Source organism: Chelon labrosus (genome assembly GCF_963514085.1).
Source record: "Chelon labrosus genome assembly, chromosome: 14".
NCBI classification, from domain to species: domain Eukaryota; kingdom Metazoa; phylum Chordata; class Actinopteri; order Mugiliformes; family Mugilidae; genus Chelon; species Chelon labrosus.
Genome location: NC_140347.1, coordinates 20,380,091 through 20,523,227, shown reverse-complemented (window position 1 = coordinate 20,523,227; position 143,137 = coordinate 20,380,091). Strand labels below are relative to the sequence as shown.

The 143,137-nt window shown below is 42.5% G+C and overlaps 6 protein-coding genes across 11 annotated transcripts; 2 read left to right on the top strand and 4 right to left on the bottom strand.

Moving 5' to 3' along the window:
• Positions 1 to 3,513: 3,513 nt before the first annotated feature.
• Positions 3,514 to 21,346, bottom strand: mmut (methylmalonyl CoA mutase). The gene is made up of 13 exons (XM_084560977.1): positions 21,300 to 21,346; positions 20,098 to 20,530; positions 19,564 to 19,931; positions 19,293 to 19,450; positions 14,764 to 14,935; positions 14,250 to 14,498; positions 13,911 to 14,022; positions 11,004 to 11,119; positions 9,193 to 9,308; positions 7,909 to 8,040; positions 7,667 to 7,814; positions 5,528 to 5,695; positions 3,514 to 4,363 (listed from the first exon to the last, which is right to left on the bottom strand). Exons 2-13 carry the CDS (start codon positions 20,492 to 20,494, stop codon positions 4,235 to 4,237), a joined length of 2,265 nt encoding a protein of 754 aa, XP_084417103.1. The 5' UTR covers positions 20,495 to 20,530; positions 21,300 to 21,346; the 3' UTR covers positions 3,514 to 4,234.
• Positions 21,347 to 21,739: 393 nt separating this feature from the next.
• On the bottom strand, positions 21,740 to 30,045 carry fkbp1b (FKBP prolyl isomerase 1B). 2 transcript variants are annotated; one of them, XM_084559971.1, is made up of 4 exons: positions 30,022 to 30,045; positions 28,963 to 29,010; positions 23,377 to 23,489; positions 21,740 to 22,527 (listed from the first exon to the last, which is right to left on the bottom strand). In XM_084559971.1, the coding sequence occupies exons 3-4, from the start codon at positions 23,485 to 23,487 to the stop codon at positions 22,399 to 22,401; spliced, it is 240 nt and encodes a 79-aa protein (XP_084416097.1). In that variant the 5' UTR covers positions 23,488 to 23,489; positions 28,963 to 29,010; positions 30,022 to 30,045; the 3' UTR covers positions 21,740 to 22,398. The 2 variants fall into 2 exon arrangements, with proteins under 2 accessions (XP_084416097.1, XP_084416096.1); XM_084559970.1 differs by lacking the exon at positions 30,022 to 30,045 and adding an exon at positions 29,765 to 30,002.
• Positions 30,046 to 30,249: 204 nt separating this feature from the next.
• On the top strand, positions 30,250 to 34,791 carry wdcp (WD repeat and coiled coil containing). Of its 2 annotated transcripts, none has more exons than XM_084559965.1 (4): positions 30,250 to 30,401; positions 31,145 to 33,083; positions 33,329 to 33,449; positions 34,059 to 34,791. In XM_084559965.1, the coding sequence occupies exons 2-4, from the start codon at positions 31,164 to 31,166 to the stop codon at positions 34,250 to 34,252; spliced, it is 2,235 nt and encodes a 744-aa protein (XP_084416091.1). In that variant the 5' UTR covers positions 30,250 to 30,401; positions 31,145 to 31,163; the 3' UTR covers positions 34,253 to 34,791. The 2 variants fall into 2 exon arrangements, with proteins under 2 accessions (XP_084416091.1, XP_084416090.1); XM_084559964.1 differs by having other exon boundaries at positions 31,142 to 33,083; positions 34,059 to 34,788.
• A 55-nt stretch (positions 34,792 to 34,846) lies between these two features.
• mfsd2b (MFSD2 lysolipid transporter B, sphingolipid) lies at positions 34,847 to 57,464 on the bottom strand. Its single transcript, XM_084559966.1, has 15 exons — positions 57,027 to 57,464; positions 56,118 to 56,480; positions 50,998 to 51,123; positions 50,750 to 50,874; positions 45,861 to 45,987; positions 43,112 to 43,190; positions 42,783 to 42,964; positions 41,380 to 41,470; positions 39,038 to 39,159; positions 38,445 to 38,528; positions 38,105 to 38,188; positions 37,818 to 37,927; positions 36,663 to 36,806; positions 36,252 to 36,428; positions 34,847 to 35,350 (listed from the first exon to the last, which is right to left on the bottom strand). The coding sequence occupies exons 2-15, from the start codon at positions 56,460 to 56,462 to the stop codon at positions 35,302 to 35,304; spliced, it is 1,845 nt and encodes a 614-aa protein (XP_084416092.1). The 5' UTR covers positions 56,463 to 56,480; positions 57,027 to 57,464; the 3' UTR covers positions 34,847 to 35,301.
• Positions 57,465 to 61,282: 3,818 nt separating this feature from the next.
• ubxn2a (UBX domain protein 2A) lies at positions 61,283 to 69,242 on the bottom strand. Of its 3 annotated transcripts, XM_084559968.1 has the most exons (7): positions 69,062 to 69,242; positions 68,637 to 68,699; positions 68,265 to 68,376; positions 66,625 to 66,734; positions 64,488 to 64,625; positions 63,924 to 64,085; positions 61,283 to 63,242 (listed from the first exon to the last, which is right to left on the bottom strand). In XM_084559968.1, exons 2-7 carry the CDS (start codon positions 68,678 to 68,680, stop codon positions 63,059 to 63,061), a joined length of 750 nt encoding a protein of 249 aa, XP_084416094.1. In that variant the 5' UTR covers positions 68,681 to 68,699; positions 69,062 to 69,242; the 3' UTR covers positions 61,283 to 63,058. The 3 variants fall into 3 exon arrangements, with proteins under 3 accessions (XP_084416094.1, XP_084416093.1, XP_084416095.1); XM_084559967.1 differs by having other exon boundaries at positions 68,637 to 69,242; XM_084559969.1 differs by lacking the exon at positions 63,924 to 64,085 and having other exon boundaries at positions 68,637 to 69,242.
• Positions 69,243 to 72,916: 3,674 nt separating this feature from the next.
• atad2b (ATPase family AAA domain containing 2B) lies at positions 72,917 to 140,613 on the top strand. 2 transcript variants are annotated; one of them, XM_084560688.1, is made up of 28 exons: positions 72,917 to 73,092; positions 74,734 to 74,900; positions 76,271 to 76,302; positions 76,409 to 76,556; positions 78,114 to 78,213; positions 78,295 to 78,421; positions 78,547 to 78,702; positions 78,843 to 78,918; positions 79,041 to 79,142; positions 79,317 to 79,428; positions 79,606 to 79,721; positions 79,837 to 80,011; positions 80,243 to 80,331; positions 81,360 to 81,519; positions 83,430 to 83,520; positions 83,711 to 84,022; positions 84,531 to 84,681; positions 86,469 to 86,655; positions 86,767 to 86,952; positions 93,506 to 93,644; positions 94,854 to 95,047; positions 95,182 to 95,341; positions 97,695 to 97,817; positions 99,608 to 99,736; positions 119,788 to 120,522; positions 121,614 to 121,738; positions 134,160 to 134,288; positions 140,477 to 140,613. In XM_084560688.1, the coding sequence occupies exons 1-28, from the start codon at positions 72,994 to 72,996 to the stop codon at positions 140,516 to 140,518; spliced, it is 4,362 nt and encodes a 1,453-aa protein (XP_084416814.1). In that variant the 5' UTR covers positions 72,917 to 72,993; the 3' UTR covers positions 140,519 to 140,613. The 2 variants fall into 2 exon arrangements, with proteins under 2 accessions (XP_084416814.1, XP_084416813.1); XM_084560687.1 differs by having other exon boundaries at positions 78,114 to 78,421.
• Positions 140,614 to 143,137: the final 2,524 nt, after the last annotated feature.

The window sequence follows — 143,137 nt, the reverse complement described above, 5'->3', positions numbered from 1 at the left end:
TTGTGACTGCTGTTGACAGTGCTGATATAATTTGTGAATGTAAAGCTCGGAATCCTGAACATATTTATGTACACAATTCAGTGGTCATGTGTGAGAATAAACACTTAATGAACACGGTAAAGTCATGGACAATGGCTACACCATGACAACGCTGCATAAGCGCTCTTCTCATCTGCAATATGAATAACGAATGAGCAACAGCCTGCCATGGCTGTGTTTAATGAAGACATGCTGGTGCTCATTGTGAATTCAGGTCCACCTCTTTGTCATCGTTAAGCGAAGGAGATGGTTAAGTCGGCCGTTTTATAAATCCATCAAAGCGGAGTGGCAACAATATCCGTGTGCACATTTGCATACATCTCTCTCACTTGACATTCCATATTCTTAGTATGCTCTTCAGATACGGCTCAAGAAAAGCATGACATCCCCTGGAGAACGAAAACGAAATAAGTCGAAGCCACGCTCATGTGCGAGGTGAGTGAGTGTGGGTAACCTCAGCGTGCATTAAACTTTCTTTAGAAGCTGAAAAGTCACCCTCTGTCTCTGTGCCTGTGACCTAGAAATTGACCGCAGTGTGTCATCTTGATGGATGTCTCAGATTTCTAAAATGCGTCTTTGAGGAGAGAGGAGGCTTGTCGCAGGTAGTACAAGTGAGGAGGCACGGGTGTAACCTAAGGAAGTGTTTTAGTCACAGGTTACAGATAAGAGGCATGGAGCACAACAGGAATAGTCTGACACTTTGTGAGTTGAATTAAAAGTACAAATTAGCCCTTGTCAAAGCTCAAAAAGTCTAATCCTTGCTGGCTAGTACATCTCACCCACTGACATACATCATAACCAGACAATCAATGATTTTCACTTCACCTGTCAGCGGTCATATTGTTATGGCTGATATAGTTTATCAGTTGTCAGGAGCACTATTATGGTAGATGGATGGATGCATGCCTGACATTGTTGGGGCATGCCGCTAACGAGACGACGGATGGTGTCCTTGGGTACCTCCTACCGGATCTGGACCAGGGAGCTCCTGGACAATCTGAGATGCATCGTGGCGGTGCCAGGTGGACGGAAACATGATGTCCCAGAGGTGTTCTATTGGATTCAGGTCAGGCGAGTGTGGGGGCCAGTCAGTGGCATCAATTTCTTCATCCTGCAGGAACCGCCTGCATACTCTCGCCACATGAGGCCGAGCATTGTCGTGCACCAGGAGGAATCCAGGACCCACTGCACCAGCGTAGGGTCTGGCAGTGGTTCCAAGGGTTTCGTCGAGATACCCAATGGCAGTCAGGGTGTCGTTGTCTAGCCTGTAGAGGTATGTGTATCCCTCCATGTATATGCCTCTACTGACCCGCCACCAAACCGGTCATGCTGAACGATGTTACAGGTAGCCGAACGCTCTCCGCAGCTTGTCTGTGACATGTGGTCAGGATGAACCTGCTCTCCAAGCTCCATGGTGCCGGGCAGTGAGCGCAGGGTCCGCTAGAGGACGCTAGGCCTTCAGGACACCCTCATGAAGTTTGTTTCTGATTGGAGACATCAACAGTCGTTTTGTACGACCGGCAGTGCACATCCTGCTCCTCCATGCATAAGGCAGTAGGTACCGGTCCTGCTGATGGGTTGAGGAGGTTCTACGGATCTGTCCAGCTCTCTTAGAGTAACTGACTGTCTCCTGGAGTCTCCTTCATGCTCCTGAGACTGTCCTGGGGAGCCACAGCAAACCTTCCAGCAAAATACGTACATGTATTCAGTCTCATAATATCTACAAATGCCAATATTAGCATGCCTGTGTTTGCCATGATCATCTTCCTGCTTATTGTGATATCATGCTAAGATTTGTTTATTAGCATTCAGCACGAAGCACTGTTGGGACTGAAGAGTACAAGCTTGAAATTGAAAATCTTGTGCATGTGGGTTTTCAAAGAAGAGGGCTTGCATACCACTTCCTCCTAACTGTAGTGTTGAATTGCTGTGAGCTTTCACAAAAAATAAAAAAGGCAATATCTCTGGTTGTGCCGCACTGAATCGATTATTTAAACTTGATTAAAAAAGATGGCAGTGAGTCAGGGAACGTCTGTGCCGAATTTCATGGCCGTCCCATCAAATGTTGTCAAGAGGAGTCACAGAGAACCACAAATGTGGAATTCATCCACATCAGTCCATGTGTGTGAAATTACAAGGCCACAGCCAAAACAGTCGCGGTGCCAACATAAACGTGAGCCTGTCCTTTTCATCAAAAACAATTCTGACTTTCAACATCTGATATGAGATCTTTGTACCGCTTTCAGTGAAACGGCAGCTCACTGTTTTGGGGTTGTACATTTCGAGACCAGATCATAGCAGACAAGGTCAATGGTTGGCATTAATTCAACAGTTGATATGGTTTGTAAACAACAGATATTGCTAAGCTTAAGACATCCATACCCTAGTTAGGCTGAAAAGAAGAAGTATATTAAAAACAAATCGTGCAAAGGAGCCCAGGGTAACTTCTTAGCAACTAAAGGCATCTCTGACATTGGCTTAATGTTCACAAATCCACCATCAGGAGAACACTGAACAACCACGGTGTACATGGCAAGCAGCTAGGACAAAGTCGCTGCTCTCTAAAAAGAACATTTTTGCCCACCTGCAGTTTACTAAACCAGACAGAAGACTATTAGGAAATGTTTGGTGTGCAGGTGAGACCAAAGACGAGTTATTTCGTTGAAATGAGAGGCTCATGTTTGGAGATGAAACAACACCGCATTCAGCCTCAGAACCGTCCTTGTTTGGGTGTGGTTTGCTGCACGTGGGCCAGGACAGCATGCCATAATGAACCATTTGGAACGGCCAAATCAAACTTCTGACACTGATCCGATAGAAATGGACCTGAAACAAGCAGGAAAAACCCACCAACATCTCAGAGCTGGAGCGGTCCTATACTGAGGATGGACTCCAGTTCCTCCAAGCCGCTGTCGCTGACTGATCAGCAGTTACCGGAAATGTTTAGTTGCCATTATTGCTGCACAAGGGAGTCACACAAAAATCAAGGGTGCACACATTTTTGAAACTCAGAGATATGTACAACTGATTCATTCTCTTAAAATAAATAAATAAATAAATGCACAAGTATATTTGTGTGTACTTTGTGTAAAAATCTGCTAATGTTTTGACTCATTCTCATGCGGAAATGTACATGTGAACATATACTGTACATGTGGAGTTGCTGCATGAAAATGAGCCCAAGGCAGATTCTGCCAGAAAGTACGGGCTGTGTTTGGTTCTAGCAATAACCCGGTAGACCTATACATTAATATGCTGATACAGTATCTCCACAGAATTACTGTGAAGGGTCAACATCCTAACGTAACATCTCATCATTCTGTAGTTAATCTTATCATTAACTTAAAATCTTTGTCATCAGCTTTCCTGACTTGTAAAGAAACAAAATCTTAATCCAGTTTTATTCAAAAAAATAAATAAAATAAATAAATATATATATATATATATATGAAAAAAATGTAGCAGTTCACACGATCTGTAGTCATGACACACATTTCAAAAGCTCCCAGGCTTTATTTAGAGCGCAAAATCTTATTCTGAATCACGCGTAGAAAAATACTATTTCCAACTGTTTCACTAATTGTGATCACAGGAAGGTGATGCAAGGACTGCAGGGAGATCAGAACATGAGAAGGCCACGTTTGGCATGACATTATCTATCAAGATAAAAGGCAGAGATAATGATTCATAAGAGGTTTGTTTTGATGCCAATTTACATTGATACTTGTCCACTTCACTGACACTAATCAAACCTGAAACCTGATAGACAAATTACATGCAGACACTTCAAAATCAAAGTATTCCATTTACAGTATGTTTATAGTGTTGTTGATTGTGTTAGCTCAGATGGCAAAAAATGCTCTGCTTATATCGGACATATTTCAGACAATAAATATGGTGTATTGAAATATTTCCTATTAATCACATCTTCTGGAATTTCTAGGATATTTAGAGGATAATGCAAAACATAGAAACCTATGGAATTAATGCACTTAACGCATGCTGCAATGGGTCTTCAGTCTTTAGATTTTGAATGATACTGTTAATGAAAAACAAAACAAACTCAAAGTAACTATTAATAAAGTCCGATAAAGGACTGAGAATGCATCCCTTACACCACTTTTTTTTTTTTTTTTTTTTTACATTCTATACAGAAATATGGGCTCTCTCTTGTGACAGTTTGTATTGTTAGTTTTTACATGGCCTGCCGTATGTTTTCCAGGCTTTTCTCTATGCTGTCAATAACCTCCACTGCAGCTTGTGGGATCCTGGTTCCTGGGCCGAAGATGGCGCAGACACCGCTCTGGTACAGGAACTCGTAGTCCTGCATACACAAAGAGGTGGAGCGCAGTTTAGATCTGTGGTTCTTAAAGCCCAGACACGCCAAAACAAACATCAAAGAACTGTCGGCAATGAATGCCGCCTTTGACGCAGCAGCCTGTGTCTTAACAGTTACACTTGAACACACTGCAAAGACTGCAGCGAACGGCCGGCTGGCACAAACACTGTGAGCCTGTGCGGAAGGAAATAACTCTTCATACCAGCCAGAGGCAGTAGTCTCATTTGTCATTCAGAAGGGGAAACTAGAAGAGCTACTATTAACTGGGAGTCTAGGAAGAGCTAAAAAAAAAAAAACATCGTACAGAGCTGGCTTCTCTTAAATGTTGATCACTTCCTCTACGGTTTACTAATTCTATTTGATCATGAGGTCCTAAAAATATTTGTGTATTACGTTCCTCACTTCTTTTTCTCTTCTCTTGCACTAGTTTGCTAAATGCCAGCGATTGTGATCTTTCCAACTGAAAGAAACAGAAAGGGGCTTGACTTGTGGCAATGGTGTGGGACACACTGGAAAGCTAGGGCCACTGACCCTGGCCAACGCCCAGCCGTCGGTTTACAATCCTAACAACCAGCAACCTCTGGTTTGGATGAATGATAAGCAACTATCATTGCTATCCTTGAAAGAAGGTTATACACAATCCCTCTGCCATTAAGTTGTTAAGAGCGACAGGAACAGGAAGGCAGGAAATTGGACTGCACTGCCTGCAATCAATTAAATCCCATAGCGTAATAATTATAATTATACCAATCAGTGATTAGAAGAAGTTAACAATTCCACACATGCTTTCAAGAATGCTAACGGTCATGAAACAGGCTATGTAGACTTATTCCTGCATACGCTGTAAGGGAACTGATTTGAGTCAGCTGCAGTATCTACCGTCTCTCCAAGAGAATATCAATGCAGGGATGACTGTGAATTAATTCATGAACTGCTTAATATTAGGAACACACATCAAGCTCAGCGTTTGTGGCGGGTGGCTCTATTAAGACTACCAGCTCAGGCTACGGAATGCCGATCATGTCAAACATGCATCCAAGGCTCATTAATCAAATCCTCTAGTTCATTTATAGAAATAAAATGCTGCTGGATCAGAGCCAGCGTCCCTGCAAACAGCACACTGGCCGTGTGTGGACTTTCAGAGGTTACCTGTGGTGGGATGACGCCTCCACAGATGACGAGGATATCCGGCCTGTTCAGCTTCCGGAGTTCCTTGATGAGCTCCGGGACCAGGGTCTTGTGTCCTGCAGCAAGCGTGCTGACCCCGACACAGTGGACGTCTGCATCGACGGCCTGCTGGGCAACCTCGAGGGGAGTCTGTTTGTCCGAACACCAGACAAAGGAGGGAAAAACACAACACAAAGGGAGGCAGGAAAATGAGCAGAAATAAAACTAAATGCAACGCAATAACTTTACAAATGTAGCCAAAGCATCAAAAGGCCACTGTATGCAGAAACAGGCTTCATGAGGGTGGCCTAAGGGCCCGACGTCCTCGAGTGGGGACAGGAATGCAGGCATGTTGTCAGGCACGCATACAAGCATGTGGGGGCCACACAAACTACTGAGTACCATTTTGAGTTGCTGCATGAAAGTTTCAGCAAAAAGGACTAGATTTGGGGTCCATGTGATTTTTGAGGTTTCTTTCAACTCAGCTCTCTGTAAGTTGATCATTTTCACTTCCATCAAACGACGTGGCATTATTCGTTCCTAACATATTACCCAGTCCATATCAGTATAGATATCCAGCATGATTTGTTTTCACCATTGAGATCTGATGTGCTTTCAAAGTGTTTCTTTAATTTCTTTGAGCAGAATATAATAAGCTGCTAGTACCCACAAAGACCATTTTCCATTGACCCTGTGTTTAGTGGATCTTCACAGGCCCTTGTTTGCTGTTAAAAATAAATAAATAAATACAAAACTAACATTTGCAATGTTATCATGCATTTACTCAGCCCCAGAGGCTGTGAATGCCAGACCATGTGCTCAGTGGTTGGGAAATGATGTCAACAAAGTATGGCAGCTGGTACTGTGGGGCTCCCCCCTTACAATAAGCACATGGAATAGGAGCTAATCTGCTGATGTTTAAGATGACACCTAGAGGGTGTTTATACGTAGTTGTGATACTGGATGTTCTTGCATTTTAAGGTAAGGAAGTCCTGCCCCGTATAGTGTCCCCACCTCCTTTACGCAATTAAACATCACTTTAGATAAAGGCCTCTCTCTTGTGGTAAGTTCACGAGTTTAACGTGTTTGGCCATGGAAGTTAAATCAATAGTTGACATTCCCTACAGCCTCTTCTTTTCATTATGCCTTTGAATGTAAGAATGAATAGGACAATACTTACAATGAAATCTGAGAATAAAAGAAAAGGGCCCTAATTTTCATAACCTGTTTTATAACCAACTTGAACTACTTTCTAGTTCATCTGTTTTCAATAAAGCACCAACTAAGAAGTCTTTCTGAATCTAGGAGTTTGCCGATTTGGACCATATTCAATACAAAGAGGTGGTTGTTAGAACACTCTAAGGAAAGCAAGAAGACCATATCCCTGATCTATCTCTGTATCTTTAAACAATGTGGTCTTCACCCTCAAACGTCTACACCTACTGTTGGGCTGTCTCAAACGAATAATGACATTTCCGGTCACTTATACCGACTGGAAATACTGACTGGACCTTTTTACATTAACTTCATTGTTCTTCAACACTTACAATTCTCTGCAATAGCTGACCTAAATTTCTTAAACGTAAGGTTTTTTTCAATAGTTTAGATGAATAACTCCTTCTTCTCACATGAACCCTGTTGCCCTGTTCAGACCTTGCATTAACGTCAGTCCCTGGTAGTCAGATCACGAGTGGCCAGCTAAAAGTTCAGACGTGAACACAACCAGGAAGATCAGATGATTACTGTCAGTAAGCACATTTGTCCGTATTTCTTTGGTAGTGTGAACACACAGTGTGTCCTGGATCACATTTGAGACCGCCTACTCAACAGGGGTGATCTTACATAAGCAGCGTAACCCTTTATTCATTCAGGAAAAAAAAATACACAACTTCTACTATAAGTGATCCCCACAAAAGGAAGATGCACCCTAAGTGAACTGTTCATTAGTAATGAAAGCTTTTTTAAATATACTGTCATTCACTGTCGTTCAGATTGCCCAGATTGGATGTTAATGCAAGGTCTGAGCGGGACCTGTGCCTTCGATGTTATCTTCAAATTTACTCATCTGGTAAAGGCAGTGCAAGTATAGCTAGTAGTTTCATTCCTTTGTATGACACTGACCTGAAACAGTGGTCCAATGTCCACATCAAAGCCCAGGTCGGCAAAGCCGGTGGCGATGACTTTGGCACCTCTGTCGTGGCCATCCTGCCCCATCTTCGCCACTAACAGTCGAGGGTTCCTGCCTTCATGCTTCTTAAACTCTGTGACTCTGATTTTGGAGGTAAAAGATGAAACTGAAGATGTCAAGGAATCAATCTGTACTTAATGAAGATAATGGTTGTGCCGTCTACGGTTATCTCTACCTATTGAGGGTGAGGGCGATCTCTTCATGCTCTCCATACTCGCTGCGGTAAGCACCGCTCACCATCCTGGTGCTGGCCTTGTGTTCACCAAACACTTTCTTCATGGCATCAGTTATTTCACCCACAGAGCATCTAAAGAAAGAAGCAGCCTACACATTCTTCACTGTCTTCCTGCTCTACCGGTAAATAATGTACGGCAGGGCAATTATTCATTTTGTTGCCACTCGTTTTACAAAGCCCACATTCAGTTAACTTAATGCCAATTTATTTTTCATTATAGGGCCATTTTATTGCATTACCCATTTTATGGCAGTGTGTTTGATTATTTGTAGGCAAAATGGCAGCAAGATTTACTGTAGATAGTTTACCCACAGAGTGTGTAATACAGAAGCAAGAGATGAGTAATCTCAATGGCAATTTTATATTAACTAAAATGTATATTACCGAGTCATTTGTGTTTCTAAGAGCATGTGTTTGTGCGTATAAAATACAAAGCAGTTCTGTATTCTAAACATACAACTCTACAGTTGTGAAGGCCGGCTAGGCACAGATTACAGGCGTAGAGGAGAAATCAGATCCAGACCTCGTTCGGTACCAAATGATCTTTTAACGTGAGGAGTTTACAAATCTCCAATTAAACTCCCAAACTGCTTGTAGACTCAGGAGAACCCTCATTAATATCACATGTTTGATATTAATTTGGATTTAAAATGTGGACGACCACATTAGCATCAATACTTTCACAATAACCCATGAAAGAAACTTGTCTAAAAGGAAAATGAGCAGCTCCAGGGGGTTGTCAGGCAGCGGTTAACATTCTTCCAGCCCTTGAGGCTAACATTACCAAACACACTCATATCTCATCTTCAGTTCTTGCTGAAAAACAGGCACCCTGTGTTGACCTCGTTCCTCTAGTTTCTCATTCGCCACCATTTAGCTTTCTGCTTTGTCTCTTTCCGCTACAAAGTATTACCAAGATGCAGCTAATTGCTGCACTCTAGCCTCCGTGTTGTTTACATTTGTTCTCCCATTAGATCACATAAGCTGGTGCATCCAATGCTCACTGAAGTGAATAAACTAAATGATATCCTGTAGTGTGTGTTGCACTATTATTTACAAGTCATGTAGTGCGTGCAATTACGAGATTAGAATATCTGTGAAGTTTCTCCTTAAGTGAGCGATGCAATCTGACTTCAAAATCTAGTTAGATTTTAAACCTCATATATTCTGAGCCCAGCTTTAGAGTGGTCATTAGAGTTTTAGCTTCTAGCGGGTGGTTTTGACCTGGCTCGTGCTGCCTCCACAGCCAGGGCTAAAAGGTTGCCCTCCCTGGTTTGGGAACACTCCTCGATGGCTGCCAGGCATTTCTTCGCTGCCTCAGGGTCACGAGTCTCTCTCACCTAAAAGACAGAAGGAAACATTTATGAGCCCTGACGTGGTTCATACTATTGATGGGATTCTTTATGGCAGTGTATACATCTACTGCTAAACTTAATCATATCAACGACAAATCTGATTACATAGCTACCTTCCAAAAGACTCTCTGACATATCATTGTAGGAGAAGAAAGTAATTGTAATGTTATTTCTGTTTCATTTTAGTAAGCCAGATAGCAGCACAGTAACAGGACCCTTGAAGAGACCCAGCTTAATTGAATGCAGCCATTATTAATTAAGGTTATAAAATGCCCCTAGATGTAACAATTCCTTAGTTATGCTGGCCTCAAATGGGACTCATGAGTTCCTAGTTACATACGTTGTGGGAAGCATCTGACTTGTGAACTGTGTCCTTAGGAGTGGGGTTGTGCATATGATGTTTACACATGAACAAAGTAAACAGCACACTACTGGAAGGCAGTGGAAAATGTTGATATTAACAACAGCGTCATCTGTTCATCATAAGCGGTTAGCCTCGGTGGCTTCTAAGGGGTCACAGTTCCCTAGGTGGTTGGTGTTACCATTGGACACCAACCATATTGTGTGCACGACGTCCTATGTCGTAATCGCAAGTTCCAAATGACGCAACGCAAAGACTCAACCTCTGGGTCAAAAAAACTGTTTTTGCCCAGTCAAAAAAAAATGAAGAAACTGTAAAGCTAATACAATTCTTAATATGCAAGTTATTTTTTAAATAAAAAAAGAGTAATTGCTTAGTATCTGTCAGAAAAAAAATGTCCATCCTAATATTCCAGAGTCAAAGACGCAGTCTTCAAATGTCTTGTTTAGTCCAGACAACAACAGCCCAAAACTCAAAGATATAATTAGTTTACAATGTCATCAACTGTTTCAGCAAGCAAGAGAAGGTGCCTTGCCTGCAATACGTGGTTAAAATGCTTAAAACTATAAAATATAATGAGGTATAGCTGAAGTTCAATTTTGGCTGCAGTCATAAAAATTGTGAACATCACCTACTGTGACCCTGCTCATGAATGTCACTGAGTATCAATTCTGACAGATAAAACTTTATCTGCAGCACAAACTGATGTGCATTTGTACAGAGTACAATTCTGAGATCTCTAGCTATCCAAATGTGATGACATTTTATTGCCCACTGATCTTCCAATGAAGGCAGTGGGCGTGAGATACTCAACTGGCCGATGACAGAAAGCAGAGGGATATTTTCCTCTCGGGTTCACATGCATTATGAATGAGAGCCGGCTGCAGGGTCAGTTCACATTTTCAGTAACTGCATAAAATATATTGGGAAGGTGTTCTTTTTTTAATGTCAGGTTGTGTTAAATATTCATTCAAAAGGTGTCTGTGAAACTTATGTAACATGTCTGCAGCGCTAAAGGTTCTGATGATTGACCAAAGTAACCAGCTGTTTGTCCAATGCACAGCTATCAGAGGGTTTGAATGTGAAAACTCTATATCTTGTGTCCTCAAAAGTATTTAATAAAGTACTGTTTAATTAGGAACATACTGTGAAAAAAGTGTTTAAGCCTCAATCACAGTAAGGAGACACACGTAAATATTAAATGTGTAAAACATAAAATGTACACATTTAGTAAAACAGTTTTTTTATATCTACTAGAACAAAGCTTAAATATACCTAGTTCTGCTATGGTATCTATGGAAACGAATTACAACACTGACCTTTTTCAGTTTTTCAATCTGTTTCTGCCGGACAATGGTGTTATCTATGGCCAACACCTCCACGGTCTCCTCTTTTTCCAGTCGGTACTTGTTCACCCCAACAATGACTTCTGATCCTGAAAACGTGAAGGAGAAAAGGCATTCAGGCACATGAACCAACAAGAAAAATACATAATGTGGTGCACGTCTTAACCCGAAGGCAACAATAACACGCTATTTACATGGATGTATCCAGGGAGCAGAACAAGGAACGTCTAGACAGAGAGAAGGGCAAGTACGACTCGGTACAATAAGGAAAATGTATTTTGTACATGTCCTCCTTCTTTCTTCTCTCTCCTCTCTCGCATCCTCCACTTTCTTTTCTCTGGCACAGAGCTCTTGCCCTCTAATTTCCTATCTACTACTAGTCATGCAATTCTGTGCTATTACTATGTAGAATGTTTACTGCTGTGTGAGGCTTGCTCTGGGGGTTTCAGGCCGGGTTTTTGTAAAGCGTCTTGAGACGATTTGTATTATTATTGAAGCTATATAAATAAAATTGAATTGAATTCAATTGAGTTAAAATCAGTAACACTAACAGTAATCTTTTGTTTTAACCATTTTACTACATATATAATTTTTACAAACGCAACCCAAATTTGAAAGGATTCTCTCAGAATATTGAGCTTTTGTCTCCCGATGTTCTTGTGAACACTATACCTTTAACGTTAAGTGAACAGTCATACAAGGAAACCTGAAAGCATAGGCTAAAGCTGGATCTTGCTTTATAAAGTTCAGAAACTTCATAAAACACCACAGCTTCAACTTAAGAGTTCAGTTAGGTCCATGTATTTTTGGACAGTGTTCACAAGAAAATACTTAAGTACATAAAAGCCTTGGAGGGTAGACTCTCAGCTTTAATTCAAGAGGCTGAGCAAAAATATTTTATGAAACATTTAGGAACTGCAACCTATTCTTGGGGTCTCACATGCGACGGCACAATTTAACCTAATCAAAAATAAAAATTGTAATACATTATTCAGGATACTGAAGACAACGAACGCCTGAAGTCTGGAACACATGGGCATCACCAAAGAATGGGTTTCTTTCTTTGTGACACTTTGCCTGGTCTGTACGGGGGTCTCTCTGGCGTCTGTTTTGTCTTAACTTGGAATGCAGCATGAGTGGGTTGGGATCAGGTGACTAACTCAGTCGCTCCACAACATTAAATTTCAGAAATTATGAAGCTGTTTGTTTTTTGTCAAATCATGAAGAAAAAACTAGTGACCAGCTACCACTGGAAGTATACACGTCCATGCAATCACCCTGCCTCCACCATCTTGTACATGTTGTATGTTTCAGACCATGAGCCCTAAATGTTCCGTACCTTTTTCTGTTTTTATCTGTCTCAGTGATGCTGTCTAGAACTGTTATGTACTATACCATGGTCCTTCTATTTTTGAGGCTGATAAATGATTTCCACCTTGTGGTGAACCCTCTGTATTTTTTTTCCTTTTCATAGCAGACTCGGATGATGAATGTACACTGACACACCATCAGTGAAATAAATGGGTCTAACTGTATTTTTGGTATTTCATAAACAGTCTATGACATTCAGCGCACACAAATACTCAGCAAGAAGACAGAAGCTTATAATTCTCACAATCTGACAGCAATGCAGGCCAAACCAAACATTAACTCTGAGCCTAATGTGGTCCATCAGAATTCAAGGTCCTTCAAACGAAACAACAAAACTGTCAGCGGGGATGTGATACCGGGGTGATACGGAAAGCCAATGAATATCAATGAGAGCAGGCATCGGGGGGATTATGGAGAAAAGCTACAGCCTGTGAAGGTTCTGCTCTGCTCCAGCGCGGTCCTTTCTGGCTTCAAGGGGTGTTAGTAAAGCTAAATTACATAGAGAAACAAAAAAGCCTCATTGTGACTGATAACACGCCTCTCCCAAGAGTTCACATGTCCCCTTTAACAACACAACAACATACACGCAATGCAGGATTAACACCGAGTGCGAACTGTTGTCCTATTCATTTTTAGTAGCTGTGGCATGTCAGCGCACAACATTTGCTCTTGTCATTGAGGTCTAAAGTTCAACAAGCAGCAGGTACAAATAAAAATGACTTTTCTGCCAATTCTAAGCTGCTCTCAATGAAATTGAGTTGGCATGCAGAAGAAGTGTTTATTGTTTTGTGCACTTCAATGTTAAGGCTAAGTATTGCTGTCGAAACTGGAATTTTTGTGTCTGTGTTGTTCTTGGCCAGGGGAACATACACTGATCAGGCATAACATTATGACCACCTTCCTAAGACTGTGTAGGTCTCCCTTGCGCCTCCAAAACAGCGACTCATCAGAGAATGGACATGGGCCTTCTGAGGGTGTCCTGTGGTGTCTGGTAACAGGATGTTGTTAGTGGGGGCCTTTGGGTCCTGTGGGTTGAGGGGAGGGGTCTCCTCGGATCATCCCACAGATACTTGATCAGTCTGGGATCGAGTGAATTTGGAGGCCAAGTTACCCAGCAGAACATTGTATTATTACAAGATGGTCAATGCTATTTACTTAATCTGTCAGTGGTCACAATGCCTGATTGGTGTAAATTTCAAACACCATTAAGATCAGCACCTGAACGCTTAAATTCAAATTATAAGGACGTACCAAAGAGTTTTAAACAGCAGGAAATAGGCACTGCACTGAAGAGAAAGTGTTTACATGTTGCCCTACTTTTGGGTAGAAAAAGGAAAAGGATTATGCCACATAAGAAATGTGGCCCTTTCAGATAGGAACTTCCCTTAGACCTATGCATTTCATAGCAGCATAAGCCATAGTCGTAAGGTAAGTGGTAGAGAGCGTTTGGTACTTATGGAAGGGGACGATGGTGGAAAGATTAAAGAGGGTGACACACTTATACCGTACCGGAATCAATGCGGGCCTGTCTACGTGCGGCACATTCCTCAATGCGAAGTTTTGGGATGCCCTCTGCCACAGCCCTGGCCATGCCTCCCATCTCTTCAATCTCCATAATGAACTGTAAAAAAAAGATAACAAAGGCTGTGAAAGAGTGCTTATGATTAATCAGTAGCAATTACACTTCAGAGGAATTTACTAAAACAGGTCCAAGCAGCATGTTTCCAAAAATAATAACAAGTAAAGTCGTACAAATAAATTGTAACAGCTAGCGTTCATGTAAGATTTAGTTAATGCATTTCTTAGGACGGAAGCCCAGGCTATGTCTCATTAGTCCCCAAGACAGACCTTCAAAGCTGTGTTGTAGACGTCATCTGTGAGAGACTCCATCATGTGCGAGCCCCCCCAGGGGTCGGCGACTTTTGGAATGCCGGACTCTTCCTGGATGATGATCTGGGTGTTCCTGGCGATGCGAGCGCTCTTCACAGTGGGCAAACCCAGAGCTTCGTCAAAAGAGTTGGTGTGCAGCGACTGGGTGCCGCCGAACACAGCTGCCATGGCCTCAATCACTGTGCGGATCACGTTGTTGTATGGGTCCTAAGAGGGGTCACGTAGCACAGCGTTGTTATTAAAATCATTCAAACTCTGACAATTCGAACTTTGACCTCAGGTTTCTGAATTAAACAATTCTTTACACATTAAGGAATACGTTAATTCCAATGTAATAATCCAAAAAAAGGTTCAAAAAAGGCAACTGGACCTGTAGACTCCAGTTGCCTTTTTTGAACCTTTTTTGGATTACCATGACCTGGATGACTGAGAACCTTCACAGACATATTCCAATGTAATAATTTATATTTACCTGTTCAGTGAGAGACCAGCCTGACGTTTGGCAGTGTGTGCGGAGGAGGAGGGACTTGGCATTCTTGGGCTGGAAGTTCTCTTTAATGAGTGTTGCCCATAATTTTCTGGCTGCCCTCAACTTGGCGATTTCCATGTAGAAATTCATGCCAATACCCCAGAAGAATGACAACCTGACAGAAACACACAAAAAGTGTTAAAACGAAATTGGAAAAACTGAAAGTGACAGCTGAGATATTTGTACGGGCACGGCACAATTTACTAGTGATGCACAGATGATTTGATTTAATACCCACTTCTGGCCGGCCTACACAAATATGCATTAATCAACCACCGGAAACCTGACTTGCGACCTCTGTTGCAGGACGCCTTAACCATAACTGTGACATTTCTAATCCTACGCCTCCAAGTCCTCCAGATATCTTCCTTCTCTCCCTGCAACCACTGCCACTTTATAATGTCTTAAAGTATTTGGTAAAGTACGTGGTAACAAAGAGGCTATTCAGGCAGCGTTTTCTTTCAACAGGCAACACAACAGGGCCATTTTAAATGACATGACCTCAAATTATGTAGTGTACATGGTCCATAGTCAATTGAAGACCATTTTAGCTAATGGCGAAGTGCTGTGCAGATAGGAATCGATGTCCAATCTTGTTTCACTGCCTCAGTGTGACATTTAAGAACAGGTACTACATCTACTGCAATAAATGGGATGGTCCAATATCTCAGCAGGTATTCGCATTGCACATGTACTAGCAACACCGCTTAGTAACAAAAAAATAACATTATATTTGAGGTGATTGGGAAATGGATTGTTTGCGTTTGTTCACCAAAACAAAAAGCATTTACTTATTCTTCAGCTGCTTACCACCCTCCTCCCCTCCAGCTATTGAGGAAAATGGTCAACAGACAATGCCGCAATTATAGTGCTGTTGCACAAGGAACAAATCATGATAAATTTCCAGGAACATGGAAATAAAACACTACTTACGGCAATGACGAATGCCATAGTTTGTACATTCCTTTTGTCAAGAAATGATACAAACCCATTTCATCTACTGAAGAAACTTTCGCTCTAGCTCGAAATACATGAGTCTGCTGAGAGCATACCGTGGCATTTAAAATCGTAAGGATGAAGAATGTCAACATTAAGTACCCAAAGGTAAGTGGTGGTTATGAGCAAAGAAAAACATCGGAGCAATCGGCTGTCAAAAGGTGCGACAGGTTGGAGCGAAAAGCTTTCCATTGCACGCAACATTTCTATGGTAATTCAGAGAGAATGTGTCTCTGAAGTCATTACATAGAAAAGGGTCAAGCAATGGGCTGTGTGTTGTGCTGCTGTTGATTTATTGATCGAGAGACTATGTCCCTACAGCAGCTACAGTGACCATTTTCTTTCCTTAAAAAGCCATTCGGATGTTGCTATTGTGAGAACGACGCCTGCTTTTATTAACAATGGACACAGTTTGTCCAGGCTAAAACTCACATTTAGAGCCTAACACCAAAGTATCCTACAATAAAAGCACAACCTATATAAATAGATGATTTTAAAGACAAACATTGGGGTGCCTTCGTGGAATACTTGAACTGCACAAGGAAAATTTGCTTTTTTAGTCATTTGATGAGAAAGAATATCTACATATGCATTAGTATAGCATTGCCAAGGTTTCGCAGAAATGGTTTCTAGTCATTTTACATAACTACCCACAAGTCTTGCACATCAGCTTTCTGAGATATTTGACCACTCTTCTATGGCAGATTACTGAAGCTGCAAGGTATTTTTTCCATTCATGCCCTGTCTGTTTCAAATTCCCCCAAACTGGAATCATCTGGGTTTTGACTAGTCAATTCCTTAACCCATTTCACACTTTAGAGCCTTTCCTTGATTTGCGGTTGTGTTAAGGATCATTACCTGACTTTTGTTTTCAGACAGATCGCTTCATATCTTCTTCAAGGACTCTTGACATGATGCAGAATTTATAGTTGAATCTACGAGTGCAAGGTGTCAAGCCCCTGAGGCTGCAAAGGTAGAGCGGGTTGTCCACGAACCAGAAGTGTCCTTGACCAAGACACTGAACCCCCAGTTGCTCCCAGTGCGTGGCATTGGTGTGTGAATGTGTGTGTGCTTGTGTGAGCGAATGGGTAGATGGGTCTGTGATTGTAAAGTGCTTTGAGTACCAATAGGTAGAAAAGGTCTATATATTAAAAAAAAACAAAAAAACAAGGCCAAGGCCATTATGCTTCATATCGGTTAGAGGTTTTCTTCTGGAAAGCCGTCTATGACCTGCATCGAACATATTTACCACTATTATGGCCAAACAATTCAAAAATTCATCTTTCCACAACACATTATTCCAAAAGGCTTGATTTTATTGAAACTGTAGTTTTTCAAGAGTAAGCCTTTTTTTTTTTCTAGCTTATTCTTTAATTGACTTAGAATTAGCTTAATGACAATAAGTTTTAAGATACAGTGACATGATGAATTTGTGAAAGCAGACAGATTGGCTGGCGCTGTTTTGATTTTTTGACCAGCTCTTACGTTGGTTTTGTACTTTGATTAAATCTGAAATCATCAGTTGAAGTGTTTGACCATCTTTCGGTGGGATACACTACACATAGACAGCAGACCGCTGATGATGGAGGACTGCATGCGGCAGGCTGCACCCGTCATTCACAAGGAGGTTATAATACTTGGCACCTAACCTGGAACAATTGATTCTGCATTTATGGATTTGAAGGTGTGATACATGTAGCAGTGTACATGCTTTACTTAGAAAGGAGAATGTATACTTTTTGGATCAAACCATAAAAAAACAAACAATGAAATTAAGAGAATGGAGATATATAAAGGACGCATTATGGGTAATTCTAAGGATATAAACCGCAACTTCAAATCAAATCCTGATTGATCGTGATCGGCGATCACTTTAACGTTTGGTGAAATCAAATCGAAGAAAAACAACAGTAGAACTCAGGGATGTGTTTACTAGTGAAAGTAAGGAATGCTAGGGAGCATAAAGACTGGACTCTGGAGCAATGGAAGAAGGTCATGTGGTCTGATGAGTCCAGATTTACCCTGTTCCAGAGTGATGGGGGCATCAGGGTAAGAAGAGAGGCAGATGAAGTGATGCACCCATCATGCCTAGTGTCTACTGTACAAGCCTGTGGGGGCAGTGCTATGATCTGGGGTTGCTGCAGTTGCTCAGGTCTAGGTTCAGCAACATTATGTGCCCAAAGAATGAGGTCAGCTGACTACCTGAATATACTGAATGACCAGGTTATTCCATTAATGGATTTTTTCTTCCCTGATGGCACGGCCATATTCCAAGATGACAATGCCAGGATTCATGGGGCTCAAATTGTGAAAGAGTGGTTCAGGGAGCATGAGACATCATTTTCACACATGGATTGGCCACCACAGAGTCCAGACCTTAACCCCATTGAAAATCTTTGGGATGTGCTGGAGAAGGCTTTATGCAGTGGTCAGACTCTCGCATCATCAATACAAGATCTTGGTGAAAAATGAATGCAACACTGGATGGAAATAAATCTGGTGACATTGCAGAAGCTTATCGAAACAATGCCACAGGATTGGGTGCTGTAATCAAAGCTAAAGGCGGTCCAACGAAATATTAGCGTGGGTGACCTTTTTTTTGTGACTTTTTTATTTTTTTTGGCCAGGCAGTGTATATGACAAGACTTCATTCAATCATTCATCTTCTGTAACCACTTGTCCTGTGAAGGAGGAGGAGGGGGGCTGTCATCGGGCGAAAGGCGGGGTACACCCTGGACAGGTCGCCAGTCTATCGCAGGGCTATATGACAAGACTTTTCATTGCTTTTTAATTTTATGTAGATTAGGTCTTAGCTATCTGCCGGTTTAACAAACACAGGGGAAGATAATTGTTTGCCGGTTAAAGTAGCTGTCAGTCTTCATCATTTTCATTATGCATTAATTTAACATGCATGAAGGAGATTCATCACCAGGAGGACAACGGAGAGTCTGAACAGGGTAGTTACTCACTGACTGAACAAGTTCCTGCTGTCAAATTAAAGACCAGCATGTCGTTATTATAATGTTTGTCTATGTAGGGAGAAGACAGAAAAACAGAAAGTATAAAAAGAGAATGTAGTCATTGTCAGATTTATCAAATGGCCCCACATGACACTGATGCTGCTAAGAGCTAAGCCGCACGTCACATTCAGCTGGCACGGTTGACATCTCGTATCTCTTGAGTTGTGCTTTGATATATTTTGTTTTCACTGGGAGCAGTTTATTCGCCAACTCAATCTACTTTTGGACTTTTTATTTATGAGTTTAGTGTATAAATGTGTACTACTTCCACATTTAACATTCGTCGGTATAGCATGTGTATCATTAGCGGTAATACTGCTGCCATTTGTAATGAATTTGTTGAATAAATTTAAGATGAAATAATATTTAAAATTCCACTGTCATGCCATAGCTGGGCGCTAATATGTAGATAAAAACTGATCCCCTCTCGGTTTAATAATATTAAATATTTTGTACCTTGGGGCAAACTCGTCGATGGTTAAACCTGCTTTCAGACCAGTGCGGCAGTACTCCAGGCCATTAGCGATGGTGTAGGCTACTTCCAGGATTGCATCAGCTCCAGCCTCTTGAAGATGGTAGCCACTGATGGATATGGAGTTGAACTTAGGCATGTGCTGCAAAAATGGTCATGCCAGCAAATCAATTAAAATTCAACTGACATAATATCAATATTTTAACAATATAAAAACATAGTTTCAGCTTCCTACTGCTGTTTTCTTATACATACCTTGGAGGTGTACGCGAAGATGTCTGCAATGGCGTGCATGGAAGGTTCCGGGGGGAAAATGTAGGTGTTGCGTACCATAAACTCCTTCAAAATATCATTTTGAATGGTGCCAGTCAGTTTGGCTTTGGATACACCCTGCTCCTCTCCGGTGACAATAAACATTGCCAACACAGGGATGACTGCTCCATTCATTGTCATTGACACAGACATCTTCTCCAGGGGGATTCCGTCAAAGAGCATCTTCATGTCCTCAACTGTGTCGATAGCCACTCCAGCCATGCCCACGTCTCCGTGGACTCTGGGGTTGTCCGAGTCATACCCACGGTGCGTTGGTAGGTCAAAGGCGACAGAAAGACCCTGCTGACCGGCTGAAATGAGGGAGCAAAAGATGCAATGGACAAAATTGAAAATGTGTAAATTACACACCAGTTCTGTCATTAAAAGAAAATAAAGTGGTGCATAGGTTGGTAAGAGTGATGACTATCCCTATGGGCATGTCATACTAAATATTAAATAACAGTGAAGTAAATCTACCTTTAATGTTGTCTTTATAGAACTTGTTGCTCTCTTCCACGGTGCTAAAGCCAGCATACTGTCTGATGGTCCACGGCCTGAAAGTGTACATGGTGGGATAGGGCCCTCTAGTGTAGGGAAAAACGCCTGGCAATTCATCAGCACTGGCTGCAGAGTCTGCTTTGGTGTACACAGGCTTGATGTTGAGTCCCTCGGGCGTGCGCCAGATCAGATCCTCTGGGTCTTTCCCCTTCAGCTGTTTCTTAGCCAAGCTGGCCCATTCGGGGTGCAGCTCAACTTGGTCCTGACATGACACTGAAGTGTGGATCAGAGAGCGGTGTCTGTATGACGAAGAGACGGGAGCTCTAACCAGGCGCCGGGCAGCCAGTGCAGCACATGTCCTCTGTGCAGACAGCATGCTTACAGTTGTCCCAGTCAGACGCACATGGATAACCTGGAGGCACAGATATGATGCAGTGAAGAAGGGCTGATCGTGTCCTCATGTTTGTGGGAGCTTGTGAACCTTGTGTACAAACATTCCCTTACTACTAAAAGATGAACGAAACGACACTATTGTTTTTATCTCATTAAGAAGATAGCGAAGTCAGGCAGGAAAATGTTTCTCCAAGCAGCTTTTCTTTAAAAAAAATAATAATTAAGGTTTTAGTGTTGATCGCCCAATGTAATGTTGCACAGACATGAAAACAAATCACGGTGGGGACAATAGCTAAGTCATCTTTAGCTAACGTCCCTCTTACTGCTCAGTTAATTGGAAACTGGTAATGTAAATCGTGTTTAGGCATGTTTACGGTTACATGACCACCGTGTATTAACATACCCAGTGAGATGCAACAACATTTAAGCTAGCTTGTTTGTATTTCGACTGCGAACATGTCAGCTAGTTATTAGCATCGCGTCGACTTGTGTAGCTAAACTAACATACATACACCAGCCATTTCATCAAAACACAAGGGTAAGAGGTGATGAAATCACTACGAACGAGTGTGAGTCAGTTAATTCTTCTCTAAATGGCAACACTACCATGCTAAGTTACAGTACTTGGTCGGAATGCTAAGCGCCTGTTAGCTAAACGTACGCGTCAAGTACATACAACAGTTAGCATTAGAGAAAGAAACCAAAGCGGTGTTCTCTATATGTTACCTTCTGCAGCCGCGAATGTTTCACATTGCGCGTTTTAATATAATTTAGGAAATATTTCTGACCTTGCCGTTTGTTGTGCTCTTTCAGGTGGATGAAAGGCGTGTGTTCCTTTATCCAATGAAGTTTCATAACATTGACAGTCAGCCAATCGGCTGCTAGAGTCCAGTACAATAACCTTTGACCCACGACACCGGAAGTAAATATTCCGTCAAGATTCTTGAATATCGTAGAGATAAGCAAACGCAATCCCTAACAACCAAGGTTTTCACTACTGTTATATAATATTAACACATGTAAATAACAATGTAGGATGCATATATGTCATTTTAAACACATATATACACTCCATCGTAAGTAGTTTGAAGAATTTAAGACTTTATCACTAGGCTCCAGTTCATTGTTAAAAGACGCCGTTAGGGGGCGATGTTGCAGCAAGCGCTCATTCCCCTTTCTGTGCTGCTCTCCCTCGATCGCTCACAAATCACACATGTGACTCGGGGACTTGTCAACACAGTACATGCCATTTTTATTCAAGAGTTGGTCAATAAACTATTACAGTAGCAATGGCTCTTAAAGTATTCTGTACAGTATTGGACTGAGTTGAATTTGATAGGGTACACCTGCAGTAAATATTTATGAGGATTATAAAATATACTAAACATAGCAACATCATTCAGAGCATTCAGCAGGACAAGCCTCAAAGTGGCAATGCAGATAGTGGTATATAATGCCCAGTTAATATACAGAGCAGAAATATTGTACTTTCAACAGATGTACCCTTTGTTCAAACTGCGGTATATGTTTTGATTTGCAATGTAGTACGGCTTTTCGTCAGATGACAGTTTTCCTCACGTTTCAACAAAATTTACAACATTTAATGACATTCAACAAAAAAAAGCATTACTAACAAACCAAAATGCTGTATGTGTGTAAAAGTCTTGCATGATGTGAAAGTATAACTATTGTATCTAATATGACAAGATGGTAACAAAGCAGCATAAGGTACATTTAAATGCAGAACTGAAGAAGACTGTAGAAACCAAAGAAGAAGAAGAGCAGGTGGATGGTGGGAGGCAGCAGCCGGGTATGGTCTCCCTGTGGAAACAGGTTGTGGCAAATGCAGCCTCGTTAACCTTTAACCTTCGTCTCTTGCCGCAGGCGTTACTCCAGTTTGAGCAGTTCCACATCAAAAATAAGCGTGGCATTCGGGGGGATGACCCCGGGGTGGCCTGTCGTTCCATAGGCCATATCTGGTGTGCAGGTGATTTTAGCCCTCTGGCCCAGGCTCATCTGAACCACAGGAGAAAATGAGAACATAGCTGATTGTACAGATTCAAAGAACACATTCTGAATTGTCACAGAAGGAGATCATATAAATACAGTAATAATGTAATGTGATGCTTTTTTTCTACTTTTGAGGTAGCCAGCTGTTTTTGTTCATTTGAATTCTTTATTTTCAGTCACAGTGTTTGTGATGTATCTGAAGCTGAAGTTCTGAAGTGCTACTCCAAAATGAAAGATTTTAGTTCTGGATGCCAAACTGCATTATCGTTGTATAGTTGCATAGTGGCTATTGTACAGTTTGTCAGTGAGCAGACAATCCTCAAATGGCAGACAATAAGCAAACACATTACATCGAGTTTCATGGCTTCTTACACTAAAGAGATCAAAATAAAACACTCTAAGCTCATGTAATCATCCTGATATCCAGTATATGTCTCACCAGATCATTTCATTTAGCATCCAAGGAACCAGTCAAGTTAGAATCTCTAATCAGAATGATTTTGGTTTGAAGAAAAATTGTTCATGTAAGCATTGCCACTGTCCACCAAATATAGTGTCATAATATAGCTATAAATGAAATGTTTAGTAGTATGACACGATTTATACCAAAAGTTGAGCTACTTCCATAAACACTGTTTATTGTCCCAGACCAGATAGTAAAGACTTTTATACTGATGATGCCGCAGCACCACTTCTCTTCATTGATACTTCTGTTTGGTTGGTGAAGAGGTGAGCCATTCAGATAAGTCAGTACTTGTAAAATCATGTGAGTATTCCTTTTATGTAGTTATTTTGCCATCTGATGCTACTAGACAACATTATGGAAGAGCCTCTGCCTTAACTTTCCCCTCTTACCTGTGCTACTCCTTCTTCCCAGCCCTTAATGACCTCCATTCGTCCAATCTTGAACTTAAAGGGCTTGTTCCTGTCTCGGGAGGAGTCAAACTTCTTTCCATTCTGCAGCATACCTGCCAAACAAACGTTATATTAGCACATCTCAGGAAAAATATTAATCCAATACAAAACCATATGCCGTTTTCCAAATGTCTTACGACTATGAATTATTCTGGTGGGGCTTCTTGTCTTGGGTCCATTTCAATTAATGAACAAAGAGAATGTAAATCAGGAAGCACTGGCCTGGTTTAGTGGATTATTTTTAAAGACAACTAGGCCATTGCTTGCCTGTATCTAGACCACAGGGAGAAAGGGGTAACAAAGGCAGCGCAGTGCAGGACTCGGCTCCTTCACAACAATGACCGACCGTTCAGGCATGATAACAGTGCGGCCGTTAAACGCTGCTAAAGGAATGAAAACACTGGCCCACCTCATTAGTTCTTTTAACAACTGGAGGGAATCCACACAACTATCGGAAGCAATGTTCTGCCGCTCATGTGAACTTTCTGACCCTATCGGCAGCCAAGAAAGCAAGGCGACAACAAGTCTTTAATGCAGTTGGCCATTTTCTCTGCACAAGAAGTCGTCGTGGAACAAGAAATATGTAACTGTTGAACAAAGTGATGACACGTTTGAAAGAATTTAAGCTGAATTGCAGTGTTTGTGAAGTAGGGTATACTGAATGACTCATAAAACCTTGCCCACCAGCCACGGGAAGACAGATTTCTATGTTAAAAGTTAAGCTATTACCAATAAACAAAGAAGATGTCTGTTAGTTTGATCACCTCACATATCCTGTCAATGAATCTGGCTAAGAGTTTTCTCTTCAATATTCTGCATTATACTCAGCATTCTGGGACAAATACATATTTTTGTCTAGTGCATTCATGCCATGTAGATTTTAATGCATCAATCTGATGAAGTGCATTGAATGTCGGGTTGTTTATTTCCAGTAATAGTCAACACTGGAGTATTAATTGTTTCTCAATTGAGTTTCCAGAAAGCGATCTTCATTATGATCTAACTTACTGTGTACCAAGACTGCACTATATGCCATGTACTTTGATTTAGATGTCCATGTTTCCACAAACCTAGCATGAACTAATAAAATCCTTGTCCACACTCTTGGAGGGAGCCAAAGTGGCATCTAGCAAAAGAACATCCACTTGCATTCTGGAGGTTTGTCCTTTGATTTAGTTTGTTGTCTGATGTGATTCAGCAAGTGGGGATACTTGGCATTTAAAGTTGGTGTTAACTAAAGTTTAGTTATGGCGTCTTGCTCATGCAGTCATATGAATGTTGGTACTGCACCGCTTCTCCACTTTCATACCCCCTAAACTTAGTAGGTCCACCAGTTCCAAGAATCCCAGCAGCCCAGATATCATCGGGGCGGGCCCGGTCCAGCCGCAAAGTCATCAAGTTTGCATGCTAATGCAAATACCACCTGCTACAGGGCATTTGAGTAGTAGAAATACAAAAAAAAACTTCTCGCACCGACAGCAGAAATGTGGGATCACTCTCTGATAACTGTGCCAGCGACTTGAGAAAAAACACAGATGGGAAATGTCTACATGTAAGACGTCGTTGATGGCTGACTACTGACTTCTACGGTTGGTCAAGGTGTCAGTTGAGAGGCTGCTGAAGTAAGTGAGATATTGCACACATACATACTGTGCACTATGAGCTTTTAGTAAAAAGGGGCAGCCACCAGTTCCATGTGTATTGGAGGAGGAACAATAATAACAATGGTGATAAATAGACCACCTGCCCCTCGTTCTCATGAACACAAATACACAACAGCATCGTCCTACAGAAAGACGCAACTGCTAATATTTCACTGACTTATTTATCATTAATTACAGCATGGGTTGAAACTCACACTGAACATGTAGGATACTCTCTCTGTTACTGTATATTCAATATGATGCCTTCTTTCACACATTTACTGTACATAAGGGGACCTAGGATCAATTCTTCAACTGTAGCAAAGCAGAATCCCAAACTATCCCTTAGCCCCACTTGCTCCATTATCAGTCTTTGTACAACTAGCTAAGCATGGGTGGGGTCTCTGCAAAAATAAAGCAAGGCCTGTCCCTTTCTGAGCTCGGCTCCCAGACTCTCTCTTCTCATGAGAGAGCTTTCACTTGTATCTGCAGAAAGCCGTGCCACACAAGGGTGGAGTTATTTTTACTTCGCTTACTGTATCCTGTCTTGCCCCCGTCCAGGACGGCTGCCAGCACAGCAACCCCCTCGGTTCATGTTTGGATGAAATAGGATGTGCGTCAAGCTATCTGTCTACGAGACATATATATCCAGTATACTGTATACTGTATATGTGTAGCTGGATTTTACAGGTGCAGGCACACAGGTGCACACACTGTAAGACACCACTGTCATATTTCTCCTCACATTAATGTCAGATCGTTCCCATACCAGGCATGTACAGCATGAAGATACTCTGCCCCTTATCAGAGTACTAGCTATGAAACTTAATACTCAGTCAGTGAGTGTGTTTACATGCCATGAAAACTAATATTCTACCATTATTCATAATAGTAAAATATTCCAAATGTGATTTACGTCACATAATCATAATTCATTATTTTTCTGAAGCTAGTATTTTTCAATTAAGACATGATAGACAAGATATTACTTGGGCTTTAGGAGGATTCAGATGAACTTCAAATGAATAGTCTTTCAGAATAAGAGCAAAAACCTGAATTTTGTACATCTAAAATGTATGAGATTAGATGTCAACTGGTAAGAGAGTTGGTGTCTCTTGATGTAATAGTCCATCTATTCCTGGGTCACACACATCTAGAGCCATTAGGTCTCAACCTCAACACATTTCATGGCGAAGTCCAGAGGTCAGCCACGGTAAGGAATGACATCCACATTTAGGCATGATATCATATCCACTGAAGCTTGTGCATCTTGTCAAAGGAGACCTACACTGTTGTTTGTCATTGGAGCCTAGCACCAGGCTTCACAAATCATGGAAACTTACAGGCTGCTTTTGTTTTCTTAATACTGACTCATATCAGATCTGCTTCTGTTTCCTTCCTTCGTCTATAGCCAGACACACAAAGAAACAAGCCTGCAATACTGCAGCTGATAGAGCTGCCACTCTGATTCAGAGTCAAGTGAACTCATTTGTCCCACTGCTTTGAAGCCCGAGCCATTACCTTCCTCGTGGCAGTGACCCCTCAGCTAATTTGGGCAACCACAACTCTCACCAGAGTCAGGGGAGGGTCACTTATCTGTGTGTCTGTGCGCTCGGGCATGTGTGTGTCTGCATGGTTAAAATCCCAGGGGTGAAAGTGAGGATCTAAATGACACAGCAATGAGAAAGTGTGAGAAAGTTTCTGTAATGGGTTTCAAACTCCAATATGTATTGAGAAATCATTCTCTCCCTACTCTTAGTGTTTGTCTTTGCTTTCTGGGAAACTAACACCAGTGCAGGATAGAGCGGGGGGTAGAGTCTAAGAGCCAGCTGGATGATTTGGACGTGCTCATGTCACAAACCTACAACGAAGCTCTGCTATCTCTTAATCAAGGTCTTGAGCTAATCTTGTCTTTGAGCTTTCGAATAAAACAACTGTTGCTAAGTGTCTGTCTTTATGACATAACACTGACCTGAAAGTTACATATAAAGGTACAGACAGACAGGAATGGCAGTCGTTATTCAAAGGGGGAAACTGGAAGAGCTACAATTAGCAGGGAGGCTAGGAAGCAAAGCTTGTGTCATACAGAGCTGGCCTGTCTTGAATCATGCTGATCAGTAGGACTACAGCTTACTCATCCTAGATGATCATATTGTTGTGAAAATATTTGAGTATATGAATGTTTCAAACTTTATCGCTTTGTTTACCGTATCGCTTACTTGTTCTCAAAGCCGAACAGCCAGTCAGAGTGATCTCTGTGACCAACTCACTTCACAGTTTTCACTAGTTCAGCTTTCTTACAAAGTCCAGGATGACTAACTCAAACTAGCTGAACAGAACAACAAAATGTGGTAAACTAAAATGAGAAAAACATTTATGATTGCTTAAGGCCTCCTGAATCCTTCAATAGGTTATTAAATAATAGAAAATGTGGATGAACTCCAAATAAGGTATGACATGTGACTTTAAGGTGAGGTATATCCTATATATCTTATATTATTACTATCAGCTATAATACAAATATTCTCAATTTTATTCCAGAAAACCTTCAACTAACCTCCTGACTTGTGTTCGACACTAATGTCAAGTTGTACTACTCTACCCTGAAGCACTGCAACATTTTCTTCAACCTCCCCACCGTGGAGGCATTTTCTGCGTGCCACCACCACCAAAACACCAGCCAAGAGACACACTGAAGAACAATAAACATATTTTTGTCTGATTTTGTAGAATCGCAGAGGGCATTTCCAGGCTCTTGTCCATCCGAGTTGCGGACAGATTTTACAGACAGGGCGCTGTCGCCAATTTTGTCGCACTCAGGGGGACACGATAAGCAACAATAACAGCCATAAAGTGACCGTGACGACAGATAGAAAGGAAATATGGCCGCAGAAGTGTAGAATATGTGCAGTCCTGCTGTGGGGGGTGAGATGTTGATGGAGTATAAAATGAATTAGAGGACTTAGCTTTTATACTAACCAAATAATGGCAGGTAGAAGGGAACAGAACCACAAAGTGCAACTGAATACTAAACCCTGACTATGCTCCAGACTGGGATGAGCTATGTCTCATCAGAGCAGCTCCACACCCTCAGACGTATCATTTCCAGTTATAGCATGATTCATTACTGCAGTGGCTGATTTCTGCAGAAATCAGGACCTGAGGGAATGGGGATTAGCGTCTCTACAGTAAAACAACACATCATTTAATATCCTTTGTTAATAACACAGATGCTAGTCAAATAAAGCTGCAATCAGTAAAGGCAAGCAGTCAATATTGCAACACTTTACAACAATGGAAAGGAAATCGCACAGCAGGTTAATATATAATGGACACACGTGTGCATTCAATACAAAAACACGGTTTACTACATAAACAATGCCACGCTGTGTTCAACAGCTTTTACAACAACACAATAATCATGTGATTCTCAGATGGCGACAGAAGACATGCAACCTAGGATTTGTTTACTTTCTGTCTGACCTAGTTGTCTGGACTGCCAACTCCAGGGCACACAACATCCCAAATTTATTTCCCCTATGTCTCAATGTCTTACCGCCCCACCTCAAAACTGGGCAATCTGATAACGCACAAACAGGAAAAAGAACGCATTTGTGGGTGCGCGTGGGGGCGCGCAATTTGCAACTCTCTAAAAATGACACAACAAAACAGAAAAATTCTTCTTCAAAATAAAGCAGACTGATATTTGTGTGAGCGTGAGTGTGGTGGCAAATTCCAGGTGCCAGACCGTGCACCCCGTGAAAGCTGCAAATTGAGCAATGCTGTGCTCCAGATATTGTCCAAGAAAACAGAGACAAATTTCCTCTCTCAGAAAAGGAGACAGGAAAGACCTGTGTTTGCAAAAAAGCAAAAAGCCAGTTACCTATGTAATGAACAACACATGTCTGGCCCTTCTTTGGAAATGTTCTTCCTGTTGAAAAAAAGAGAGAAATCAAGTGTTATCGTGTGTCTGTACCAGTCTGTACACTCCTTAGGATGACAGGATAATCTTGTTATTAGACTGACAGCCAATTCAGACTAGGTTAAATCAGGGGAGGTGTTCCAGGCAAGAGTGCCTTGCTCTCCATATGCCCGCAAACTAAAGTGAGACGTGCATCTGCCACTCTCATCCTCAGCATGAAACTTTAGCCTTGAGGCATTTTTTCTTTCCTGAGTAAGAGGCTATCAGATGCACCTAATTACGTTATTAGAAATCAGCCTTTAGGACCTCACCAAGCCTCAGTTTGCCACCTAAATATGTGGTAATACGTGAGTGGTTATATTTGACAATTCTTTTTCAATGAAATTTCATTCACCATTTTCAATTAAAGACAAATTAAGACTGGCAGTCATTTAGAGAGACCAGTAAGTATGGAGACTTCCAGAAATATGCAGTGCAGGCGTCAGTAATGATGAATAACAGTAAAAAAGAAAAAAGAAAAAATGCTTTACAGTGTCCTAATTATATCACGAATACAACACAAATAAAAACGAGTCTATTACATTACCTCCAATATCCCCACACCTGACTGTTTGCAAAAAAAATAAAATAAAATAAAATAAATATGCTAATGTTTAACAATTTTTGAACGACATTCCGGGGAACTACCGAGCCCCAACAACACCACCACCACCTACCCACCCACCTCGCACCAAAACGCACACAAGCGAATAAAGCAACTCACCATCACCGGGAGATATAGTTTCGACTTCCACGCCCATGGTTGTGCTACTTCAAATATTAGCTATGGAATATACAGTATAAAAAAGTCCCCTTTCTACTGCCGGCGTTACCCCTTTAACGACTACAATTCGGGCTTTATCGGCGGAAACCATGCATTCGCCGACCACTACCGACCCGTAGCTCCAGCCAACCATCAGACAGCCAAGATATGTTCTTGTTTTGTCGCGAGACGGCGTCGAGAACTACAACACTACGTACTTACGTCGTCTTCTGCCCTCTGGAACACTTGCGCCACACTGCGGATGGACTGCACGCATTAGCCAGCCGTTTATATATTATTTAGTGTACTATATGTTATTAGCTATACCATGTATCACTGTAAGTATTTAGCCATTTTTTTTAAAATGGCGCAGTTTTAAAATACATTCTTCTGACACGGTCAAAGATGTAAAAACGAGACATATAAGAGTTCAACTACATATCCCACAATGCACCGCAACGGTCCGTTAGTTTTGCTTCCAGGTTACCGAGAAATAAACGTTGGTACAGACTTTAGCCGGCAAAACGTGAATTAGTTGACGAGAGACTAAATCTGGTGCTTTATGGGTTCCACATGAGATGGCTGTGGTTTTATAAAGGTGGGTAGTTTCAAAATTACGCATTTGCGATACGCATTTTGCGATTTTTATAGTTAATTGTTACTGGTTAGCGTGTTAGAAATAATAAATAAATAAATGCATGTAAGTTAACTTCGCTAATAATTTCCAGTGAGTATATAGTAAACAAATCTTGTGTCTCATAGTTTAAAAATTGTCATTTTAACCACATACGCAATAAAACTGCGACTTTCTACAGACATTGCGTGGATTTCTCATTCTGACTTCCACGTTAGACGTTAAGTGCTTAAGATTTGGAATTCTCCGTTATCCTCTAATTTTGCACATATTAAAGTTATTTTATTTTTTCAGGTAACATCTCTCATTTGATGAGGAAAAAACATGTTGTAATCTCTATTTCAGAATGTCACTATTTAATGATGTCACAGTTAACATGGCACCAGATCTAAAAAAAGTAAATGCTGTGATGAGACACTCCTCTTCAACACATAGTATTGTTAATACCCTGAGGTCCTAACGGGCTGTGTGTTGTTAAGGTCATTGGCGTAAGCAGCTATACCTGTTCGTCACCACTGCTTCAGCTCAGGCAGGAGGGATTAAAGCATGTACTTGGATGGAGACGTGAGAGAGGCTTTTGCTATTCTTAATCTGCATAGGTAGCAAAAGCAGTACTTGCGAGACCCATTCAGGTCAGAGTCAAGTCTCTATCATCAATGCTAACTTTCTGAGTCATATTATTTCTTTTGTTTTTCTCTTTGAAGAAGATCTGTCGTACCTGCCGGGATGGATCTTGGTAAGGCAAAGCTTCTTAGGACAGGTCTCAACACTCTGCACCAAGCCATCCACCCTGTGCATGGGATTGCGTGGACCGACGGCAAGCAGGTCTGCTTGACGCATCTCTATTTCACCAATGGCGAGGTCAAGTTTGGGGACACCAATGTCATCGGGCAGTTTGAGCACGTTTTCGGCCTCTTCTGGGGCCCCCTCTGCTGCTCCGACTCTCCTGCCCTGCTGGCTGTTCAGCACAAGAAGCATGTTACCGTGTGGCAACTGCAGCTCAGCGCGCTGGAGCAAAACAAGCTGCTCTGCACGCAGACCTGTGAGATGAGTGAGCCTTTCCCGTTGCTTTCCCAGGGCTGTGTTTGGCACCCTAAGCTGGATATTTTGGCTGTGCTGACCAAGAGGGACACCTCTCTGCTGTTTTCTGTCAGAGTGGACAACAGGAGAATCAAAGCAGACATCAAAGGTAGTGGACTCATTCATTGTGCTTGCTGGACCAAGGACGGCACGCGCCTGGTGGTGGCTATAGGCAGTGCCCTTCACTCTTTCATCTGGAATGACATCCAGAAGAGTCTGGTGGCCTGCTCCTTCTGCCCTATATTTGATGTGGGAGGCTACATTTGTGCCATTGAGGCCACAGGGGATTCTCGGGTAGCCGTGGCGACTGAGCTGCCTCTGGACAAACTATGCGGGTTAAATGCTGGCATGGCGTTTGATGTGCCAGCAGAGACGGAGTCCCTGCAAGGCCAGGGCTCGCATGTGCTCATGACAGACGAGGACGGCCACCTGGACTCGAGGAGAAGATCATTTGAATCGGAGAGGTCTTACCTCCCCAGCTCAGGCCCGCTTGACCTCACTCACCTGCTTGCGAGGCACCGGCGCTCAGACCCCAGCCCCCTAATCCACTTGCGGCGCAGAGACACAGTGACAGGCTCTGGCCAGGACTCCTCACACCTCATTCTGGTCACCTATGAGAGAAAGGTCACGACCACGCGCAAAGTCAGCATTCCAGGTATTTTGGTCCCCGACATTGTGGCGTTTGATCCCCGTGGCTCCACGGTTGCGGTGGCTTCTAACACCTGCAACATGGTTCTTGTGTACTGCATCATGCCCTCTGCAATGCCGAACATCCAGCAGATCTCTCTGCAGCAGAACGAGAGGCCCAAAGGGGTGTGCTTCCTCGGTGACAAGATGCTGCTGTTGATGGTTGGCAGGCAGAAGTCCAACGACCCTGCCTTCCTCCCATCTTCTAACACTGACAAATATGTTCTTCGCCTGTTAGCCAAAGAGTTGGTGTACGACGGAGAGGCTCCAATCGCACCATCCCCCTCTTCTCACAACCACGAGTCCACTTCTAATTTCTGCGCAGGGATTAGGAGGCACTCAGAGCACCTGTCAAAGGATGACAGGGAGCGCCCAGGGATAAAGGACTTGGTGTTGCCAGGAAGGGGAGTAGTTTGCTCACCAGGGAACCGGCGCAGACTGGTGGAGGAGGTGAGGAGCAGCGAGCCCAGCCCCGTCACCAGCTCCGTGGACCTCTCTGACCGAGCATCTGACCGGGCCCCGTCCAGTGCCTCTTCAATCACCGTGGAGAATTTCGACATGGACCACGTCAGTCGCATGTCCAGCCTGGCGGTGGGCAGCCAGGTGAGCAGAGACTCCAGCCGGGCCAGTTCTCCTCGCTTCGAGCCGGCGGACAAGCTCCACGCCGACTCGACGCTGCCCATGCTTGAGAAGACGTCCGGGCAGGCCAAGGAGCGCGCTCTGGAGCAGCTCGTTCACAACATGGAAAGACTCTTTACGCGCTTTGCAGATGTACAGCAGTGCCTGACAGAAATTAGAGATTACGCTCAGAATGGCAAGAAGGCCCCGAGTGTCTACCCTAATGCCTGTGAACCGCCTTATGTCAATGTCACATGCCAGGTATAGTTTCTACGCTATTCTAGATATCCCGCTGTAGATTAATAATGTCTACATTATATCTTTAGCATTGTCCTGTTATAATAATCCCGGTTAGTGATTACATTTCTTGTTTTGCTAGTCTTTTCCACATTTTTGCTATAACAATACAACCGGTAAAATACCTCAAACCAGTTAATCTGTTGATGGATGACAGTAATGGCATACAGCTAAATCCCTTTGACTCTCCCTCCTTTGCGCACACGCAGAAGCAGTTATCGGAAAACGTGTTCATTGACGAGCGGAGGCCGGTGCTGCTGTGTGACGGGAAGCTGTGTCTGCGGGCCCTGCAAGACCTCTTCAACCTAACCACTGTGGAGATGATGTATGGTACGTGCGGGGAAACAACGAGTGCGGCAGAAGAAGAGTTCTGCCTTTTAATGTCACAGGTTCATTTAAAACCTGGATTGGCACTGCCCGAGCTTCCTTTGTGTTGCGTCGCATGCGAGATTAACCGTGTTGTGACAGAGAGTGTACAAGGTTAATTAATCAGCGCCGCTTCAGGGAAACTGCTCGTAGTCCTCTTAAGGAGGTCTTCCCCTGTGCGTATTTTTGGCAGGCTTCCCTCCCCCCGCTGAGGTCAACTGGAAGTCACAGACTAAATGTTTGAACTTTTTAAACCCTTTTTTTAGAACCAAGAATGCACCTTATTTGATGAAGAGTTCCCCTCAAATGTTTGTAACAGAACCCCGCTGACGACATGTTCTAGCACTGTTCTTTCCTTAACGTGCCTAAGCTATAATTGGAAGTGATTAAAAGCCTAGGTGCGATTACAAGGCTTTAAACAAAAGCAGCTTAAAACCATTTATCATGCATAGTGCTTTGTCTGACTGTCCTAAACTGAGACTGGTAGCACGTTATTGCTATCACGAACAACATGCTTAATGTATTTGGAAATTTAACAGAACACAGCTGTATCTTTTTATCTTTTTATCCCAGGACCGTTGTGGATTGTGCTCGTGGCAGATGCCGATGGCTTTGTGCCTCTGACATTTAAGCCCAAAGAAGAACTGACCGTGCGCAACGGGAAGCGGAAATCTACCCTGCGGACTCCTGGGAGTCCAGAGAACTCTTGCCCATCCAGTCCATCCCCCAGCCAAAATCCCAACACAACCACAGAAGCCGCCGTATGAGTAACTCCTAACACACACCTCATTGTACGGACTGTGTACCCGCCTGTTACCCAAATATATTCAACCGGATTAACACGATGCAGACAGAGCAGATGTGGCGTCACCACAGGGCCGCAGTGATGCAGCGGACCGCAGTCACACGTCAGGACTTATTTTTGTACTGAAAAACAGTAGCGATTTGAAAAGGGCTGCCGATTCTGAGGCATCGTTTACACAAATGCTGTTTTGATACGAAAGCTCACCTAAATGAAACCGAAGCAGAGGTTTTCTCTCCATTTTGAAAAAATGCAGTTATTGAAGTCAAACTTTTTAATATGTTATAGAAGTGTTTGAAGCCTGTTCTCAGTTGTTCTGTTGTTAAATAGAGACAAATATATGATGTAAGTGTTTCATTGTGAGACATATTTAGCACTGGAGATGCACTGCAGAAACATAATAAAATAAAATATCCACTTTAGGATATACATGCTCAATAGTTCACCTCAAACGTTCCAATTTAATCTTGTCTTCCATCCCTCTGAAACGGTCAGTAACACAACTGGCCACAAGAGGGTGCAACACTCAACAGGAACTTCTCCGTCATGGTGGTGTGGTGTTGTTAGAAGTGTCGTCTTGGATGACCACAAAACTTTGGATTGTTATCTGGACATTAAACTAGCGTAAACAGGGCTGCCTTGTGTGTTGCTTGTTGTACCACCACCTTCTTCAGAAAAGAAACACGACAGCCACACCTTTCTACCAACCAGCCTCTACAACATTTATTGATTTTATATCATCAATGCATTTGTCACCATATATCATAAATAAATAACGGCGTTGTAGAGCTAAACACAGCAAATAATCATATACATTCATTTATATAAATAAGGTAATCTTGTTATATATTCATAGCTCTAAGATGACTATACAGTACGTGTGAAAATGAAACAAAAAATGTTTACATTAAAACAATTGAACTATTTATCAGTGTAATATACACTAACGAACAACCTTCCAGCGGCAGCGCTGGAATCCGTGGCTTTGTGAATTCACTCCATTCAAGATCCAGGTCACACATTACTCAAATCTTCCACTGTTCTGGAGCTGATGCTTTGTTTCCTGTGAGACACATCAATGTCAGTATTGTGCTACATTCAAAGAAGTGGTTGAAAAGTACAAAATCAAGTACTGCTCTCGAGGACTATTCGGAGATGTTTCAGTCGCGTACCTCCCATGTTTTGCTACTTTATACTTCTACCACAGAGCTACAGAAGATACACAACGGTTTGTAACGGTTTGTGGCAGTCTCAAAGATCTTCATTTAAATATATGGCTGTCGCTATCTATCGTAAAATGAGGTGACACAGTGGCGAGCCTAAGGCCCACTGATGAAAATATTGCGGTATGTACAGTATATATTTGCATTACTACGAAACTGGTGACATTCTTTGAAAACACTCAACATATAAAGTCACCGTGAACGTTATTCCTCTAAACAGATACCTTCATATGCGGACGATAGCTGATCGTTTCGGAGATTGCTGCTGATGCGAACTGAACGTTTCCTACTTCTGCAGCTTCACATTGAAAGCATTTTACTGACAAAACACAAACTGACTCTTATTAGGAAGTAGTCACGGGAAATTCAGTGTGATTTGTCTGCACCTACTGCATTAAAAAAGGTTATTTTGGGGCGTTTTTTGCAAGTGGCTCAGTTTGAAGTATTGACAACAACAAGGGGCAGCCACAGTGATCTGTTAGATGAAGAGCTGCACGCCTCCCAACTTCTCGGCGAGGTAACCAGCTCCTCTCACTGCGCCCTGCCGATCACAGACTCAGATCCTCTTTTATAAAAACGGCAACAGTTTTTGTTTTCCTCTTCGGTGAGCAGTACTTTTTAACCGCATCTGCTGTTGCCGCCGCCAAATCATCGAGATTGCCACTTAAAAAGCGAAAAAAGTCGGCAGGGTTGAAAGGTTACAGTTTTTCCCTCAGCTGGGCATTTATGATTTCTACACACCGTAGCTCCTCCAGGCAGAGTTTGTTCCGGAGCCGTACGTCTTCGCTGATGGGGTAGAGGAGCAGGACCATTAACCCCGTAACAATGAAGGCCACCGGGGCGGCACCGATTAGCAGCTTCAGGGTGTACACAACAGGAGCGGGCTGCTTGCAGGCGCCGGTGTCGTACCCCGCAAACCTGTACACACACAGACACACATGCACACAAAGATTCCATTTAAACACAGAATGAGAAATCGACCCCCAGCCTGACGCAGCAACACTGCAAATGAGCAAACTCGACACCTTTCGCGTGATGAATTACACATCAGAGCAGGGTTAATGCGTTTTTCTAAGGCATCGTGACACGCTAAGTGCAGATGCGGATCATCATACAGTTAATGGTGCACGTGTGGAAGTAAAGCAGACATACTCCAGGCAGAGGGTGGACACCCCCAGGGAGATGCCGGCGGCAAACTTGGTGAAGAAGACGTAGAATGAGTAGAAGATGGCTTCGTGGCCTTTGCAGTAGGGGTTGGCCAGTCTGAAGTCATCCACCACATCTGGCAGCATGGACCTGGAATTGCAGGCAAACACACACACACACAGCCGAGTTAGATTTTGCTCGCCGTCTCTCCGACACTTCAAGCTGATGCTGCATGTGCCTAAGATTTCCCTCACTTCAATTATCAAAACCAAAATGCTCGCAGCTGACGATGTGAGGTCTGCTTCCAGGGCTCTCCGAGATAACAGCGGGTAGAAATTACAGAGCTAATAACACGATTAGATGATGAGCAGCGGGCGGCAGCAGCGGCCTTTCCCCGCAGACAGGATAAACAATCAGCCCCTTCCAAAATAAACATGCCCCCTCAGGAGGCTGTAATTTGGGGTTAAAGGGAGGGGACGGGAGATGAGTGAGGAGCGGAGACGGCCGTGGAGACAACTGGAAAGCAGATGCAGAGACGCAGATGGTGTCGTAGGAGCTCTGTGATGGCAAAGAAGGTTTATACTAGACGTCGCCTCTTCTTCTTCTTTAGTGTAACATCACTTTCATGACCTGACTGAGTGGACGGGGGCGTTCCAGGCGCCTAATCACCACTAACAGAAAAGTCGGAGCAGAATTGTGGCTTGACTAATGACGTCTGGCGTCAAATCAAAGAGACTTAAATGAGCAGGAACGTAAGAACAGATATATAGGCAGGGCAGAGTTTAGGTAAGCAATGTCAGAGGTTTAGTAGATTTTAATGTTATACATCCTATATGATACCTTGTATTTATAGAGAAGGATTTACGCTAATTATAGCATTGGTTGGACAGGGCCTGGCCCCTCCAAGCGCCTTAGGGCTAGACACTGAACCCCAAGATTAGCCTGACGGAGTTCGCTCAATTTACCATAGTTCTGTTAATCCTTTGTGCCCAACTTGAGCACATCTCTTTCAGTTACATAGCCATTGTGAATGTAAAATGTAAAAAAACAAATACATTTGTTACGGACTACGGGAGGAGTAACAGACGCCTCCTCTACGCTCGAGGATGTGTGGCTCAAGCGCGTTCAAAAACGAGTGCCGAAGAAAGCGGCGAGTCTCACCACGGCAGCAGGAGCGACGCAGCTACGCTGAGCCCGGACGAGACGGCCACCACGTAGGCCACCACCACGTTCGGGATGAACACCAGCATCAGGGTGAAGGGCATGATCCACTAGGGGGACAAGCACAGAGGTAAAGAGACACGTCTGCTTCTGTTCTTCTTTTATTTATCTTGTGAGGAAAGGTCTTTTTAAAAAGTTTGAAGCGTGGCAGGTCTTAAAAGCTCCCCAGTGCATTCACAAGATGGCACAAACATTGCAGTCAGTCAAAATAGAAGCAGGATGCTCACTGTGATGCCGCAAAAAGCCGCCGTCTTCTTTCCAAACCTCTGCAGAAACCATTGCCACAGTGGGATGCTTATGACTGCAGACACCTGGGAAGACATGTAATAAGATGATGTGAAATGTGAGTTGTTTTGACTGTGATTCTATCTGGTAAGCAAGACAGAAACATAAAGCCTATAGTAACGGGAGGATTATTCGCGTAAAACTTTGCAATGGGGTAAAGTTTCTTCTAATTAAAATAAAATAATGTCTGCAATGTAAAAAAAAAAAAAAAAAGTGCTGGTATCACTTCATGCTGCAGATCTTTCCGTGCCTGTGAGGTGAATCAGTGCCGGCTGTACTCACCAGGATGGTCAGTACAATGTTCTGGAAGTGATCCCTCAGGTCGGCGGCGTAAGTGCAGAAGAGGACAAAGTTGCTCTGTACCAGCTGCAGAAACCAGAGATGAAACATTCAGATATTCGTTCCTGTCTGCTCAGCACTGTCACTGGGCATTCAGCTTCCTTCGCTGAGCGCCGAGTGAAGTGACGGGAGAAGCTGCTGACTGTGTTTTGCTGTGATTTGCTCCCACTCCGGGGCCCTCGCGGATGACAACTGACACCTCCGCTGAGGAGGGGAGAGGGAGAAAATATACCGAAGGCGCGCGAAGCCTGGAAAGTCTGCCGTGATTTAAAACAGCCTGGAGCGGAGGTGTCAAAACTGTAACATCTGTGCACGGGTGACAGGCAAACAGCGAGAGCAGGCGGCGCCTGCATTGCTCTTACGAGTCCCCGAAAAGCACGCTTTAAACCACTAGCCTTCAGTAAGTGCTCTTCAGCGCTGATCAAATCAACATTGAGCGCCGGCCGCTCTCCAGCATTGTCAGGACCCGGGACTGGCTCCATTTACTGTTAACGCCGGGTGTCATGTCTGAGAAGTGGCTCATAAATAAAAATTACCTGAATGGCGACAGTGATGAAGAGGAACGCAGCGGTTAGAGTGAGGTACGGCCCGTGTCTCATCACCAGGATGAAGGCCTGAAGGAAAGGAACCTGCTTCTCTGTCTTCGGGGCGTACGGATCTGAAACAGTTACACGTGGAACAGGAACATGAGCGTGCATCATATCGAATAACATGCAGCAAGGGAAAGGGGATAGACTGAGACTACAGGAAGTGCCTCTGCATTGCAGTGGATGTTGTTTGTCCCACTGAGAGGTGATGTTTGTAATGAGGATCAGAGGATGAGGGCACTGACTGGTTTACTGAAACTGATTTAATATACAGTCTTTATATATATCTGTCTTTAAAATGTAGCCCATGACATATGTTATATGAAAGATCCTGTTCCTGTATGTATTGTCAACTAACTCATATATCTTATCATTAAAAGCTAGAATTACTGCCTCATGATTGAATCCTTCCACCGTCTAGGCAGGTTGCAGTTTGCACCTATGTCTGTCCAAACCCCGTATAATATGTGAAATTTGACGTCACAATGAGTAGCATTTGGTTACTCCGACCAAAAATGGGTTTTATGAGGTGACAGTGACCTCGATCCTTAACTACTAAAATATAATCAGTTCAATCTTAAGCCCAAACTTTGTGCTAAGTTTGAAGAAATGTACGCAATGCACGTGAACGTAAATAGGGACACCCATACAACCTGAAAACACGATGTCTGTTACGGCGCTCGCCAACATCTGCACAAATATAAATGAATTAAAGCCCCCAGCTAAGACAGAAGTCATGTTATTACAGAAAAAATCCATCAAGGTGTGTCTGAAATGGCACATTCACTAGCTAATTTACGGCCAATTAGGTGCTTTGTGAGTGCACGATGATCTCGACCCTTGACCTCAAACCCGTAATTAAAATAATTGCCAGTCAAAGTGAGCATTTGTGCCACATTTGAAGAAATTCTGTCTTGGTGTTCCTGAGATATGACTGCAGCGTTACCAGATTAAGAGGTTTCACGCTCAGTTAGGCAGTTTTGATATATGTTTTTGTGGATAAAAATAGAGTTGGACAGGGGAATAAAATTTAAACTCGTTTAGAATTGTTTTGTCAGCTTTTCTAATTACTTTTCAACGCTGATTTCGAAAGAAAACCAAAGTGTGTGTGTGAGGGTGCACCAGAGGAAGATGCCTATTGTCTATTGTTTTCCAGCACTTATTAGTTTTACCCTCTGCCGTGCAGGGAATTTTCATAAACAGTCTGCACCCTCTCTTGTTGATTCATAATGGCACTTAAGCCGTATTACCCAGGAGCCACTAAGTGCTGAGTAGAGAATTGGTCTTTTTTTTTTTTTTTTTTTTTTTGAACATAATTAATGTTAAACATAATTTACAAATAATAATATTACAAACAATACAAATGTCAAATAAAATTCTAATAAAAGTCTATTTGAATAATTTAGCTCTCTGTAGGCCTCCGCGACATGACGTTAACAAACTGCTTCGCTGTAGCTGGATGTGAGGAGCTGTGGTGGTTGGCTGCTGCTGTTGTTTGTTGCTGTGAGATTTCTATGCCTCAGCTACGTTGTTTTTTCATGAAACGTTACACCGATATAAGCAGTGTGGGTGGCTAAAGTATTTAACATGATATTGATCTGATATTTTAGGCGGTTTGGTGAGCGTCTTGGAGGTTTCTGAACAGCTTTTGGGCTGAAAACCTTCAGCTGTATCTGGCAACACTGAATGATTCTGATTCCCAGCACTTGCCAACACAGAGGCATAACGAAGCTGCACAAAGATAAACGAATTAAAGCACCCTGCTGGGACGGATGGCACGTTACGTGAGGGAATGTGTCTGAAATATCACACTGACCCACCCAGCTAAGGCCGAAGCCACTTTAGGTTGTATTAAATTAATCTGCGATAAATCTACGAGGAGTAGGATTACTTCACTTACCCGACTGCTATTATGGAACAACACAGAAACAGATGTTGCAGTTATGTACGATATGTGTCTCAGATCAGTAGCTCAAAGAGATGCCTCCAGGCTACTTATTCTGTTCCCAGCTCCTAAACTGCTTTAAATCAAAAAATGTGTTCCCAATCATAAAATGACTCATTTAGCCCCTCACTGAGTTCTGTGTGTATCATTATTCAATAAATCATTAGCTCATAAAATATTAGTAGAAAAATGGTAAATTAAGAGCCTAAGTTAATAACCTGGATGCTATTAAAATAAGACAAATGAAAGTGGGCTGCCTCTTAATTCATTGACTATTAAAATTGATGAGTAAATATTTGTCAGTCGGACGAATTAACCAGTGAAGTGACGGTTCCCGAAGCCTCACCGTCTCTCTCTTTGACTCCCAGGAACATCACCACGGTGCAGATGAGGAACACTCCTCCTATAACACCAGCGGCTATCATGTACACCTCCTTCTGCAGAGAGAAAGAACAAACAGACAATATAGTCTACATCTATTCATCGCTTCTCTCCAGAGTCTATTCTATCTGGTCTATTTTTAGGCCGTCGGCAAATCTTTAATTCATAATGTTCTCGAACGCCTTAAAGTTTTAAGTGCTTACATCCACTCTGGAAACAAAAATGCCACAGTAGGTGTCGGTTTCTACCCAAAACGGTGGTTTATTTTTCTGTCTCCCTTATTTTAACACCCGTCGGTGTGTGATTTATTACCTGCGACAGTTTAAGCTGCATGACCTGCTGTGCCGCCTGTCGCTGTACAAATATGAGCATAAACAGGAGGAAGCCGCAAGTAGATCTGCCTCCAAAAATACAGCCTCGGCCCGTTTAATGGCGTACCCCGGCAGGAACTGCTCTGCCTTAAACAACCTCTGTTTGTTTGCTATTTTCCGTGCGGCTCAGCCCGAGCGGTTCATTATTATTTATGCACATCAAACACTCCCTGTTTCCGAGGGCAGACTGAGCCGGCTCAGACGGTGTGCCACCCTCACCAGCGACCGCGGAGGAATTTAGCGGGTGGCTGCAGAGGGTTTGGCGTAGCGAGCGTGTTGCCCCGATCGGGTTCACCCAGAATCCATTAGAGCAGGAACATTTGAAGCCCAAATAGCTGCGGTGCGACCAAAATCCAAAGCGGGACAGTTTGGACTCTGGCTTGTTTCATGTTCACAAAAAGTCCCATGATGGATTCACAGCAGCGGCCGTGTTTATTCACAGCTCTGCAAACTGAAATGTGGACGTGGATGTGTCTCATCGTGTCCTTTTTACTTTAAGCTTTAAGCTGCAGCCGCCTTGGAGCAGGAGATTAATATTTCCAGCATATTAAACTGGGGTGCCTTCATGTGTTCTGGGTGAGATATAAATAGGCTTAATGACTTGCAGACTGTGGAGACCCCTCAATGCGAGTGGGGCCACATTTGGAGCTTGATCTGAGGGAGGAACCCCCTTTTGTGGTCACGAGTGGGGAGCCGGCTCAGGGTGCCGGGCTCAGATATCAAACAGCGGCGTCTCCTTTCAATCCCACGGGTTGCATGGGTTAAAACACGAAGCCGTTTAAGATGTCAGAACCTGCAGACAGTCAGTAAATATGGAGCCAATTTTCAACAATCCTCCTTTTCATTCGGCGCTTTTTTCTTTCAGCCTCGGATATTTTGTGAAAGCGAACCACCTTGAGCACACACCACGGCGACAGGCCCGAGTTATTTTTCAAACTCGAGTCTTCGGCCTACTTTTAGCACACCTGGGCTCCTGGCTTGGCGCGGCGACACTTACAGCGAGTGACAGGTAGTCCTGGGAGCGCACCAGGCTCTTGACGATCTCTGCCCCGCTGCTGTTGCCAAGGTAACTGGCAGACGTGTTGTGAGTGGGGCAGTGCTTCAGAGTGTGAGCGCTGGCCACGATCTGGCCTTGGATGGCGGCGCCCACGAGTGTCCCCAGCACCTCCATTGTCATTCCTGTCGTCACACGGGCAAAGATCCAGCTCTCAGTTCAAACACCCCCAAGCGCATCACTCATTGTTAATCTGAACAGGTGCACAGGAAATGCCGTGGCAAAGATTAATCCCGGGCCTTAATAACTTTTTGCATATTAAAACACCTTACGGTAGGCGGTGGCGGAGTCTCTTTCCTTCTGGTCCGTGCTCAGGAACATGGTGAGAGCAGAATAAGGCACGTGGAAACACTGCGGGAGAGCAGAAAGGCTCAGTCATGGCTTGGGTAAACAGAAATAAATATAAGTCTGGCACCAGCTGCAATCAAAAAAACTGCAAACATCTCATGTGGAGAAGATGGATATGAGGGATCATTTTATTTTTATTTTTTTTTATTTTTAGCTACAGCAGCAAAGTTCTAGGTTCGAACCTGACAGACGCAGAGTTTGCACGTACTCCTATGCATAGCATGGGTTTTTTCAGGTCCTTTAAAGACATGAATGTTACAGTAGGTGATTTGGTAATACTAAACTGGCTGTAGGGATGGAAATGCTTGCCCTTTGATAGACTGGTGACCTCTCCAGGGATCCCACATCTCACCCATTGTGAGATGGGAGATGCTTCACCCCCCTGGGACCTTCTATGGATAAATGGTAATAGATAATGGACGTATGGCTGCATGGATGTTTGCCCTGCGGTGGACCGGAGGACTGGTCCTTGGAGTATCCCACCTCTCACCCAATGCCAGCTGGGACAGGCTTCAGTGACCCTCTGCGGAACAAGCGGTTATAGATAATCTATGGACGGACGGTGGCTTGTTTCTAGGGATGGCAGTGACATTCAGTTTGCCCAGCCCCAAAGTCTAGACCGTCTAAACCGAAATATCTTGGCTATTTGATGTGCTACCATCAAATATTTGCCAACCTTCGTGTCCCCCAAAGGATGAATCATAATGACGCAGACGGTTTCCTTCCATGGGCAGCCGCCAAGACGCTGATATTATTCTGGTTTTGGGTAAACATCTCAATCATTGGAAACCGTGAAGTTTAGCAAACATGAATATCAAATACTCTACTGATCCCTTACCTCTTAGTACCGTCATCAGGTTAAATGCATCCGTTTTTTACATTTCCATCACCCTTAGCTGTGCTTGGAATCTTTTTTGAACGCTATCATGCTCGACTAAGATGCTGAACATGCTCTCAGCATGCTGGTATTTGTATTTAAAGAGGTGGAGTAAATCATTCTAATCTGGAAAAAGATCTGATGCTTGTGTACAAGCCTGTGCTCGATAAACAGAAAAAAAAAAAGAGTCTCAGTGGCTTGGACTGATCTATGAAGCACTGTTCCAGCCAACAAGCAACAGGGGGCGTATGCAAGGGGCAAAGGGTTGTCAGGGCAATATAAGTGAGAGGCTAAAGAGGATCGGTAAATCTGTCTGACTCTAATCTGCAGACCTCCAAGAAAGAGAGATAACAGTGTTAAGGTTTTCCAAGCATGGAGACGCTTCCGCGAGTTGAAAGGCTTCAGGATGGTTGTAGTGATTGTCTGCCTGATAGGTGCGTAATATGAGTCTTTCTATGTTTTACAGAACTAAGACATCATGATGTTGCAGCAGTGGGAGGGTTCAATTGTTTATTTGTCTTTGCCTTGGCAATGTGCACTGATGGATTTGGGGTTCCCTGGCTTCTGAAGGAGCACTGAAGGGAAGGCTGTGTTTGTTTGGCTGTTGAGCTCAAACACCAACAGTCCTTCTCATGAATGCTTTGTCTTGCTCCACCTTTACATCCAGCCTCCTATAGCCACCAGCACAGCTGTGAAACGCCACAGAAGCCGACGTGCAGTCAAGCAGGAACACCCATGCTGCCCTTTGTCTACATGTTCCAGAGAAAACGCAGATGCAAAATATACTCTGTAAATATATCAAAAGCAATCTCTGCAGTTTCCATGTTGGCCAACCTCAGATCTGTTTTCGCCTTCCTCACCACCTCTTTAGAGAATAGGCAAGCAACCCGAGTCCTGCTTCACTTTGTAATTTACACAAGGGCTCAGTCAGCTCTGCGGCCAAATGAGTATGCACTGCCACAACCAAAATAAATGCGGCCGTGAAAGGGCTTTTTTATTTTTTTTGTTCGGTCGTTGCTCATATGCAGCATGTCATTTATGGGGCTTTTCCTGGATGCAAACATTTATAGAACCGAACCTGCTTAACAGTGACGTGCAGATGGAAGTGAGAACTGATTAATTGGATGGAAACCCATTATTAGCTGATTGCATAAACAGATGATATAATGCGTGCTAACCTCTGTTTACAGGCTGTGACCCTCTGAATGATAACAGCTGCCCTTTTCCCAGCAAACTTTGCACAAACACACGGCTCGGAGACAATGAAGGGCGGCTAAAAGCGGCAACCGGCATTTACCCAGCGAGAGGTTCCTGGCAGGACTGACCGTATACTTATCAAGTAGTTAAGACGACATGCATTTACAGCTCACCACAGTGTGGCTGCGGCGGTTCCATGCTCTGTAGCACATGCTATATGGGTTACCCCAGAGCAGGGCCAGAACAGAGAGAGAGAGAGTAATGGTTTGCACCATAATAACAAAAGGCAGCCTAAATAACTACACTTCCCCTTTGAGGTGAGGTGTCTAAGCGCTCCAGGCTCTAATCTGCTGCTCGTCGCACAAATCAAAGTCTAAATCCCAGCGGGAGCTGTCAGAGCCTGGCGCGAGACATCTGTAATCATCCCCACTTTAAACATTGTTATTCCCGATGCATTTTATCTTATGTAATGTATCGTCCACGGACCGTGAGCTGCATCAATCACGGCTTTCATCCCGTTTTCCTCACTTCTGTCTTGTAAAGTCCTGCTGAATTATCAGAGGCTTCGCACCCAGTTGTGTAAGAGCCGGCACACTTACAGTGATGAGGGTTTGGTAGAGGCAGTAGAAGCCCAGGTACCAGATGAACCTGCCGCCACTGCCGAAAGGAGGGACGAACCAGAGGTAGAAGTACGACACCACCAGGAATGGAGTGCAACCCACCATCCTATGAGATGGAAATAAGAATACGTCAGGTGAGACTTACAGGAGTGGAAGCAGCATTTGTGAGACATTTCAAAAGGTTTTATTTGGATGAATGATGGTTCTATGCAAATTCAAACATAAGCAAAGACAGTGTCTGTGTTACGTAATGTTCACAGCGCTGCTGAAATCAGGCCATATTGCTGAGAGATGACGGTCAGTAAGCTGAGTGCTTAAAGATTATGTTATTGTGAGTATGACAGGAATCTGGTCAGGGAGGGACCGGCGAGCAGGGAAATACCACAAAATTGCAAACCCACACACAGCTTTAGAAGATCGACGCACGCACGCGGATGAACGCATGAATATGTAGCAAGCAAACGCAGCAGGAAGCTATTCTGCTGCGCTGTGCTCTTCTCAGCAACCCCGGAGTGATTAAGTGTGTGTGTGGGCCATGTATAATGCAAAAGTAAACAACCGGTATGTATCATCGCGGTTAAAGTGAGCAGCTGCGTGTCTCAGAATGAGTAGGAAAGGTGCAGACTGTGGGGGATTAACACCAAAATCTCATCCACCCTTTGTCATGTGGTCTAGACTAGAGAACGGAATTGCTGTAATAGTGGCACAACTATAAGAAGAGAATTTAGGCAAACAACCCTGCGGGCGCTCTGACCTCTGAACTGCTCTACACCGGGACAGCGAACGTGGGAGAAAGAGTCAGAGAGAGGCCAGTTACAGTCATTTCTGGCATCGTCCAGGCCGGCCACCTCACTCTCTTCCTGATTGTTTGCTCAAACAAAGGCGGCGGACAACGCTGGTGCTGCAGTATTGACCGCTTTGGTCATGGGAGCGTTGAAAGGGCCCCGGGGCCGGTGAATGGGACAGTTAGAATGTTCCTGCAAGATGACTGTGTTCCGCGCGAGGCAACAAAGGCGCGCGCGGACAAAACACTCGCATGCACGTCGCGCACTCATGAATACGCGGTCACACCTGTCCCGACGATTTGCGCGGCTTTAATTAAATTAATAAGAGGCTCCGCTCTTTTCTCATTGACTTGCTGGAGACACTTGCAGCATGTTAATGAAATGACGTGCTATGGGGATGAAGGGATTTAGAAGAGGTCTTGCAGGTGATAATGTGCTTTTTTGATTGATTTTGCGCTTAGTGGTGTACATACAGTATCCCAGTGGTGCAGAGTTTGGAGTGTAGAATTTACTCGAGTCAAAAAATAGCTTTTCTTTGGATATACGATGACCTGGATGACTGAGATCTTTCACAGATAATTCACTGGAGGATTTCAGTTTCATGTTATGTTATATTTTTACCGCACTATAATTCAGACATTGGCAGTTTCAAGTACTGTAGAGAAGTGATTTAGCATTGCATTCACCACAGTGTTCACCAACTTCACAAGTCCAGAGTTTCTGTGAGGAACTTACACAGCTATCCTCCGCTGTCCTCTCAAATAAGGATGTTAACTTTCTTGGCAGCTTCTACAGAAAGGCCTCCCTAAATGAAGACGCACATACGGTGATGCCTTCCAGATACCAGTGCTGAGCATCCATCCCACACAGCGGTCAGCGTGATAGCTGTCATGTGCGATGAATTGTATGGCACTGTGGTAGGCAGCCGTCCAACAGCTGTTCAGACTGAACCAGTGGTTTTGGTCGTGTTGGGGCTGTGAGCTCTCCCAGAACAATAATATCTAGCTGCTACCAAGCTGCGTGTGACAATACAAGTGGCTTCTTTATGCGGTTAGATGCAGGCATAACATTATGACCACCTTCCTAATATTGTGCAGGTCTCCCTTGTGCCTCCAAAACAGTTGTGACTCATCAGAGAATGGACATGGGCCTTCTGAGGGTGTCCTGTGGCCTTTGGGTCCTATGGGTTGAGGGGAGAGGCCTCTGTGAATCATCCCGCAGATACTTGATCAGTTTAGGATCTAGTGAATCTGGAGGCCAGGTCAACACCTTGTAGTGTTCTTCATGTTTTGTTCCTAAACCGTTTTTGTGTGTGTGTCTGTGTCAGGTTGCATCCTGCTGGGGATGGCTGCTGCCATCAAGGAGTGTCATTGCTATGGGGTGGGGGGTGCCACGTGAATGTCAGATCCAAACATTTCCCAGCAGAACACTGAATTGTCACAAGATGGTCGATGTTATTTACTTTGCTGTCAGTGGTTTTAACGTTGTGGCTGATCGGTGTAATGATGAGTCAGTCACAGTGGCCAATTACCATTTCTTTTTGGTAATATTAGTCTTCCACATTTTGATGACACTGTATTTTAAGGTAAGTGGGACTATTAACTTGCAAGGCAGCTGGATTCTCAAGCTATTCAGGAGATCACACAGCAATCAATCAGGCTTGTTACTGAGCCACAGTGATGTAGACCAGTTGTCTTGTGATGAACTACTGGTATCTATGGGCATGTTTTACGTGTGATGACGGTCACACCTTTTGTGCAAAAAGTTTCCTTACAATGACGACAAAAGATTCTACATGGGTAGCTACACTGACGGCTTTCTGGCTTTCAAAGCATCTTAGAGGTCTGGAGGATTGTTGTGTATAGCGTGTGATGCTCAGTGACGATATCTCCAATGATTCTGTGTAACAAACCATGTTACCAACTGTCACTATCTCTGTTTCTACTGGAGCCGATCTTGAAAAGCTGTTTCCTCAAGCTACTCCCTGCACTAATGGTAAGGAATAAACACGGTAGCGCCCAAGGGGACATTTAGGACCGAAGACGCCGTCCCAAAAAATCACTGGGCAAAAGATGCTAATCACTTAATGTCTAGCTGTGGATGTGTCAGCCAGAGGGAGAAAAAAAAGCACTTCCTGCAGAATGGACAGAAGGGACTTTCCTAATAGGGCCAAGGGAGTGTCTTGGACTCTCATCACAAATACTGTTAAACAAACCAAAATACCCACGTACACCACACACTCACACGGACACACACAGACACGCAAGCAAGCCGGGACACACACCTACAGCTTCCCGAGGGTAAAGCTGATTTAACATCAGCATCTGTCTGCTACTGAGCGCGACCGGCCGGCCACTGTGGACTTGGTCCCCCTCCAGCACTGTCAGCTTGTGTGTAATCTATGGTTTATAATGGAGCAGGCATTAGATACGGCCTGTGTAATTACAGTAAGTGTCACGCTAGAGCGTTCAAATGACATACATTGTGCGCACACACACAGGCTTAGTTCCTTCTAAAATACTTTTTGGAAATGGTAATGAATGGAAATGATGGCGACGGCTTCATATAATCCACACTTACAGAGTCACAAAGTAAAACTGAACTGAAAGCCCCTGAGATACTGAGGAACATCTCGCCTAGAAATGAAATGAAAGCCGTGCAATGCCCAAATGTGAAGCGAGGTGTTATATAAATGCAATAAAACGTAATTGAGCAGCACAGCGGCGGATGACTTTTTGAGAGAATCCTTGTTTATTTTCGTGAGGCATCAAAAGGACAAAAAGCAGATCACACCCTTGAAGCGTACCGTCTGTCTGGCTAATCAGGGGGGAGTGTCAAGATTGGAATGAAAGCACGGTGGCTGCGTATCTAGTGCAATCCTCAGCTGAGAGTCTGAGTTGTGTCTGAGAGGGATCTCAAAACCGTCCAAAAACTGGAGCGCGTGCCTTTCTTTTTTTGTTTTTGTTGAGATTTTTTGCACAAACATCAGCATCATGTAGCGACCATAATTATGTCTGAGAGCGTGGGAGAAAACCAAAACAAGTTTCATACCCCATCAAGAAATTACAGCTCTTTACGCAAGCGAGGACAAATCTGCGGTAATCAGATTTTTTCCTCAGCGTCAATCTTTTTTTGTTTAGATTGTTATCTAAATACTTTGTTTTTGTGTGGCGATTCAGAAACCTTTCTTGGAAGAGTCCTACATATTATTTCACTGAATTTGTAGAACATAATTTACATTCTTGATTTGTTTTCCATCATATGCCGCCATTGTATTCTGAGTTGCTATAGTTGTTACCTCTTGTTTGTTGCTGTTATCACTCTCATCTTCAGCTCTGACAAACAGTCATCAATTGTTGTAAAAATCTATGCGAATGGTGTGCCAGCGCGTAAATGTCTCCACAGACACCAGATTTGGAAACACAGTGTAGTGCAAAATGCAGAAAGATAGGTGTTAATGAGCATAATCAGCAAGTGGCAAGTGGTGCAATGTAATTCATTCATATTTATATTATATTATTCATATATTTAAGTCGTGGCCAAGGAAAATGTTGAACTACTATTGTATTTTCCAATTACGTCATTAGTGGAAGATTTGAAATATTTTTACGATCTTTACATTAGTTCTGTCAACACCGGGAATTAGCTAAAATATATAAAAGTCTTAAAGGCGGTTTATGCTTCTGTATCAATTTGTCTATGCGTTGTGGCGACGCAGACCGCAAGAGCTGTTATTGGTCTGCTTGGTAGTAGCGTGTTTCCGCTTTAGTAATTCCGGCTGCTTCTCCATCTCCATAAAGACGGAACACACCGAGAAAAGGTTAACCGGGAAGGTTCGGAGATACACACATTTGCATGACTCGTCTTCAGATTTCAAATTTCGACAAAAGTTTCAGTCGCCATTGCTGAAAGTGAAGCAGGAAGTAGAAACGGAAATTAACTCGACTGGCAAAAAAGATGAAGTGCCGACTAGCATTGTTACAGGTGGCGTTGTTACAGAGTGAAATGTCTTGGCGTTGGCTATGTGAGTTACGCCGTCTATGACCCGGAGGGGCACAAACTTTAGTGTGAAAAGGCGCTCACCAGGGCATGAGTCTGCCGATCTTGGTCCATCTGCTCTTGGTAATGAAGAAACCAACAACTGGGTCAGTCACTGCACCCCAGGCCTTACCGATGAACAGCACCATGGAAGCCTGGAAGGCGTTGATCTGCGGAGTAGAACAGAGACAGATTGAAGTTAAAAGCACTTGCAGGCACAGGACTTTCCTACCTATTCATTTGTACATGGCAGCAGTCAGTGACATTTTCTCCTCGTTCTCCAGCAGGTTTACCTGAGCGACATCAAGCAGGTAGATTTGCAGGAAGAAGGCCGTGGCGCTGGCAGCCACCTCCTTGGGGGCGCCGCCGATGGCGAAACACACTTTGCTGCATACTGACAACTTCTGGCTCAAGTCGGTCTGTGAAATCAGAAGTGAAAGACCTATGAGTGCTATTATTATCATTTTTCTAGTGAGCAAATTTCAGTTTCTAGATTGTGAGTTAATTTCACTCATTTCTGGTACAGGAAGTAAGGAGTATATATAAAACATGTGTCAGTTTCTTCGCTGAGAAGCATGAATGACTCAAGAATCTGTTTCTATTCCGCAACTTTCAAAAATATCTTTTACACCCTTTCAGTTTAGTCAGGAAGAACTACTTCCCAGACACTCAGACACAGATTTAGGTGTGCCACTCTTAAATACATAAAAGCCACGAGAGCAGACTTGTGACTCACAATTACAGAATCCTGCAGTCATTCATATCTGAATCCTTTTCTATTTCAGGTGGTCCAAAAATATCCTCATGTCACCGTGATTCATGGATTGAGAGTAACAAAAGTGCAGCAGTGTTTAAAGGGGAACTACTGTTTTGTACAACCTGGGCCTTATTTCTGGCATAAAATACCATTGTTTACTCACCAATATAACCTTTGTGTAATTTGTAGTCCTTCGGGAGATATTCAGATCTGCGTATATCCATATAGTGGGAGTGACTGGGGCACTGAAACGCAGCCTCTAAATAACGCATTATCTGCTGCGTAACTCGTTCATTTCACCAATATTTTGTTATCGTACGCTAGTGCTATTCCCCGCATGTTTACCTGTAGCAAATTACAGGTAAACAAGCCGACCATCACGGGTGCGCGCAGCGCTCAGAAATGACCTCATCTAGGTCAGAAGACATCATCCGGGGTCTGTAGGTCAATCTACAGACCCCGGATGATGATAACAGGTAACTCCGGACTCAACGGGGAATAGCACTAGCATACGATAACAAAAAATTGGTGAAATGAACGAGTTTCGCGGCAGATAATGCGTTATTTAGAGGCTGCATTTCGGTGCCCCACTCACTCCCACTATATGGATATATGCAGATCTAAATATCTCCCAAAGGACAACAAACTACACAAAAGTTATATGGGTGAGCAAATGATCGTATTTTATGCCAGAAATAAGGTCCAGGTTGTAAAAAAACAGTAGTTCCCCTTTAAAGCCTCCCCACGTTGCTCTGCCTTTGCTGTGATGTGTTTCCCCTGACTAAAAACCTGCACTCATACTCTATATTCATACTATAACCCTAAATCAGATCTGCTCATATCTTTGCCTCTCTAAATGATAGGTTACTCTGGCAGACAGGAAAGATGTTCATTTATAAGTGGAGAAGGATCAGAGGGAGACCCCCTGCCGGCTGCGAACATTGTGGTCTATCTGTGCAGACAGTGAGGCCCACAGAGGAGCCTGGGAAACCCACCGAGTCGTCCACGGCTCTGTTTCCTTCCCCGCTGCTCTGCTAAAACCATCAGGCACGTGTGTTTGCGTGTGTGTAGCAAGGGCACGCTTTCATCTTCAGACACGAATGAGACCAGACACCACAGTCTAGGGAGCTCGATATTTGCCTCCGAGGCTGCGCACACATATCAACCTCTGCCTTTTCCTCTCTGTGCACAACCTTTGGTGTCAGACACGCACACAAAACAACATTACTCCACATCCAGCAGCCAGGCTGGGCCGGCGGCCACTCCCCCTCTGAGCTTTATGAAAGAAGGAAATCACCAAAGTAACCGCAGCCGCGGCTGGCACACTGTTATTATCTGGCTCACGTTTTCTCTTCTTCCTTCTCTTTGCCCCATCAAAACATGGAGGGGTTGGAGAGTGACAATTACCAGGAGCGAGCTGTGTAATTATTCAATCGCAAGACAAGCGGGTCAGAGGTAAGTAAAGGCTGCGCGGCGGTTCTGACTTCAGAACTCCCCCTTCTTCCACTCTCACTGCAATTACCCCTAATTGGAGTGAAAAATCAAAGTCCTTGGTGTCTGGAGAATGCAGCTTAACTGAGGATGTGCAAAAAAAATACTCTCTCTCTCTCTCTCTCGCTCGCTCTCTCTCTCTCTCTTTCTCTCTCTCGCTTTCTAAATATTTTCTTTCCCTCCAAAATCTTAATCTTTGATTACTGAGTTCTTATCATCAAAAAGGATAAACAGGATATCCCCTCCACTGCTGTCTCGACACACAAACCACTTGCACACAATTCATCACACACACACTATATAGATACAGTGTACAAATGGAAACACTGGCCCAGACTAAAGGGAGCATCTGCAGAGTTCTAACAGTCAACAAGCGAGGGACAAGGACAGATAAGACTAATCTTTAAAGTTAATGAAGGGAAAACGATTTAAATCAGCGCAGACGATGATTAAACAAGAGAGGAGGAAAATCCTCTCGAGCCAAATAAGCTATACCCTCAAAACGAAAATGCATACCGCCGATGTTTGCATGTTGAGCTGGTAAAATGAGTCCATAAAGCACTTTATATGTCCGATTCAGTGAAGGATTTTCTGACTGTTCTGGGTATCAGGGTCAGACCACAGATTCCAGTTAGACGAGTCAACAGCAGTAGCTTTGCGCCCTCGGTTCAGATGATGGATTATGAGAGCAACGGTTGATTATGTCAGCGATGGCAGCGGGCCATCAAAATGTCAACGGCAGCCTGGTGACACTGGCTAAAACTCGCAGGGAATCAGTGCAAGAGCTAAAGATTTGCCGCTGCGCATAAGTCATTTATTCCCTCCTCTAAAAATGCTGATACGTATGGATATCATCACAGTGACAAGTTCCTTTAGAAGTATTTCATGATGGATTGATTGTCATTTAGTCTCATATAAAGAGACAAAACTCATTTCTTCTCTTTGGTTTGTTATGTGACACTCAAGCACGCTTACACCACATGACTGATACATAAATTCCTTTTTTAGTCCTAGTGTTTCAAAGCAAACTCAGTGAAACGAGTCCACACTGTAAAACATGGGACTATCTCTACAATCGAACGTAAACAAAATGGATAGATTTAATTTTTTTTGTTTGTTTCATGTATTATTGTGGAGAAAGTTTGTGATTTATTGGCTAACTCTGTATCTATTGCCCTTTGTCAGACAGTTCAGAAACGAGACAGAGCACCCAATTCATTTCCTGCATTTGTGTCATATAGGTTTTGACGCTGCCCCTTTAGGAGACCCAGCAGCAGGTGTATTCAGAGTGTATTCACTCCAACGGGAAACATGAACATTAGCAAAGAACAAAAAATGGTCACATTTTCAGAAGCCACATCCAACATTTTGACACAAAAATCTGAGAAAACGTATTTAGACCAATTTCTGCCAGCACAGATGTCTCCTCCACAAATACATGAAACACTCATGCTAATTGGTGCTAATGTGTTTGTTTTGTTTTCATAAATCTGTCTTAAACTAGCGTTATTTATGTCCCACACACCTCTATCTTCTTCAAAACTAGACGTTGGGAACATTAACGTTCGCCAAACTATGCTACCACTTTAAGCTAACAAAAGCTTTTGTTTAAAAACGTGTTAGCCAACAAATGTTTGTAACGGTGAATATGACTGTTTGCTTTGTATAGTATGACGTCAGCATTTTAATCCTTCATTCGTCCACAGCATGTTCAATGCACTTTTGTCAACACCCACCGAGGAGACGCACCATACCGTTAGTCAAGCTTGTTATATGTCTTCTTTTGTGTTGGAGCTTTGTCATATTTTGCTTTTGTTCATCACCACCTCTACTTAATTACCAATGTTCCCACCCCAGCGATGTGGAGAGACATTTTTTATTTATTTCCCAGCACTGGATTAACTCATTCTCTATGGAAAATGTGCACCACAGGTAGATGGAGACGCAAGCAAAGCAAAACCATAATGTTTTCCGATGTTACAGGCTGAGCTAAGCTAGGCTGTTTTTCATTTAACTCAACATACTAAAGGGTAGCAAAGGTTTTACAGTGTAACATCATTAAAGGGCTGCCATACTCATGGCAATCTAGGAACCCATCAGATATCATCGCTGAGTTGATGAGTGGCCAGTGTTATGGGGCTTTCAGTGAAGCCAGATATCCAGATGACAGATGACCTGTGTCCTGCCAAGACTTCCCGTTCCATGTGCTGGTCATTGTTCGCAGTCCAACTAAGGCTTAGAGCTTTTTTTTTCAAGGTATTTCCTTGAAAAAATATGTTATATTAGCTTGCTTGCTTACAGAGTAGGGCATTCACCGCTGTTTTCCCTCCACACTCCATACTATTAAAACCTCGTCCCTTGCCTACGGATTCTGGATATTCATACGCAGATATCTGTTCGCAGAGATTATCCTCAGAATCATTTGTTTGCAGTTAAGTGTCAGATTTCTGGTGTGAATCCCAACGCTACGGAGTCAAAGTAAACCAAACAGCTCTGCATATTTGATAAAGGTTTGGCAGAGATGAGACAGTTGCGGAACTGGTTAGATTGTGTGATGCAATGCTGTTTCATAGATACTCTGAGCTAACTGTCACGGTATTGTATTATGTCAGCATTTCAAACAATGACAGATACACACATACGCTCAAACAAAAAAGGCTCGTTTGACCCAATTTACAGGGTTCAATAATATCAAACAAATTATTAGAGCAAATGTCAACCAATTCTTCTAACTTGAATAAATCATCCCTCTCTTCAGTATATTCAATCTCTTATTTCCTAGCAAGGCAATGATTGTCTCCATCACCAAAGCAAACAGAAAGCAATGATCAAGCAGGTCCTCTGGTCAATGGGAACAACTTTCCTCAAATGAAAACAATCTACTTCCAGGCTCCTCTATCCAGAATCCACTATCTATGGGATTACGGGTCACAGGAAAACAATGGAGCTGATTAATCACAAACAGATAAGCAACTAAAGAGATTGCACTTTCCATCTTTTTGTTTCTTTTTATCCTATCATGTCACTCTCGCTCAGACTAAGCCACAAAAACACCAGTCAGTTTTGATAACATAGATGTACGCCTGTATCCAAATCAGGCTCACAGCTATGTGAGCTAACAGAAAACTACCTGTAGGATAAGCCTCAGAAAACAGTTGATCTTACCTGCGGAGAAGTTTTGGGAAACAGCGGTTCACTGGGCTTCATCAGCTTGCTTGCAGAGCTCTGTACTCCCCTCTCCCCCTTAGTCATGGCTGAGAGGCTGTGTGTGAGGCGAAAGCCGTACTTCTGAGCCTGTGTGTGCGAGGGAGTGTGGAAGTGAGTGTGGCTGTGACTCCTTGTGTGAGCCAGAGTGCGAGGAGCCTGCCGCTGGGCGGTGGTGTGTGTCACAGGCTGAAACTGGATGTGGCTCTGGCTCCGAGTGTGCGTGCGGTGCACGTGAATGACAGCTCCGGAGGCAGGCAGCTCCTCCTGCTCCTCTGTGACAACTCTGCCGCTTTCTGCCGCCATTCACATGCTGTTTGTGCTCTGGAATGAGGCCAGGAGGGAAGGGCAATGTCAGACAGGCGGTGCCACACATACATATGCAAAGACAAGACAAAAAAAAAAAAAAAAAAGGCGCTCACCTGCACTCACTAACATGTATAGAGACATGCAAACACAAGAATGCAGGAATGTAAACTCACACATGTATGAGCACAGACAAAGACTTGCTCCCATGAAAACAGACAGAATTGGGACAATGCAGGAGAGCACAGAAAGTAAATATGGTAGACACACAAACACTCACAAACTAAGTAACCCTTGAAGGCATAAATAAAAGTAAAATGTCTTTTAGGATATCACCATCTTCTCTATTTAATATACTTGGAAAGGTGGTTTTAAGAAAGAGGAAACGGGGGGGTAGGGCGCAAATGCGACGTTGTCCCGTGCAGGAATGTGTTGCCTGCCGTCATCTTACTATTACTGTAAGTGCATCCATCAACCAACACTGTGCACACCTGATAAGAACAATGAAGCCTACACACATACAAAAAAAAAAATAATTGCAGGAAACAGAAAACATCATCTTACCCCGTGCAAGATGGAAGAGCAGCCTGCGCCGTCAGTTGGTGGGTTAGTTTGGTTGATGTGGTGATCTGCAAGTCAGTCAGTCAGTCAGTCTGTCAGTCAGGCAGGCAGGCAGGCTGACGCGCAGGATGAGAAGGAGACTGCGGAGGATGGGGGGGATCGGTCTGCGCGTCTCCGCTCCTGTTTCCAGCACAGAGCTGCGCCCTGCAGCGGCCGTGGCGATACATGGCACGGACGGACCGGGCGGAATTGTGTGTGTGCGTGCATGTGCGTCCACGAGGAGATTATGGCTGCGTTGACTCCAGCAATATGTGATCCGGATGGATGGAATTCGTCGACGCTTGTGTTTTTGTGGCATAGTTCAGTGGGGAAAAAGTTGTATTTTTATATACAACTGAATAGTCTGATTTTAGTAGGCGCCAAAACAGAACAGATAGGATTTACATCCATTCTGGCCCCTTTCATGGTGGTTATGGTTAATCTTATCTTTTCATAATCTCTCATCAGTGAATTCTTGTATTTAACACAAATGAACATTCCGCTCTGAGTGTAATTTCTCCAGAAGTGGTGGTAGCTAGAAGTGGAATGTGCACAATGTAGTTTGGTTTCATTTCACTGGAAAATATTACCTGATGGAGCCCTGCCATGGACTGGCGACCGGTCCAGGGTGTACCCCACCTCTCGCCCAATGACAGCTGGGATAGGCGACCCCTCACAGGACAAGCAGTTACAGAAGATGAATATTACCTGATGCGTGCTTCTTTGGAACAGTGACCTGGAAAGGCGTGTGTGCATGAAAAGATGCATTCTTCCCAGATTAACATCATCATCTTCATTATTAATCATTGGTCTTATATAATTAATGTGCCTGCTTTATGGCATTTTTAAAATACTGTATTGAAAATTGTATATTCCAAGAACAAAATTTGTCGCCTATATTATCCCAATGTGTGTTTGTGCGTGTGCTCTTGTACAGCTGTCTTTCTGGGGACCAGTTCGTACACCGGTAGAGTGAGGACATTTGTGCAAAGTGTGGACATTTTGGCTTGTAGGTTTTAGGGTAAGTCTTACAAGTATGTTATGGTTAGGATTGGGGTTAGGGTAAGGGTTAGGCACTTGGTTGAGATGGTTAGTGTTAGGGAAAGGTGCTAGGGCACTGAACCCCAATTAGTGGCCCCCAGAAGCCAAAAGCTTGGCCCGTGCATTGTCATAATCTGTGAAATAATAATGCGCAACACGGTATAATTGAATGCACACTGCTTTGCTGTGGTTTGGCCTCGACCCACACTGTTCAGTTGACCTTCGACCTAGAGGCGTCATATTACTTGATGTACTGCATCTGTATATACCCCTTGACTAGCTTAGTCGCCCGTCAACTGATCAATATCCGTAGGTGACAACAATTGCCTGAATGAAAAAGCGCAAAGTCTACCAGGAAATCCACCAGTTCAAATTTGACTGATCAGTTTTACCAATGCTAAGCCAGCTTGCTTGATCCTTGATAGTGTTGAAAGCGCCACTTCAACACTATGCATGCTACCAGTTTTGATGCCAGCTACTTCAGGAGGATTACCTCAGCCCATTGCTGTCATTCTCTCACTGACTGGTGAAAGTCCATTTATTTGGGACCATTTGTAAGTCTTACTCTGGTATAACGATAATTACGACAGCAACAATACTAATAATTTCATTTATCTAATCACATTTTATGTCTGATTTAAAAAAACAAATAGATACAAAGAGAGAACAGAAACAGTGGGAAAACACACAAAAACGCCTTACAATGTGTTGTTGCGTTACTGGGGTATTTAATCTCGCATTTCAAAGGTGACAAAGTGAAATCCTGTCTGTGTGTGAAATCTGTCTCTGTTTGTGTTCCCATCTTTATCTTCTCAGTCACTCTTCTAGAAGCGAAAGTGGTTGTAGAGATGCCACTGAAAGCTGTTTCTGTGGAATTGCCGTCTCTTAGGACATTTTGCTGATGAGCACTCTCCTCAACAATCAGCATTTGTTGTTGCTGATGTTGCTGGTGGTATGCAGTTATGTCAGGCCTTTGTAGAGAAGTTGCCCTAGTTGCCTTTGCCTCGGGGTCCTCCTTTCCTGCTGTGTGCCACTTGATGCAGGGTTGTTGTTTGTCACTGGTCCAGAACATGCTCCACACATTGGCATTTACATTGTGAAAAAAGTTACTTTGTTGAATTAATTGGGGGACCCTGGGCTTGGGAATGGATAATTTCAATGAATCTCCTCAGAAAGATAGCCATTCAAACATAAGGTTACGCCTTAGGTGAAATCTGACTCAGATCTGCACTGCTGACCATTTGCACATCATCTTGTAAATCCTAACCTTTGAGGGAAGAGAGAGAGAGTCCAAAACGGCTTCCATTGTCTGGATTCTGATGCACTGCGTAAATAGAGTTTTATTTAGCCCTGTTTGTCGAGAATAAAAATGTAAATGAAAGGAAATACCGCCAAGCGTCTGGCACCTATTAATCACAGACAAGGATTCATTTCACCGTACCACTATCTGACATGACAACGTCTTCAGACTCCTCATTTATTTTGTACTTCTTACTTTCTGTTTATTGTGTGGGTTGTGCTGCAGACTTTGACATTGCACCTTCATAAACCGAATGGTCAACATTGAAACAGCGTAGGCGGAACTATCCAAACTTCAACAGTGAACTTCAACAAAAAATCCTAGTAGACTCAAATAGTGACCAGGTCAGAAATTGCTCAAACTGATAATTTTATGGCGTAAAGACACGTTCATGTCATTCTAACACTGAGCGTGACACATTTGCTGTCATGATTGTTATCAGGTTTCTCATGAGCTATGAGCGTGAAGTATCCCCTTAACCGTGAATTCATACTTTATTCCCTAAATTCTGACAGCATTTTTAAAGATTAAAGTGTCAGTGTCACTTTTGCTGCGGTATTAGCATTTTATAAACTTTATAGACCTTTACATCTTTGAAATAAAACAATTTTTATGGAAAAACTGCCCTCAAGCTTGTCCCTGAAAAGAAAGTAATCCCTTTTGTCTGGCTGGGGAATGTAATCTGACACTGTTATGGTTATAGGCTCCTTTTCGGTCTTTGACTTATGATATATTGAGCCTTTTCTTTTCCATCAAAGTTAAGCGGCTCTTTAAAGCGAGACCCTTACTCTCCACAGTAAGCCTCTCCTCGGAGCATGACAACAAACATGGCACAGAGACCCCGGCCGCTGAACCCAGATCTCTTCATAAATTCCAAGTATGCAAACCCCTCTTCCAGAACCACAATACCGACAACAAAAGGCACCACCGCAGAAAAGTCAGGCATATGACCTGCATTAGAATGGGTATGTTTCCGATAATGCGTGAAGAGGAATGTGCAAAATGAAAGGCTGGCTGCTGCCTCAGTGAAAGGGCCGTTCTGAGAGGAAATGCTGGAGTTAAAGGGAAAGTAATTCCCCGCATGCTTAGCCTTATTAAATATGTAGCACAAAGGAAATGTGTTCTCTTTTACTCTTTAGCCAGACCCCCACTGGCTGCCGATCAAGTGATGCACTCAGCCGCCACGTCCAGGTAGAAAAAAAAAATCCTAAATGTGCAGCTAACTGAAGGATTCTTCAGAGAGGACAAGACATTTCTGCTGCCGAGTTTCTTCCCCTGACCTTGACCATCCCGAAGCTGTCAGCTCTGGCTCAGCCATGAGCAAATACACAACCCCCTCCCCCTTATCCCAGCCTCCTTTTAAATATTGAAGATAGATAATGGCACTCGCTTGCTTCCCAAGGCCCGGCAGGAAGGAGACGGAGAACCAAGCGCACTCATGTAAAAGCACATGCATGTTCTTACACGGGATGATTCAAGAGTGAAAGCAGAGCCAGCAGGAATTCACCCAGTCTGACCGTTTTACCTCATTTTTGTCTCTGTGGTAAGGCCAATGATTTCCCAAACAACTACTACGTTTAGCTGGTCACACTCGCCATCAGATAAATGCTTTTCATACCAAGCGTAGTAACAAACAGCACTGCGACGTCATCGCTTCTCATCAGTAGGCCCTCCCTCTCTAATCTAAATCCCCGTTAAGTCTGTAACGACGGCACAGATGTTGTGTAACAACGTGAAATAAGGTGCACCAGTGCTGCTCAAAATCACGATAATCATTAGAACTTGAGCTGACAGATGCTGTAATCACCCAGCATTTCTGTCAGCAGCGAACAGCGACACGTGATTTAGTTTTAAATCAAAGATAAACAAATGACGTGAGTAACTTCAAGGATTTTTTTATTATATCGTACCTTGATCAGTGATATGTCGTTCAGCGATTAAGTCGAATAAAACAATACCCCCCCCAAAAAAAACAAAGGCAAATGCTCTCTAAGGTAACAATAAAACTGATTGACCCAAACAGCTGGGCTGACATAAATAACTTTTTTTTTTTTTTACTTTTACATCACAGTAATGTGTAAACCAGACATCAAGTGTCCGTTATTTATCATTGTAAACTTAAAATTTCAGCCCCTTTCTTATATATTGTAAATAGTGCAGAAGAAGAAGTAGTGGTCACACTTTGGGAAGACTTCAGAGCTTGTTGGGTGGTGGTGGTGGTGATATTGTAAGAGAGTTGCACGTGGCAGATGAGGACACGTTTGGACATCTGCGTGACAAAATGGGTTTGCTTTGAGATAAATACTGTTCCACTGCAGGAACCCGTGGACTGTCGTAAGGCAGCCTGCATGTTTGTGCATTCTAGTAAACACGCCTGTAAGACCTCATTCAGGGCTGCTTTTGGGAGACCTGACCCCGGTACTTATGAGAGGCCCTTGGAAACTAATGGGGAGGGGTTCAGTGCTGATGATCAAACTTGTTTTGGCACGCGTAGAATTGACACTGCGGTCACATTTGTTCCAAATTTCTAAAATCTGGTGGCTTCAATACAACAATAGAAACAGAGAGGCTGCAAGGGCAGATAAGCAGGCCCGTTTTTGTAAACTCTGTGCCACCTCATGGCTTCCCCGAGTTCCTGCAGCATCGGAAACAGGGTTAAAGTAAACACTGAGGTTCTGCGTTGGATCTACCCTGCAGGTGTACGCCATAGCCTGGTGTGCAATCATAGCGACACAGACTGCAACATCATTGATTGGTCTGAAATACATTTCCTCTTCCATGTGGCTGAGCAAGCACAGAAGATTCACCCTCCTCCTGCCTCAGTCAGATCAATGTTAGTACGAACCATCCACTCAGACGCCTTCGCTCTCTTTAGCGGTGAGTGTCGCAGTGATTTCAGTTGTTTATTAGCAGGAACTCAAACGTGGGCCACCCAGTTCCAATTGCCAAAGTTTGAATTACACAGAGAAAAAGAAATCACAGCTGACCAGCCGCCGTCTAGTGTTTCAGTGGCAGTTACAGGACGATGGCTTTGTCACTCAAGTAAGGTTTAGTGACAATATCACCATGAAGCTTGGTTTTAACGCTTGCGATGAATCTACGCAAGTGGCCATCTGTCGCTGGGAGCACAGCTCTGTGATGACGCCACCAAAACACTAGTTGGCAGTGCGATAACGGTGCCACTGTCTTCAGGTTCTTCATGTACTTGAAACAACGGCGAGTGGAACAGAGCGGATCATACTGGAGCTGAAGCTAACACATCTCAATAACAGTTCACTGCAATGTAAAAGAGAGAAGACGTTGGAGTAGATCTGTACAACCACTGAACTCACTGAGGCAAGAGAGAGGGTGAATATACTGTGCTTGCCCAGCAACACGGCAAAGGAAGTGCATTTCAGATCAGCCACAGTTGTTGTGGTTTGCGTCCATGCAATATTATGTCAGGCTGCGGCGTAGGTTCGACACAGAAGTATGGGTTATGTTTTAACTTGTGGCTAATCCCGTGCAAAGATGGTGGATGGAAATAACAATAGTCGAACGCAGCACAAGCTGCAGAAGAAAGAGAGAAAGATTAAATAGTTGTAAGAGGCATTAGGATTGTTCTGAGGAGGGTGGCGATATGTGACATGCTGCGTGCATTGTGTGGCCCTGGTAGTCAGGAGTGTCCAAAAGCAGCCTGTGTGTTCAGGGGTCTCTGGACGATGACGGCGTTGGCCAAATCCGCCTCTTCGAGACTCAATTCTTTGTCGCTGAGCTCTCGGAAAGGAAGCGAGGTCGTCAGCATGAAAGGCGGGCAGCTCCTCTGGCAGCGTGTCACAAAATCTTGAACATCAGTGATGCTGGGAGGGAAAGATATAAATAAAACTTTTAAAGAGAAGAAAAAAACAACAACAACACAATAAATACAGAAACGCTGGATACGTCTACTCCTATTTGGTAGCATTCCCAGGCAAATACTCTACTCCCTATCGTGACACGTGATTCCTCTCTGAAGCACTACACTAGTAACATCATCTATTATTAATAACAGCCCAGCATAGACAAGCAATCCTACGGCAGGCCTCACACACTGAGGAGCTAGGCTAAGGTTGGAGGGGTTCAGTCCTCTCCAGCCTTTAGCTACTAACCCTGTTATATAAATGCTGCATCGTAGTTACGCAATCCCTCTCTGGGGATTTTATAGATCCACTCCGCTGCTACATCTCAGATTATGTTTTCTGCAGCCGCATGCACTGTGGCCAGGGATGTAACATGCTTCAGACTCCAAGACTAGAACAAAGCATTACGTAATCCTAAAACAACCCCCCCTCCACCACCTCCCAAGCTGCAAACCAAAATCTTTTTGTCATCCCCTCATCACTACTTCATCGCCGCGATGCTTGAGATTATGGGATTTACAGACAGCGCAGCAGGAGCAAACAGTGGAATTGTTAACTCTGCCTTTAATATTCAGCGCTCATCTGGGCTCGCGGGCTGGGATGTGAAGCAGCGCGCTTTAGCCTTGACACTGCGATACACACCGATGCGATAGGTTAAACCTCTGCACCAGTCTCCTGCCGTCCGCCAACCAGATCTGCAGGGAGGTAACGGGAAGGGCGTGGTCTAGTGTTACCATGGGAATAGGAGGAGATTCTCCATCCTCGTGCACAGATGGCGACCTGGCCACTACCCTGGGCGCAACACTGTGGAATGGACAGGGATGAAATGACAGATTAACAACCAGTTTGAAGTATGTAGGGCATTTCATAACTCCTAGGTAGAAAGAAAAGTCTCATGCTTAATATGTTTTGGACTCTCTGGACAAGTTGGTATTCACACAGTGATGCGACAGGTTCTCAGTTCATCCGACTGTCAACTTAATCTGATGCTTGCAGGGTTTTGGATACCTAGATTTAGAGGGACACCTAGTGGTGTAAAGTAATAAGGCAGTGGTAACTTTAGAACTTGAGAAAGACCAAGTCTTTAAAACCCTAACATCAGCACAACGAGCACATTATTTGTCTTTTTCTGTCAATACCGATGTTTTTATGCCAGAGAATTCAAAACATACAGCACTCTAAAGTTTAGAGTGGCTGATCTCCTACCTGCCAAGTCGGTATCCTCGGCCGCTGAAGGGGTGGAAGGCCTTCTTTTTGGGAACATAATTTTCCTCCGTCAGGTCCTCCACACTGATCTCCAGCTCCTCCTCTTCTGCTCTGCTCTCCCACTCGGCCGGAAGCTCCCTGGGCAAGATTAAAGACCGGGTTGGGGGTCTAGTCAGATCAATCAATATGACGAATGTGCCCCGCACTAACGAGCATTATGCTTTATCTATCTTAAGTCGAACCGTCTGCGGCCTGGAGGAAGAACGTCTTTGCTGCTAATTTCCTCTTGGGTGACTTGATGGGATTTGACTGCGAGAGCAAACCAATGAATCGAGCCGAGGTCGGACATTATGTTACATGTGACTTGCATATAGGCTGCGGCTCGCTCTTTGTATGTCCAGAGTGAAAGCCTTTCAAGATTCAAGACAGTTTGGACAGTAACACAGTTTCTTTTCCATCAGTCTCTGTGCTTCAGCTTTCATATGAGCAGGCTGAGCTTGATATTAAAAGAACTGTGTGGGTGATGCAGGGCTTTAACACACAGTGCCAAAATTGCAAGGGTTGAAAACTAACTTGGATACCACACGTTTTTTGTGCTGTTTCTAGGTCCGTTCATGCATGCGGCTCAGCTCTGACTGAGACTTAACAGTTCATATTTAAGTGGACATTGATTTGTCTTTCTTCATGGGGAGTGAAGAGCTGACCATGCAAATAAAAGCTAAGAAAAGTGTACAGGAAAACTAGAAAATGGCAAACAACCTGGGAGTGCAAAGGGCACATGATCTGTCCTGAAAAACCAGAGAACCTCTTTACATAAACTGTTCACACTATTACCATGGCCTGTGTCTGGGGTTGGTCTGATTGCTTCGCTATCATCTTCCTGCTGGGCTGAACACAGGTTAAGACCCTGTTCAGACCTTTAATTAACATCCGTCCTGAGCAATCCGATCGCAAGTGGCCAGCTTTTAGCACCTGTGTTCACGCGTGGCATTAAAATGCATCCTCAGCCAGTCCTTCAGATTCGATCTCAGTGTTGCACTCTGTATGCAAATAAACACCACCTGTCTCTGATGGAGCTTTACTGTTGTTTCAGAACCACGAACAGTGCTGTTTTGTGTGTGCGTCATGGCCATAGACAGTTTAAAAATGGACGGCGGAACTGCTCCTCAAAAGTGAAGCCAAAGCAAGTGGAGCGCCCCCTGGTGACTGGCTGCAGTATAAGCTCCACCCCCTCCATGTTAGTGGATGGGACAGATCAAATCATTTTTTTTTTCAAGCATGGTTTCTGTCATTGTAGGTAGTTAAGATGTTGTTGATGCATGTTCAATTGTCAATTTTTGGGTTTAGTTTTAGTTAGTTATTTGACGCTATAGAAACAGGATGTGACATAATGACGTCTACAAGTTGCCATGCCAACCGCTCCATCCTGTGGGTCCCATGAGAGTTGTGTTAAAAAGAAAAAAGAAAAAAAAAGAAAAAGAAGTATCTCCATCTCTGGAATTCACTACCACCCCAACTCAGAAATATTGATTCATTTCCCCATTTCAAATCTCAACTCAAAACATATCTGTTTAAAACTGCCTACTCCACTTGATGACAATTACTCTGCCCCCCCCCCCCCATATTTTATTCTCTGCTGTTTCTTTTATGAATTACTGTTTCTTTTTATGAATTTCTGTTTCTTTTATGAATGTATGTACGGTGTCCTTGAGTGCCAAGAAAGGCGCCTATAAATAAAATGCATTATTATTATTATTATTATAATCCAACATTTTAATGTAACTGGTGGAGGTAGAGCAGAGCGCAGTATTAATTAAACAAAAACGTGATCGGGTCATCGATATCGTGGCTCTGCGTGGCTCCACTCTTGAACTGTACTGAGCAGGCTCTGGCTCCAGAGTCGCAAGATGGCGCTGCCCATAACCCGGGAAAATAGAAAATAGTGCCAGTTTGGCCAATGCAAGTAAGTGGGGAGACGTTGTCCATATTTAAATACAGTCTATGGTCATGACACGTTGAGTTATCATTTATTTATCTTTACCCTGACAAACGTCTTGTGCTTTAAGTCAGCAAAATCTAACCTCACACCTTTAATACTCTAAATACTCTAAATCTAGCTTCATGCAATGAAACTCACCCTCTTTTAATGGCATCCAGGAAATCTTGATTCTCTGGGACCGAGTAGCTGCGGAAGTCCTCGTCATTTACAGTGAAGCCGTCCTTCCACAGCCTCACCACCATCTCCACCTGGAATGAAGAAATCTTGACCAGCCTGCGACACGCACAACTCTTCACATCACTAGCTTAGTGGTAGAGTAATTACTAATAACATACTAAAAATACACAAATGTTCTGTATTAACAATGTTACTTTGTAAAGGTACATGTGTATTATATGTATGAGGAAAAAAGTACTTGCAGTATCAAATATAAAAGCATGCAATGCATCAAATGTGCTCTGTGACTGTAATGCACTAAATTTAGCTTCGTGAAGGATGTGGTTTTGTTTCAAATAACTGAGAAGGCTGTTGAGTCAACTGCGTTTTCATTTGTAGTACTACTGAATTGTACTATGTTGTACCAACACATGTTTCTATTATTTTGACAGCCCCACTTTAATCTGTGGGGCAGGCTAAATAAGAGAAACACTTTTAATTCAATCCAGATTAAGAGCACCACAAATTACATCCATCATCCAAAATGTGCATCCAGTTGAATTACCACCTTTCTGACACTGTTTCTACATCAACTAATATTCTGGCATGGGGGTTCATATTTTGATTATTATGAAGAGAGGATAGACACGTCTCGCCAACTGAAAAAATCCAAACACCAAGCCCTTATCGACGAAGCGGTTCTAAAAGGGTGGAATGCCACCATCCCATCTTCCCCACTGAAGTCGGCCGCCGCGGGTTCCCGGCAAAATCGGTGCGCTACTTCCTCCAGAGGGTTGAGCTGAAGCCCCAACAACTGAAGAAAGCCACCAGGGACGTAGCCGCAGCAGCCGTGTCCAGCTCAAGACGGCTGTGGCTGAAGAGAGCCCACAGTTGGAACCCTTCTGCAGGTGAAGCCTAGTCAGCCTTCGCTGCCCGACTCAGGCGAGTTGTACAGGTTAAAGGGCGAACCAGAGATCTCTGCTGACGATGCGGAAGGGTTTCCAACAACGTGGATGCTCCAAGGAACATCATCTCAGAAGGAGATCTGCATTACCATAGTTTAGTTCCTGCAGTTGCAGCTCATGGCAAAGCATCTCTGATGTTTACTTCCCGCATAGATTTGTGTAAAAGTGGAATTTTACTATTGTGTATGTGTACTGTCTACTGTTTATGACAAAACATATTTTTGTATTAACACTTTTTAAGTTCTACATATGTTTTGTGTGCAAAAATCTTATTCTGAGGGCTAACACTTACCGTAAAGTAACTAACGTTGTCAGATAAATGTAACAAAGCAGGAAGTACACTATTACCCAATGACATGTGGTGTAATAGGAACGGAAATCTGAATAAGACTGAAGTAAAGTGCAAGCACATCAAATGTGGACTTTAGTAGTATGTCAGTACAAGTACATTCCACCCCTGGTTAGTTTAACCAAGTTCCCTGTATTTGTAATGGATTAGGAGTTATATACTGTATGTATGTGTGTAAGATATTTCACTGTTATAGCATGCATATATTTTATGTATATTTTGCCAGGTACTTCGACAAAAAACATGTAAAACTGTCAGCAATTTCAGCATTTAGCAGTGAGATTTAGCGGCCTGAACTTGTCTCTGACCTTTGAAGTCCCCGAGGCATCGTAGCAGATCTTCTCCACCTCATCAAGGAGGTCCTCAACCGAGAAACTACGCCTCATCGGAACCTCCTCTTCAGTATTCTCACCGACAACCCTTTGAGAAACAGAGACGGGTCCCAATTAGTCTTATTGAGGTATCTTATTGACTTTAGCCTGCGGTCGCAGGGCTTAATTATGAGTTCACGCTCCACAAAATATTTCCAGAAAAATAAACCCCCAAACCACTAAATGCTCGTCTAAACACATCACGTAAGAGGCTTCACACATTTCAATCCAAGAAGTATCTGTTCACTGTCACACGATCAGGGGCCCTTTAGATGATTTTGAGAAGAAAAATAATTTGCTGTGACTTACCATTGTTCCCCTTTCTCGGCCCCCACACTGTCAACCTCTTTCATGACGTCCTGTGTTTTCCATCTATTAAAAACGAACACACACATGGTCTATAGGGCCTGTCACAGCTTTAAAGGCATGCTTCACACACTGCATGTTCAGGGTAAGCATTACATTGTTATAACTATTATATCAGCGGTTAAATGTGTAAGTTGTGTAAAATAAAATGTTGATTTATGACTGATCGTGTTATGAAGCAGAAGCGTGAGCTATAAATAACCACACAACAAGCGGCGTGCGGCGTTACCGTCAACAATGAAAGTGGGCGTAGGAGAGCCGCAGAGCTAAAGACGTGCTCGTAAAAACATGGACTACAAACACATATACACACGGCAAGGACTCGTTGGCATGCGCGTATTAAGGGTAAGGTCAAAGTGCTGATTTACCAGTCCGGCAAGTTGTCGGTTAATCCTGGGCTACACATCTGCAGCCGCAAGTTCCGAGAGGGAGCTCTTCTGCTGAGCAATACATGTGACGTAACAGTGCCGTAAGTCCACGCCTGCTGTCGTAAAGATACAGTACTGCTGAAGTCGGCACGTTTTTACTATTGAAATGAATGATACAGTATTAAATTGCAAACACCATCTATCTATCTATCTATCTATCTATCTATCTATCTATCTATCTATCAGGAACGTACTAAATGCAGGAACGCAATGCAACTGTTACACTATTATTATGTCTTTAGATATTTATTATTCACGCATTCATGTAACATGCTTAAAGTAAAAATTATTAGGGGTCCATGCAAACGAAGTTGCAGGATCCTTATTGATTTTGCTGCAATTTTTATTATTAGGAAACCATGCAAGATTTCAGTTCTGAACATTTAGTGAAGTGACTTTATACATAATATTAATAATAATCTATACAAAAAAAAAATAACAAAGCAGAGCGTCAGTCATTTTTAAATCATAACCAGCACCCATAATGTGGTGCAGATGTATTTTATTATGAATAACTAGAGATGCAGACATTTTTTTTGGTTTTAATTTGGTGTTGCAGGAAGGTGTGAGTGTGAGGAAGAGGAAGTGCGATCATCTAGTTTCCATTGTGATTCAATCTGCTGACTATTTTCTCCATGAGTTAACTGGTTGTTTTGGTTCGGTAACATTCTGAAGTCCAATGATCTCGATGTTCGTAAAAGATAAATGATAAATTTACATGTTAAAATCAACACAACACTGTTTCTGTATAACATTGCGCACATCTGCTCGTAAAAGGACCGTGCTGCCATACCTGCACGAGACCTGAATCTGAAAAATGCATTCAATTATAACCTGATCCTTTATCTCAAACTTGTCTTTACCGTAGGATTTTTAGACTCATGAGACGTGTTACACCGTTTGCAAAGAGGCCCATTGGTGAAGTCACAGTACAGTGTGTCTTGTGGACATGAAGTCCATCCTAAACCTGTTTTCAGGTGATGGAGGATTTTTTGGTGTGGGATATTCAACACTATCTAGACCTCTCCTCACCCACTGCATCAGACTGTAGGAGACCTAAGCAGCTCCTTCAGCAGCAGACTGCTACATCCACGCTGCAAGAAGGAACGCTACCGCAGGTCCTTCATCCCAACTGCCATCAGGCTGTACAACACCAGCCTGAGTCAACAATAACTGTCTTTTGCACTGCCTTATTTTGCACAATCTACTACCTCACCATCTTATAGTTTTTAAAGTTTTAGCAATTATTTATTTGTAAAGTTTTTTTCCACCACCACACTGTATATACAGCATGCCTTTATATTTCTCTATATATTCTGATGTGTTGCTATTTTTTTGTATATATTTTTCAAGTTTGTATTTGTGTTTTTTTTTGGTAAAGTCCCCTGTTGAAGTCGTTATTGTTTTTGCCAGATTCCCACGCTACTGTGACAAGGTAATTTCCCATACATGGGATTGATAAACATGTCTTATGTCTTATGTCTGTGATGTTCTCAGTCATCCGGGTCATGATATATCCAAAAAACAACGCTGAAATAAAGGTAACTGGACTTGTTGGGTTTCACCACGCTATCTAAGTAGCCTCTTCAGTTCTAGATGTTGGGTTGGGAGTTGGGGTTTTTATTAGGAACATCTAAGAGTGGTGCCCACCGGAAACTCACATGACATCGGCATGCCTACTATTGACCAGATAGTCCAGATGTCAGCAAATATACTTTATGAGTCCGTGAACTGATTTTTTTTTTTTGCAGGATTTGATGGCTAACTCAATATGTGACTGATTTTCTTTGGTTCAAACTTATAGAGCCATTTGTCTGTTTCACACCCTGAGTCCGAAAAAAAACAAATACACCTCATTTAGAACTGTCAACGCTACTTGGATGAGAGGTGAAGCGTCGTCTAGGAAACGCAACACATCAAATTGGCTTTGTTATAACTCACTTTTTGGCTATGGCTTATTAAATATGGAGTACTTCTACTCTACCCTTGTGCTCGATGATGCTGCCAAAAAGCTTGAGTTACGGACTTTTTTTCAATTGTACTTCAAAACCGTTAATTAAAAAGATATAACTTCTTTTTGTCTTCTAAAAAGTAGGTCAGTTTTAATGTTTTCTGTGGCGTGAGAACCCAACTTTTTACATTTGGATCACAGATTATTCCTTGGACAGTTCCGTGTGAATACAATGCTACAAGGTCTCCAAGAAAACAGAGATGGTTTTGACGATTGTTTTGGAAACCATAGCTTGAACCAAAAATGCGAAACAGATGGCCAGCACAGTTGCATCTTCAGTCAAGCCAGAAATAGAGTAGGCAACATACAAAATGTGTGGTTTTTTTTTTGTGGGGACAAACTCACATGAAGGGCAGAGCGAAGAGCAATAGTAAAGCCATCGAGGGTAGAAAATATGATTATTAATTCAATATGTCAGAGTGCATGCTTTGAGGTCACAGAGATTTCCGTGCAGACAATCTGTTATTGACTCAGGCTTTTTAGGAAAAACGGTAATAATAGATCATCATTTCCAGTGTTTTTAACCTTTCCCATTTACAGCTGAAAACTCAAGTCATGCCTAAATGATTTAGATCGTGCACAAATCATGTATGTATTTCATACAACCATACCCATTCTTGTTGAAGGAGACTGAACTGCAGTGCGTAACAGACAAATTGGAAAAAGCATTGATAAAAAAGTGAGCTTCCTTCTACTCACATGAAGGTGATCTTTCATTCAAGTGCAGTTTGTTTCCGTTTCAAACCATTCCTTCTATATTTAAATCCTTTTTTTTTTGGTACCAGACATTTATACACTGATCAGGCATAACATTATGACCACCTTACTAATATTGTGTAGGTCTCCCTTGTCCCTCTAAAACAGTTGTGACTCATCAGAGAATGGACATGGTCCTTCTGAGGGTGTCCTGTGGTGTCTGGCAACAGGATGTTGTTAGTGGGGGGCCTTTGGGTCCTATGGGTTGAGGGGAGGGGCCTCTGTGGATCACCCCACAGATAGTTGATCAGTTTGGGATCTAGTGAATTTGGAGGCCAGGTCAACACCTTGTGTTTGCGGATTTGCGGATTTTTTTTTTTACACATTTGCAAATCTGGTTACACACACACGGATTTTTTTTTTTACACATTTGCAAATCTAGTTACACACACACAGATTGGAATACACATTTGCAGATAGTGGCCCCATACTACTAAACCATTTTTGTGTGTGTGCCTGTGCCAGGTTGCATTTGGCTGGAGTGTCATTGCAATGGGGAGGGGGTGCCTGGTCTGGTCTAGGTGGGTGGTTCATGTCTAAGTAACATCTACATGAATGCCAGGTCCAAAAGTTTCCCAACAGAACACTGGATTGTCACTATAAATAGGATTCTGAATCTGAAGTAGCCCATTAAATAGAAAACTAGTTCCTAAGTAACTAGGTAATACTATAAATGTTATAATTATTAATTTTTTTAAAATCACTTTTTTAAAAAAAAAAAATATTTCTAATATATTTGTTGTGCTTTTGCTGCACCTTGGGGAGCAACTAAATGCAGTTTCAGTGTTCAGTCTTATGCTGTAATCTGCATGTTTTAACCCGGGTTTAACCCGTTACAAGGTATTTATATGAGCTATTACTGTGTTTGTAGAATAAGTAGGGCAGTAGTTCTTTGTGGTAGTAGGCCAGTCAGCAAAAAATGAAGCACCTGCCAAACAGATCCAAGACCAGTTCAGAGAGACACAGACACTGAGAGAGAGAGAGAGAGAGAGAGAGAGAGAGAGAGAGAGAGAGAGAGAAATGGCGCCTCGATGCTGCGCTCACTGAGGCAGTGTTTGGAGCCGGCTAGAGAGATTCAGTGAGGACGGACAAAAGGAATAAAAACATGGTGAACACAAGGAAGAGCTCGCGGACGAGGAGCGGCCCCTTCATCTCCTCGAGGACCAGGTCGTCGTCGAGAAACGAGCGAAACTCTGAGGAACATGTAAGCCGGTTTCTTTTCTTTGCCGGCGAGCTAGCTGCCTCCGCTAGTTGGCTAGCTTAGCAGCAGCCGTGGCCTCAAGGTGCTCCACAGAACGAATATTTCACGGCGAAATGCGAGCGGTGCCGAGGCTGACACCCGCTCGGACCCATGGGCACACAGTTGAGGACCCGAACGCGGGGATTCGCGTGTGTGTCGTCGGCGCCGGGCGCGTTGCACAGCTGTCAGATTACGAGCTAGCGATATTAACTCCGGGCTAGCCCCCAGTTGAGTTCCCTTTGTGTTTGGCAATTTTACCCGGCTGACTTGTGTCACCATTGTCACAGCAAATCCCGAATAAAGACAACTGTCATTTTGACAAGAGGTCATTGGCATTGCTTCGTGCCGTCACGCTGGGACTGTCAACGTTAATAGTTTAGTTATACGCGAAGAGATTAAGCGTTAGTTGAGCTAACGTTTCTAAGGTACAGCTAGCCCGGCAGCTAGCTTACAGTGGGGGAAGGGAATCCCAGGTTCACAACAGTTGGCTTGCTCAAGTCCCGTATTTAGCAAGTCTGAACTTGGTGAACTTTCAGTTGTAAATGCCCCAAAGACCCATATACAGTCTGGTTTACCAGCCAGAGCCGTAAACACACACATTGAGCAAAAATTACGCCGACGGATACACTTTTACAACACTTAACGTGATGGCTTTAGTTTTTACTACTATCGCCTGACCCACAAACTGACAGTCTTTGTCTCCAAATGTAAACATTGAGATTATGCAAGGCAGGGGGGGTTGTGTGCTTCACCATTATTTACGATAATTGTAGCACTTAACGCAGACCAGCGGTATAAATCGACGATCAGATGATTTATTGAAAGTCATTAAGGGCATTCTTGAGTTTTAATGGGTCGTTTGGCGACGGTTTATAGTTTGCACATTTGCGGTTCAAGAAATTCAAGTAATTCCTGTCCTAAAGCCGGGCCTGTGGATTTTGAACTGGGTTAACTAATGGCACTTGGGATTAAAAGGCTTCAGTTTGACAAACTTGAACAGTTTCCAGATACATCACCAAAGATCTCTTTGGATCACGGCTCTGCTCTGTTTGCCTTACGCTGACCTTGCAGTCAGAACTTGTCAAAACTGACCACTGTTGTGTGGCAAAGTGATTGGAACGGAGAAGTGGTTTCAGTGTGCACCCCTTGGGCCACCATTGTGCATTTTTTTGTGCTGTTGGTACATCCTGCACTTTTCAGTCTGTCTGCATCTGTCTGCAGCCAGTCAGACAAACCCCTCAGCCGGCAATGCAGACAGTTGCCTATGACAACAGCGAGATATGCTCTCATATCAGCAGGGAAGTTAGACAGTGAAGGGCGGGAGCATGAAGGGCATGTGTCTGTAAGGTGCTGTGATTGAGAGGATACATGGCGAAGTTCGGAATAAGGTGTCTCATCATAATATGACTGGATTTGTCATTTGGAGTTATTGCCTGCTTCTGTCTCTGACGTCTTTTAAGCTGTTATGGATTTCTTTTTTTATTGACAGGCAGCAATGCTGTCATTGTATTTGGCATCCCCTTTTTTCGTTCTGATTGTGTTGTTCTTGCATTCTGTCCTTCCTCTCATATATTTCAGTGACGCGTGTGTGTGTTTGTTTAACAGAAGGAACTCAGCAGCGATGCGAGCACTCCCAGCAGCCCACGGCTGGCACCACCCTCCAAGCGGGTTCGGCGGCAGACTGCCTCCGAGCCCAGCTCCAGTGATACGTCCCCGTCCCCTCAGACTAAGGGCCAGAGGGTCTCCTGGGACATCCCCACCTATCGCACGAGGTCAGCTGCTCAAAGATTATTGGAAATCTAACAAAATATTAAGCACGGTTGCTGCTTTCACATAGGCGCTTGTATTCTGACTGAGCTGTTCTTCTGATTATTAGCGGAATACAAGTGGCTCATGTAACTGCCTCGGTTGAAATAGACTCGCCCGGTTGGGGAGAATTTTCAATCAGAGTGAAATGAGTGGTGATGAAATATTTGAATAATTCCTTTCAATATAAAAATGCTGTGCCTTTCTCTCTAGTAGGAATAAATACTTTCTTTATGCGCATATTTGCCCGTGTCGGGTAAACACCAGTTGATTTGTCAAGTTTTGGAAGGGAAGGGAACATCCTGGTAGCAAAATAAGTTGATTAAACAAATCAATGAAAAGATGAAAAAAATAAAAATTCAATCTATGTGGGCAGCGCTGTTGAAATTTTGAGTCTGGCTTAGTCGTCTTCTTGTGTTAAATGAATTTAGTGTTTTTAATAAAGATGGGAAAAAACTATTTTTCTCAGCCATTATAACGGGCAAAACTATTTAGCGTGTTTCCGAAATATTATTTCCAGAATGTGTTAATGTTTTGAGAAACGTAAGTACATACACCGATCAGCCAGAATATTAAAACCATCAGTGATATATTGTGTACATCTCCCTTGTCACTCCAAAACAGTTCTGCCTCATTGGGGAATGCCTTCTGTGGGTGTCTAATGGCATCTGGCACCAGGACATTGGTAGTGGGAGCATTTGGGTCCTCAGGTTCTTGAGGGGAAGACCCTCTGTGCATCAGGCTTGTTGTAGTGTGTCTAGCAGATTCTTGATCAGTCAATATTTAGATGAGGGGTACATTACGTGACTAAACAACATCCACATGAATACCAGGACCAAAAGTGTCCCAGCAGAACATTGCATTGTAATGAGTCAGTGTTATTGACTTCGACTGTCAGTAATTTTAATGTTGTGGCTGATCGATGTGTATCTTATCGGTTCGTTTTACTTAGCGTCCACGTAAGCACTTATGATTGAATCTAATCAGAATGACTGGGGAAAAGAAATATTGCCTTTCGGTGATAAAGAAGTACATTAATACTTCTTCTTTCAAAGTAAAAAGAAGATATTTATCTAAAGACAAAGTCGTATTAAAGTCATTTACTTTACTAGTTTGTCTATATGAAGATAAAGTTTAAATAAGCCAGAGTTGGTCTAAGTGACCTTGGTGTCACTGACTGTCAAGTGAGATCTAATTCTTTTCAGGGCATGTATTGTAATCAGTGAGGCAAGCAAGCTTAAACATGAACTCCTAAACAGTATTATGTGTGATTAATTTTAATCTTCCGTGCAGACGTCAAACGTATTTTCACTTCTTGTTCTTGTTCTGTTTCTAGGCTGTCCTCTCGCATAATGCAGAATGGGCACGGTAATTCATTTCTTTACACTCTGTTGTTTTTGAAAATACCATTTTTACTTGGGAAGCACACCGCCGAAAGAACTAATCTCCATTTTGTCTTTTATTGATGCTGCAGCCCATATGAATCACCGGAATGAGGAGAGCGGAGGGGGAGATCACTCTCGTATGAACGGCCATGTGGAGCTGAAGAGGAGCTGCCGGGTGAAGAAGAGCCAATTTGAACACCTCAATCAGAGCCTGCTGTTTGACCAGCTGGTCAACAGGTAGCTGGCAGTCACGCCACTGACACCTTTATTTGCCATATTGCTTCAAACAAAGGACAAGCAGGAAATGTCAATGACAAATTGGAGCAAACTCTATTCATTTAGGAACATATGGAAACCGAGACTTTGTACTTGATTGTGCTTGTAAAGGTTTGACAGAAGACCCAAAAGATATATTTTATAGGTTAGAAAACTCACTGTTGACTCCTTGTACAGTATTCATATTTGCTGAGCAGTGCGTGTAGTTTTTGAATAGTGCCATCTTGAAGATGCAAATGCAGTATTTCCCTCCTGATCAAAACTCATCATATTTGAGGCGAGTCGTTCTGTTTTGAGTTGCCATATGCCAGAACAGAGAGACAACGCAACAAAAAATGTCACAGTCCATAACCGTAGACACAGTTGATCAGAAACCTCTGTCAGACAAAACTGAACAGTAAATATATTACGGCATGCCGAGATAAACCATATATACTTAAATTGTGGGACGAGTCGCTGCCTGCCATTGTCCCTCATTGTTGTTGTCACTAACGCTTTGCTTGAATGCTGTGATATTTCTCTGTAAATGTCATGCAATTCACGCACTGTTGGTTTCATTGTAAAATATATTATATACTGTTATAGTAATGGTTGTAAGGATTTTCAAATACATTGCATTTGAGTTAACATCAGCCTACATAAATGGATAAAAAGCTGTTATCTTGAACAACAGTTAACTAGTAAATCAATCACCTGGAACTGTTGATGAACTTGTAATTGTTCACTGAAAGTCTCTTCTTTGTGCTTGCTGCAGGGATACTGCAAACATTAGAAATACACTCACTTACCGCTTCATTAGGTACACTTTTGAAAGCGAGTGCATTCTTCTATGTTAGTCCTGCACTAAATCTTAGTTTTATAAAGTTTAAAGTATTCAGCATTTGTTTCGAATAACTGAGAGAGCTGTTGATTCAACTGTGATTTCATTTTGGCGGCTGTGGTTTGTAGTGCGATTTAATTGTAATGTGTTGAACCAAACCCCATTATAGTCAGGCGGCTAGGATGAATAACAGAAACACTTTAGTGTTTCATTCAGTTCAGTTTAACAGCACCGCAAACTACATCCTCCATAATGTTCGTAAAGTTAAATTATCACCTTTATGATGCTGGCGACTGTGGCTCGGTTGGTAGTGGGAGTTCCTCAAACAGGAGGGTTAGCAGTTCAGTTCCCGAAGGGGGATTTATTGCAGGACTGTTGTATTAGAATGCATTTTTTTCACTAGTGTACCTAATGAACTGGCAAGTGAGTGCAATTTATGCTTGACAAGGTGTTTTCTCGCAAGTTTACATTACAAATACTGCAGCGATTGTTGCGTCAAGTTTTAAAAACTGCATCCACGCTAGTTGTGACCGCTTTCGACTCGCCAGTTGATTCTGAGAGCTGCAGAATCTTAACGTATACTTTACTCTCTCGCCTAGATGCGCTTTGAGGTGCCAAAAGTCCTGGCTCACGTTGTGCTTTTGTGAACATGCCTTCAGTGTGTTACATTCTGTGTTGCTCCCTGTGTGTGTGTGTAGCACTGCAGAGGCTGTTCTCCAGGAGATGGACAACATCAGCAGCATCAGGCAGAACCGTGAGGTGGAGCGACTTCGCATGTGGACCGGAGAAACGGAGGAGGTGAGTGTAGCAAGGCTGCGTCGCAAAACGCGAAGCCCGAAGTGTGCCATGGCGGTGACGGCGCTGACTCTGTTCTTTCAGGAAAACATGGACATGTACTCTCGGGTGAAACGCAGGAAATCCATGCGTAGGAGCACTTTCAACATGCCTGCGCACCACAAAGTCATGAGCAAAACGGAGCAGGAGGAAGAGGAGGAAGGGACGGAAGGTCAGTGCTCTGCTGATGTTGTACTTAGAAATCAGTGGGGCAGGGAAGACATCATGAAAACTTTGTCTACAGAATGCTTTCAAATCTCATCTATTGTATTGTTATGTGGCACATTTGACTTTCAGAATCTCATGGTGAGGAGGAGGAGGATGATGCAGAGGACGATGAAGACGACGATGAAGATGAAGGAGATGAAGCGGAGGAGGCAGGAGAGGAGAATGACAGACCGTACAACCTGAGGCAGCGCAAGACCGTGCAGAGATATGAGGCACCGCCGATTGGTAAGTACTGTCATTTTAACCCCTAAACAAACTTAAATACATTGTCCTCCTCTGTGTTGGGTTCATTTCTTAAATGATTTTCTCAGTTCAATCACATGCGTGAAAGTTTTGTCATAGATTTTATTTTATTTTTTTCTCAGAACCGGTGAGCAGAAGACAGAGCAACCCCTCACTTTTCGACACCCACAGATCTCGAGCAAGAAGAAGCCATATAAGGTGGGATGAAATCTGTTATTTTAATGAACTAAGACCTGTGGTTACAACAAGATCCTGCTGCGGAATGAGGAATGTGACGGTGGGGCGATGCTGTACTGATCTAGGCTGTCGCACTTATTCAGGGTGAAGAAACACGCCATTCATAGCAGCGACACCACCTCATCCTCCGATGAAGAGCGGTTTGAGCGAAGAAAAAGCAAGAGCATGTCCCGGGCCAGGAACAGGTGCTGCTTGCTGCTTTCATCTTCCTTTCGTCTGTTCTAACAACTTTTTAAGGATAACTAAGGATAACTTGAGATCTAATATTTGTGGCCGTTGTGTTAGAACTGTGTGCATCAAAGGTTGTATCCTGTCAGAACTAGCTCATAAGACATGCTCTCCAACCATTGTTTCAACAGATGTTTACCCATGAACTTGACTGCAGAAGACCTCGCTAGCGGGGTGCTGCGCGATCGGGTGAAAGTGGGTACAAGCCTGGCTGACGTGGATCCCATGAACCTTGACAACTCAGTGAGTGGAAATACTTCTTAATACCAAAGCACGGATGTGTTCACGAATCACAATTAAACTGAACTACTACTGAATGATACTCACTCATTACTTTAGCCGCCGTACATAAATTACTTCTTGCTTTAAGTTCTTTCACAGATATTTAGACGACTTAAAATGTGTGCGTGCTCTCCTTAGGTGAGGTTCGACAACGTGGGCGGCCTCCGCAATCACATTCAGTCGCTAAAGGAGATGGTGGTGTTCCCCCTGCTTTATCCTGAGGTCTTTGAGAAATTCAAGATTCAGCCTCCAAGGTGAGAGGGACTCACTTGTGACAGCTTATTGCAAGACTTTGGCTAATTCATGCAGAGTTTTCTGTATTTACGTAGGGATAAGTAACTCTGACGTCCTCGCCCATGCCTTTTTTAGAGGGTGTTTGTTCTATGGACCACCAGGGACAGGAAAGACCCTGGTTGCACGGGCTCTTGCCAATGAGTGCAGTCAGGGAGACAGGAAGGTTTCGTTCTTCATGAGGAAAGGAGCCGACTGCCTCAGCAAGTGGGTGGGGGAATCGGAACGGCAGCTACGCCTGCTCTTTGACCAGGTGAGTAAGCCGTGCAGCACTGTGGTTAGGTCAAAGGAAATATGACGACTATTGCCATGGAACCGCAGCTTCAGTTACTTGACCTGAATTGACAGTGTAAGCAGAAAACTGCTCATTCGTTCCTGGTAGTGTATTTTTAAACCATAAATATCACGTATCTGGAGAAAACTGAATAGATTTTTTTGGGGGGGGGCTGATGTTTGACCTTGGTCTTCTCTATGCTTCACTCAGGCTTACCTGATGAGACCATCCATCATTTTCTTTGATGAGATTGATGGTTTGGCACCTGTTCGCTCCAGCAGGCAAGACCAGATACACAGGTAAGACAAATGTGGTTGTAGCCTGCATGTCAAAAAAGGTACACTTGTTTTGTGTACATGTTTATTCTTAAAACATACTGGTGCCTCTCACACATTTTTTTTTTGTCCATAGAATCAGTTTGTCTTTGAGCAGCCTACATCTAAACGTATCTTTTAAGTTCCTACGTAAACCCACTCTGAATCGGCAGCTATAGGAACAGAATAAAACCTTTACAGTTATCACACTGTGATAAAAAGGCTGTGATGAAAGAGACAATTTCTTTACCTTTCTTTGGCGTATTTACACTTCTAAATTACTGCTGCTATCATCCTGCTTGCCAACAGGTGGTGCAGGTTTGCTGGAACTACCCAAACTGCTTACACTGCATCTATGATTGTTAACCAAATCAGCCTAATCTGTATTTGGTTGTTTCACGTCTTTGACACTTGAGTCCTTATTTGTTTGTTCATTTGGGATTGAATAACCCCAGTAGGGGGAACTGAAAGAATCTCTCCTCTGATTTGTGACGAGGGATATATCCTATTATGCAAACACAGCTTGCAGTTGATCCCTCCTAAAACGATTGGCGTCCAGAAAATTGAGTATTTGTAAGCTGCAAGTGTAGCTCTGGTCCACCGTTTATTCAAAACGGGAAAAGTGCGTATGGTATTTAGACGCTCTCCTCTCTCTGCCGTGCTGGGTGAATGCATTCAGGAAGCTCGAGTCAAGAGGGAAAAAGAACAGCCCACACTGTTTTGTTCAGTATGTTTGGCAGACCAATGTACTATTTGCAGAAATAAGGCTTGTTTATTTGATGAGCACGGACCCGTGAGAATTGTCAATATTGTTTCAAACTCAAATAGTGTCTGGGCCCTTGTATGAGTGTGTATAATATATCATTGCAATAGAGTATGTACAAATTACTTGCTACTGAATCGCTGTCATGCAGCAAACTCCTACAGGTTATGTGATTTGTACAACTAGGGTGTCAGCCTTGATGCATCTGAGTACTAATGCCTGTCGTCCCTTCTCTTTTTTCTCTGTCCAGTTCTATTGTATCCACTCTGCTGGCCTTGATGGACGGCTTGGACAGTCGTGGGGAGATAGTGGTCATTGGTGCTACAAACAGACTTGACTCTATCGACCCAGCACTCAGGAGGCCTGGACGCTTTGACCGGGAGTTTCTGTTCAGCCTGCCAGACAAGAAGGTGAGGCATCAATATTGCACACCCAAACAATGGCATCAGTCCGTGCTATGGTAGGTCGACCTTAAACTTTATATAAGGATTATTTGTCTGTGCATACGATGCCGCATTCTCGTTCAGATCCAGACGGAGACACAAAATAATCCAGAACTAATTAGTCTCTTACTCATAAGTCCAGCGACAAAATTAGTACATGCAGCCCTGCAGCTATTAAGAGTCTCCTCCGCTTTTTCCTCGCTGTTGGATGTTTTGATCCGAGAAGAGAGTCGCAGAGCAGATGCTCATTAGGTTTCCGCAAAATTAAAAAATCAATTTTGGACGATGCATTAGTTTTCAGATCTGATTGCTTTAATCTTGCACTACGTGGGGGGCTCGTTTTTTATTCTGTTACGCGTTAAAACAATGTTAAATGTGAGTGGATGAGACAGCGTATCAGATAAACAGCTGAGTGGTGACTCCTCCCCATTGAGCCTGCCTAATGGGTTGTCTTGCATCGTTTGTGCACGCAGTAGGGTCGTTGGTGATCAAAGCCCAGTCTGCAGGCCGTTGCCAGTAGTGAGCTCCGACTGATTTGAAAGTTTGCTCTTGTGCAAGTAGCCGTTCTCTAGACAGATTCAAGTTGAGCTATGTTCTAGTGCTCCCCGTGACAGACAGATGTATAAAATGTGGCTGTCTTTCGAATAGAAAGGGAGATGTGATGAAAGAAGATGGAAACTCTTGCCCTTGATCCATGACAAAGACCACTTTAGTCTCAATACCCGTTCGTCAAAGCATTGTCCTGTTGAGGCATTGCAGTGAACTGTAGTGTCGGCAGAACCTTCAGTTGAACTTGGTTTCTTTTTCATCTTTCTCATAGTGTTGTAATTAAAGTCTGCACTACAGGTCTGTTCAGACCTTGCATTAAGATTTGACCCGGGCAATCTGATCGTAAATGGCCGGCTTTAGGTATGTGTTCAGACTACCTGCGTTAACTTGCATCTCCAGATCCGATCTCGGTTTCACCCTGTGTATGCCAATAAACCCCGACATGATCTGGGGTGCAGTAGAATATTCTTTCAGCTACGGTCTCAAATGGATCTCTATCACTGCCTTCAGAACCGAGAACACTGCTGTTTTGTGTGTGTGTGTGTCATGACTTAGGCACACACGTTATTATTTATGATCTCCACCCTAATGTTAGTTACACCTGCACAAACTCAGATTAGAACTGGAAGTTTCCATACGCACCATAATCTCTGGTAATAAAGGTAAATAAAGACACCGTTGTTTGAGAAAATGTGTAACTGAAATACACACGGCTCCTTATTCATTAACATGACCGCATCAGTAATTAACACAGAATCACACGCGTGTGCTCATATTAAGTCTTACTTAGCTTTATTTATGTCTTAGTCAGTAACAGCTACAGGGGCAGAATATTTTAAAATGCTCTCATTACTAATGAACAGACTTCATTTACTGTGCTTTTTCCTTACAGACGATCATTCACAATAGCGGCCGTGTGTATATGTGTGTGTTGTTTTTTTTCTCCCCCTGAATAAATTAGGCAAAACTCCGCTGACGCCCGAGTACCCTGTTTAGGCTGTTAGGAGTATAGGCGGTCTTTAATGTGATTTAGGACACATTGCGTTCACACTACCAAAGGAAAGCGGACATATGCGACCCAGACCACCGCCAAATATGGTCAGGGATTGGATCTCTTGAATGCGATCTCAGTACATCCTGGGGGTGTTCACACCTGTTTTTTTTTTATGTGATTGGATTGTCCAGATCTGAACAGACGTGTGAGACGTGTTTTTATTGTGACGTTGATGATGTTATTTCCTGGTTGTGTGCCCTTGTGTGTATTTACTCTTCTTTTTTTTTTGTGTCTCTTTATCTTTCTTTTCGTCCACCACAAACACTCCTTTCAGGCCAGAAAGCACATTTTGGAGATCCACACACGGGAATGGAATCCCAAACTGGCTGAGCCATTTGTAGATGAACTTGCAGAAAAATGTGTCGGTAAGAGTAATGCTTAAGTTTAAAAGTGTGTGCTGTGAGCAGTGTTGAGCTTTAGGTCAAATCCTCATGGGTTAACGTAGAGGTACAGTATATATTTTCTCCTGGCAGCCGTAGAGGGAGCAGCCTGTGTTGCTTGTGCCATTATTTCACCAGTTGTGTACTTACCTTTGTTTATCTGCCTTACTTCCAGGCTACTGTGGTGCTGACATCAAAGCACTTTGCACAGAGGCAGCCTTGGTGGCGTTGCGTCGCCGCTATCCCCAGATCTATGGCAGCAGCGTCAAACTGAAGCTGGACGTCACCTCCATCGTCCTGGGGCCTGGCGACTTCGGCAAGGCAATGAGGACAATTGTCCCAGCCTCCCAGAGGGCTCTGGCTCCCCCAGGCCGAGCCCTGTCCCCCACCCTCAGGCCCCTGCTGGCCAATTCTTACTCCTTGGTGCTGAAAGCTCTGCTACGAGTCTTCCCCCACGCTCAGTGTACTGACAGGGACAACACACACGGTAGGGATCTGGAACCCAGCCACCTGTGGTACCTTTTGTTTTCACTTTCCTGCAGCTGGTTGTCTCTTCTCTCCCCCGACTCTTGCTCTTTTCCCTCTTGCCACCTGTCTCACTTGTTAGTTTGTTTTGTTGTATTTGATTATCTCTTTCCCCAACCTTATTACCAAAGCCCTTTGTATCGCTCTGGCACACTGAATGTGTGGTGAAACACCCCCCCTTGTGCATGCAGAGGTGATGGCACAGAGATTTGATAACTAGTCATCCTGTGAGCTCTTCAATACCTCGGCTCCCACTCCAGTCAACAGAAGAGTATTTACACCAGATTAGGCTCAATGCAGCACTCGACTAGCAGGAGATTGCTCGGAGGAGACGTACTTCTTCTTGCACCCAGTAATTCCCAGGGCACTTTTACATCAATTTGCCGCCATTGTACTAAATAACACAGGAACAAGTGAGTTGCTACATGCAGTGTGTGTAGTTGTATAAGCAATGCTCCTCTCTCTGCTAGGCGGCGACAATCATCTGCTTGAAGAGGACTTGCTCAGCGACGATGACAATGAGGACAGCTCTGCTTCCATCTATGAAGTCCAGCCTGCTGCGTCCCCAAAGAGTCTGCTCTCCTCTTCTCCAATGCACAGACCCTTCCTCCATTTCTCCTCGTGAGTTTTTAGGATGTGTTTATGAAGTCGTGCCTAGTCCCTGGTGACCAATTACCAAAAACCAACAAGCATTTTTTTTTTTTTTATTGCTATGTCAGAGTGAAAAGAAATACGTGTATTCTTTCTGTCATGAAATATGTTTCCTGGCAAGACAAGATATAATGTGTAAAATTATACTTAATACTTTTTCAGGCGAACAGTAGCTGCATTTTTAAACTTTGATCTGATGCTGAATGTTGGAACAGAATTAGGTTTTGGCAGTAGAAGCAAGGTGCAACCTCTGCCCTCCTTAATGTTGCCGGGATTCATTCTAGTCAGTTAATTAGGAACAAATACAGCTCTACTGTGCTTTGAAAATACAGTTATCTTTCTAGCAGAAAGTCTTTAAGATATAACACATTGTTTTCCGTGCAAGTAATCAAAATCTGCAACAAATATAACTCATTTTAATCACAGCTTCCATTCCGAAATGGAAAAAGGCCGATGCAACTTAATTGCTGCAGGACTGATCTATAGCTGCTTGTTAATGGACAAACTAAATTAGCACCTACTGCTTTAAGAGCTTTAAAACCATGGATTTCTTATAGGGTTAATATGCCATTACTGAAAATTGCTGAGAAGTGTTTTGAAAGCTTGAATTTTTTATAAAAAATGGGTTTGCAAGTTTGAAACTAAGTTTTAAAGGGTTGCATAATGTTTTCACAGTCTGACAAAAAAATTCCAATCTCTGCAAATATTGTTTTCTGAGTTTTCATCCTTCAAAAGTGCACCTCACTTTTTCAGAGTTTCAGATTCATCACTCTTCTCTAAGTGCATTAGCTTGTTTTCCAGCTTTGTACATTTGTAAATGGCGACTTAAAAAAAGAAAAGTTTTAAAAAGGATGACATTTTATTTTGGAACTTTTGAAGTATGTGTATTTGTGATGATATTGCTCTGCAAGTATACATCTTTCAGTATTAAGTTTTAATTTTCATCTGGGAGAACAGGGTCTATTTTGGAAAAAATATGTTGGTGAAATATCTCGTCTCTCAAAACATTATGCAACCTTTCCTTTCAGACTTGCAAAACTTTTTGTATTCGATTTAAAGCTTTCAAACCATACCTGATTGTCAAGCGCTGCGTTCAAACACGTGCTGCATTGGAAGAAATCTTTAGGAGGTTCAAAAACATGTGGAGTTGCAGACAGCATATGGGAGAAATGATGTAAAAAAAACTGAGGTGAGGTCATTTCTGTCTTGCTGTGCTGTTTTGTGATATGCCGAATTTGATTAATGCAAGCAGAGCCTGTGCTGCACACACATTGTCCGTATGTCTATATGACAGGTACACAAGGGAAGTTGGAGGTCTGCCCAAACTGTAACGAGTTATTTATTTTTTTGCTGTCCAACTACCTCATCTGAGTGCAGTGTTGATCTTTCCCCTGTTACTAGGAATTCATTGCTGTCAGGTCTTCAGTGCGTTCCGATCGCAACAAACTCCTCGTCCTTGAAACGTTTCACACTGGTAGAAAAACAAAGACGTATGGATTATTGCTGGTGCTGTTAACATGTGTGGAGGCACTTTCACAGCAAGGCCTGTCGCCGCATTTACATTAAACATGCATTTATAGTTATAGCGCATGCAGAGTTGATTTGGCATCAAGTGTCGCTTTGCAGCAAGCGATGAAAAGTGAAAAGAAAACAGTCGGGCTTCTGCTGTTACACTGCTGTTTGACTGACAGGGCTGCTGTTCTGTGTTCATGAGGTGATAGCGATTATGCTAACCACGAACTGCCATCTCCTTCTAGCTCTGCCCTACAACAGCCCACAGCATACAGGCCGCGTCTGCTGCTGGCAGGGGCCCCAGGCTCAGGACAGAGCTCCCACTTGGCTCCCGCCTTGCTGCATCACCTGGACAAGTTACCGGTGCACCGCCTGGATTTGCCTACTCTCTACTCCGTCAGCGCCAAGACGCCGGAGGAGTCCTGCGCTCAGGTGACGCGCAAAACACTGACGCATTAAGAAAGGCGTGTCATTGAATCTTTTTTCCAATTCCATTCGTTCAGATCTAACCATCAATGTGCGCCTGGCCGTTGCGGGTTGTAGGTTTTCCGCGAGGCCCGCCGGAGTGTGCCCAGCGTGGTGTACATGCCACATATCTCAGAGTGGTGGGACACAGTGAGCGATACTGTGAAGAGCACCTTCCTCACCCTGCTCCAGGATGTGCCCTCGTTCAGCCCTGTCCTCATCCTTGCCACTGCTGAAGCTCACTACCCAAAGCTGTCAGATGAGGTAGGAACACGGCGTTTATTTTTATTTTTTACATTTTGTTTGGATGTCACTGTAGATGCAGTACCTTCAGCATTGTGAGAATGGGGAGTGTTAACACTTTTATATGGTATTAGAGGCTAACGTCTGATTCAAAGGTTTTTCTTTCCTTCGAACGCTGGAATGGTAGAGCAGACAGCGCGTCACAGTCAAGGTCAAACCCTCCCGCTGGGTTTTTATCTTCTTTGGTTCCATCAACCTTTTCTTGTCATTTATCCCACTGCCCAATTTTCTCTCTGGGCCTGCCCGCCCCTGCCCCTTCATCCTTCCTCTTAGATTTATTATTCTCTTTCTGAAAGCCAAAACAGAGTCGGACCACCCGCTGTGGGTTCGGCTGTAAGGGAGGGATATGGTTAGAGGAAGTGGAAATTGAGAAGATTGGAAGAAGAAAAAAAAAAAGGACACAGAAAAATAAGAAGGCGGGTCCTTTCTAGGCAGGCAACAGAAGGGCTTTAATTGGGTCTGGGGGTTGGCAGCATGTCTTCACCCTAGGCTACACACTCCATATCAATATGCCTGTGTGGGGTTTTTATCTTCTCCTGTCTCTGTGCATGTGTGTGGCTGCTGTTTGGCAAGCCCTTAACCCTGGCCATGCTCCAAGACGAGAGCGCCTCTTGGGATGATTCGTTCTCTGTAGTTGCCTCATTAGGACGGAGGCACCTGGGCTGTTGCACCCACTGAGGCCAAAGCTCTTTATTAACCCAAGTTTTAGTTTCCACTTTTATCTATCATTTTCTAACTTCTTTTATGGTAATTTTAACTTTCTGACTTACTTTCTAATCAGTTGTTTCTCACACTTCCCTGCATTGCATTAAAGCTATTCATTGAACTCAACTCCAGCAAGTTGGTTCACCCGCTGCGTTAAGAGGGCAAGAGACGTATGAAAATAACCATACTCACACTGCATAGACCATTCTGCTTGATGGTCACATGTTAGCCTGCTGTTCATTACGTACTCAGCGACTGGCAGCAACAGTGTGGATCGGCATTTACCGCTTTCTTCAGAGTACCGTTTATTTGGTCATTGAACATTTTGGCATTAAGCCTGGGAAATTGGGAAGCACACGATGGGACAAATGGCGCTCTCAAGTCAACATGGAGCCAGCATGAGGCTATCAACGCTGTCCTCAGGCTATGCTAGTTTTCTCCTTTATGTTCTTCTCTATTTTAAGTTTTCTGTGCTGCTACTTTAGGGTAGTAGTGGAGTTGCATCATTGCACTCTGTAATCAGCTCCTTACAATTACTTTGTGAAGACCTTATTTATTTATTTCTTTTTTTTAACTCCAAGCTATATTAAAAAGCAAATCATCCTTCTTGTACCACTCACTGTGCCGCTGTCTGATCAGCTCCCACACTGACAATAAACATTTTGGAAATGGCTAGGAGTGCGATGATTAACTCTTGGCAGAAAATGTAATACTAAACACATGCTGCATTGTTTACACTGAGAAATTGCTCCGTACCTTCACTGTGTTGACCACCGACATTTTCAGTGTTGAGACTGAAATCTGCCCTCATTCTCAGCTGTGCCGACCTCAATGGATTGGCTATTCTGTAAATGAACCGGAGATTGATTTCTTTGAAATATGTTAAAACTGTAGTTACATTTCCACTCGGCACTCCAGGCAACCTTCAGGTTTCAAGTTATGTTCAAACGTTCCGTGACCAAAATCATTCACCGACCTAAATATGTATTTTAGATAAATCCATGCTTCGAGCTGTAGCATAACCAATTACAGAACTTATTTACTTTGATGGATTACTCATCTTAAGCAGTTTTCAAGCTTCTAATTTTCATCCTATTCTGAGACCACACTAACCCATGAAAAATCTTCAAGTAATTGTGGAAGAATGAGGATCAGAGTGGGAGGCAGAACTCTAAACTACTTCATCTGTTAGTATAAGATGTTTATTTTCAGCAGATCCGTTAAACATTAGTCAGCCATGTTAACAATCAGTAATTTATCACTAAATGAATGAAACACAGTGGATGATTTTCCATGTGCCGTTAAAGCCATTTTAACTGCTAAAATTTATAGTTTGCTACAAAATCTTAATTTTAAAGGGCGCTTAAACCGCTTAGACCCACCACCTTACTCAAATTAACTGACAAAAAATAGTGTCATAGTTCAAATTTCTATTCAACAATTGACAAAGTTGAAAGACAAATTAGCAGTTGTCATCCACAGTAAAGTGCATCATGTTGATCAGACATATGGACTAATATGACTTGGTTTTATATACAGTAGCCCACATGCCTGATTAACATGATGGATTGTTCACTGGTTAGTCAACAGAATCTGTAAATATTTACTACAGTGCTAACTTGTATATACCCCGATCGGCTAGACCATTAAAACCGCTGACAGGAGAAGTAAATAACACTGACCATCTTGTGACCATTCTGCTGGGAAACTTTTGGATCTGGCATTCAGTCGTGTGGATGTTACTTCGACATGTACCACCCACCTAGACCAGACCAGGCACCCCTACCCCATAGCAATGACACTCCTTGATCCCCAGCAGGATGCAGCCTGACGCAGACACACACACAAAAACGCTTCAGGAACTCAAAAAACAGGAAGAGCAGCTCAAGGTGTTGACCTGGCCTCCAAATTCACTAGATCCCAGACTGATCAAGTATCTGTGGGATGCACTGGAACAAGTCTGATCCACAGAGGCCCCCCTCTAACAACATTCTGTTGCCAGACACCACAGGACACCCTCAGAAGGCCCATGTCCATTCTGTGATGAGTCTCAACTGGTTTGGAGGCACAAGGGGGATGTACACAATATTAGGAAGGTGGTCATAATGTTATGTCTGATCGGTGTATACTCGGAGCAGGGAGCTTTGCTAATGTACTTCTTCACTTCAGTTTCAATGTTGTTGGAAGAATGTAATCAGAGACCTGCTGCTCCTGAACATTAGCGATTCATTGGTACAGGCGGTCAGCAAACACACCTGTAACCACCTCATTAAATAGTAAGAGGGTCCACCTGGTGGCGCAACCTAGAACGACAGCAAATCAAATCTTCTGATGGTTACAAGCTCTTCTTCTGCTCGTCTACCTTTAAATTATCATTGCAATTAATTGGTTGAGAATTCATCATTAACATCTCTGTTTAATCTAGGTTTATCTACACGCTCTCTTTAGGTCTACTTTAGGAACATATACAGTAGTTGCTCACCCTGATAAAAGAGTTTAGTTTCCCAGAGAGAGCTCATTCTCAGACTGTTTGCTGAAAGAATTGAATATTGCTTAGGCTGGGTACCTTGGATCTGTTTGCTCCATAATTAGAGTTGTTAGTTTTATCGATCATTTTTAAGCACGGACATGCTGCATTATATGATGCTTTAAGTGATTTGGCTATCTCTGAGAGTGTTGTTTCACTCTCTGGCACGGAGAACACAGTGACAGCTGCTGTCTCAGCTCCAAAGCTCAGTGGGGAACAGGCAGCTTCCCTCCCCAGCCAAAACTGACACTACAGGCTCAGGTCCAACTACATAGCTTCCCTCCCTCCCTTAACAGCCGTTCACTCCGCTTAGATTGACTTCCTTTTCTCTGGAAGACCAATGAAAATCGCTTGAATGTGTGACTGTAAGAGAGAGTTAGAGAGAGAGATGGCGTAGCCTCAGTCGTTATGTTTAGCTGTGTGACATTTGGGATGTGTGTTTGAGGCATCACGAGTGTGTTGTAACTGCACCAGCAGCATGTAGAATGCGAATGTTTCCACTGCCGACTTACTATAAAGACGCAATTATTAATGCATCAGCAGTCTGGTCTCGCTACTGAGACACAACAGATACAAAGTAGTAAAAACGGCTAAGTCTTGTGAAGCGACCGTGATAGTTTGGATGATAGTTTCCTCCAACCAAACTCAAGGCACAAGTGTTTGTAAGAGTTCTGTAGGGAAACTTGAAGGTGGGCTGAAAAGCTGTGAGACAGATGATAGAGTATTCAAATGGGAATGACGGTACACGCTTTCTGTCATTCTTTCTTTGAATTAATTTGTGTTGCTTCACCCATTTGTACAAAAAGTGATGAGTGTAGTTCTTTAAAGAAAAGAAAACGGCATCAGAGGAAAGCGCAAATCCTTGTTGCTGCTTCACCTGGCATGATTGACGCATCACGGCATGAGGAGGGTTTCAGATGGTCTGGTACTGACCCCTTTAATGAGTTGCAAGTGCATATCGGCGCTTTGGCGTCACGCACGACGTATCACGAAAACAGTCGTCACTGTCTTGTTTCTGGTTTCTGCTGCTTTTCTGGGACCTTTTTTGAGCAAGACCTCTCCTTACCTACATTCTCCAGCTCATTTTTTTTTGGAGTGCCTTCCACTTCTAGGCCAGATGGGACGTGTAATCCCTCTTAACTTGTTATGGATCTCCTCCGAGCTGTTTGTGCCAAAAACCCCTGCTCATGGTTGAATCATGAATGCCCAAACTGCCTCAGCTGACTTCTTTCAAAGCCAAGCATCAGTGTTTTTTCTCCAAGGTTCTTCAGCGTACCTTTCCTCCTCACTCTGTATCTGAAGCTGAGCCCCTTTTGGCTGCGTGTATCAGTGACCTGATTCTTTTGACCTCTACCCAGAGCTCATGTCAGTGGATGTGGAGTGAAACGTAGATCTGTGAAAAGAAAACCTCACCTCACTGCTCCAGCACAACAATAATACTTCTGCTGCTTGGGACTCACCTCATACCTGTACAAAGTTGTGTGCCATTATTGGTGGTTATCAGCCTTTGTCCTGTGACATATTTCAAGATGTTTTAGCACTTCTGTGCTCTTTCTGTTTTCAGAGAGCGCTCTTTGGCCAGTGGTGGTCCAGGAAGGCCTTTCAGCTTTAGAACCTTTTATGTGCCTTGCTTTAAGACCCATTTACTCAACCCGACACATGTTGCACACACAATAGAGGCGTGTTTTTAGTTTGCTTTTAAGCAGTTTCCGCAGTTAGGATCACACTAGGAGAATCTTCTTTTTACACTTGCTGTAGCCAGGCAGACGGTCCCAATTGTGTTTATGCATTCAGCTTCCCCTTTCTCTTTTTAACCATTCATCCATCCACGCATTTCTTCTACCCCTCCCTTTGTCAACACCCCTGCAGCGTATATCATGATGAAAATACCGAGAATCATTACCTGCTGTGTCCTACATACACTTCGACTGTCTCTGTCTCTCCCATTGTCTTCCTAGTTTAAACTCCAGTCCTTTTTTTAAGGGTATAGAGCACAATCCATAGAGAGAGACAAAGAAAGAGAACAGAAGGCAATGCAGAGAGAACAGACATGCCACGGGTAAGGGAGGGGATCGATGTGAATGACAGATGGGGGGGGGGGTATAAAGTGGAAAGTTGGTGCTTAGTCAGCAACCGGGCTTCCTGTTGGGAGAGGCCTTGAGCTCCATCACAGAAGTCAGCTGGGATCTGTGAAGCCCCCCTGTAATCCTCAGGATAGATTCATACCGTGTAAGGGTTATATATTATTATGTCAATACTGTATTATTTATTGGGTCATTATAACAACATGGTCAGCACTCTCCATCAAGTAGACACAAAACAAGTGTACGTAGGCCAAGCTATGTATAGTTCCATGCATGCCGTCCTTAACAGTGTGGTATTGGACATGAATGCACGGTGGAATCTTTGCCTTCTCATTCGGTCATGTTGTTCCTCTCGGTTATTGTTTGGACAGTAAATATACTGGTAGATTTACATAACTGCACTTAATGTTTGGTCTGAACTATTTTTTATTTTTTTTAAAATCTTTTCTTTCTTTTCAACTTTAAATAATATAGTAACCCAAACGAGCACAAGCAACTGATGTCAGTCATAAAGCAATAACTTTCAAATATTTGAATGGAAAATTTGGTTTGCTGAACGTCCTAAGGACATCTTCCTTTTTGTATAGTGCACATCTCAAATATTTAAAAGCTTAAAGGTTCAGTCATTTTTGTGGTCGCATAGTTGGTTTCTAAGAAGTGACGGATCTGCAAAGTTTGGATAGCTTGTTCTTTATCGGTTTGATTCCAGTAGAAATTTCTAATGAGCCATTTCATGTCGTTTGTAATTTTGGACATGAAAATTTTAATTAAGTGCCTACTTCCTGCTGTGTTCAGTCATGATTTAGTTTAATGTACTGTCTGATGAAAACAGGCCTCACACAGCCTATATAACAATCTATTATTTATATCTATTATTATTATTATTATATAATTTTTTCTAATTTTCTGCGTTAACATACACGTAAGAAGCATAATTTGGACTAATTAGTTTGATAGTGGGTTTACAAAATGAAATTGGATCAAAGCGTAGTCGTTTTAAAGTTCAGTTAATTTGACAAGGAATTAATGTTAACAAATGAAAGAAATAAAATGCTTCCCTCTGAACAAAATGGAAGGAAAATGAACCTACACAGCCTCTGCTGTTCCACTTGATAGTATAAGCTGGGTGTTTGTTACATGAGGGGTCTGATTGCAAAGCATTGTGTTGATAAATGATTGCTTTTCTGTATTGTTGTAGGTGAGAAGTATATTCCAGAGGACCTATGGGGAGGTGTTAACGCTGAGCCCTCCAGGAGAAGAGGAGAAAAGGAATTTCTTCTCCAACCTGCTGCTGGTTCAAGCAGCCAGACCACCACCACGCCTCAGGAATACACTTGGTACTTGCTTTATCTGCTTATTCATGCACATGTTGCACGAGAGAGTAGTGACTCATCTCTGTTGTCAGTCCTAGAGGGTAGTGTTGGCTGCATTCACGTTTATTTCTCTAGTTTCTCCTGCTGTCAGTCCTCTCACGGCCATTTTTGGGTCTAGCGTGAGGTAGAGGAGCAGATGTTGTTTGATTGGTCGAATTTGACAGATCCTCTGGTGTGACTACCTAATTCATATATGCAGACTAGAGTTTAATATTTGACATGATCAGGACTGATTTAATTTCGGCTCAGATTCAGCACAGAAATGTACGGATGTAAGACCGGTGTGCACCCGCTGTGCGAATCTCGGACATCTTTATCCATCACCCAAATCAAAATCGGGCCTCGCCATCGCTCAATCACATCCCCATTCACCTCTCCTGCTACCCCCTGCTGTCGCCCCCAGTGTTCAGCGCTCCCACAGCCCTCTGTTCCAGTTCAATACGAGAAAAATGTCCACCCGGGCTTTCAAATGGAAATAGTGCCAGGCCGATTCCTCATTGATGCAAGGCAGGGGTCCCCTGCTTTACTCGCTCTGTGCTCTGCCTTGCTAAGACAGCGGCCTGATTTCCAGCAGAGAAGCCAGCAGAAAATCATGGAAGGGAATTGCTATGAGAGGGCCCGGACGCGATTAGCCATAATTAGAATCAGGGTTTGGATTACTGCTAGTGAGTCAAGCGGCCTTAGGTGCTGTGGAGTCTTCCTAACGATGTTGGCAGATGCCTTGGGCAGGCACTGTTACCTTGGGAGTGCAGGAGAAGATATCTGCTTGCCTTGCTTCATCACCCTGCCACTGGCCAGAGGCGGTTCCCCAGTGTATTTCAAAACCTCTGTTTGTGAAGTAGTGTAGCTGCAGTTTTCAACCAAAATGATCTTTAAGACCTGTTTTTCTTTCCTGAGGTAAGTTTTCTTTGGTATTCACAGTAGTTTGAAAAGGAAATGGGCCAGAATCGGACTTGAAACCACTCTGTTGTTTCTCACTTATATTTTTTGCATAGCTTCTTGCTATCTTGTTGTTTAGCTAAAAATAACACACACACCCCATTACTTTTTCTGAAACAGTGGTGATAGATTTTTAGGCCCTGTCTATACTATATGTGGAAACAATGTGAAAGCCGTTTAGTTAATGTAGTCCTCTATTTTTACTTCTCACTTTTCTTACTTTTGTCTTAACAGAGAGATGTGAAGATGTGCTGCCTGTGGCAGAAGCTCCAGGCCCCAGGGTCTTGTCAGCAGAGGAACAGCGCCGCCTGGCTGAACAGGAAGAAAACACATTACGAGAGCTGAGGCTCTTTCTCAGGGACGTGACCAAGCGCCTGGCCACTGACAAACGTTTTAACATCTTCAGCAAACCAGTCGACATTGAGGAGGTAAAGTGGAATGGAAAGGACCCGTCCCCTTTGGCATCTCATATCTCATTCACAGTTCAACTAGGCCAGTTTTAGGCTTTTGTTTAAAGAAAAAAAAAAAAACAAAAACAAAAAACTCTGTGTCTGTGTGTCAGGTGTCAGACTACCTGGAGGTGATAAGGCAGCCCATGGACCTATCCACTGTCATGACAAAGATTGACACCTACCAGTACTTGACAGTCAAGGACTTCCTGGTGGACGTTGACCTCATCTGCAGCAATGCTTTAGAATACAATCCTGACAAGGACCCTGGAGGTGAGGACCAAAATACTTGGACATGCTCATGAGTACACACACACATGCAATATAGACTTGAAATGTATAAAATGCATGTGTACGCAGTTTGCAACCTCCAACAGACATGTGCCTCCATGTACTTGAATTAAATCACATCACCAGTTAAAGCCGTCGAAGTTAAAAATAAAACTGGCTTTTTGTACTGCAGACATTACATCAAGCTTCCTAAGTAATTGTAAAAAAAAAAAAAAAAGTAGAATTTATTTGACCAAATTAATCCTAATCAATCTTGAACATGTACAAATTACCCTTGATACATTATATAATTATTATTTTATTATTTTGCAGTGACTTATGGCCCTTGATAATAAGCCAGCATGGAGAAATCAAACTAATTACTTGGGGTAGATGTTGTTACAGCTGTGTGAATAAAAAGAAATTAGATGTAATACGTAACTGACTCAACTGGACAGTCACCAGGTAGTAAAATTACCAAACCTAAAGATGGGCCTCTTCATTGTGGAAATTCAAATGAAGTGCAGCGCACGCAGGCCCCACTGAAAATAGCCTTCCCACAATCTAATTCATTCCCTGTAGCTGTGGAGTCTGTGCATGCATGAAAATTTAATTGTATCTTTTGCAGTTTGAGCCAATTTTTACCACATCCTCGTTCCCATCCCAGCACCTTTTCTCTTGGCCTAATATTGGCATACGCCCAATTTGGGCTTTTCACTGTCTTATACAAATATTGGATTTATAGTTGTTGTGAAAACTGGATAAATGCTTGCTTTATTGAGAAAGTTCAGATGTTTATACATTATTCAACACTTAATAGGAAAAATGGGATAAAGTCAAGAGCTGGTTGTGTAGAGGAAGTAGCCCTTCTTCAGAACATTTAATTAATATGACAATTTGAATTCTTGCCTTTTGTGTTTAGCTGCTTCGATTCCCTTGCAAGAATTTTGCTGCTTGATACTAATGGGTAGCAATTCTCTGCTCAAATGAATAAATCATATCTCTGTCTTTGCAGGCGTGGGCCTGGGTCATTTGTAGGAATACAGGGTCTGCAAATGATACACTAAAGGGGAAAAATGCAATTAGGAAGTTTAATAAAGAAGACTAACAAAGCCTCTTGCCGGCTCACCCAATGCCTGGCCCAGGGAATATGACCCAGACCCTGCACAATTATGCTGCTGGGAAAGTTCTCCAGCGCCTCTCAAAAGTGCTGGGAAAAAAAAAACTCATTATCCCTCAGTGGTCTGTTTCTCCTTGTCCTTCAACCTAATGTTATCATAAAGTCCCAGATGTGTAGGTTTTTTTTTTTTTTTTGTCTTTTACCTCCTCATCTTAGTGCATCTTAAAGGTAGTGATGTCTCCGTGCTGCGCAGTGTGGCTCAGTGTCAGAAATACCTCTTAGTCGCTTGAGGGAACTGGTGCTAACAAGCCCTTTAAATATGAAGGAAGGCATATACAACAGCATTGTATGTCGGTGCGCATTTGTCTCTTCTGGATGGGGAGGTTAGGTGGAACCCATAAGGGTGCTGATGAGCTCTCGGCATCCCACCTGGCCTTTGACACCTCTTCCACTGACAAGCATTTTTGCCCTTCTAGTGCGCTTTCATGTACACGCACTCAGACACAACTCCGTCAGCAGAGGAGCGCGGGCGCGCGCGTCCGAATTGCCTCCGCTGCAATTAAGCAGCCGTCTTCCAATTAGACAACGGAAGCTGGCAGTTTGTGACCTCTCCGCCACTCTGTGCCTGAACTGTTCTCCCACCGCCTGCAGTAATGAGAGACGGCCAGTTTACAGCGGTTATGCTTTTAGCGGGGCTCTGCGGCTCAGTCGTTATTTTTCCTCCATGGATTCGGGAGCAGGGAAAAAACAGGATTTAATGATGGCGCGCTACATCTGAGGAGGAAGAGGCATAGGAGTTATAAATGTGTGAGGAGTGTGAGCTAATGAGTGTGCCTTTTTAAAAAAACATTTCTCATTGTATGTATATGTGCCTATACACACACCCACCTTTGTGTTAAATGTGTGAAGTGGGTGATCTCGGTTCTGCCTGCTATTATTTTTTGCCAAAGCCATCTCTATCCTGTGAGAAAATACTTCAGTCCCCTTTCTCACAGATGCAGTGGATATTTACACTTTGCCTTATATGCTTGATAGGGTGTGAAGAACATGCCTTGATGGTGGGAGTAAAAGGAATTAACGTGTAAAATGCCATGGCATATTAATTGGTAGACGTCTGTGTTACATTCAGGGCATGCCCTTGAACGTACAGTACCTACAGCACTCTTCTACACGGAAAACCACCGTTTCGTGTCGTGTGACATTAATCTTACGTCTCACTGTCTCCTCTGTTCTCAGACAAGGTGATCAGGCACCGAGCTTGCAGTTTAAAGGACACGGCCCATGCTATATTTGCTGCCGAGCTGGACCCCGAGTTCGACCGCATGTGTGAAGAGATCAAGGAGGCACGCAGGAAGAGGGGTAAGACTTTCAGTTTGTGAAAGAAATGGAAATATTTAAAAAATGTATTGGCCCAGACTAATAACCCCACTTATAGGTATACTTTATTTGGATATATTAATAATTTGGGAGAGTACTCAGTTGAATAATAATAATGTTGGTGATGTAGTTCCCAGCCTCGCTGATAGATCATTTCAAAGTATAGCTAGCTGTTTTATGGGAACATCCTGTAGGGTAGCCCGGTACTACTTGATGGAGATTTTACTGCAGAGTATGTGGCGCAGAAAGGAGTGACGCCCGAGGCTCCCACGTTTCACACGGTACCGTGTGTGTTAGCCGTCTGCCTGATGCTCTGTATATGTGCGCTCACCAAACAGCCCCGAGCAGTGTTGAGTGGACGCCGGGTAAATCTACATGAGGCTTATGCACATAGAAGCACATGCATGTAATGATACACTTAATGTATTTACTTTCATGTGCGTTGTCAAATATTAACCACAACATATAATCATATGCAAACATCCCTGTTGCTTGATTTATCCACATGGGAATAGGCTTGTTAGCATATTTCCTTACATCTAGCACAGTGGTCATGTTGCAGCGCCCTCACTTTCTCATGTAAACAGCAGTCACGAAACCATTGTTTTTTTTTTATCCTAACATATGTGTGTTTGCACATGTTGTCCTTCTAAGAAGTAGGACTTGCAATAAGTCATACAATATGTATTGATATAAAACACAAAGAAATCTAACAACTACACTATTTGTCTCATCCTGCACTTCAGATTTTTCTTTAAATTGACAGGCGTGTGGAAACAAAACTGCTCTTGTACATCAGAGGCACGTCTTTGTGCTTAGTGCATTCCCCGAGAAATATTCTCTATCTGCAGCATTCAAAGTGACGAGGCTGTCACTCACTCCCCCTCCTTTCGTTCTAGCCCGTCAGGATTTGCTTTTTGGTCCTTTTTTTTCTTTTTAGAAATGTTTTAAAGCTCAAGTATCAAGAAGACCTGGGATCTCTTGTAGAACATAATCTACAGTGTGCACCGAGGTCCTGTTGACATCTGACTCAAGCCACGGAGGCCTGATTCTTCCGTGTCAAGCAGGAAACTTATCAAAAAGAAAGCAATTTACGCAAGCCACCCTGTTGCTTTTGATTTCCTCTTTTAGAAACTTAGAGCACAGGACGCTAATGAATATTGCAGGAGCAGAAGTCAACTGCCTGAGAGGACGAATGCAGCAGTGTGAATATTTCATCTTCCAGTCAAGGTCCCGCTGTAAAGCTATCAATTAGCCCAGCACTGCATGATGTCCAGTTGCAGCGGGGTTCGAAGCTCTCAGTGCATCTGGAAGGGATTTTTCTCCTCCGTGACAAGATGAAAGGAGCTGTGATAAATTTGCTTTAAAAACGCAAATATCACTTGATGTCACAGTTGAAATGACTCATTTTCAGGGACTTGTATGCCTCTCTGCGTCAGTTCTGTTTATTTTATTTATGCCTGTCAGACTTAAGCTCTGAGTGAAACACATAACCACCGCAAATGATGTCTTTGTAGTTTTTATAATATCTGTGCTGAGTGACGTGCAGCTGTAACCTTACTCAGCACATCACAATCCCTTAGCCACATTTGGTCGGATCATATTTTTTTTTTTTCAGTTTCTGTCAAAGAAGCTTTTCAGTGTTTTATACACACCAACACTCTTTCGTGCCAGCAGCAAGTTTCAGAAGTGTTTTAGCATATACACACATTGGATTTGCACACAAAGCGTATTGTCCGTTGTCGGTAACTGATCCTCTGTGGGCACCGCAGACCTCCAGACGCCAGCTCAGCCGACGGCAGCTTTGGGTGCTGTGGCAACCAGGAAGCACCACAGCGCGGGAGAGGAGCAGGCCAGGAGCAGCACTCAGGGCGAGGCCACTGAGAGACATTGCACCACTAGTGAGTATTTATGCTCTTTCAGACCACACATGTGCAGTGACACGCAACCTGAGCAGGGTGGCCGATGAGAGCGAGCATGCATGCCTCCTCGTCTTACACGTGCTTCCTACCCGACAAACTCACCTTACAGGGCAAATTGAGAAATTGACGGCGGTGGGTCCACTGCCAGTCTGATTCTCTGGGATTACTGTACACTTTTCTCTTTCCTGCTTGACTCACACACTTAAAACTTTGGCTTACTCTTCCTCACCTCATTTTTTTCTGTCTGTGACACACCGGCAAGCAGCTGCGTTGTATTACACTCGTGTTAACAACAGCATACCAGATGTATGGGATGCCACGCACCTGCCTGCTCGCACACATACATTTCTCAGCAGTGGAGAAGCAACACAGTGAGTAGCCTCATTAGTAAGGCTGCTCTCTCCTAACCACTCAGAACATGACCACGCCACAGAGCAATTACATGCCCACCTGTGGCAGACGGCAGGTGCCTAAGGGTGAAGGGAGGGCCAGGAATGGGCAGGGGGCAGACTAATGAGGCCGTTACCTGAACAAATCAGAGATAAGCGGGTTTTGCTTGTAAACTAAAAAAAAAAAAAAAGCCCTCTGGCTTTCACCTGGACAAATCAGGAGAACAAGATGGGCTGGCAGAGGCGCGTTCAACACTGTGCACGCAAATGTGCTAGGACAGACAAGGGTGTGAAGATATTTTGTGTGGCATGTGTAGTGACATATGCTCGGACTGAAAAAGATTAAAAACTCTGACCTCTCACCATTATCTGTGCAAGTTGAACAACAGCTGAAGCCTTTTCTTTATAAAACTGTTTTACTCATAGCTTAGATGTGTCATAAACAAATTCATCAGCTGAAGCAGCAAGACTGTTGTCATAGTCACTCTACATCTACTTTGTGTCGTACAGCAGTCCACCACTAGGTGGTGCTTGTCTCTCATGAGAGCCTGACTAATGGAACCCCTGCTGTGTAGGTAAACCATCTCTTCTCCAAGATAGAGGGTGTCCTTCAGAGAGGATGTTGGTTACCACAAATACTCTACGAGTCATGTTCACTGCGATTTATCTTGTCCTGTTAACCAGGAAATAACAATTGAATAGTATGGAGACATTATTGATTTTCCCCAACCATAAGCTTCAATGTGAGACTGTATCACATTTGAAGCAGTGTTATTTCCAATATTTTCTTCTAATTGAGGGGTGGTCATGTAGGAAATATTATATAGATTTTAGTAGTGCATTAGTGTAATTAACTATAGTCTTAATTGCCATTTGGCTCATTCAGCATCAGTGATTTCCTACCTTTTAAATAACATACTGAGGTATTCTTGGTAAAGTCATATTCTGGTGTATGTTATCAGTGCATATATATCTTTAGGAATTCAATTAACCAATGTTTACAGTATCAATTTATCTATCTCCTATTAAACTGTTGTCATATATGATGGTGTGAAGCTTAAAAAGAATAAGTAAAAGAAGCATGTGATTAACGAATCTGCACAGACCCCTTTCTTTAAGGGCGGCCCCCTACAGTAGGCATGCATACGCTGCTTTTAGTCACAGTCTTTATCTACAAAACCAAATGTCACAGATGCAGACCACCAGTTTGGGAGCTTTTGGGAGAGCCGTTATCAGCCTCCACCAGAGGCTTCATTAATTAGGCCTACTCAGGTGATTCATTTGTGGCATCGGCAGCCCGCTCTCACCTGGTGTAGCTCAGCACGGCGGCTATTAGGCTGATTAATCACAACTACGTTTTGAGATATGAGACTGGTGGATGAGATGTCGATCTCTACCAAATAAAGTGAAATTGCACCCACTCCAACTGGGTCATTCCGGGTTTTCTGGCTTTTCCTTATTGTTGTTTGGAAGGTCAGGGCACTTGAAGGTTGAATTTATCCTAGATCATTACCTGCAGGAGGGGAAGCCTATCTGGAGATGTTTTGGTATCTCCAACTCTGTAGGGCTTTTATCCGGCCCACATCTTCCCCTCTCCTTCCATCCCTTTTTTCCGTTTGCCCAGAGCTGAGAACTGCCTGTGACATTCAGATATAACAGAGTGGTGGCAGGGATGAGATGCACTATTTGAAACCACGGAGGAAGTTACGGGGGAAGGCTTTTTGATGGCTGGGGATATTTCTGAATCAGGTGTTAAAAGCAGCGGCAGTGGATAAGCGCAGTTGTTGAGAGGTAGCTACTGGTGCCAGGTCGCTCAGGGTTGGGAAGATAGGAGTCTCTGCTGCTGTTAATGCACGTGAAAACGGGAAGGGCAGCGTATTTTCCATTAGCCTCGCTCTGTCATGGTTTCTCTCCTGGCCCCTTATTTTTTTTTTTTTTTTTTCCCTCCTTCGCCCTCCCCCTCTCTTCTGCCACTCCCTCCCAAGAGGGAAAGTAAACACAAGGCCCATTACCTGGGCCATGGGGCTGGGTTCATTCGTAGTGCATCACCGCAAGGATCTGGTTCATATGGAGTGCCTTCCTTTCATTCATAATTAAGTCATCTCTGTTTTACTCATTCACAGAGAACGGTTTTCGCGAGCTAAAGCAGCTAGCTTTTTACTGTGACAGTGAGAGGGCGTACAGTGATTGATTGCTTAATTGCTTAATTAATTATCAATTTCTGATTGTTCTGTTGCTTTTTTTAAATGTTATCCACCACAGTAAGTGCTATACTGCTCTTCCACTCAAAAACCCATCACCGACTATTTATTTTGTGTTCTTTTGCCTGGTTCGCCAGTCTTTTTCCTTCGCCACTTAAGAAGACTGTCCTTATTCAACCGATGAACTGTTTGCGAAAGAAAAGAATAATGATGAAAAAAGCAAATGCTGCATAATGTGTCCTCCACGTCACTCAATCTGACGCCCAAGGCAGCAGCCACCAGTCCGCATTCATGTAAATGGAACACTGCGGTGTCTTGCCTTGTACGCCACGTCACTGTAAACAGACAGCTCCTTTCCCCACTGCCAGTGTCAATCCATCATTGGACCTAGATGGGATATTTAAAGTCGTAATAAACACTCATCTCACCTCAGGCTGAAGTAGTTACTGCAAATAAAGGATGGCCCGGATTTTTGCCCGGGACAAAAGGACAGCAGGCGCACAGCTTGTGGCATGGTGAGAGTCACAGTGCACGAGGAAATAGGTCAATAGGAAGTCGTGTTTTTTTTGTTTAAGAAACAAAGCAGACAGTTCAAGTCAACGTGATTTTTTTTCTCATTTGTGCCTTTTGGACACGGTACCTTCTACATCTCCTATAAGAAGAAATCGTACCATGACGAAGTATTTTGCACCTGGCTGGTTTCCAAAATGTTTCCCTTTGTTTAACCTGCAGTAGCCACAAACCAGACGTTGTCTTTGTCCTACTCCACAGCTGCTACATTCGGATATAGACTTGTCAGTTTACATCACATTGCAAGCAGCTGTTTTAGTCCAATTCTATAAAAGTGCTCCAAGTCCAGAAAAGGTTAAAAGAAAACTTTCCTTTTCTTATTCTGTTGCTACTCTTGCCTACACTTCTCAGTTTTTCACTTCTTGCTCACCCTGTCCTTTGTTAACAATTTCCCACTTGTTTTCCTCCCTCTTCTCACGCCTTTATGTTCCAAAACTGAAACACTTAAAAAAATTGTAATAATCACATTCTGTCTCGTGCTGCCTACCTTGTTTGCCAAATTAATTTAGCTACTGCAAAACAGAGGTTTCTTCTAAACAAATTTATACCGTACTGTGCAGACGACTCCAAAAAAAACAAAGTGAAGATGCTGTCAGAAATATTGCCACAAGCTGTTTTCATTTATTAATTTCTTACACATGGGGGAAAAAAAATAAAATAGCCTCCTATTCTTTGCCTTTAAAATGACAACATATCCCTGAAGTGCATAGTTTTTGTTTTGAGCATCTTGGAGAGGTTGCCACAATTCTTTTGTTTACCGTCTCGTCATGTGATCCCAGGTTGACACCTTGACATTGAGATAAGGTCAGGGTCAGTCAGGGCTTTGCTGGACTCCCTGTTCTTCTTGTCTACAAAGTCAGTTCTTAATGCCTCTGGCAGTATGTTCAGGGTCGCTGTCATGCTGCTTATTGGCATTGCATGATAAGAATCTAAACATGTTATGGACCTTAAGGTTGTATTTTCACTAACGGAGCCTTGTATTCGCTTTAAATAATGCACATCCATTGGTGGTGTTCTTTCAGATATCATAGCTGTACATTTCAGTTAACATTTCTTTCACCTCAAGAACTTTGAACGGCATCTGGCGCACACCTGAGTGATGAATCATCTTGTTCTGTGAAAGCAATATTTTCTCATCTTCTCGAGGGATCGAATTAGAACGTACCAGTAGCCCACAGCAGAAAACAAAGCGCCTTGCCTGGAGCTAGGATTGTGATGTTATTATTAGTTATTAGAACTAGACACGGATTCTCCTCAAGCTACTTCTCGGCTACTGGGCAAAAGCAATCTTGAGTTGCACACTCTTGACGCCCCGTGGCGCCCACTAATAAAATCCAAGCAAAGCATGCAAAGCCCTGAGCATAAGCTGCCATTTTGTGGGCACAGATGCCTCTCGGATCATTGTGGCACCAAGCGTGAAATGAATGTAAAATCATCCGTGATGCCTCTTGCTTCCATTTATTGTTTTGGGGTGCAGATGAGCTGACATCAGTGTTAGTGTCTCTGAAGATTCATTCTGCATATGTGGATCTTTTCACTCCCAGCATTACACCATGCACGGCTGTTGCTGCGTGCTAAGTGTGCACAATTTACAAGGTTGGGTGATGATCCTCTTCACGGGATTTTAGTATCTTTTATTACTATGCAACGCAGATAACCATATATATTATTGTAAACAGCTTACATTTCTGCCTGAAAGAAGTGAGCCTGGAGAGTTGCAGCGGAATGATTGAGTGTCGGTGCTCGGCGCCTTGGTGCATGCCCAATGAATGCAAGCTGTGCTGCCTTAGGATGTTAGAAAGGTGATGGGAAAGGAGAGGAGAGGGAGTAAATGAGTAAAGGTGGGAGGCTTTTAAATGCTGGATAAAAAATGTTGTAAGGCTGACAATGCCAGGCTTAGTGTTATACAGAGAAATGAGGGCAAGGGTCAGAATGACAAATGCTGCCAGTGCGTAGGCGTCCGTATTTCATGTTTTTTGTTCTAGTAATTTATTATTTTAATGCTGCACTTCAGGTGTCAAAGCTTTGTAAAGCTCAACAGCTTTAGTAGAGTTTATACACAGTGGCAGGTCTGCTGATAGACTGCCTAATCAAACGGCTGGACCTCTGATGATACACTCTGGTCTGATATTTAGATTTCTTTCCGTGAATATCTTTCCATCATTCAGGGGATACTGTGGGTAATGGACAGGTTTGGAGTTCTGCTTCGCACAAAGGATTGGCTAGCCAGCCCTTCCAATTAAAGTGCGTCTGGGGCTGTGTTTTCTGTGATAAAGGGGGTCTTCTTTTTACTCCAGCACTACAGAGCAGCCCAGCATTCTTGCATTTAGTCTGAAATACAGACAGAAAATTATACAAGGCCTCCCGGGCCCTTACTCTCATTCTTTTTACCATAATGCAGCCGATAAGTCAGTTTCAAGAAAACATCAGATGCTAGTAAACTCCAAGCAGCCTAATGGAGTGCTTTCTCTCTCTCTTGAGCTAGTATGTTTCCCATTTCGATCAACCTTTTATACTGTGGCCTCCTCGTACATTATGATTAGCATTTGCAGATACTGGTTGTCTCATTTAACCTTGAATGACCATATATTATAGAGAATGCTGCTGCAGACATCAAAATTCAGAAGTTTTTCCTTTAGTTTTAGTGGTTATTGGTTGTGATCATTCACTGTATATGAAGCTGGACGGAGGTTTTGAAGCTCAGTGTGGTCGCTCTGGCCGCCACCATCTTGGCCGTATGACGTCTCCTAACTCTGGACTAATTCAAAGGTGGGCAAAGTGGTTGTTAGAGTGTAGCTGGTGTGAGCAGGTGGAGCCTTGGCAGACACCTGTGACAGCAGGTTCTTTTCCCAGATTAATGGATAAGCAATTAACTGTGGTGAAGATCAGCTTCCCTAAACACAAGCTCACTTATCCATCGCATCTCGGGGGACTCTTTTAAGAGCCGAGTCACCACCATAAGAAAGTGAACGTACACCGACAGGGATTTTAATTACGCTAAATTACTCCTAGAATTGCTCTTATCCAGGCTAATCACCACATCTCCATTAAACCCAGAGATGAGACATGTTTTCTCTCAACATTGCTGCCCTTTTCCTGCTAACCACTCATTAGAACATGTCAAAAGAGTCAAGGATGGTTGTGTAACTCATCTGCTCTCCACAGCCCAAGCCAGACCTTTGAACAACTAATAGTTATTTATCTATTCTTTTTCTCAGATGTTAGTTACGAGTGGTCCCGTGTTCGTGCAGCGCTAACATGGCAAATTTGACGAGGGGCTCTTAATTGTTGCTATGAGGCAGTTGTCCTTTTGTTGTAGTGTTCTCAAGCCTGTGTTGGGGACGGAAGGCGGTAAATTGGTGATTTGACAGACCTTATGGTTTCTTTCTGTTATTTAAATTGAAGCATTCCCAATACAGTGCCACCACAAACCACTTTACATCTTCACAACTTTACAAACGAAAAGCAAAAATAAAGGCCTAATTAAAAATGGGCATGTCAGGTAAAATGCACCTCTCCTCTACAGCAAGTCAAGTTACATATATATTAAAATAGAATGCAATACAGTTATAGTCTTAGGAAACTGGTAGGCATTATGAAAAAGTTCTGAAATGTAATTGGAAGGAAAGTCTGGGTACAACTTCCCTTGCTGCAGAACATTTCCCAAAAGTGCAACCACTAACCTGGAAGAGAGGCAAGTGCTGAATTCCCATAATCATCTATCATTTAAATATTTCTTGTACAAATGTATCCGAATCATATTTATGTGAGCTATTTCTTTCAGTGACATTGCAAAAATCGCGGAACACTGTAATAAATTTGTCCCAAGTTGTCAGACTAACTTGAAAAATGGATGAAGACATTCTACATCAGTCCATAAAGCAGACTTCTTTTTAGCAGAATGCTAACATTACCATTGAAGTTGGAGTTACTAAAGAAACTTGGATCACAGGTGAACTCGGGTATGAAGAGCACAATATACGTGTTGAGACAGTTTTTGTTGTTTCTGTTTTGTTTCTGAGTTGTTGAATCTGCTAAAGCAAGAACAATCAATGGTAAACCTTCAATAGTCCAATACCACCTACAGCATAGGGGATCTTAAGTTAAGATTATCCTTAGTTTAGATACTTCCTGGGACAACAAAATCTATATCACTTTATTTTCTTTAAGGAAAAAAAATACATAGTGATCTGAACTGTTTTATTCGCATTGAGGAAATAGCTAATGTGAAGGTTGATCCAGGACCAAAGACTAGCCTGCCTGATAACGCATAAGTAATATACAGTTGCACCTGAGAATTATCCTTTGATTATCCTTTGATGCTGGGCATAAGAGCTGGATACCATTGTCTCAGTTATTAAATATGACTGTTGAAAACTTTGATTTTCAAATGTAGTAGCAGGAGTAAAGGTCCTGAGAACATTACATCGGAAGGCTTTTTAGAAGGTGGAGCACAGCGTGATCTTATGAAGAAGCAGATGACTGTTTTGCATTACTGTTTGTTATCTCCAGGACTCAAATAGTTGAAGTTCTTCTAACCTTAACGACTCTTAAAAATGAAAAACTGCCCCAGAACGCTGTCTGTATAGAGCAAAGACTCCCTGCATAAACAGTACATTTTTTTCTCTGCAAATGCTTTGTCTGCAGTCTGCTTTGGATGGCATGTAATTTTCTTACATTCCAACACCGAAACAGTTTACTACTTATAGGTTTAGTACTTAAACCTAGGAAGCCCTACCCCTATATGACTTAAACGCTATATTACGCCTGGATGGGATGTTATTGCTATGCTTCCTTGCGCTCTGACAAAAGCTGATATCAGGAGGCATATTACATTCACTGTGAACGATAGCCCCTGTATTTTGGTGGAGCCCTTACACATGCTAAATTTATTAGATTAGATATCAATTAGATACCCTCAGAGTCTGTTAAGAGGTTCCGGTCGTCACAGCCGCATGATAATAGGACTAGACAGAAAGGGATATTGAACTGAACACTGTTTGTGCAGGGAGTTTTTGCTCTACGTAGACACCGTTCTGGGTGGGGTTTTTCATTTTGGTTCATTAAGTTTAGATAAACCCAGACTATCTGAGTACTGGAGATCACCTGCTGCTCGGCAGTAATGCAAAAAAAATCATCACGTTGGACCCAACCTTCTAAAAAGCCTTCTAATCTGATTTTCTGAGGACCTGTACTCCTGCTACTACATTTACAAAACAGTCATATTTAATAACTGAGAAAATGGTATCCTGCTCTTAAGCACAGCATCAAAGGATAATTCTGAGCTGCAGCTGTACATTACTTATGCGTTATTCGGCATGGCTACTGTGTTGAAAAAAAGCACACTTTGGTCCTGAATCTTCTGTTTCCTCAGTGATAATACAAGAGTTTCTGCACAGAAATGAAGTTTAACCATTACTACGCAGTGGAAATGTAAATATCCAGTCCTTAAAGACTGGATTGAAAAAAAAAAAAAAGGTCTAGCAAACAACCCCAGATTCTCAACATGTAACCAACAGCCAATATTTCATCATACCTGTACTAACATACCTTTACAACCGGAGCTGTTCCTGCATTGCTGGACCTCATCATTGTTGCTTATTGCTTCACCCAGGGCCTGTATTCTATCATGATACAATACTGTTGCCCAGAAGCAGGAAGGACACATTTCATTTTACACAGTGGCTCCCTTTTGAACAGTGTCACTCTTGTCAGAAGGCTCCTGCCAGGTGTATGCCCATATTTTCTCCTTTTCACGGGCGGCATGATAACTCGCACATCAGTCAAAATGAGCCAACAAGTGCAGATCTCTTTACACACCCCACTCCTGCCATATAACAAGTCTGCATGCATGTTTTTGCTAGGGGCGACAGACCTTTTCCCCAGAAGGCTTTCATGCCCTGCTTTATATGTATGTGTGTACGTACGCTGACATCTTCAACAGTTCTTGGAGCTGCTGGTGCATTAGGGCATATCTGTCTCCCTTGAAAGGGGTACCACAGGCACCGTCATTCCACTGGCCATTTCCTGAGCAGCAGAGAGGAGAAGGACAGAAAAAGACAGATGCTCAGAGTGAACTATAGTCCTCAGTTTCTCTTTCTTGTGACTGGAGTTTCTGTACAGTCGGCCTTTCAATCCGTGTGACGGGGTGTAGCATTAAGTGAAGAACCTAATTTGCTTGTATCATCTTGTCGAGTTTGAAGTTAATTTGTTGGCATTTCATAAATCAGGGTGTCAAATGAGGAATATGCTGTTAAGACTTTTAAATACAGTCTTCATAATTAAATTTAAATAAAGCCTAATGGGGTGGATCTGTCGAACTATTTCATTTTGACTGTGGTCTAACATGGCAGCACTTGAGAAGGGAACTTCAGCATGTGTGTGAACGTCAGATAGTTGAGTAGCATCATGGCTTAATGGAATCAGCCTTTTGCCCGTGGCTAGATATTTGGTCCTGGTGGTAGCGCTGCGATGTGCCGCTATTGCTGTGATGTTGCCAGGCAACGAGGGGGAGACTCCCTTAAGACACTGTAACACAAAGGACGTATGCACGCATCTGGTTATGTATGGATTGTGTACAGATTAAAGAAGATATTGGTGAGCTTCAGAGGTGCTGATAGGCATTGGGTTGTCACCTTTGGGCAAATATTTTTTGTACCTTTCTCTTGTCTCTCATTTCTCTGCCTTATTCTATTTTTTCCTATTTTGCACTGTTGTTCCATGCCGCTGTAACACCTTAATTTCCCCACGGGGATAAGTAAAGTCCTATCTTATCGTATATATTATCCTATCACCAAGCTAACTGTGTATCCCTACTGCTTTGTGCTAAGCCAAACCCCTCCCCCCACATAGTACGTAGCTTTATATTTAGAGTGAAATAGGAGAACGGTATTGATCTTCTTGTCTGACTCCTGGCAATATAACAAATAGGTTTATTTCCCCAAAATGTGGAAACCATTCCGTTAAACCAAGTGGTGTGGCTATGTAGAATTTGATATAAGGAAAAAGAGCAGGGGAGTGAAGGAAGGTAGTGACACAGCAATCGAGAGAAGTGACTGATCTCCTTAATTTCAAGAAGCAAGGATGGGACCATTTATTGATCTGGACATTTCATTAAGTGTCAGTGCAAAGTGTCACATCAGGTGAAAAACAGCTGTCTTTCTCTCATGACCTAGAGACCCTGAGGCCCTGTGTCACCATGACAGCCTCTCCAGCTCTCTTTCTCTCTGCAGTCTTTCCCATGCGGTCTCCTGTTAGCTTTTCGCTCGTTGCTTTGCATATTTTCTTACCCCGTAGCACAGACTCCCAGATTGAACGTGGTACATGGTGCTGTCAGTTGCATTTTTTAGTGAGTGGAATCCATTTCTTTTTATGTGCACATTTTTAAAGACAACATTTAAATAATTAATTTAGTCTTAAGTTATCAGGAAGCATTGAATTGGAATTTGTTCAGCACTAATGGCAGGGGATATCCAGCCTTTGTGTTGTGTTAATTACAGCTCAGTTGAATGATTTAGAAACGGCTCAACTCCCCAGAGACGAATACAGTTGGGAAAATATAGTTTTCAGGAATAGGTTTCTCATGCTCACAACAGCATAACCAAATTAGTATTCAAATTTAGATTCTTGACAGTAAGCACACGTAAGGAGAACTCTCTAAAATAGATTCAGATGTCTTTATAACAAGTGGATTTAGTGATAAATTATACATGGATATCTGATGATGCCGATAAGCATGGCCAGACACATAGACATTGATGGCCCCAGAATGGATTCCTGTCCTAAAGTACCTTCAAAGCTTTATAGTTTTAAAGTTACTACATTACCAGTGCACTCTTTTTTTTTTTGTCAGTACAGTACAGATTGTCTGCTTGGCATAGATAAAAGCAAGAACTGTATTACAATGAAATTACATACATTAAAAACTTAAAACATTTGAATTTACTGATGTAACAGTACTGTCATATAAAATTGACCACTGTGATCACAGTGCTTTCAGAAACCTTTTAGACCATTTCTGCTCTTTACAGATATGCTCTGTTGGGTTTGGGTCTTGTCTCTGGCTAGACCACTCCAGGACTTTCACCGTTTTCCAAAGCTTCTCTATGTTTTCATGGTAGTATGCCAGACATCCTTAGTACTCTGGAAAACTGAGGTGATGCTCAGTGCTTAGTTTCCTCCACCCACACCTCCGAGAATTATGGCCAAATGGTTACATTTTTATTTCATCAGAGCAGAGGATTTTCCCTCTCATGGTTGCATGTCTTTTTGGAAACTCCCAGTAGGCTGTCATATGCCTTTAAATACTGTTACATATTCTGTGAGAAGTTTGTTCTCACTGCTCACTCCTTGTTTGAGAGTTCTTGCAGCTTTTTCTCAACACATCGGCTGTGCAGAACGTTTTTTCTCGTGGGGTGTCCAGCAACCATTCTGGGATTAGTCAGAAATCGGAGCGGATGCGGTTATTGCGGAAAAGCGTAAATGCTAGCAGCTGCTCTGTGATCTCCCAGATGCTAATATTCGCAGTGTGACCGCAATCCTGGGTAGAGATCGTCATACGTGTGTGGATGTATGCTGAATGAACGTCGTCAAGACGACTGGTCAGCATCAGAAAATGATAAGAAAAGTGCCTCTCGTCTTCGATCTCCTGCATTTGCCACAATGCTTTCTCGTCCTCGCAGCCTAGGAGCGAGAACAAATTTTTTTCTTCTCACAGAGTATGTAACACGCTTTAGTTTTTCTCTCTACCACCAATGGCTTGATTAGTAGCACACTGCCACGATGGTTGTTCTTCTGTATGTTTTTAGGCATGTTCTCCCACCGCCACCAAGGAACTCAGCATTTTATTCATTAATCATCGTACTATCAACATATTTTCATGTGATGGTACGATGGGAAAGGCTGACGGCAATGGGAATATTGTGAAAAGTGGCTTTGGTTAGCAAATGTCTTCTTTTTTTCCCCCTGCTTGTACTACTTCTACTCTGTTTATGAGTTATGAGTTTACCACCACCTTTAGACGACACTACACAGTTTTTTTTTGTTGTTGTTGGTCCAAACCAGTTGTAATGCTCGTAATGCATATTTGTTTTCTTTTTTGCAACATTTCAAACATTTGTTACAATTTTGCTTGACCATTACATGGAACCATGGCTATAGTGACCATTGGATCCTGGGTTATTTACTGAACAAGGCCCCTTGTCTGTGATTACGCAGTTTGGACCGGCAGTCAGATCTTGGAAGAGCGTTGATACATTCCTGTCTGGCAGTTCGATTTAAAATCCCCTCAACTTTATGGTTAGGTTTTCACTCACACATGCAGCATGGACTGTGAGAGCTTGTTATGGCAGGGTTATGCTTTTCCTTTCGAGTGCTTTAACAGAGGCTCTGAATGTTTAAGTAAATAACATATTTCAGTCTTTTTTATGTAATAAATGAACAAAACATTAAAAAGATGTTATGCCTTATCACTGCAAAGCCATAAAAGTAGTAGACTGAGAACAAAAAGCAGAATTCATTCCATTTTTAGATAAGCCTGTAACTCAATTTGAGAAACTGGAGCAGGTCTAAATACTTTCCACTGTTTAAAGGTACTTCAGTCAGAAAAGAGATGGTGACACACAGACTTGAGTATGTTTGAAATTACACCTGTGCATAATGTTAAACTAGAGCAAAAGTAAAAAATGTTTTTTGGCTTTACTCGATGAATGGCAGGTTATTTAAAAAATATGTAGCTTGCTGTTACATTTACAGAAAATGTGTTAAATCTTTAGTGTTTTAAGACTAGGTCACAACTCTCAACTCCAAGCTCCTCCCCATCAGTCGCAGGTGATGAGAGCAGGGCAGATCAATACTTCATTAATGGTATAAGATTGAGGTCCCAACTCCAGTCGATTCCAGTGAGCTAGAATGATAAAAAACTGAGTCAAATGTCGTGCCTGTGGCCATGCCTACAGTGCATGCTTGCCCATATATTGTATGCAGGGACATGCACAAACTGTGGGTGTCTGTAATAGAAACCGAGGCTTTGCAAGGCATCAGATGAGCAATTAAGTGCGATAATAAAAAACTGCGGTAACACTTAACAAGATAAATAATCTTGAAAACTTACCGTAGTCATCTCACTGCATCGCACTGACATGTTTTGAAAAACCTTTGCATTGAGATTTATTACTAATTTACAGTAAGGGAATTTAAAGTCACAATGTCTTAAGGCTTTAGAGAATCATTCTTTATCTTAAGACAGTATCAGGTTAAATGTTTAAACAACAATATGCAACAAATGTATATAAACATTTATGATACATTTTAGAATACACATGCTATATATACAGATCAGTAAATAACGTTGACCATCTTGTGACAATTCAGTGTTCAGTTGGAAAACTTCTGGACCTGGCATTTATGTGAATGTTACTTGTCAGACATGTACCACCCACCTAGACCGGACCAGGCACCCCCACCCCATAGCAATGACACTCCTTGATGGCAGCAGCCATCCCCAGCAGGATGTGGCATGACACAGGCTCAGGACACCCTCAGAAGGCCCATGTCCATTCTCTGATGAGTCACAACTGTTTTGGAGGCACAATATTGCCTGCACAATATTAGGAAGGTGGTCATAATGCTATGCCTGATCGATGTAAATCATTTCAATCAATTTATTCCTGCTAAATCTTTTCTCATCTTTGTTCCTCATTCAGAAAACTTTCAGTGATTGCCATAATGAGAACATCACATGCTGTCACATGACCTTTGACTTCTATTTCTCTAAAATGTGAAAGTCCATTATTAATGGTTTTTTTTTTGTCTGCTTCACGTCTAAGAGATCTATTGTCCTCTTACATTCAATTACTCGGCTCGGCTGGATACCGCTGTGACTAATTTGCGCACAAATCCCATGTGATTATTAAAAAAAACATGTAAACACAAATAAAACTGTCTCTACACACAATACCGCCTGTATATTCTCATATTGTTTGGCCGCTTGTTTTCCATTTGTCCCAGCGCTCTGTAACGTCTTTCTCCCTGCATGAGCGGACCACAGCGGTTGGCCTTTTGTCCTAAATGTGAATTCGCAGAATAGAAATACAGACTGAGCATTCTCTGGAGGCAAGGGAAAATGTTGTCTATAGCCATGGGAACACACACTCCATGCCCTCGCTTTCTTTCTCTCTCTCAAACACACATACACGCGCGCTCTTAAATGGCGCCCACACATTCAGCAGTTAGGAGATAAATAGGTTAGTAAACAACAGAGCGTCTGTACAGGTTAGGAGAGGACCATGTCTGTGTGGGTTGGACTAATTTGGGTGGACTAACAAACTCTTCAGACCAGAGCATATTAAAAAATGTGTGTTCATGAATGTATCTTTAATTTAGAATAAATTATTTACGAAACACAGATCTAATTTAAAAAATTAAACGTTAAGGCGTAGTTTCTGATATTCCCAAAGTAATTATGAAATAAGATGGGCAGTGAGTATGTCAAACGCTAAGTATCTCAAATCTAATAGAGACCTAGAAGTGTATTCAGTAGCACCCTGCTGGCTTGTTTTAGTGCTGCTCATTAACCTGTAAAATCTACATCCTCTGTGTTTCCTGAAAAGAAATGTAGGCAATGGTTTCTTTGAGAACCCATGACCTCACCTGAACTGCCAAAATGAATTTTGTGGATCAAACGACGACGTGGATGACGATCTGATTCATTTGTATTCTGTTGCCACACTTCCATTTTATACTCGACGCGTTCAGCCGATCTTATCCAGAGACGTGTTCATCAGTTAATGGTATTTAATTACTGTATGTGTCATGATTTTAGCTTTCGCTCCCAGTAATTGTAGCAGCTGCATTAATTGTTCCTCACATTACTGAGAGTGATAACCCGTATCTGGGAAAATCTGTGAGGATCAACAGTGGAAGTTGAAGCTCTAGAGGATAATTCCTCTTTATTCTTTGTTGCAAGTTTAAGCTCTAAAGTCCACAGTATGCGGCTGTAGTATTGTTGCCTTGGCCAAATGCCCATTTTAAAATGCTGACTGCAACTGAGGAAATGGAAGACTGAGATCAGATTTAATATTTGTAAATGGACAGTGTGTTGCCAGCTGATATGAGATGGGGGTCACAGTGAGATGATTACATTTCAGTTAAGTGTAGAGTGTGTATTTGTGGTTTGGTGGGGATATGGGGAAGTTTAATCATTTTTAGATGACATTTTTATTGTATGCTTTGGACGCAGGCCTTAAAGGAAAAGTTTAAACGTATTGGGGAGAATGCTTGGGACGAGGCATCCTGGCAGCCAGTAGGGGCTAGTAGAGGAAGGAACTTGTCTTGGCCAAGAAATGGTCCAGCACATAAACCACTCTAGCACGTTTATTCATTGTTTATACTACTTAAACTTTTGACAATAGCATGCGTAATGTTTCTTTTTTGACCGTAGCTTGCGTATTGCTGGGTATTACAGTAGCTTCAGACAATCTGAGACCTTGGAGAGTGTCGCATTTGTCCTGGACAATCGGGTAATGGGAGGATTTGCAGATCCATTCTTCAACTTCACAATCTACTAAATTACAAATGTCTGTATCTCCAAACGTCCCCAGTTAACCTTATCGATCCTTAATTGATCCAAAACAATCAATTCGTAAAATTGCAGAGACGGAGAAGCAGCTGGAAATACTAAAGCAGAAACATGCTACTACCAAGCGGACCAATCACAGCTCTTGCACTGTGTTGCTGCGGCACGTAGATACATTTCTGGGGAGGTGCACGTCGGCCACGGCGCTAGACTCTGCAAAGGCTCTGCATAGGTGTCTGTGTTGTTGCTGTAGCCTCTGCATCAACTTAACGCTTATAACATGTTTGATATTCAGGATTTAAACCCTGAATGATTTCATTATGGCAGTACTTGCACATTAGCCAAAGAGAGAAATTGGTCCTCAAGGACACAGAGCAGTTGACGATGTTATCAAGCGACGGTAAACATTCTTTCCCCTCAATGTTTGCTAGCATGCTATTGGGGAGGCATATTTAAACTCACGGTTAAAAACCCATGTCTACTTCTCACTATGTTTCCTCAAACATCCTCATCCCCCTTTTTATGTTTTTTTGCACTTCAATGTATTTGAAATTACAGCAACTTGTTGTTCTCCATATTTTGGTTTGAACAGCTGTTGTTTCCACCATGCGTTACCGTCACTTAGCAGTCTAGCATGTGTATCAGTAGATTCACGGCAAGTGGCTGCACCACAGTCTCCATGTTATCCACTATACATCCTCTGGTACACTCAAGACTTCCTGATCTGGTACAGTGATCTAAATGGTATCCTGTAGTGTATGTTGCTCTACCGTTTCCAGGTCCTACAATATTGTAGCCTCTGCTACAGATGCTTTTCAGCAAGGTTATTGAAGCTTGAACCCGGGCTACTGTCAACCGTAGCCCACGCCAACACAAGAAACACCGTCAGTCAGGCACTTCTGATATGTTACTGTCGCTTGGAAAACTCTCTGCTCTCGCGTAACCTTGGTCTCTCGCACGGTGCATTCACTGACAACAGGAGCATGAACACACATCCTCCAACCATAGCCTCAATGTCAACTAACAGAACTGAACATAAACACATGAGCTTATCAACCTCTCAGTGCAACCAGAATTCAAAATCATATAGGGTTTTAAAGCACCTGTAATGTAGTCTAAGCCCAGCTTAACTGGATTTATTACCTAGATTTGTTTCACTAGCTTTGTCGTATACAGTATGTATGAGTTGGGACTGATGATAATGTGGCAGTGAGCCCACAGACCTACCATCAGAATCTATCAGAGATGCATACACTTGACTTTATGGGCTTGTGTGTCATTGGAACATAAAAGTAATAAATAGCCTACAGCACACTGCTAACAGCATGTGGAGCTTCAAAGTTAACATAAACGACATAGGTATTTATTGGGATAATTCTGACAAGGCTTTTACTGGTTTAATGGTGTTTGATACACAGAAAGAAAACAGTACAAAAGATTCAGTGTTCTCCCTTTCTTTCCTTTGTCCTTTCTTCTACACTACATTCTTAGTGAGTGGCGATCCCATTACCCAGTACTTCGAATTATTAAATAAAGAAATCAGTGAATCAGAAACACTGATTCGCAGTTCCACCCAAAGGCATTACCAGAGCACGCTGCTGAATTGCCCACCGGTGTCACTGGACTGATTTATTTATTTAATACTTGCTTGTTTGGCAGTTTGGATAGCAGTCTCCCGGGCCCTTCTCTCTCAAAAGCCGTATTTGTCCATGTGTAAGCGTGCGCGCACAAACTGTTCTGACACCTATGTGTGATGGCAAAGATTTTTTTTCTACCACTACATAAATCTTGTATGGGTTAGGCACTTTTAATTATTACAAAGTGCTCCGGCTCTCTCTATTTCCCTTCCTTCTTCCCGCCCCATCAGCACATCTCCCCTCTGTGGTTGGCTCTTCATGCTCGAACAATTTTCATGCATTATTTAAGAGCTGACTATGACGAGTCATTTGCTGCCATTCTGTCTCACCTTTCCCTCCCCCAGGAGCATGCTTCATAGCTTCGATGGTGATAGCCGACCCCACTAAGACCTTTCACTGAATTGTTTGTTTTGGTCCGTGTGAGTGGAAAAAAGATTGAAGGGAAGAATGTATCCAGAGGGGGTTAAAAGGGAAATGAGGGGTCAGCAGAAAATTGGCCACTATGCGTCTTGGGCGTATTATGTTCTTCTCAGAATAATAGCGGCAAAGTTTTACTTTACTTGGCTGTTTTAATAAAAGACATTGTTCTTTTTCTATAATAAACGTGAAACTTAAAGCAGGAAGTTATATTTCTCCTCTGAAATCGAACAAAGCCAAGCTATGACTAATTGCTGGACATCGCATGTTGACAGTAGATTACCCCTAAATTCTGAACGCTACAATTGAAAAATGGTCAAAACTCTGAATAGATGAGACAATTTTCTTGAATACCAGTCTTTGTTGATGACTGTGTGACACCGGCAAATATTTTCTAAGTTATTGTGCATGCAGAATGCTACTAACTCAGCTTTTGAAAGGGGTCCATTAGTCCCCTTGTGTGATGGAATACCTTGCACGAGCAGAACTTGAACTCTTGTGTATAATAAATGGAGAATGCAGTAAAAATTTCAAGGCAGCGCTTAAGTGCTTTCCAGTGTGAGTTTAAATAGCTAGGGAAAAAGAGTTTTCACTTTTTGAGCAAAGCAGATGTAATTTTAATTCTCACTGACAGGAAATCGATGCAAAAATATACTGTAATGATGTGCGCTGGTGCTTTAATGCCCAAGATATTGATACACATAAATCCGTGAGTGTGCATATGATACATCCCCAAACGTATCCAGTGCCCAAAGACATGTAAAGTGCTATTTGTGACAATAATTGTACAGCAGTCGCGGACATTAAGTGCACTTTATTCCCTTCTGAGTTGTCAGGTTGTGACTGACATGAAATGCCCGGCTGTTCATTAAGAGGGTCAGTGGAGAACGCTGTTACGAAAGAGCCCATCATCAACCGCCGGCTGACTAATTATGACTAATTATCCCCTTTTTGTAGAGACCAAATATAACCGAGTTGATGCGATTCTTTTTCCTTCTCCCTTCCCGCCGTTGACATGTGCTTAACATAAGGTTTCTTTTTTTTTCTACCTTCATCTGATGCACGTACAGTGTGCATAATCACATCTTTGGAGTGGAAAGATGAAACCTGGCTAAAAGCATCGGGGAGCGAGGGGAAATTTGACAGGCAGCATGCAGGCGTATCATGGTTTCTTGTCAGACTTTGCAGGCACAGTTGATACAATGGAGACAGGCTGGAGTATCAAGGCACAAACTTCAGTGAGTTCGCACAGTACACTGCCATCTCTGCGGAATTAAGGAGTCGTGATCATTAAGTCCTTCGAGGACCAGGCTTGCATATTGATTTTGCATACGATCCCAATTTGGCAGATTTTGATAATTCCGATGCCCCTCAGCAGAATAATAATGGCAGAACGTCATGAATTGTGAAGTGTCTAAGTGATCCAAGGGCCAGATCCACAGCCTTAGTATTCTCCTTGTAGGAGGTAGGAGTTTTATGAAAGAGTTGCTGTTTTTATCCTGGTATTACTTTGAATTATGCAGCGTCAAAGCTGCTGGATGGGCCTTAGGAATTTTTTAAAATGTGAAGAACGTTCGTGTGTGTCTTTGGCAGGTCACGGTATGCTTTAGATTATGCTACACGGCTTCAAATCTCACTTCTGGTAAACGCTGCGTTTTTTTTTGGTTTTTTTTCATTCACAGTCTGCATCTGCTCTTCACTCTGATGTTGTTGGTCTGGTCTGTGTCTGCATTTGGACAAGCGGTAAATGAAAGCAAATGGCTTGAAGTTTCATTGCATTTAGCATTCTTGCTGGCTAGCTCTGGCACTTTTACTGCACTTTCAGAGAGCAGGCTTTGGTCTGCTCCTTCCTCTTAAAACCCCAAGCACCATCTGTTGTCATTAGTGTCCAGCATTCATGATATAGCAAGACTGCTGCCTCTGTCTGCTTCTCCCCTGCAATCTATACCACCTACTTTTTTGTACTCTTCGGTATATTTTGCTACTAGAAGATGGACTAGTGAAAAACTATTGGGTCTGTGAATAAATATATATTTCTTGCATTGCTGTATCTTATATTAACCCAAAAACTTCCTGTATTGACTTTTACGGTGAACAGTGATTTGAATGTTGGTAATAGGAATCAGCTGCCTCAACAACACATACTTTTCTTCACTTCTTCTTGAGTTGTGCAGAAATTTGAATGAATGTTTTGTCCTTTTTGAATTTAATAGTGTTTCTGTCTCTTTTCTCTCTATTGCAGATCATATAAAGCGGAAGATTCGCCGGCGGCCTTCCTGGGGGCGGGGCATCATACGTAAGAAGAAGAACTACAAGAAAGGAACAGAAGAGGACGAGGAGGAGCCAGAGGCAGAAGCGGAAGCTGCAGGGCCCAGTGACTCGTGTTTGACTCAGGATGAGGAATCCTCCTGTGATACTACAGGTCCCCAGCCCAATGGCCACCATCCCCATGCCCCATCCACAGAGGAGGAGAGCTCCAATGAACCCCCTGTTGTAGCTCCTTCTCAACCTCCAGATGCCAATGAAGCCAGAGAGGAGCCAGCACCTAAGGAGGAGGAGCCCACAGCCAAAGAGGCAGAGTCTGAGAACACAGAGAAACACAGCGAGCCACATTGCCTCAGAGGCAGTTCCCAGCCCATTGCAGATGGGGAGAGCCAGGCCAAACAGGCTTTCCAGCCTTTGATTGAAACGTCCGAGTCCTCAGACGCTGAGGTCCAGCCCAAGCACACTGTGGGTCTCCTAGTTTCTCAAGTGGACTGTGTAAATGGAAATGAGTCAATGGATAGCCTAGACTCAGAGGGCCTCAAGAAGAGCAGCGAGGCAGAGACAAGGACTCCTCAAAGCAAAGCTGAGGGCTCGAATATGCCAGAACAGGAAGAGCACAAAGACAGAAATGAGAGCAAACCAACTCAGGAGCACCATCCCCAGGATGGGAGGGCAGGGACAGATACTGCTGAGGAAGATCAAGATATACAAGGTATTAAGCTACATGTAGGATCATTAGCACATTTGGTTAATTAGTTTTCCTGCCTGTAGCAATACTTAAAAATGCAAATGTTTGTTTTGAGAAAAGTGCATTTAAAGTTACTTTTTCTATTAATTGTACTTCCTAATTGTTCAGTTCTATTTGTGCTGAGGCAAAATGAACTAAATGTGTTTATTCGTGCACATCCAACCAATGCATCGCCTACCACTTATTTATGATACATTTCTTTTTTGATTATCATCCAGCTCTTCTGCTATATGCTTCTTTTAAAATAGGACAGAAGACATGAATAATGCAACATAAGTCACATAGCATAGAAAATACTGTGCGTAGCAGATGATGCATTCCACAGAGAAACTCCAGGGGTTTGAAAGTTATGCGTGCATTTGTAGACACGTCTTCTGATCCCAGGATGGATTTTTTCCCCATAAAACATCAGCAATATTTGTTCATTCCTCCTCTGACTCTGACATGGATTTAGTTTCTTTGCCATAAGCCTTTTGCTAAAGTGTAGTGTTTGTGTTGGAGAAGGCCAATAAGTTTGTGTTTGATTATGGGCCTGTGTTTTTGCTTGTAATGGGCAGAGGCCAGCTGGAAGATTGTGGTAGTAGTGCAGATAAAAGACGGAGAAGCCATCAGAGAAAGACACGATCAGACAACAGAACACAAACAAACTGCGACTCCTTAACCAACTGACAACCCAGCTCCTCTGCCCCCCTCTCTAGTCACAAGCTGAGCCAGGCCTTTTGTTTCCATCAAAGCGTTTCTTGAACGCTGTTATAAATGGACAGGAAATAAGCCAGATGTGAAATACTGTGCACTCAATAGCTGCTAGTAGCTTCAAATAGATTTTCTTTTTTATACTGTAGTTTCCCATTAATCTTGCAGCCATGGCAGTTTGAATGTATTTTCCTTGAAATTGTCCATTTGTGCTGTTCAGTCTTTCATGAAAAGAGCAAAATTGAGCCTCAAATTTAGCTGGCCTGGTTAGGTTATTTTTGGTCGCAGTCCTACAGCTTAAATGTTTTATATCTCCCTTTGTTAATGTTCCTTCCATCAATCATGCATTTATCTTGTCATAGATGGTTCCAAAGTGAGGAAGTGGAGCCTGTCGGAGCAGCAGAAGGGATCCGCTGAAGGGGCAGAGGAAGAGCCGCAACCAGTCCCTCCCCGTCCTCCAGTAGTGGTTGACCAGCAGCGACTTTTGGTAAACATTATTATTATTATCATCACAAAAGAAATGCAACAAAAAACTTTTCTTTTCTTGTTTCCCTTGAATCCACTTCTGCACAACATCAATACAGACATTTTGACATATCACAGCAGGAAAACCGTGGGTGTAAATAATTGAGGTAATAATCCCTCCATTCCATTTAGATGTGTCATTGTCAGACTCCCGGTGTTGTGAATATGATAAAGCAATCTTTAATGTTATTAGTGACACCTGAACTTTCCCATTTATTTTATGTGAATGCAAGGATTAATTATCCAAATTATACAATGTGGCATTAAACAGGGTTTCCGCGGAGTCTTAAAAAGTCTTAAAAAGTCTTAAATCTGATAATGCCAATTTAAGGCCTTAAAAAGTCTTAAATATGAGCATATTTTGCATCGTAGGTCTTAAATTACATTTCGTCAAGTCTTAAATCCTTAAGTCCATTTACCGCTTCATTCGCATTGTGTTCAATGCGTCGGTGGCATTCACAGTTAGTTCCATGTGTTCTGTGTAGTTCTTTATTAAATATAACTATTAGCAGTACGCCGAAATTAAACTACAAATGAGACCTGGAAGTGGAATCCAGTGTTCAGCCCGGTTTGTAACGTGTTGCTGCACCGAGGTTGGTCCGGTCGTACTGCGCAGGCGAAGCGGGGAGATTTTATCGTCACGTAACGTTTGTTAGCGTTATGTATTTTTGCCTCCTTTTGGATTGGAGACTTCTTCTGTCACATGAACCTCGTTGTTAACTTGGGAAATTCCCAAAATGTAAGTTTAATGATTGCTGGCTTTGTAACGTGGAGTTGGAGAGAAGCTTAGCCACGTCTGCTAGTAGTATGCTTCAACATGAAGTAGCAAGGCAGGAGACGAAGTGGAGGGATTTCAGCTCAATACATTTGTTAAACAGAACCATATGAAGCAGGTCTCACGGCTCATTACAGAACACTATAATAACAGATAATAAAACGTTCATGGCTTGTAGCCTTCACCTGCGTCCACATTACAGAGATTGAGAAAGTAAAAGAAAAGAGACGGATGCAACAAGAGTGACACCTGCTGAACTAAGCGATGAAAACAAAGGAGGCGCCACCGTGTGGCGTAAACTGGTACTGCTCCATGTAAAACTGGCTGTTACAGCTTGAATGAAATGATTTCGTTGTTTGGCTGAACTATGTGCTGAACAGTCCTTAGAAGGAAATCACCACTGGCTCTATTAATTTTTCCTCAGAGGTTTCCTGCCAATATGGCTGTGTCAACCAAGTTCTATAGTGGTCTACAGCGATGTGTTTCAAAGCTGTTTAATTCCATTGAAATATTACAAAACCATTACAAAACTATTCATGGCACATTAGATGTAGGAGGTTGGGACATGTCTCAGTGCATGTTAAATCACGTCAAGAGGATAGTTGATTATTAAGTATTATTTTAAAAGTTATTCTGGGTCTCTGATTTTCCTAATTTTTTGTACTTCGAGTAGGTCTTAAATTTAACCTATAATGGTCTTAAAAAGGTCTTAAAAAGTCTTAAATTTTACTTGCTCAAACCTGCAGAAACCCTGATTAAAGTTATGAAAGCATAAGCTATAAAAATATTTATTGCATTGCATGAACGTTAAGTGGAGACTTTGACAGGAGAACTGATATAAATGTATGTTTTATAGGCTCTTCTTCTAGTCTTATTTCACTGATTAGCGTCAATTTTAGTAAAATATGTGGTTATGTGGACATATTTATATATTGTTATAATTTATTCATTGCCCCTTTGTGTTGGAGTACTGTAGCACTGGGAATTGCCAGAGCCCCTAGCTTTAACAAGCAACTTCGAATTTAAACACACGGTTTAATAATGGCAACTTACATACAAACGACTTCCCTTTTGGCATACGTTTTACACCCAGATATATGTAACGTGATTATTGTTAATCTTTCACTGTACTGTCAGATGCAACTTTGTTTTCTTGTGGCACCGTTTGTCGACAGGTTCATTATGTTTAATTAAGAATAGCGCTAAAATTCAAAAGGCGTTGGCCTCAGGGCCGGATTCACTAATTCTCAAATAATTAGCAAAGAAATACCCCATGGAAAATCTGCCATGAGGATTTTAACTTTTTAAGACCCCGCTCCATGCCTCATCCTCATCGTGCTTGATTTTACACAGCCATCATTCTAATTCAGACCATGACGGATGTAACAGCTGGAGTGATTTGTCATTGTGCTCGGCTATGGATTGGAGACTTAACAGGTGGTGTGACCTGTAGCTAACTAATGTTCTGGTAACGCAAAGATGAACATCTTTATGGGGGAAAATGCAATTAAACAAAATGCCTGTGGTCCTTTTTTGTGATCTTGATTACTTAAGGCATTCAGTTATTTTAGTGGTGATATCACTGTTGATATGTTGGAGCACTTGAACCCAGTAGCACTCTCCAAAATTAAAAAATACTAAAGCTTTTAAAGAAAGGATGGATAATTTTCATTAAATAGAAATGCCCCACATCCCACCAGTAGGTAAGAAAAATGTTGGAATATAGTCTTATTAGTTGCAGCAGAGCCAGCTGTGGCCAACTGTCATATTTCAGAACTGGCTAATTAACTGTGATTATTGAAAAGAAGAGCTGTAATCTAAAAACGTTGCCAATATGCTTTTGTTTTTGTCTCATTTAAGTTCACATGCGTGCTTGCTGTTGTTATAATGTTGTTGACACGGTGGGCAAAGGGTGCCTTTTAAATGAAACCGCTGTGGTTAATTTCTATGGTCTTGATTGGTGCCCCAGATTGCACAAAAACACACTCTAGTTTGTACACGGAAGTATTGAGTGTCTTTTTAGCATTTTGATTCAAACCTTTCATTAGCTTCTTGCTATAAATGACCAAATCTGGTCCTGTCCTTTAATAAAACCAAAGTTAAGGTCACTCTTGAGGTATAGCCTTACTTTCTTTTTTTATTCCGATGAGTCATCAGCAATTTTCCTTTTTCTTTTTTTTTCTTTGGCATTTCATTTATAAAATAGTGATGTTCTGCCGGCAGGTAAGCTGTAAGCTGACCTGAAATAATTGAGAGATCAGAGAAATGTGTCCTTCTAAGTAGCCTGCTGCACAAAATTACCTTTTGTGCTCAAACGTTTATGAGCAAAATTAGCCGAAGGAATGAGCCAGTATACGACAATCAGCTCAGGCCAGCTTCCTCTGAAGACAAACCGTTTATGTTGCTTTTAGTGAGCCAGCTCAGGTAACTAGATCTGTTCTTCCATCGTCTTGCTGGTCCTATGTCACAGAGAAAAACGTACCGAGCGAGTGAGAGAAAGTGAGAGAAAGAGAAATGTCATATCGCAGGTGCTCTGTGGTGCTCATCTTAGACGCCTTCTGCTGCTGGTATTAACTAATCCCCTTGTCTTCCATCTATTGTGTAGCTTTCACACATAGAAAAGGTTAAGCAGAGTTGGTGCTTGGAAAATTTGAAATCTGACGTTATTTCACTGGGGCCTTCGTTGCAGAAAATACTCTTTTTCTGTTGAATGGGATTTAAGGTATGGAGGATGGTGAAGTTCAATCATGGGTGACCGGTCTTAAGCTTCCTCAAGATCTATAGGTCTGTTTTAGAGTTGATGCTGCCACACTGCCCTTCTCAGTTGGATAACTCCTAACTTCTTAAGCTTATCCCTCCTTTCCATTCATACCACAGTTACGCCACCGTTTCGCTCCTTTCCGTCTTTCCACCATCAACACTTTGCCTCCTTTATTTGTGAACGTAGGAAGGAGCCAATTACAGTCCCAGACCGTGTCCTCTCAATCAACAGGTGTTGTTCCCTGCAAAGTCTGAAGGAAACAAGGTTATGACTCAAACATGAGCTCCTCTCTGCTTCGCTAAATCTGCCAGCTCGTCCTAGGATGCGTTCAAGTAACACTGTTGTACTTTTTAGTGTCACGCTATGGGTCCCACCTAATACCCCAAGTGTAAATTGGAGCCTCGGCTCAGTGGGCTCCCTTGACAGCACTTCCCACTGATCGGATGGGGGGGGGTCGGTTTTAGGGCGCAGCGTGTAGTGTAATTGGTGTAAAAGAAGTGTTCTTCTGACATGTGCATACTTCTTTCCCCCATGCTCCAAAGTGACATCCAACTATCAAGCCATTATCTAGTGACTTTTACCCGTGTCCCGTGAGGATGATGGGGACGGTGGGTGGGTGGGTGGGTGGGTGTGGGGGATACACATCTTGTCTTGCTGCACTTGACTCAGTCTTTCAATCTGATTGACAGGCTTTTTAGTTGGCTTGATTTTAGTGCTTCAACTGGCTGCCCCCATGAACAGCCACACACGGCACTAATCTGGAGTTTTATTTTTTAGTAGGGGGGGAAGGCAGGAGATATCTTAAAGAAACAGATTGTGAGAAGAGAGGACTGTGAATAATTGCTTTTTCATCCCAGGCTTACGGAACAAATTGAATTTCCGGTGCGCGGGATAAGAGTCACCATTTAAGCAGATATTTGCTGGCACGGCTGGGACTGGCATGTTGCCTGATGCGTGTTGGGGCCCACAGTGAGTGGCGCACTGTTCCTTCTCTCTTCAGTCATATTCATTGATTGTGGAGGGCTCATTATTCCTGACTTTTAACTTGATGGAAGAGGCTCTGAAACCTCTCTGGAATTAAATACATCTGAGTGTTATGAGTTTGTTCACAGACCCTACACTCAAAGCCTGTAGGACAGAGGTGGTATTATTTCAATATTCACACCCCGCCTTTTAGAGCCACGGCGCAGTTATTTGCTCTGATTCACTTAGTAAAATCAAGTTCTGTTATTGCCAGTTTCACTGAAATGGTGCTTGATGCTGTCTGGATCAAAATGAATTCCTCATCATGAATAAATAGGTCCTGAGGCGCGTTTCTCTCACTACTCCAAAATATCTTATTCTCAGCTGTTTTCTTTCATCAATGATCAGACACTTGTCCACAGATGGGCTATGAGAAGTGGTGCTGACGATTGCAGATGAGAATTCGGTAACAAGAAATCCAATCTGGCCCTGCAATTTTTCCTCCATCTTACCAAGAACACACAGATTATCGTCTTCTCTGTTGTTTTCTCCAGCAGCTGCCTAAAAAGCCAGTGTTTCTAGTTGCTGGCAGTATGGAGTCTCTTGGCTTGATGCTTAGCATCTTACAGCATGTCAGGATTTCCTGTTTTAGAGAGGCCTGTCAACAGAAATGGCCCTATTTAAGTTTGTCATCTTCCTTCATTTTTAGTACTAATAACAGCAGGGGCCCCTCTGGCGAAGTAGCCATGCCACATGTCGATTCAAAGGAGAACAGCGTAATAGTAGTGCTGGACTAGTGTTTGATTGTCAATAAAAATAGATGACATTTGAAGTGCTTCTTTTATTTCCATTCATTCCCACTGATGGCCTTGACAGTGCTGCAATTTGTCTGTAATTGCGCTCGCATAGTTGTGCCTTTTGGCCATGCATGTAAGGGCCAGTCATGTCAATAAGCTCACACAACATAAACATACCAGTCTCTGTTATATTCTTCATATTCCGTCTTGGTTTTCACTCTTTGCCAAGCCTTCAAGGTGATTTATTATGCCCTTTTGCAGGTTGCTCAACTCATGCATCTCGGTCAACACTCGGCTTATATCCACAACAGCTTTTGATAATGCAGAATTTGTGCTTCTGATTAGCTTTACAGTAAATGAAAATGTAATTTTAAATACTTGGCTTTACTTTTGTCGACTTAATAGCAGCCAACAGAATGGCCTTTTCAGTACTTCACTGTGAAGGTTTGCAGAAACAGAAACATGCAGCAAGAGCCTGAGGGGACACCATACTGTTAAGATGATATTACATTTGCTAGTTAATAGGCTGAGTGGGATTCCAATTCAGGTAAAATAAAATGAAATGCTGGAAATATTATCCAACTAATATTACTCTCAAGCCTGGCATGCCTTTGATTCACTCTCTGTTACCAATTAAACTGAATGTGAAAGTAGGCTTGTGGTAACAAAATACAAGCCCCATCACATGACTGCTCAAAATCCCTTGATAACAGAAATCCGTTGTTCATACCGAGATGTGTCCAGCTTCTGTATATTTTTGAAAATAATATTCTCATAATGCAAAGCAAACCTGCTGCCTGCTCAGCACGTTTCTCCCCAACACACATACAAAGCACACTGCACATGCAAAGGACATTGTATTGATTAACCTTTATTTCCCTTGAGGTATACCCTAAGTTTAATCATAGCTGCTCAATCGCTAATCCTATCCCTAACCTTGACCCGAACTTGTTCTAAATGACATTTTTGTCTTCTCTGCATTTGCTTTGTAAACACATATCCATGAGGTAATTTTGCTAGGGCATGCGGTTTGCTTGGGCCGGTCCATGTAAAGAAGTCGGTGCTAGGGGTTCTCCTCCTTTATTACCTGGTGATATTGGATCTCTGTCTTGAATCTGTAATATATTACATTTCTTTCCTGTAGCCAGGGTACCACAGGCCTTATTTTTCATATGCTTACCTATTTTTTTCTACCTATTTTTTTTTTTATAGTCTTTATTCTTTAATACTTTTTTTTTTCTCCCCAAAACCCGTCAGAAACAGCAGAATTGAAGTTATGTATTTATATTTTTTTACATCTCTCATTATATTTCTTATTTATTTCTTATTTGTACCTTGACCTCCTCAAACGTAACTATACCCTGATATCTCCTTGCTTTCTAAAGGGGTATTTCTATCATAGTCGGACTGATATTGGATTTTTCAGGCTGATGCTGTTTTTGGAGTTTTAAAAATCATTCAGATTCCTTATTTATTTATTTATTACTAAAATATGTACGAAGTGAGACATTTTAAGTTAAGAGAGAAACTATCATGGTCTGGTGTGTTTATTGATCAGTTTTACTCCTTAGAACTCAATTTAAGACTTGGTTAGAGTTTGAAAAACACCTACTGACTCACTGTTGATAAAAAAGTAACTACTTTATTGATTTATTATTAATTATATCATGATTGACTTGTGAATATAGTTAAAAGTTCAGTACATTAACCATTAATATAATGTACATTTATTTTCATTTAATAATTTTGGTCTACATCTGAATTCAGCTTTATGCTTTAGAGCACACATTAAAATCTTATGTAATAAAGTAACACCTACAATATCGTGACATTAATATGATCAATACGTTAAATTACGCAGTTTGCGCAAACTTTCCACACACGATTTTAAATACCCCTTTCTTCTCCATACTAAAATAAAGAGCTGTCAGATGACTCGACTTTTTCCTATAAAATATTGGAAGTACTGTAGCACTGTTCTCTATTTAAGATGATTTGTCTACTCCAGCAGCTTTTTACATGGCCGACTGAAAGGGAACAGCATTTCATTTTAATGTGCTGGGACCATGGTAATATGATTTATCATGATTGTCCCTGACCCTTGTAACACTATCAATATTGCATTACCCATGTGACCGAGTGCCCTGTGGGCCACATTGTTTGCCGCTCTTACCGAATATTTTTTAATCAGCAAATCACCATCAACTGGCTCAATATCTAGCCGTTGCCCCCAACTAAAGGCTTTTGTGGTTTTCACGGTAACAGAAGAACCAGAATCATTTATAATTCATTCATTTGCTAGTATGGGAGACAAAGAATCTAAGCTAAAACAGGAAGAAGGAAGTGAATTGTTCTTTTAGAGGGAGATATTGAAGGCTTAATAGAGTCCCTTGTGACGGAGACTGTTGGGTTTCAGATGCTTGTTGTTTTTCCCCCACAGCCTGCTAACCCTTTCTCTGTCAGTGCTGAGGAAGTCTCTTTCTTACACACAGACACATGCATGTAGCTAGAAAAACCTCCAGAGACTGAAGAAGATCCTCTACCATATCATAGCCAGCAATTCAACTGTTTGGACAAGGCTTTGTGTGGTAGATGCCTGTAACCTGAAGGAAGAGCAACATTTTGCACATTTTGTCATTGCTGGCAATTACTGCCATCATTTCTGTGCCGACATGTTCCAACTTGTTCTAATTATGTATGGTTAACATTAGTTTTTTGGAAGGGTGGCATCAGTTTACAATAAAATTTGCCCTTTATGTTTCCAATGGCAATATTGATCTCAACGTAGATTTCTGTTTTGTTTGCTTTGACGCCACCTATGACGGTAATTGGTAACTGCACGTATATCTTTGGAACTTATTTCTCAGAGATGCAAACATTGTCGCAGGTGCTACCTTTTTTTTCCAGTCAATTAAATATTTGAATATCAGATCCACTCACCTTTTCTTGCAGAAAAATAACTGCTGTTGGATTTTTCATACTAAATGTCTGCAGCTTGCAGCTGTAATTGTACGATGGAATTTTGTAATACTGTAAAAGGGAGAACTCTCACAGTTTCTTTATTTTCTTCCCTCATTTAATCCTTGATACTGACTTAAACATTTATCTAAATGAAAATATTCAGGATTGCCACTATATTTGTGGAATTTGACATGTGTGGCCATGGCACCAATATTACTCCATATATTACTATTCTGCTTCCCTTAAGCCACGGCAATCATACCCCCCTCCCCTCCTGTTCCATCTGTGGTCTTAAGAATCATGGGAATAGACAGAGCTGTGAGTAAGGGATGTGAGTAAAGACAGGGAGAGGAAGATGGAGCGGGGAGTTTAGAGGGGGTGAGGTTAAATGGCCCATGTCAGTAGTAGTCTTTAATGCATGGGATTACTGCCCTTTTGTGTGCTGTGAGCTCACTCAGTCACTGAGCCTGTGTAAGACACACTCACACCATTTACCCCACGCTGTCGCCAACATCCTGATCAGGCTGACAAAGGGAAGTGCACCGCTGCAATCAGCCTGGTAACTGTAAGAGGGGAATAAAGGGGATGGAGACTGCAGGAGGAGGAAAGTCACGAATGAGAACAGAGCGAAAAGAGAAATACATTGGAAGCAAAGGTTGTTGTGCTAAAGCATTGTCTGAAAGGGGGTTGAAGAAGAGGTCACGGGAGGCTTTGTAAAACATTAAAAATGCTTGAGGTGAATAGATAAAGGCGAGAAGGTGCACTATATAGTACTCAGATCCACTTAACTTAGTCCGTAATGAAAGATGGAAAGAAAGGCAGTGACCATTAGATGAAAGGAAGGCTGCAGAATTGGCTCACATTAATACACATGCGAGATGGGTTGAAATGACGCTAATTAAAGCTTTTATGTGCATGTGTTCTTAAAATTGGCACATCACTGTGATGTGCTCAATCTGGTCCCCTCCGAAACCTGAGCTCTCTCCTGATGCTAGATAGACCAGAGTTGATGTATAAAAAGCAGAGAAAAGACCCCAATAAAATATATTCAATATGGAGCAGCTGAAGGCACATTTTGGAGCTCGGTGTAATGGCAATTATCGCTTTGTATGAATTCTGAATATTAAAGATTTTTTTTCAGTATTTTTAGCGTCTGTATGTAGCCTTTATTTGTCTGGGGACTCAGTTATTAGATTGGCCAGGTGGAGGCTTTTTTTTGTCAAAGGCATATTACTAGCAAATCCTCCTATATAGATTAAGTTATGGAAGTGTGAATATCTGAAAGCAATTATCTCCTCAAAGTCACGTTTCCAGGCGGTTGAGTTCGATGTGGTGACCATTAATTGAAAGTTGAGCTGAAAACGTGGGGGAAATGTGTTTCTAGTGACGGTATACAATGGAGGGAAGAGGTTGAAAGGCTTCTCACTGCTATATTTAAAGACAAGTTAATTTACTATTTTCAGACATTTATATAGATAATGGTATCTTAGTAAAGATGGAAAAAAAACTGTTAATTTCATTAGGAGCTCAAGGTATAATATGTTAGTTTTCTACATGAAAATATCAATGTTTCCAATGATGTTTAAAACCAAAAAATGGGTCATTTCATTCAGTCGAATGCCGTGTTTCATTGTGACTGGCATCAAACCCATCAAATTAACATATCGTGAATATACTGTACCTTTTCAGGTTAGATCTATCGTCATTGGCATTCACATATACAGTTGTGTTCAAAATAATAGCATTCCAACATCACTAACCAGATCAATCGCTGTTTTTGTTAGAAATGATATTGCTTCTTGGCAAATCATTTACTAGTAAATGTAGTAGGGTAATAGAAAACCAACAAACCTGACAGTCATGACATGCATGCTGCTGATTCTGTGTAATTTAATCATTAATTGAAAGGGGTGAGTTCAAAATAATAGCAGTGTGAAGTTCAGTTACTGAGGTCTTTCATTCTGTGAAAAAACAACAAACAGTTGTCAAACAGGGGGCTCTTATTTAAGGACAAAGGCAGAAAATACTGTACATGTGGGTTATTGTGCATTTCTCTCTAAATATCGCAGTTAAATGGGTCGTTCCAGACCTTCCTGAGAAGAACAGCACAAAAATGAAGAAATGACTGGCTGCTGAGCTAAAATGATCTCATATGCTTTAAAATGGAACCAAAACCAGAAAGACTTGGAAGATAACTGAAAACTACCATTTGAATGGATCGAAGAATAACCAAAATGGCAAAGACTAAATTTACCAGTGACTACCACAACAATTACACTTTTGTGAAGCCAAGCTGTTGGCAAGAAGCCCCCTTAAAATCCCACTGACATGTGCTGAAGTGGTTACAGTTTACAAAAAACACATTGACTGGCCTAAAGAGAAATGGCGCAACCTTTTTTTGGACTGATGAAAGCAATTGTGCTTGTTCTTTTTGGGTCTTATTGGGCGCAGTTTGTCAGACGACCCGCAAACACAGAATTAAAGCCACAGTACACTGTAAAGCATGGTGGTGCAAGCATCATGAAATGGTGATTTTTCTTCTACTATGGTCATGTTGGTTTATGCCAAAGAGGAAATGTCCTTGAAATGGATGTTTCAACAAGACAATAACCCCAAACACACCAGTAAGCAAGCAGCATCTTGGTTCTAGGCCAATAACATTAACATTATGGAGTGGCCAGCTCACTTCCCGGACCTTAATCCAATAGAAAAATTGTGGGGTGAGAATCAAAAATGCTGTTTCTGAGGCAAAAACAATAAATGCAGAAGAATTGTGGAATGTAGTGCAGTCGTCCTGGGCTGGAGTACCTGTTCAAGGGTGCCGGAAGTCTGTCGACTCCACGTAGCACAGATCTGAAGTGGTTCTCAGAAACAGTGGTTATGCAACTAAATATTAGTTCAATGATTCACAGGAAAGCTAAATATTTAAGCATTTTATTTATACAGTGAACGTATGAGTTTGTAAAGAAAAACAGCCTAGTATTCCTTTTTTTTCTTCACTTTCCGAAAAGTAATAACACAACTGTAGTAAGTAAACAAGTAATGCAACGACAGAAATAATGTGGAAAAGGGGAAGCATTCTTAGTAAATTATAATTTCTGACAAGGCCTAATACTGTCCCCTGTCACATCCTGTGGTATTTTCCGGGAAGTAAAAGCATAATCAGAGGTACTTAATAGCATTTTCTAAGTATAAAGCTAATATAACGTCAACACCACCTTGTTTTGTGGTGCTTGCTCCTGCGTGTGTGTGAAGAGCTTCTTGGAACCAGTTGAAATACTAACTGTCTGATCTCAGTATCAGCTCATGTTCTGCTAGAGGAAAGGCTTCCCAACCGGTATTGTTCTTGAGGCTAAACTCCTCCTCATGCCCTGTCATCGGATTAAGTTTCTATTGAAGTTTCACTTTATTTGAAGCCTTAGTTTCCCTTTAATCAACAGTCATTTAACAAAAATCATTGTCAGATGGAGTTCAGTGATTAATACAGCGCTAACCTTTTTGCCTCCGCAATTTTTCTTTTGCTCACTGTAATTATCTCTCAGACGCTTACTGATGAGAGGCTCTGACAAACATCCATGTCTTATTAATCATGATATGCCTTGATTTTATGTGTTTAACACGTGGTCCACTCCCCCCCCCCCCCCCCCCCCCCCCCCCGCGCGCACACACCATTTAATTTCTGTTGAGGTTTATCTGTTTGCCTTATGTCAGTGATGATAACTTTAATTATTGTGCCTTTGCTGTCTCAGTCCATGCATTCTGATGAGCTCTGTGTTTAAATAGACACGCATATACACACAGGCTGTGGCTTGGGTAGAATGTGAGGAACAGGTCAATTAAAAGGGCCTTTGACTGTCCAGAATGTTTTAATTAAAGTAGCAGTGAAATGTAAACTTGGTTCTAATTATGATTAGCCTTAATTAGCTGTCACTCTGATCTTAATTGCTTTTGAGTAGAGCTGACCTCCAAATGCTGCATCTCCATGCAGCAACATCAGTGCTTTGCTTCTGTCATCACTTATTCAGCACCGTGCAAACTGTCTGTGTCTGTACCATCATTCCCTCTCATGGACACATAGGAATAGCGTATGGTGTGTATCATATTTTGTTTGCATCATTTCCCACAGGCTCTTCTGGATATGGTGGTGAAGAAGAGTGAAGGCTACAGCGTGGAGCAGCTGGAGAGACTGTACTCCCTTCTCAGCCAGTGTATCTACCATCACCGCCGAGAGTACGACAAGACCCAGCTACTGGAGGTCAGGCATACTCTGGTTTAGCATTTAGGAAGTGCTTTTAAGTGTCTAGTTGTCACTTGCCAGGTCATTAGGTGCACTAGGGAAAATGAATGCATTCTAATCTCGGCTTCGTGACTGTTCTAATGTTCGGTTTATGTTGAAACTCCGTCAGAAAGGTGGTAATTCAACTGGATGATCATTGAAGTGAAGTGTTTCTATCATTCAGCCCAGCTCAATGACTAAAATGTGTGTCAGTGCAACTCAATACAGTTCAATAGTACGAACTGCAACCTCCAAAATGAAAACATAGTTGAATCAACAGCTCTCTGTTATTCGACTACCACAACCTTCGTGAAGATAAGACTTAGTGCAGGACCATTTGTTTTCAATAGTGGACCTGATGTACTAATCAAAATAAATCATAACGTAAGTGTTTCCATTATTATAATAATACATTGCAATCACCTGTCCTTTATTTCCTTCACTAACGCTTCTAGGAGCCCCGCTACCTTACAACAGTAAAAACGTCCTCCTTGAAGGGACCATCCACCAACACTCGAAAGGTAGCCGTAGCTACAGTCAGTGTACAGCGGTTCTATAAATTGTGCATTGCTCCATACATAACGTTAACTAGCTTCACTTTATAAGCACAACTAGCAAAGTTAGATTGAAAGTCAGCAGTTTACTATAAATTTGATTTATTTGTTTAAATTCACACACATTTGCCCATGGAATACCGGGTCTCAAAAGCATTTTATTTAGTATTCCTGTATATGAACTGCACAGGCTTGTGTCACTAAATCCAATATTTGCGTTAATATGGTAAGTTACAGACGGACTGATAAAAAATGAAATAAAATAAAACGCATGATCTTATTCTGTGTGCCATATACTGTATAAATAGCTTTTAATAGCTGGACTAGCATCATGATAGGGGCTTTTATTAAGACAGTAGATTGTACCGTTATCTGCAAGTTGGCTTGTTGGATGACACAAAATGAAGTAGTTGATATTGATTCCAACTTTTGAAAGAAGAACGTTTCATGCTTTGCTATGACAGAAAACTCAAGGTCTCAAAATTGCAATATTTTTTTTTAATAAGACATATTAGACAATATCCTTTAAAACTAATCAACAGATCTATTGATATTTAAAGAAACTGGTAATTGCAGCCCAGTGTTATGACTCCAACTGCTCATCTTTTCAGCACACAGTTGCCCTGTCACCTCGTTGCTAGCCATTCAGCAGCTCCCATTCTCTTAGAATGGTTAGAAAACAGGCAGCATTAGTAGTTCTTCAAGGATTTATTGAGGTGAGATGCTCTGGTGGACAGATAATGCATTTTATAGCTTTTTTTTTTTCATTTCGTCCTGCAGAATTGACCTTGTTCAGGCGGAATAGCCGAGTCCAAGTAATTTGTTTCACAATGCCAAGTGACACGTTGCATTGGTTTTTAAAAACTGGCAACATTTATTGAAGTATTAACATTCCAGGCATGATGGAAAAGCGGAGAAATGATACGTGCGAATAACTGTCTTTTTGAAGTCTTTTGGAACACTAGACATATATATATATATCCATGCACACAGAGGCAGGCTGAAACAAGACATAGTGTTTGGCAGTCACCAGAGTCATTATACAACACGGAGGGATTTTTGTATCAGTGGCCTTTTTGCTCCCAGAATATGACCTAATGAGGACTGTGGAGACTCTAAGTGAGATAAAAGAATGTATTGAATGTCTGTGATACATACAAACATGAGTGAGTGCAGGAACTGGGATTCAAAACAGTTCTTAAGGGAGCTCCGCAGTATATTCTACACAGTGCTCATGTTATTTGGATTGTCAAATTTACTCTGCTTCCACCAGAACTTGATTAAAAACTATAACTTGGCTTTTGCTGTCAAAAAAAATGACAGGTTCAAATCATATTCTTGGCACTGTATGGTACAAAGTTACAATTAAATATTTCTTACAAGTACAGTTAAGCCTGTATAACAAAGGAGGTTAACACTCCTTAAAGTGTGATAACTATTACTAAGCCCATTTTCTTTGGAAAAAAATACAAATAATATAACTGTTGCATGCCGAGTAAAGGTTAAAGAAAGAACCTCGGGATAAGGTAACTTTTTCTTTCTTTGTTCCTAATCTCCTTTGACATTGTTCCATACAAAAAAAGCTGCTGTGTATATTTTCCCGGAATCCCATCTGGTCATCTGCTGCTGCTGCTGTAGGATGTCAATGCAGACAGGGGGCCAGGAATGGCAATGTCCTGGCGCTGTTAGCCCGAGCTGGCTGTCAGGATGTCAGAGAGAGGAAGCGGCAAAGAGAGAGAGAGAGAGAGGGGCAGAGAGAGAGAGAGAGAGAGAGAGAGAGCAGTCTGCCAGGTGGTGCCGCCTGTCGACAGGCTGGCTGGTGGAGGGGGGAGTGTGTGTGTGTGTGTGTGTGTGTGTCTGGGCTCATTTCATACTGCCAGCCTAAATTGGTGTTTCGAGAGCAGAAATGTCAGCTCATCTGGCACGTGTTTTGTTTGCCGGTGTTTCCAACGCGCATTTCGTCTCCGTAGCAGGTCATCACCTTGTAAATCCACGAAGAATGCAAAAATGTGAGCACGCAGACACACATTGCTCATGCTGTATGGAGTGTGGTATGGAGGATACAGCCATTTCCACTTAATGTTGCGCTCCGCTGCAGCGCTTGGTATTTGTGTCTAACTTGTAGAGCTGAGTGAAATGGAGCGCGTCCATACATTTGTCTCCGTTACTCTACCCCCGTCCTCCTCTGGGTATGGCTTGTCTCGGTCTTCCAGAAGACCTGACCTTTTAGCAGATGGAGTGGACTGCTTCTTGCTTTCAGTTAAAACCACAGGGACCGTATCTGCTCTGTACACAGCAACATGCCAACCATGCTCCATCTACAACTTGGCGTTCTTATAGCCCTAGGCCTAGTGTTATATTTTGCCTGTGTCTCAGACAGCAATTAAATACTTTGTAAGAGCCCTGGACCTTTAACCTTTATCTGTGCTGTGTCAGAGTTGAACATGCTAGTGGTCAAGTTAGTTGAACTTCATTAATAATTGGTTATTGCTCTTATTTTTCCACGTCCTTTCTGCAGAATATTATAGCCTGCAGGTCATTTAATGTACTCGTTCTCCTACTTACGTTGTCCATATTCCTGAAAAGGTAAAGGCATTTGAATCCTGTTTAAGCGATTAACATCTGCGCTCTATATCAGGAAGTCAAAATTTAAAGAGCCAGCGCATCTTTTGAGACCTTCCCTCAAGGGCCTTTTGTACCGATGTTGAAAAAGGCGTCATAAAAAAGGCAGAGAAATCGCTTTCTCCATTGACAGCAGCCTCTGCAGAACAGAACACAATGCCCTGGCTTTCATCATAGTGAGTCTGTTGTCAGTGGCTTGTGAAACAACACCTTCATCCCGGAACAACTAAAGATTGTTCTATCTCGACTATCCTTTTCTCTCAAAACAAAGAAAAAAAAAACAATACTCTTGTTTTTTTTTCCTCTGCTAACCTACACACACACACCACAGATGACTCCCAGGGGTAGCAGAAAATTAGATCTGGGAAATGGAGGAAATCTGTAACTGAAGCGGAAATAGATAAGATGGGTTCAAAAGCGGTGGGTGGACTAAAGCAATTTTAAACACAAATAAGTTAAAGGCTGTTTCAAAAATTTATGACATGCAGATGGGCTCAATTGCTTTTTAATGCGTAGAGTTGATTGCCTCTGTGGGAAATACGACTGCTGCAGTTTACCTGTTGAGCCAAGCAGGAATTAGACCTTGCCATACAGGTCAACAGCCACCCATGTAAGAGAAGGAGAGCCCTTTCTCTCAGCGAGGGAGAGTAGTGTTGGTTACACAGAGGCTTGTTAGACTGTCTGCTGTCTCATCGGGATGACAAGGTGTTAGGCCTTCAAGCAGATAAACTCGAAACCACAGAAGTGCAAGGCGTCAAGGCAGTGAAGAGCTTATTTACATACTGGAGTGTGGGTGTACAGCGAAAACTGCTAACACAGGTGTTAAGAGTGTAGATGTGTCTGAAACACCGCGTCTTTCTGCCTGATGAGCTGAGGCTTTCGGTGTATTTTCATTTTATTCAGTTCAGCATCACTCTTCAAAGCTTCACTGGGTTTGCAGTTTGTGTGAGTTGGTGTTGATAGCTGTTGGGTCATGGACGAAGCGCTAAGTGCTTAATTGATGTTGTAAATGAAGTTAGAGGAGTGGCTGGTATCACATGCAGTATTACATCAGTCCTGTGGCCACATAAAATCTGCTGTAAGACGTGCTGGGTGTCGTTTGCATTAAATTTTGATTCCTAAATGAATAGCCAAAGATACGCTAGATTGGTTTCAAGCTTCACTGTGCTCTGATGTGCGTCACCTGAAAAAGAAGAGAGAAAGAGAAAGAAGAGACCTTTCATACTGGCTGACTAATGGTTAAAGACAAGTATACATGGTGAGTAGTTATTGTTGCAGTGTTCTGGCTGAACCAGGCATTACTGTTTACATGGACAGGACATGGTCTCATTTAGCACAGGGCCTGCACCCTTTGCTGCACCCATTGTCCCCTCTCTCTCATCCTGTTTCTGTCCATTGAAAAGCTATCAAACTAAACAAAAAGCACAACAGCGGACAGAAGGTTTAAAGCCCTAACATTCAATCCGTCCAAACCAGGGCTACAACAATGCGTCGGCGCAATTGATGGCGTAGATACTCAAATGTTCCAGTGTTTACATTCATCCCCAGTAATGGCGACTGCTGAAATGACACTTGAACTGAAAAAGTGCTGTCCAAATCATCCCAGCTGTTCTGAATTAAGATGAACGTAAAAATTAAGTGAACCTTAAGACTACAGGACAGCAGTCAGTATTCAGACTGTGGTCAGTGCCTGGGAATCATTGTCGTGTCCTCATACAAGAACTCAACAAAGACTCTCTAGAGCAGATGCTAACAGCTAACATACCTGTGCTGCTTTCCAGTGCATTTACAAGTTGTAAGCAGATATAGATCTAAGACCCTAAAAGATGAAAAAATAAATAAATAAAGCTGCATTTCAGTTGCAATCAACACAAGCCGTTTGAAGTTGAATCGTACTCAGAAGTGTCTTTGCTAATAAATGACAGGCTAAAGTACAGAGCGTCTTTTCTAATTACTTAATTCATTCATTTTTCATTTGTGATGAAAAGCATGTGGAGTTTCTTCATTAATAGATTTCATGTTAAAATATGTGATTGTGAGGAAAATATTTAAATAAAAGTTTAAAACTTGTGTTATTTGGTGGCAGGTTAACCAAAGGATTATTCAGCTGCTTGGAAAATAATCGATAGAATAATCAGTTGGAGAATGAATCATTTCGGAAACATTTCCAATCTGACCTTTCAGAGGAAACAAGTGAAAATAAAATATATAATCAGTTTGTTGACTTTAACCAACAGCTCAAACCCAAGACAATCGGTTTCTTCTTATTAAGATTAAGACATCCAGCTGATAATTGTATTTGAAAACCTGTATCTGAGACGTTTTTGCTAAAACATTAAACAATTAATCAATTTTTCAGACTGATTGATTTATAAACTAATTATTTCGGCTGTAATCAGACAGACATTTCGATTTACTCAAGGCCTTCTGCTAATAGCTAGTAGTTTATTAGTTCATTATTCTCTACAATGGTGACAGGTAGGTGAGTGTGATTTAAAAGTTTTAAGTGAACGTCTGGTCCTTCCTGAAAAAGTTTCCCCCTCTTTAGAGGTGTAAAATTGCCTTTTTTCCCCCCATAAAGTTGATGTTTTATTTTTTAATTTATTTTTTAATTTTGTTAAAACCGGTATCTTGTAGCGGCGTCTGTCGCATTGACTCAGCCATTCAGATGAGAGAACGCACACAGTGTAACATCTTCAAGGCATTAATCATGGTCTGTTGCAGGCTAACATCCATCTCTCTTCCTTTGGCTCTGTTCAGATTTAGTCAGTGTCAAACTCTGCTGTTTTCACGCTGGGAAAAATCGCCCGTCTCATTCTAGCACAGCTTTGCTTCATTTTACATCATTTATCATGGTGAAAGCTGTTGTTTGCTGTGGGAAATTTCCAAGCAATATTGAAACCGTGCAGCACAGATGCTTTATACACACATCTGAGTTCGCCGTGCTGCTTGAGAGTGAGCATTGTGTGTGTTTTTCTGTTTGTGCTGCAGGAAATGGAGGAGAGAATCCAGCATTTTGATACATTCCTGTGAGATGGAGGATGGCTATCAGGTAGATCCTGAACAGCCTGGGACCACAAAAGACACACACGAACTGACTGAGCGAGAGTGAAGGAGCTTCTGAGTCCAGCCCTCAACACGATAAACACACAAGCAGAAAAAATCCAGCACCCTCCTCGAGCTCGGGAGGGGTCAAAACGAGGACGAGGACAGAGACATTCAATGGTGCTATCGTCTCAGGAACCTGGCCACATCCAGACTCATTCTACACAACCAAACCCCTGGAGGTGTGTCGGTCACACACACGCACGCGCACACACAGACACACACACCAATGGTGTCGGGCAACCCTGGTGCTACTCGGGTGCTATCCTAACCTTTATCCATGCTGCTCTTGGGAAGACTTCTTAACTTTGGGTGACCGGCGATGTCATATCACAACCTGGCCGCTTCTCTTCAGAGCAGGCAGCGCGCGCACACTTACAACACATCACTTGGGTATGCATGCATTTCTGCAAACACGCACCAGAAATGCGCACATTCACTCAGACCCTCACCAGCAGAAGTGTGAATGCAGAGTGCTGCTAGGAGACGAGGACAGATAGTGTTCTGAATCATCCATCTGCATTGCTGAGCGCTCTTGGCCACTCGCCCCCTCCCCCCCCCCGTAAAGGATACTCACCCAGAACAATAGTTTACAAAGAAATTTTAGCCGCAAACCTGATGAGGTTAGCTCAGTGGAACCAAAATTACGTCCTCTTCATTACAGCGGTCATCGGGTGTGGAAAACCCCCAAGCCCCCCCCCCCCTTCTAGCGTCGTGTACAAGCGTAGCATAGCAGTCATCTGTGACACCTCCTCACTCAAAGCACTCGCTTAGCAGATTGTCATCTAAATAGTTTGTGGTATCTGAACCCCCCCCCCCCCCCCCCATCCCCTTTCTAACTTCAGTCACAGTATGAATGTCTTCCATCTCCCACTCAAGCTGTGCCCGCCAATTGATTTTTTTCCCTACCGACACCCCGGCTGAGGAACTGGAAGCAGTACAAATTGGAAGGTACCTGTAGTTTGCACTGCCTAGCATGTGCCTTATTTAAAACCTCATATGATATATTTATCAGGATGTTTGATTTACTACGTGACAATGAACAGGCTCCAAGTTGGGGTGGGTCCTAACCACTGAGGTCACAATGACCTTGAAGCAAAAAAATAAATAAATAATAAAAAAAATCTGTATGATTTTATCACCATTAGGTTAAAACATATCTAAGTTATACATCTCTGGTTAGTTTTAACTCCAACCTGGGCCAAAAAATGTTGTAAAAAAGCTGAGGAATACAAGAGGAGTTGTTGGATCGCTTCCATGGCTGCGCCGGCGTCTGGCCAGGTGTGTGTGAAGCACTTAAAATATTGATTTTTAAAATGTCAGTGTCCTGTCAAACCCCCTGACCAGCTGGGGGAGGTCAGTCTCCACCTGAGCAGACGGCAGGCGTGAGGAGACGACACCAGCCGTCCTTCAGTCATTCATGCAAAAGACAAACAAAAAACTAAACAAGCAACGATGCGAGTCAAAGAATTTATTGTGCCATGTGTTTTCCCACTCCCTGAAACAAAAAAAAAAAAAGAAAGAAAAAAAAGGTGCTGACGTATAGGTGCCCGTCCACTGGCATCCTGTTTCAACTATGAAAAATGTTCTATTAGACGGTCATGACAACACAATGTATTATTTTGTGTATTTGATAATTATTTTTTACGTCTTTTTTTTTTTTTTTTTTTTTTTATAAAAACGCTTTGAGTTGCATGAATTCATAATGAACAAGGCCATTCTAGGCAGTGCCCGTCACTAAAGTGTATAAAACATTTTTTTTTTTTTTTATGTATGTACTGACTTTATGGATCCATTTCATTCTGTCTTCATGAGAAGTTGGGTTCTCCTATGTCGCCAACACAGTGTATGTTCTCCTGACTGCAGTAAATTAAGGTATTTACTAAAGCTTTATAAGGTTTTTAAATGGCATTTTTCTTTAAAATTTTTTTCTTTCGAAGATGCCATATTTTGAGCAGGCGTAGACTGGCGGAGGCTTTCTCTTTCTCTACAAGCACTCTTGTCCAATCCTCAAAAACCTCTCGGTTGCGACTCTCAACCCCAGCTCACCTCTGCCTTTTCTCGGACTCTAGGTGACGAAAGCAAAGACCGTATGCAAACTGGCGATGACAGGTTAGCACTTGGACTACTGCAGAGAGAAAAACCAATGCTACCTCAGCTTAATTTATTTTAACGCAGAAACTGTTTACTGGGTACAAAAGAAAAAAAAAATCAACAGTATTTTTATTTCTCCCTACAAAATACTGTTACAACATCACCAGTACCACCTTAGGTACCAGATCAGCGCAACCACGGCTGCTGCAGTAATCCAAGAGTTGTTTATATCTCTCTGATTGTTATGTATGTTTGCATTTGAGCCAGATGATGATTGCATTAATTTTAGAGGAATTTCACGGACTGTATATTTTATGCTTTCAGGTTCTCTTAAATTTCTACTGTAGAGGAGACATCGTAGTAGAGCTTCTCCTCTCACATTTTATCACCCCCTCTTAGAAGCTATCGAGAGCATTTTCAGCCTCTTCACACACCCGTCGCCTTTTTGTTTTT

Excerpts from the sequence above, each read along its gene's own strand:
- mmut (XM_084560977.1), bottom strand. The coding sequence starts at position 20,494 with ATGCTGTCTGCACAGAGGACATGTGCTGCACTGGCTGCCCGGCGCCTG. Across the intron at positions 19,451-19,563 it reads TCTTCGCGTACACCTCCAAG|CACATGCCTAAGTTCAACTC; the intron begins GTATGTATAAGA and ends CCATTTTTGCAG. Across the intron at positions 14,499-14,763 it reads GCTGGTCTCTCACTGAACAG|GACCCATACAACAACGTGAT; the intron begins GTAAATATAAAT and ends GACCCCTCTTAG.
- fkbp1b (XM_084559970.1), bottom strand. The coding sequence starts at position 29,801 with ATGGGCGTGGAAGTCGAAACTATATCTCCCGGTGATG. Across the intron at positions 23,490-28,962 it reads ATGTGTTGTTCATTACATAG|GTATGCTGCAGAATGGAAAG; the intron begins GTAACTGGCTTT and ends TTTGTTTGGCAG. Across the intron at positions 22,528-23,376 it reads GGGAAGAAGGAGTAGCACAG|ATGAGCCTGGGCCAGAGGGC; the intron begins GTAAGAGGGGAA and ends CCTGTGGTTCAG.
- wdcp (XM_084559965.1), top strand. The coding sequence starts at position 31,164 with ATGGATCTTGGTAAGGCAAAGCTTCTTAGGACAGGTCTCAACACTCTG. Across the intron at positions 33,084-33,328 it reads ATGTCAATGTCACATGCCAG|AAGCAGTTATCGGAAAACGT; the intron begins GTATAGTTTCTA and ends GCGCACACGCAG. Across the intron at positions 33,450-34,058 it reads CACTGTGGAGATGATGTATG|GACCGTTGTGGATTGTGCTC; the intron begins GTACGTGCGGGG and ends TTTTTATCCCAG.
- mfsd2b (XM_084559966.1), bottom strand. The coding sequence starts at position 56,462 with ATGGCGGCAGAAAGCGGCAGAGTTGTCACAGAGGAGCAGGAGGAGCTG. Across the intron at positions 42,965-43,111 it reads AGACTCCGCCACCGCCTACC|GAATGACAATGGAGGTGCTG; the intron begins GTAAGGTGTTTT and ends GTGTGACGACAG. Across the intron at positions 37,928-38,104 it reads CGGCTTTTTGCGGCATCACA|TGGATCATGCCCTTCACCCT; the intron begins GTGAGCATCCTG and ends TTGTCCCCCTAG.
- ubxn2a (XM_084559967.1), bottom strand. The coding sequence starts at position 68,722 with ATGTGTGTGTTCGTTTTTAATAGATGGAAAACACAGGACGTCATGAAA. Across the intron at positions 66,735-68,264 it reads ATGCCTCGGGGACTTCAAAG|GTGGAGATGGTGGTGAGGCT; the intron begins GTCAGAGACAAG and ends TCTTCATTCCAG. Across the intron at positions 64,626-66,624 it reads CTGGATGCCATTAAAAGAGG|GGAGCTTCCGGCCGAGTGGG; the intron begins GTGAGTTTCATT and ends AATCTTGCCCAG.
- atad2b (XM_084560687.1), top strand. The coding sequence starts at position 72,994 with ATGGTGAACACAAGGAAGAGCTCGCGGACGAGGAGCGGCCCCTTCATC. Across the intron at positions 83,521-83,710 it reads ACTTGCAGAAAAATGTGTCG|GCTACTGTGGTGCTGACATC; the intron begins GTAAGAGTAATG and ends CCTTACTTCCAG. Across the intron at positions 95,342-97,694 it reads TCCTGACAAGGACCCTGGAG|ACAAGGTGATCAGGCACCGA; the intron begins GTGAGGACCAAA and ends CTCTGTTCTCAG.